Below are 142,080 nucleotides of genomic sequence, written 5' to 3'. Positions count from 1 at the left end.
CGGGAACAATTTCGAAACAAAAGAGGATCACAAGCAACGGATGGCCACATTGAAGGAATGCCGATCGAGGATATTTTTCAAATGCAGTGTTGAGGGTCCAACGAATATTCGGCCGAATCATGTCCTTTCTGGTAGCAGACTATGTCAAGGAGGACCGATGCAGTAGCAGCAGCACCAGCAGCCTGCCCGTGGTCCGAACCCCATCGCAACAGATGGTCGGCAGAGACGTTGTGAAGCTTCGATCTCTGTCTGGAGGCTTCGGTTGCTGCATAAAAACTGTACCAGAACAAGAGCCCCTTGGGCGGTCCTGTTTTACGATCGAATTCACAATCGAATGTATCGGAAATAATCATCAACGACAGGGTGCGATCGGAGCTTCCGATCGGAAACTTCCCACTCAAAGTTTCCAGTTCACTACGCGACCATCAGATGAGGAACTTACCCGCATCCTCAGGGCTGAAGATAGGTCCTGGGCCAATGAGACGTTCGGAGGCTTCGCAGTCAAGCTGAAACCAAAAGAGAATATCAGTTTCCGTCGCGACTCCCGGGCCAACGATTCACTGTTTTATTTCAGGATGCTTGGGAAAGCATATCTGCATCGATCCTATATCGGGATCTATAGGGGGAAAACGTCCCTGGAAATTTTCACGAGTTGATCCTATCCAGAGTAGCAGACCGATGCTTCCGAAATCGAAAATCGCGAGACTATGCAAATTTTCTCGCTCGATCGAGGATCTTTTGCGTGGAGAGCTCATACCACTGGAAGTATTGGATCTCTTTTGTTTGTTGACCGGAGCCCTTGAAGTTTGGCTTTTACGCCTCCGGGAGACAAATGGGATGCCAGTGCAGAGGCCATGACCTCTTGGTCGTCGTGACCCCAAGCAAACACTCTGAGAGGAAGCCTCGTGGCGTGAATCGTCACATTTTTGAATTCGTCGAACTCGTTCTGACTCTGTGCAGCGACCGATCGCAAATCTGACCGCTGCCGAAATAACGATTGGATCATGGCGATTCGAGCTATGTTCTCAAAGGGTATAGTCGCGTCTTGGAGGGACTCCGTCTCTAACGGCTCCATGGGATACCAGGAGACCACAAACGACTCAAACTGTCTGCCGATTGGATTGGACGTCTCGGTTTGGGAAGATAGGAAAAAAATGCGAAACTTAGAGTGGAAAGTCCCAGGCAGGGAGCAGAAGCACCTGCGCCGGAACGAGCTTCCGTCGGCACTACGCTCCAGTCTCGAATGACCGGCACCGGGCGGCGCGCGATGCTGAAGTATGTATGCACCGTATGGTATACCCGTCTGTTCGATGCGATGCCCCCATAGGTGATTGCGATCCGTCGCTCAGTCTCTAGACGAAGGTATGCGCGCTCGTTGAGCTTCTAATATCGGCAGAGGCTCGTCGTCAGGTGAGACGAGATCCGAGCATTCCCGACAACCCGCTGAAACAACTCCCAACAATACGCTCGGCAAATCCTGGCTTCCCGAACACAAGATGTATCGTTCGTTATGCAACGTAACGCTCACGACAGGTGCAATGCCGTGATTGGCTATTGGGCGGACTGTAGAACGAAACGATAGACCACATCCGTAACTCCATTGAATTCACACGAATCATGGTCGATGAAGCTTCATTCAATATCTCAATAATGATTCGCGTCTCGATGTTAGAGAATCATTGTGACCGTGATGTTTGCGCGAGGAATTCTCGGTTTTAAAGCAAAGTTTCGCGACTCTTGGAATAGGGTGGGCACCATTAAACTTTTCGTGGGCGCGGAGGATCTCATCGTGAGGAACGGAGGGATGAGGTTTTTGTGGAGCCGCGAGCAGCACTCTCTCCCCCTTCCTGGGAAATTCTGAAAATTTCTCTTTCATTAGAGGGAAAAATAAGGCACGCATGTTTATTGCGCCCAGCCGAGCACACAACGAGAGATTGCAGCTCGGCTCGGACAGCGACAAATTTCGCGAGCGAACAGTCCACTGAGCAGATCGGAGGCAACCTGAGGTATTCGGCTCGTTCGACCCCGAGAGCGATTTCTTGTGAGGAAGCGCTGCCCCGGTCGCTCTCTGACCACACGGGGATCAGGGGACGGGGCTCCTTTGCGAGTTAGAGCCGACTTTGGGATGAATGTGCATACATAAGTGGAATCACCGAAGATATCGGATTCTCCGGGCCGAACGGACAGCACCAAGCTCGGCTCATCAGCGAGTGTTCTCCGTCCTCTGAAGTCGGATTAAGGGGAGCACGGCCGCAGGAACGAATCGAAACGGATGGACGTCAGCTAAGCAATATGAAATGTCCACTTGAACTCTTCTCGGACTCGAGCACTTTCGTATGATCTTCTTTTGAGATCGAGGGCCGATTTCGAGGATCATGAACGGCCACCCGTACAAGCGGCAAAGATCGTTAGGGAATCCCATGCCGTCCGCGAGGAACGACGCTGCGCGAGCGAGCGGTTTCGATTCCCGGAGGCCGCCGAGACTCCGCACGCTAAAGAAGAGGATCGAGGTGTAAGTTCGACGAGAGTATTGGGAGAGGTTCCGAGCGATTGAGCGCCGCTCCTCTCCGGAATAGTTTCAGCTGAAATTCAGGAAGAGAATAGCGCCCACATCGGTACGGTCTCTCGCTCCCGCCAAGGTAATGATGACCAGAAATCATTTGGGATCGAATATTCGGCAGCTTCCATGATTGTTCGGGAGCATCGGAGCCTAGCACAGCAGGACCGTCGAGAGACCACGGTTGTTCTGGTGCAGCTCGCGGGAGAATGACCCGGCATTCCTGATAAAAAATCGCCTCGAAGAGATCCGTTTTTACGTATCTATGATGCAGTGCATGGCTACCGCGAAACGATTACTCTGCACAACGTCATTCGCGTTTGACTCATTACCAGTTAGAATTCGGTTAACTCGATATTGGATTCTTGATGGAAGATGACTGCACCCTTTCGGTACTAATTTGTTCCGAAGACTCTGTGGACATGCCAAGAAGTGACACTTGTCGTTGAATGAGCGGAATCATCTTAGGCACGCGCCAAAGGGAAGGGTACGCGTCTCAAACGAGATCCTTGGAGATGACCACGAAAACTCCGATAAAAGTCACCTCAACTTGAAACAAGCCCTACCAGTAGTTGGGAGCCTCGTCAGAAAATATTCCGCTAAAAATATTCCTTCCCCATACGACTCATGGCCGGCAACTCCGCGTTGTTCGGCTGTACGCTTCCGCGAAATACCATAAGAGGGCAGATGGAAGATGGTGCCTGAATGAAAGCGCCGAAAATGGTCGCCATGCCAAAACCCACAAGGGAAATCAGCTGATCGAATCGCGTTTCCGTCAAACTCACACTCGACTTCCATCTTCGGCGCGGAGGAAACGGATTCTATTCCGGATTGCCCTCCATTCTTGATTGACAGACCACAATCGACATCTATTCAGGAGGGTTCGGACGTCAACGACAGCGGAAGCTGAAGCCTTCGGATCCCCCGATAAGGATCTTGAAATTTCTCCCATTGCTCTACCACCCGTCAAGTCGAAGGAAGCGGTTTAGGGAAGAATCAAGAGATGCCAATGCAAGGAGAACGGGTCTCATACAACGATACAACAAACAGAATCGGTGTCGCGCGTCAAAATGAGAAAATCCCGGGGTGTGGCTTGATAGCGGGAGCGATTCGATTTTTTCCTCTCGTCGAAACTAATTTGATTTTGTCAAGCGTAATGACTGTTTTGTCGCCAAAATCAGAATCGAGAAAGCGGCTGCTGCCCTTGCCGGCTCAGAACGAGATCTCACGTGGTTATTCGTCGGCTTCATAAATCATGCGCTGCTCTACTCAAATCATAAATAACAAGGATGTCCGACGTGCGACCCTGCGGAAATTCAGCGTTTCCTTCTTTGTGGCAGAATAAATGTTATTCGAAAGAAGCAACATTTCAGATGCCGACGGAGGCTTGAAGCCAAATATTTGGCCGATTCCGATTCTGAAGGATCGATATTTCGCGAAGTTCGATCCGCCGTGATTGCGAGTGGGAAACGGCAGGAGAAGTCGCGAGTAGAAGCCACAGAAAAGAAAAGAGTGACTGAGAACGTTCCGCGAGTCGCTAAAAGGGATCGCGATCGAGATCAATTCCTCAATTGCTACTATCGATGTGTGACTCTGCGGGGAGAGGCAATCAGAGACAACCGCAAGTCCACCGCGGGCCCCGGGGTGTTTCGAACAAGCTAACGAGGTCCGATGATATTCCAATGAGGGAACATCCCGCAAAATTCATGAACACCACGAAGTCCGCTGATGAAACGGACAAGGAGCGCAGCCCTCGTCCGACTCGATATTCGTTAGGCTCGAGGGCCGGACTCCGCTTCCTTCTCGAATAGTTCGGTATGGGACGAAGAAACCCTCGACACGACCAGGATGGGGAATCCATCTAACAGATAAATCTGAGTTCCTTCCTAACCCATAAATATCCGAATTTTCCTGTCCGGCATGAATTATCCTCAAGCGCTTGGAAGTAAGCGAGGCAAAATGGACAAAGAGCCGGAATTGCGCCGCTTCTTATCACGTAGGATGGGAGCTGACCGCAAGACTGTTTGCTGTCGGGAGTAGACCACAAATATTATTAGGTTCAGGACTATGAGGGAATGCTCTTGCAGCCGAGAGCTTGATGATCGTTCTGTTCATCAGAACTGAAGACACAACGGACTTGATCAATGGAGAGTTTTTCGGCGGTACCCTCAATCGACTTGCATGTTCGGCATGAGGACAATTACCGATGGGCGTATGGCTCAAGATCTATCTCTTCATTCTTCCATCTCATCCCATACTCCTGCTCTCGTTCCTATCGGCCGGTGGATCTGTCCGACTGCTGCCTTTGCTGCTGCTGCCGCGGCCGCCGTCGTCGATGTCCGCTGTCGGCTGTTTATCGTAGTAAGCACGCACTATTCCTCCGAGGCCAGATGATCCGCTCGCGTTCAGGAGGGTACAGGAGCCATTAGCTCATCGTCGAAAAGAGGAGAAGCCCTCCTCATGCTCCTCCTGGGAGTGCATCCTGGATCATCCCGTCACCAGTGACTGACCAGTCCGCTCGCACAAACTCACTCAAAGCCACCCTGACTGCAAAAAAACTGCATCTTGGCTTGAGTCTATATCAACCGGTATCTCGATGGCGGTCGGGCGGATGGTCGCTCGCCCGCGCGGTCGGTCGGTCGGTCCACCCAGCGCTGCTTTACTGTCGTTGCAGGAATTGAGACCGTCCGTCGCGAGAATTCCACACCTGAATTCGAGCGAGGATCTTGGACGGCGTGAGGGAGTCGAGTCGAGCACTACGCTCGGAGACGTCAGCGAGACCTTCGGTCTTTCGTCGCGAACACATTTTCGGAGAAATATCTTCTGAGCCCGATTCGAGTATTCGGAGGGGAATTTCGTCGGACTCGCTCTTGTCCTCTGATAGGGGTCCTTTTTGAGTGACCCGTCCGATAGGAAGTAGTGGTCTGATTTTTTGTCAGACCGAGCGAGTTGGCGCGATACTGGAGCCCTGTCCTGAGTGTATGGGAATTCGATTCCCGCCCGCGGTGAGCTTTTGAATATTAATTAGCTTTATTGCGAACCACCAGCAGCCGCAATATGTGTCTGGTGGGAGAGTCGGAGCTGTTACTTTCTGCGGTCCATGTCACCTGACTCGACGAACCGAGAAGCGCATATTCCGGAGTTAGCTTCAGAAAGAGCAACGATCCCCGAAGAAATCTCGCGAACAAATGCCCGATGCACGAGGCTTGACGCTGTAGCTCAGTGAGGCCGACCCCGGAGGTGAGTTCGCCTCGGGCAGAAAAAGCGCTGTCGAAGAAATCGTTTGCGGGAAGTTGGTTTTTGGTTTGCTTGCTCGAGAATAAGGAGACGCGATGGAGAGTAGTGATCGTAGGGGCTGAGCTACGGCCGGTAGGCGATCCGTGAGCTAGGCCGGGGGAGGAAAAGGGAATGAGCAGGAGATGTAGTCGTGTCCATTAGTAGTCGATTAATCATCTCTCTGCCCCCACTAGCCGAACAGCTTCGGTCGTAGTCCGACCGAAGTGCGGCCAAGATCTCTCAGGCTTTTGGTTGATTCTGCTTTAGTCAAAGAAGATTGACCAAGCTTTGTCTACGGACGGAGCCGCACAGATGCTGAGAGATCATTCGCTCGCCGCTTGCGTTAAGTGTAGCAAACAGTATTGCTCCGGATCAGAGCTGTTTACCGCCACTACTATCGCAGATGAGAGAGAGGGGAGAAATTAATGTTCTCGAGTCAAGCTTATTGCTCGACCTTATTGAACACAAGGTCCAATAATTGGGATGAACCTCAGCGAATCTGAGCCAGCTACTTCTCCAAACTTCCTTGCACTAATACGAAAGGAATCCGGTGAATTCCTTGCCGTCGACGTACGGCGGGCATTTAATAGGAACATTTGATTGTTAATGCTGCTCTTTTTCCGCCGGAGATGGCCCGGATACGGAGGCGTGACCGCTTGAGGCTGAAGTGACGCTCAACTTATGACTGCTGAGCTGATGATTCTCCCAACGACTAATTTTGAGTGGAAGTCGGTGAAGAGATTTCTCCTTGAAAACCAAACAGCTCGTTCTCGCCTTCTAAACACAAGTATCGAACGTCGAGGCAAAGCTGGATCCATCGCTCCCGACTGTCACGGTAGGCGTATGCTCGATAACAGCGGAGGTCTTCCTTGGCATTGGGCCCGCTTATCTAGACATTCCAGGAGAGATGCTGCTGTCCGCTGGAAAAATCTCGAGGAGCTCTCTCGCGGAGCCGAAAAGCGACTATGCCCGCGGTCAGCCCCTTGCTCATCTGGCTAAATGCTTGAAACATCCTGATGAAAACTAATATTTCGACTATGCCCATAAAGGTTTCCGAAGACTACGTCGGCGGTGCGGCGCTATTCGGAGACAGGGTTCTTATTTCATTTTTCTTGGCCCGGTGGAAAAAGTGAAGTCATTTGAAAAATTTCATTAGCTCACGCCGCCGTCGATGATGACAACGACGACGCGCAAGTGAGTGAGGTACGGGGGAAGTTTTTATGGTCGTCGTCAAAGTGCGCCCGTTAATGACGCTTCTGTGCCGAAACCGAATTCTACCTCTACTACATCAACTACCACAGCAACTACCAGCCTGAAAAGCCGAGCAGTTATCGCCGATACCAACTACAATGTTCCCATGCGCTTCCCCCTCCACTTTTCCATCGACCATTAGCCTGGCGACCGTTCAACTCTGACGCGAAATACCATCAGTCGCTCGCTGCAGACAGCTGGACGCCCGAGTCGGCGGAACTTTATCCGATTGACAAGCAGTCTAACGTTACCACTGACACATCATTCAGGCATCGAGGGCGCATCGAACCAGCAGAGGGGCAATAGACAACAACCCGAATGCCCCGTGATGCTCCTGCAAGCCGAGCCCAAGTTGCGTCAGGACATCTGGCGCGGGATGCATCTGTAGACGAAATTCTCTTCACACATGCGACTATCATTCATACAGGGCAGGTGGAAAGAAAAACCAGGGAAGATCACCGGAAACGACGGAGAACCACCCACAGCACCAATGGCACGGTATGGCGAAAAATGTCCTGGATGCTCCAGCTACTGAGCCACATTTGATGGGTCTCCTCCTCCGAGCGAGAAGCGAGTGCCTAGCGCTTACCCGGGCAGGGTTTGTTGTTGTTTTGTGCAGATAAATATCTGATTGTCCCTGATGCCTGACCTCCCTGTCCCCTGCTCCTCTCTCGTAACTTCTCGTCTCAATTCATAGCTCGAGTCTGTTGGAAATCTCTCCCGTTGGACGGATGCCTCCTTGCGAGTTCCGCTACTTCTGTCGGCAAGCCCCTGTAACGCCAAATTGCTGGTCACCAGCGACGCCGACGTAATAACGAGTATTCGACTTCAGAATCACGACCACGGGGTGGACCGGGATTGAGTGGTGATTTTCGGAAATCGAAAATTGCTCCACATTCCGAATCCACGACCACGTTTCAATTGATCGATAGTTTTCGAAACATTGTGCCGAACCGGGGAGCTCGGGGCGGGTGGTCCTCTCGGCGTTCTCAACGAAAAAGCCCGGAAAGAAAACATTGACAACATCTTGATCGGGGAATGGTCAGCGGATCTCCAAACGAGCCGCGAAGTGCAGAATGTTGCCCAGATGGGATTCTTCCCCACAATGGCCGGGAACAGTCCAAGCAGGAGGATGAGTCCATGCAGAGTCGACAGCTAGCCTTCGTTCATATTTTACGAACCGGCCGTGTGCAATCTTTTCTTCTGGGACTAATCGGTAGCCGACAGACCGCAGAGTTTGATACTCGTCCAGAAAGTGAAAAATGACGCGTGCATAAATAATAGCAGATAAAATCTCCGATGAGCTCGCTTGACAGCTTTTGCCACAATGCTCGTCAATTTTTCCGCTGTGAGACTGACCGCGATGGTCGATGCTTGTCGCACATGATCGCGTTGTAATGACCGCGGTCCTCCATGTAGTTAATTTCGGGATGTCGTGTTCCATGTCATCGTTCAATCTGGAAAAGATGCTTGAAGGACCAATTGACAAGACTATCATCCGAACGAGAAACAAATTCCGCCGAAAGCCCGCGACAACTCCCCGGATACAACCACCACGATATTGTCTGGCGTCCGTTCAGCATTCACGCATGGGAACTCGCTCGCGATCGAATGAAAACGTTCGAGAAGAAGCAAGGCAGAAGTAGGGAGTCGACGGAGGGCGGGGGATCCTCCGCTTAAATTTACCCGTAGAAATTCGAGGCTTCGAGATTGAAACACTTCGCTGAGGGAAATTGTCCCGATCCTACCCAGACGAGCAGCAGCAGCAGCAGCATCATCCATCTTATCGTAGCCGAACGTGTGGAAGGTGAAACAGAATCTAAACTTTTTAACAGCCTCTTCTCGCGGACTTTGGGCTTGCCTGATGAAATTTAAATAATGTCGGAAAGCTGTTTCTGCGCGAAGAGTAGCACGAGACGAAGCCTTTGGTCCAGCGGACTCGTCCGGCGGCCCGTACCGCCACTCTCGAGCGATGTTCACCCCGGCCATCAGCACCCGAGGAAAGCTGAAATCTCTCTAAACTAATCTCCGACACAGGTATAATCGTTGCAAGTGGTCGAGTATGGCCCGGATCGACAAAATCATTTCCATCCGCACCTCCCTGAATAAAGGCCGGAGAGATATCGATTACCGCGCAATGAACGAGAAACCGACCACGATCGTCCCGGATCGAGATACACGGATTATTTGCTCCGATGTTCACTCGACGGACGATCGGATCCTCCGATTGAGTGAATCTCGAACCTGCTCCGGAATTCAGCAAAAAAACCTTCAACACCCATCGTGACACGTTGACTTTTTGTGGAAGTCGCTCCAAATGAGGTGGGTGACAGAGCGGATGAAAAAATGGAAGCTCGAACCCAGAGTTGGCGCGACGCTCCTTCAGCAGGTTCGCTCGTTCAGTCCGCGGACACTTCAGAATCGTCCGCTGATGGATTCCAATCCACCGAGTAAGGGAGCGAGCGCCTTCTTCTCCCCCGGTGAAATAGCGCGTCGACCCTCCACCTCACTCGAAGGCTCAATTTATTCGCTATTTTTCACCCGTTTTGTCAACTTCACCCAGCAGCTCTGCTCGAGGAACACCCATTGAGGCCGATCGAGGTGGCTTGGAGGACAACTCTTGCGCTTCATCCGTCCCCGGCCGTGGGGCGAACAAGCGGCGTGTCGACGAGCGAAAGAACAAACATCAGATTCCCGCAACACCTTCTTCGGTGACACCTACAGTGGTCCATACGCTCCTCGAGCTATGATTTCAGCTAATTGTTTCCCGACAGCCTCTGAGCTCCTTACTCGAGGGACGAATCTTGTCGATTGAGATCATTCGGCCGACTATGCCGGTCTTTTGAATTCATCTTCGGCTTCGAGATAGAACTCGATATCGAGATCGGACTGCTTTCCGTAGATTTCCACCGTGAAGTCTCCCGATCGGAACGACCGACCACGACTGCGATCCAACTCGGAGCTCCTGACGCGCGATCGGGACGCCTACCGACAATTTCAGAGTCCCACACTCGACGGGGAATCCAATCGAAGATTTTTAGATGCGTTCAGCCTTCCCTACCACGCTCTCCTTTCGTGAAGTCGAGGGAAGAAAAAATCTTATCTCGACCTCACCCTACGAACTCGCGACAGACACACATCTGATTTCTTTTCAGCAATCCATTCGGTCGCTGCCGAATGATTTGACGATCTAGAGCAAAGCTCGGAGCGATTCCTGAAGCTTGTATTTGTTTGTGCGTAAGTCGGCGTGTGCTTGCGCTGAGTGCGGCCGCGACGAGTGAATTGGAATCATTCCCTTCTCCTTCCCCCCGGCCAACCGTCCTCCATTCTGTCCTCCCCCTCAGCTTCGACGTCCTGAGTGCTTTGCAGCAGCCTAGGGAGTTCACTCTATCCCCTGCTGCTGTCCTCAGTGGAAGGGTGTGAATCCATGAGGAGGTCAATGAACAAGAATTTCGCAGACACTTGGTGGTGTGGCCTGCTTTTTTTGACGCAGCTGGGACGACGACGACGCCCGGGAAACGCCTGGGAGACGCACACCTCTTGTGGCTAATGGTCGCTCAGTCAGTCGCCGCTGGAGTCCGCTGCGAGCTCAAAAGAGCAAAAGATTGTGCTCTTCGCGAAAGGGATGGCATCCTTCTTCTCGGACTCGCCTGGTGCATCCTGAGAGCCATTTGGTGGCTGTTGGCACAGATGAATCGTGTAGGTTTTTCACTCTTCTCGCCGACTCCGATGCATCATCGCTTTGCCGAATCCGATCTTCTCCGCAGTGCGGACCGCTTATCGACCATATCACAGCCAGTACTTCCTTCGTTTAATCGGGAATCTCCGGGGAAAATTCCGTCATAGTCACGTGGAGGATGACGTCGATGCAAGAGGTGGGCAGCAGGAAAGCCCATGGATAGGAGTCGTGGGTGACTGGAGGTCCGATGGGGAGAGAGAAGATGCCCAGCTTCCTTTTTGAAACTATCATTTACGAAGCGTGAGTGCGAGCTATTACCCTTTGGATGCCGAAAGTGTTTTTTTCTTCGCTCTTTCACTCAGGTCACATTCGAGCTCGTGCTGTTCACCGTGATAATAACAAAGCTATAATTTGAGAGCGACACCCTTTTGTATCACCAGTAGCGGAAGAAATCTTCGCCTTCCTCCAACTTAATAATACCTTCGGTACACAAGCGAGAGGAAACGCCGGAGGAAACGTGGGCGTTGATATGAGGATCATCTTTTCGCTTAACGAATGGACTCCTCCTGGCTGGATCGCTCTTCGGCTCTTACAATGATGTGCTCACGAGAAACTGAACTGGCGAAGTCACCGTCGTCGTCGCCGACGAACTACGAGGAATAAAAAGCGCTCCCGCCGAGGGGACCGAGCGATTATAATCGGGAGTCAGGTCGGGTGGACACAGATCCCACTCGCCAGACACTCTCACACTTGTGATATTGCAGGTTCCCGTTTAAGACAACGAGCTCCTTCCCGTCGGCTGGGTACTGAAATCCTTCCCCTCCGCCGCGGTAGAAGTTCCGAGCCGAATTCCTACTGAAGTTGCACATTCGACACTCGAGAATTCTGTTGCCTATTTCGGGAGACTTCTGTGGCATCGGAGAATAAACTTGAGATGAGGTCGTCGAACCACACAGATCTGTCATTCTCTCCGCGACGCGGCGGCGGCGGCGGCCCTGCTGTCTCCGAAATACCCATGGAACTCCGAGCCGCCCGGCTCGATTGCTCGCGAGAGCAGCATTGAACCCCATTTTTTCCTTTTTGCCGCCGAACCCACGTCCACGAGTGTGCCCCAATTGGATCTGAGTGCGAAGCGAGCTCTCCTCGTCATCACTAGGTACCACCGTCACCACGACCACCAGCACTTCCTTTCTACACTCGTATCCGCAGCCATCACTAATTACTTCACTTCAACCCACTTGCAATTAAATCCTATCTATGGAGAACAGGACGAGATTTTTATTCGAGGGGCTGGCCGACTGTCCGCCCGTCCGTCTGTCCGTTCGATCCGATGGTCGGCCACCTAGTCACCACTTCTCGATTCTCTCAATTGCTCCTATTAGGCGAAAGGGCTTCACACTCCGGTCGGCGCCATACCATCCGTTCAGGTGGAGAGAAACCTCAACATATTCTCCCGACGACACGGTGATCACTGGGTTCGCTGATAATCGCGAAGGAATCCTTCGGAGAAACACCAAATTATACGACGATCAGAGCTTGCTGATCCACCCACACCGCCACCTTCGTATTCGCTCCCATATTTCCGAGGAAAGATAGTTTGGACCTGCTTCTTAGAATCTTCAATTTTCCGATAGAGAGGATCACAGCGTTCGATTGCGACGTCCCGATAGAGATCACGGACGCTCCAGCTAATTTAGCTCACGCTCCAGAGCCTTACGAGGCCTGTCGGCTGGGACGGGCGAGCCCATCGCGTGCCGGACTCGATTCTACGGGAGTCCATAACAGGGGAAGTATGAATTAGGCGAGCTGAACGAAAAAACAGAGAAACAAAGAAATTCCGAAACTCTCAGTCGGCTGCCCGTGAAGCGACAAGAGCGGCCGTTGTCAACGTTTGCGAACCTGTCAGAGTATCAGTCTGGATCGCGGCGCGGGCTCGGAAGAAATTTTCTCTTTACTATCGTTGACCGCGGAGGAATTTTAAAAAAAATCGGTTCCACCCACAGAAAGTCTAATTGTTTTATGAAAGGCAGCAATCGATCATGCGCTCGTCAAATGTCGTCTCGAGCTTGAAAGGCAGAGTAGCCGAGAGCTTGCCGATCCTAAATTAAGGGGAAGACAAAGGCGCGCTTCCGCTCTTTCCCAGCCTGGAGATGTCTCGAAAAATGTAAACTGTGCTTTCAACATCCGATATGACCATCGATACCGCCAACGAGGGCCGGAGAGCCGAGCACAGAGAAATGCGAAAGGTGCCACGGCTGCTAGGTGGAGGCAGGTTCGGGGTGGAAGAAAGGCTTGCAATCGTCTCGAAAATTTCTGCACGCCCAATCGAGAGTTTCGTCTCCGGGAAGACCCATGCCTGCCTCAGTGTCTATACAGACCTTGGGATCAACAGCGCACATTGAGTTTCTTGATAATTCATCTCGTCATTGAGGTAATCATACCCTCATGTTTCGAGGAGGATTTAGAGAGAAGAACTCTCTCGGAGCGTGAAGAAGAGACCGAAGGATTAAGGGTAGAAGGAGGATAGAAACGCAGAAGTTTGAGAGAACTTTGGCACAGAGCTCTAACGGTCAGCTGCCGGCAACGAAAGGCAGCGGATAAGGCAACAGAGATAACGTTCGCGATACCAGCGGACACTACAGACGGAACAACAGAGAGAAAGAGAGATAAGAGTCCCAGCTATTCCACCAATCTGGGTTTGAACGTTCAGAAGGAAGTCAGTCAGTCAGTCAGTCATCCGGTGCAGTAGCAAGCCAGTTTCAGTCGAAGCAATTTTTTGTCGATTCGAGTTAGGATTGAAGTCGCTCCTGTCCTGTGCTGCGCGCGCGGAGGCCAACTTCAGAGAGAAGTCTATACCACCCTCTACAGACTGACGGAACAATTCGAGGAGCAAAAAAAATGAAGAGAATTGGAGGACAAGAGAAATGGACTGGCTTACCAAGACCGGCCGGCGGACCAGGACCAAGGCCTTCACAGTCAACCAACTAGCCAGCCAGTCAGTCAGTCGGTCGGTCTTCCACCAAGAAAGCGAGCGAGCATGAAAGCAGACCGAGGGGGATGGAGGGAGAAGGATTGAGCAAGCCAACACTCGATCAGGGCGCGGGTAGGACAAGAGGATTCGGAAAGGACCGAGAAGAAGATTTATTTCTCACACGGATTGGCAGTAGCAGCGGAAAGTCGATTCCTGCGTGGCATCGCTCAAAGACCGAAACGATGCCATGCCAATCTTTTTTTCTGGTTGACAACTTCGAGTATCCTCTCACATGCTCTGGGGGATATGCGAGGAAAAAGACGAATTGCCGTCTTGCTGACGCCCCCATTTACGCATGGTTCGAGGCCTTCGCCTTCGCCTCCTCTCCCGACTCGACTTCGGTGGCGAAGGCAATGGACAATCTGGTTCCGTGAACAGGAGCAATTCGATCTCGAACGACGAATCGATTTGCCTAGACGAGTGATCGTGTATAGCAGTCGTCGTATGTACCAACCAATATTCTTCCCGATTCCGGGTCGGACACAATTCTCGAAATCGGGCTTATCTTCGATGAATGAAAAAGAAATGGTTCAATCGAGGGATGGAAAGACCGACTCTGTCTTGTACTGAGTCACCGAGGTATTGGAATAGAAGTTCGAACGGACTTTCGGCATCTCCGAGGTATTCCGTGAACCCGAATGTTCTTCCGGAACGCCACTCCCGATTGTGACCTGAGGTAGAAGCCGTGGACGGCAATCAGAAGAAATGATTCATCCGCCATTTGAACATTGAGCCATTCCGTTCAGATGACGGACGACACGAACGGACGCGTGCGACGAAGTGCGGAGAAGCGATAATTACAAGTGCTCCTAATCAAGTTCGCTAATACGAATGGATAGCTCCGAGGAACTCTACTTCGGGCAATGTCTTCTGCCGTTGCTGGAAACCGTCCCGGAATGATTTCGACTCATTCTTCGAATCGCAGCTTCTGGGCGCGAGTCGTTCCTTCAGATGCAGATTCTACATGAGCTTTTGGCGCCCTATCTCCCCGGCGAATTGCCGCGTTTGAAACGATCTAGTGACGCTTTCATCGATTCCCGAGTAATGCTCAGATGCAGAGTGGGAATCATCTCCCTGCTTCACCTCCGGAGACATGGACCCGACTCGACTCCCGTAATCCTGGTATTGGACCTGACTGAGTAGCGGGGGCGATTTCCGATCGATCGCGGCAATGTTGCGGCGATCGGAGGAATGGATCGAATCTGATCCCGCAAGCTCGGATTACTGTTGACGATAATCAAAATCGTCACCGACGGAAACTTGTCTCAGCCGTGGGACGAGAAACGCATCAACAAATAGACGGTCAGCACCAGCGACATGGACGACGACGGAGATACCGAAATGGTCGAGGAGAATGACGACGTCGACAGGAGCGTTTGGGGTTGGAGATCAAAGATGATGGATGACTAGTGGGCGAGATCGTTTAGAGAAAGGGAGAAAACCGAGAGAGGACATTCAGGATCTCTCTCTGATGAGACCGCACAAATCAAACTACATACGAACAAGAAGAATCCGTCCCTTCATCGAGAGAGAAATCCGAGCGGAATCCTGAGCCCATTCGAGAGCCAATGAGCAGAGAAGAGGAGAGGATAAGCGGAGAGCGAGAGAGGCTGTATGTCATATCCAATATTCAGAAACAGCTCTTCGCTGCCGCCGATCACCTCCCTAGTGGGTGGCAAGGCGGGCTAAATGTCATCAGCATTTAGAGTCTCGTCCCTCTCAACAACGACGACGACGACAACGACTACAACAACAGCGAGCGGCCGACCGACCGACCGTCATCCACGACGACGATGAAGGAAACCCGTTGGAGCCTTAGAGAGAAAGACGAGCAAGGGAAAAACAGCCTCGCGCAGTAAAAAGCATAAAAAACACAATAAAAAACACCTCCGCCCATGCCACAGCCTGGAGGCTGTCCTGCGCTTTGCGAGCCGATTCAACCCTGGTCCGTTCGTCCGTCCGTCCGGCCGTCTGCCGAATGGCCGGCCAGCCAGCCTGCCCTACCCAACCCTACGCTGCTTTGCTCAGCTTGCTCCTTGGATGTTCGAAGGAGAAATCACTTCTTAAGGCCAAGTGTCGGCTGAAATTCGCGGGGTGGGGAGGTGGCGGTAGCTCGCGCTTTTTTTGCAGATTAGCGAACTCTGGGACATTTCGAGAATTGCGAAGTCCCCCTCGCCCGTCAGGGAATCTTGGAGCACCCCTTCCGCCATTGCGGGCATCACCGTGTTTCGTAGGCGGCTCTCGACTGTTGTCCGCACCGAGTCCAAGCTCCCGGAGTTTTGACGTCCCGGGTCGCAGAAAGGAAAAATTGCCCGCAGAACTACGCCGATCTGGGGGAAATCTTCTCCGATCATCAGGAATCCGGCTCTCGAGATCCATCCGGGGCATTTTCGGTAGAACAATGTTTCAAAAAACACGGAGAGTCGTCTCATGGGTCCTTTGGAGGCTCGAGCTCGACCAAGGGCGGGAGCCGGAGTCTTTTCCGGGGGAAAATTCGATAAATCATCGCATGGTGGATCCCGCTCTCAGGTGTCCATGGAAGCGGAGGAAAATCGGGGAGATAGGGTCAGCGAAACGAGTGGTGTCGTCACGTCAGAGTGTTAATCACCATCAGGTAATTATTTAATAGTCGCTCAACAATGGCAGCTTATTAAATCAACCTTAATGACCGACTCGAGAGGTCACGTCACACATGTATCGCTTGTCCGCCTGGTCGTACCTTCCGCTAGATGCTCGCTCGCTCGCTTGGATGGTCAGTCATGATGCGCCATCCGGTCCGATCAGGGCTGGGCAGCATACCTCACCGGGCGATGCGGCGGACTTCGGACGTCGAGCCGACAAAACTATTAGAATTAAGCTTTATTGCGTAATTAGCAATGACATTGTCGCTCATTGTTGGCGGCACAATTTTTCAATGTTCAAAAGGTACTCGTCGGAGCCCAGGAGGCGAACGAGGCGATCGCGAGGCTATCGCGAGGCGAACGAGGGGGCGGGCAGATGGGCGAGCGAGCGAGTGCAGCCGGACGCCCGGTCATCGAGAGAGATTACCGGGGTTGAGATTAGGGGCCAGGAAAAGCGAGGGAAAAAATAAGGAAGAGTCATAAAGCTTAGTCTGAGCACCCTGTGAACACCGAACGAGCGTCCCGACGACACTGATATTCCTCAACTCGGAAAATATTGAAAGTCCAATGAGGACCCTTCAATCAGGCACAGACTTCACTGAAAGGGCATCTCCGGAACGGTGTAATTACCCAGAGACGGCTTCAGCAATCCGTGGCGAAGTCCGACGTGGTCCGGAAAAACGATTCCAATGAGCCGAATGTATGCTCAAGCTGCCCGTCAAACAGAAAAATGACTCAGACAGTCGCTCGCAGTGGAATGTTGAGAGCTATCCGTGGCTCATCCTCGTTCCCCGACCGTCCCGCTCCTCGTCGTTGTCGCCCTGGTTCCTAAATGAAGCAAATGATGGAACGCTCCATTCTCAAAATTTTCGAGCTCTCAGGTGGGAACAAGAGGGAACGAAAAGAGCATGAGGAAGACCGGGCTGGGATAAATGAGGGGCGGGGAAGCTGCGCGAGTGCGACAAACGAAAGCTAAATGAACAGGAATGCCTTGCCCTGAAGTAGCCCTGCGAGCTCGGAATCTCTCCTATACTGTTAGGATCCTTCGGGCTGACATTCCTCTCGTCAGACCGAAGCATGCTCAACTTTTGTCTACTGAAACGTTCCGTAGACGGAAACTGCGCTGCCCCAATCGCTCACTCAGTCGAAAATCGAAGATTGGAGACTCAGTTCCTGGTTCGTACATGCCATCCAATCCATCGAGACCCGCGCTGGGAAAAAGTCAGGGGACTCGACGGGGAGCGGAGGAGGAAGAGCGAGTCTCGAGGGTTGCAAATAGGAACACAATTAGATCAGAATCGTCCTCGCTGCTTTCGTCGCGCTAGCTGCATGCCTGATCTCCACGGACCCACCTCGTCACGAATGGGTGACGCTCCCAATCCGGGATAGGACAAACTCTATTCGACATATTTTTAGGTACGATCAGTCACATCCTAGCTGAGGTGTTGATCTTGAATCCTCCGTTTCGCCGGAGTAGGCCCGAGGTAGCCCGCAAAACCGAATTCTCGGTCAGTCATTGACCCTGAGTTGCTGCTGGGTTCGACGAATTGCCGAGTTCCATTCGATTATGTATGTGTTCGGAGTTTCCAAAATGTGCGGGGCTCGACCCGGGAGCTGAGCGCGTATGTATGTGTCTTCATTGCTCGTCACTTGGCTCTTGTTGTTTCTTCGTTTTTGTTTTTGTAACTCCGATGTTCGCGCCCCTGGCGTTAATGAAGACCAAACTACGCCGACTCCCTCGAGTCTCCATTGCCCGAGCGCTAATTCTCCCGCTAGTTCTCATGCCTTCAGGTGAATGCGAGACGTTCTGTGAGGCAGCCCAAGCAACGACGATCAATGCCCTGAAAAAGTCCTTCGATAGCAATATAACAAATTCCAATGAGGGATCGGCAGTGTCGATATGATACCCGTTCCCGAATCAAGTTCGCTACCTGTCGGCGGAGTTTTCGCGTGAATTTGCCATCCACTGGGCAGAACTTTTGCATAAAGGTTAGTTAATGCTTGCAGCACGAGCAGGGCTGATTCAGTCCGATCATCCTGAATCCTAGGAGCTCTATCACACGGTTTCGCCTTTCACAGATATGCAGAGTGCTCACCTGAGCATGGGACTTCGAGCCGGCGGTTAGCCGCGAAATCCAGTCAAGGCTCAATGTGTTCCCGAAAACTTGGCTTCGACGGGAAGCTTTCGAATAGATGCGCACCGTCGCTGGTAGTACCCTTACTGTGTCTCCAACAGTTTTTTCTTTCCATACGTTAGCGACAACGCTGTACTTCACGTGTTCTAGTCCATCGGGCCATCTCATGAGGTTTCCTGATTCGCCTTACATACTCTCCATGTGAAAAGCTCCCGCTCAGGAGTCGAATCCACCATCAGGTACGCATGGAATGAATGTAGCCCTGGAGAAGAAACAGCCTGTCCGATAAGCCTAAATCCTCAAAGGATAACATGAGGACTGTATGCAATTCGTCTGCTCCGTGTCTGTTCGCTTCCGATGGGGGAGCCCGCTTGCGGTCATTTAGTTGTTGCTACAGTAAAAGCTCGTTATAACGACCCCCATTACAACGAATTTCTCGGTACAACGAACAAGGAATTTCTCCTGCTTTGGCCAGCTCGCCATAGGGATAGTGTTGAGTGGCATTCGTTACAGCGAAACTTCGGTACAACGAACCAGTTTCGTCGGTCCCTTCGTGTTCGTAGTAACGAGCTTTTACTGTATTGGAGAGCGGAAATATCTTGGCATAACCATTTCAGGAGTCCACGATCTCCCTCTGCCTTCCTATCACGAATCGGGACTAGCCGGCGGGCTGCTAAGGTACGTATTTGCGTCCTGGACCGATTCTTCGTAGACTTTCTGGCGAAGTATACGTGCGAGTAAAAGTTTCTTCGCCGATAGGGTTCAATTTCATCTGTAGCCAAGGGAAACTTCGTCATGTGAAATAAGGTTCGATAATGTTTTCAGATGAGCCATCGAGTGTCCCATCCAGTGATTTTGTAAGTTGCAGGGGCGACGGAAGAAAAAGACCGCAGCTCCTGGATTATGCGTCCTGGAGTCCCAGGCATCGCCGATTTCCGAAATGAAAAGAGGAAGGATCCAAATGGGTTCGGACTCGAAGATGAGACTTGACGGAATAAGGAACCGACCCGCCGTCAGCGACTCTAGAACAGTGGTCGTTTTCCTACGGCTCTCGGCTTCTCTCTTCGGTTGACAAGATTTCGATCAGTCACAAAAGAACATGGCGATGTGGAGAATTCGGCGACGCGGGGCGAGGTCTACCGCGCCTCAACGACTACTTATACAAATTAAAACAGTTGGATTTAATTTGCTCCCCCTTTCTTTTTGCCGAATGTGGTTTTTCGTTCATCAATCGGTGCGTTTGTCGAAGTTGGCCAATTTCTTAGCTTGTCGCTATGTTAGCCGTTTGACTCTCCGTCTTGCCGACCAGCCGAGAGCCCGACCGAAGCAGCGAACGAGCAGCTACCAAGGAAGCCAACTCGACTGAGACTGAGCCGCAGTCTAGATGTGCTACTACTCAATTGACGCAGCTCATGATATATTGAATCTAGCCCCGCCCGAGTCTTCCATCGAAAGCAAACGAGAAGGACGGCGGAACGGAGCTCTGACTGACTGGTTTTCTACGAGTTCAACATCGTCCCTCACTCAGTCAAATGACTCAAAACATCGCTCGAAAGTAATAATTGAAGCGACCTAGAAAGAGGCTCGGGAGCCCCTAGTGGCTCCTTAGAAATGCTCTGCGCGTTCAGCAGAAATATCGAATCCTCGACGTCCGGCGGAAATTATGAATCTCGTCACTATCTCGAATCCTGGTATGGACATTGCTCGATTTCTGAGCGATACCATCATCAAAGAACGATTGGAAATTCCCCATCTTGATCTTATTGGAAGCGGCCGCGGTAGCGATGCTAGAGGTTGTCGCTGTGGTCGCCGTGCTCGCGGTGTCTGGTCTCCGATTTCGAATGCAAATTGCTGTGTGGGCTTGCTGGCCTTCCTCTCCCGTTCGATAGAGCTCGCTCAGCTTGTCCGCTGATTCGAATTCGTCGGCCACTACGTCGACCGACATTGGAGAGCGAATACGAAGGAGGCGGAACAAGAGAAAGAAAAACTCCAAAGGCCCACTCATGGATCTTTTTAGCATAATTAAAAGAAATACAACACTCGTTCGCCGCACTTCATTGATCAGTTCACTTCATTCATCTGATACTAACCCGGCAGCCAAGAGGTTCTCGATTGACATGCGGGGCGTGTAGCATACATCGTAGAGCCTGAGTTTTCAAAGAGCTCTCATCATCGCTTGGAACGATTGTTATAAATGAATGGAGACGTCTGTCTCTTCGACACCAGGATTCGAACCGTGCGAGCTCGAGTAAAGCTTCCTACCGACGGAAAACTTCACACACCTACGCTGAATCTTACGGAATATTTTTGTCCGGAGGTTTCGAAATCCAGGCGCTCGAAGGAGGGCGTCTACAAGATAGGCGATGCGGGAGGATGTCTTCTATTGGTCAAGTTGCATGCACAGGGACGGGGCTCCGTGGTGGAGAATTGGAGCTTCTTATGCTATTTGATTGATGAAAAGTTTTCCCGTAGAGCTTCGCTTCCGCTCGAGAAGTGAGAAACTTCCGGTGAGGTTTGTGTCCGCCAGGACTCACCGCTGAGAGTCTCTCTATTCGTCCAATCATCTGTGTGGTCAGTGAGGTTTCTCGTTTCCTCAATGAACTACCGCTCACACACCAACAGGACCGAGGACCACCTTGGCGACGAGAGCGACTTCACAAAGCTTCGAGAAGTGCCACGACCATCGGAAGATCTCGAAAACTCTCGGACACCATCAACTCTTGGAGAAAATCCGCTCGATTCAAAAATTGTCGCGCGAAGCTCCGAATTATGTCAGGTACTCGTAGAGCTTACCTGGCGGGCATCCTTCGCGAACGGTATCGTTCCACGATTGAGACCCGAGTGAATGGTGTAGTAAGCATTAGGAATTTTTGTCTGCTGGTTCACATCTAGGAAGCAGGTAGGCGAATGTTTCGGTAGTCGGAATCGATGGGGAGTGATTTTTTTTACGTTGAGAAAGTCGCCGCGACATCGACGACGACGAAGAGGCATCGTCATCGCGTATTTGGGCCAGAAACTTTTCGAAGTCACAGTTGAAGATCCGTGTGTAAGCCGCCTCTCCGGTTCTCACGCTGTTGTAGTGTTTGGGAGTCTCGTAGTGATGGTCCTTCGGTCTGAGACGAAGAAGACTCGTTCTTACTCAGCGGCGCGACCAACGGACCGACAGACACGGAGACACCGATACCTCGGACGACGGCACAGGCAAGCTCTTCAGCTCAATGGTTTTGCTCGACAACCATTCAACGGTCGCGGGGGCATTTCACGACGACAAGAACAACGCCGGCGCTGGCACCAGGACCGCCACCACCAAGCCGGCCGACAGCAACAATACAAACAACAACAACAACAACGAGAATGGCAGGAGAGCTGGCAACAACGAAAGGTATTGTAGAGCGGTCATTCGGTCCTGATAGCTCTTGTTTGAAAGCGCGACTTCCCAACTGTAAATTTGCGTCCATATCTGAATGAGCATCGACGCAGAACACGTCCGCCTGCCGATGGAGAACGAGTGGAGAAGGAGCGTTGGCGAATTCGGTGCCGGGATAAAACAACAAGGGGAACAAATGTTTGAGTTCCCGCGCACGCACCATTCATTGGTCCGTCACGTCTTTGTTCCAAGCTGACTGGGTTTTTGCATTTATCTCCGGGAGTTTTTCCGTTTGCCTTCACTACGGGTATCAACCCCCTTCGAGTTTCCATCGCGGTTTCTGGTCTTTTTCGGGCAGCAGCGATCCGACGAACACGCTGCGATGACGAACTTGAAACGCTCGACTAGAGCTTCCTTTTCAAACCAAACTTAAAAAAACACCGAAACCTGCCTTCCCTTTTTCTTTGGGGTGAGAGGACGGTTCGTCGGTCTGTCGGTCGGTCGGTCACATGGTCCGTCGGTCCGTCCCTCGTTCGGTCGCTCTCTTCGACAACCAATCACCCAGCAAGCAAGCAAGCGAGTCAGTCAGTCAGTCAGTAAGCGAGGGCAGTCAATCAGGGAGACAGCAGAAGTAGCGGTAGAAAAATTGCGGAGGTGGTCCACATCGGCGCCACAACGCCCCGCTTTACGCCAGGCCGAGCCACCGACTCGAATTCATTCACTGACGGTTTGACGGACTCGATGGCTTTGGTCTTCAAACATCGGTACCGACACCGACGCGACGGCTGGGACATCGACACTCGGTATGGCAAAGGTAACAAGGATAAGCTCGCAGCCTACCAGGACACGGAGTGCGAGCAGACCGCGGAGTTCATTTAGGTGTTCTGCTGCCTTGGAGGTGTCGGATCCAACTGACTCACTAGACATCCGAAGACGAATATATAAATATTAAGGAAATTTTTGTGACCACCGGACTGAGCAAATCTAATGCCCGAGCCTCGGATCTAGTTCGCCGATAAGCAGCTGCGGCTTATACTACGAATCACGTAAAAATGGCATCGTCAGAACTCGCTAACTCGCTTGCTTGCTTTCCCCGGCTGGACGCCCGCCTGGCACTTCGGTCAGCTGGCTCATTCGAAGGTGAACGGCTCGACTTCGGCTAAGTGCGTTTAAACTTCACGCCAAGAAGACAATTAGCGACAGAGAGTTAGTTCTCTTGGCCCCTTCGAGCTGCCCTCCGCCTGGATAAAAGCCGAGAGACCCAAGGGACGCGCGGAAGTAAGCAAGCTTTCGAATCATTGCAAACTCCAAAAATAGAAGTGGTTCAATATTAACCAGTCAGTCAGTCAGCGAACGAGCGACCGCCCGAGTCTCGAGTCTATGAAGTTCATCGTCCCGCGCGCACCTCACCCGCTAACTATCTCCAGTTCACGCAAGCACGCAGAAGCAGCAAGAGGATCAGGACCGGAGCCGGTGATCCGGGGCAGCGCCGACTACGAGGAACACGGCTAATTTCAAACATCTACCCAGGTAAGAAAAGCCAGCCGGGGAGCGAGTCGACGAGCCTTCCGCACCGCTTGCCCGCCCGACTACCTCCCGCTCTCCCCACTCGACAAAAAGTCTCACCCCATCCGCTGTACAAAAACTGAGTAACTTTGGAGTCTGATAATCGCGTTGACGATGTTTGTTCATCTTTTGGGAGAGATAAGTTCGATGCATTTCGGGCTGATCTTCCATTGGAATGCATGGATCCGCCGTGGAAAATGGTGAGCATCGCTCGTCATTCCGGCTCTCCGTCCGGATCGACGGTCGAGCGTGCCCTAGAAGAATATCGACAGGACCGTCATCTGGGGATTGACGTCGGGAAAGAAATACGGGATCCGAAGAAAACCGAGACACTCGGGAAAAATCACTCAGTCAGTTCCGTACCCCAATAGAAGTTCGCACTGTCCTGCATGCATGCATGTGTTTCGAGCGACCGTCACTTATTACCATGTTATTACTCCTCTGGCTGTTCTTGCGGCACTCCCTCCATTTACCATCTTTCGCTCTTCACATTTGAATATTCGCGACCTAGGCGAAACAAGAGCCAGTTAATATCCACCGAGACGCTCTTATCGGCGGCCTCACCTACCTGCTCGTCTACAACTCGTCGTCAGCGGCGCTGCCTATTCACAAGCCGACGTCTGGGCTCTTTTTGTGATTCGTGCAATGTCGGGCTCCCATTGCTGTGTCGAGCTCTCATGCTCGAATAAGTTCTCGTTACCATTCGGTGTTTATTACACCACGTACAAAAATCGTGTGCCGATTAGCGAGTCCGAGATACACAATAAGCGTGCGCGAGCTCTCCTGGAGCGCGTTCGGCATTGCAACGCGACGCCGCCCGTGCAGAAAAACAGCAGACGAGGGAAAAAGGCGGAGGAGCGAATCCGTTCGGCACCCGGAAGAATGCAGGAGCGGTATCTTTTCATACTCCGAAAGTCAAATAATTCGAGTTTCCACATTTATGGCTCATTATTGCTGGGGCTAAAATTTCGAGATGAGAGTGATTATTATTGGAGGACCTCAGCTCGCTCTTGATTTGCGCGAGCTAGCGCCGGGTTTTTTGTCTTTTTTTTATGAACCATTCTTCTCGCGCAGGTGCTCTCGGGGCCCTACCCCAGACAAATCAGACAACTCGAATCATGACTTATGTACGGTTGCAACGATTTGTAATGGTGCGTATTCTTACGGAGTCCGCGGCAATGTTCTCGTCCCCCTGTAGACTCGAGATCATCTGTCGTACGAGGGAAGGCTGGCTCGCTCGGCTTTTGCATCTTATAATGTTTTTATGAAGGCCCTTCTCTCTACTGATCAAAATTTAACTACACCGAACGAACGAGGGCGGCTAAAAACGCGGATGGATGCGGGAACGCTCTGGGATAGTTTACACGGTGGGTTGTTGCTACAAAGTAGGCGAGGTACAGAGGAGCACTCATTCACCCTCCCACCCTTTTCCACCCACGCAGGCAAACATGCGAGACGCCCTCTCACGCCCCCCTCTGGCTCTCGGGAGACGGAACATTTTAAAACAATGTTCTCAGATGGAGTTTTTCCCCCTTGCTTCGTGGCAGATCTGGATCAGCAAGAACGAACGGTTTGAAAAGCCGGGGCGACATTTCAGCCACCACGGAGCTTTGATGTCGGCGGTTTGCATACGGGTCGCTGTTTACGGAAAGGAGCCCGACCCGCGGAATCGGAGGGCATTGGGGCCGCGTATTCGTTCGATTCCCTCGGATAGCCGATGCGGTGAACGCTAGTCTACCGTTTCTTTCGCACGAGCCACTACTAGGGAGCGGCTAAATGATCACGGAGGAGTTTCAGTGATCTGTGGCTCGTCTTCAGTTCCTCCTGATAACCTCCAGAAGTATACCCATCTCCACCAAGATCTCATGAGATGCTCTCGACTGAGCTGTTGTGGGACGCGTCTGGCATTGAACGCGCCCAGAGTGATGTCCTGACACGATCCCGAGACTCTGCGTTGGAGCGCACTTATTTCCAAAAATTGTAGAATCGCCCAGGGCTCGCAAGTTTTACAATTATGCCTTTAAGGTCCGTTTTTTTTACTTCTCGAGCGTTCCTCCGTGTGCTCTAGTGGTGTGTCCGAACCACCCGCATCATCGCGGCAATTCAAAGTAAGTCCGAGCCGTGTCAAGGGATGCACAGGGCAGAGGGGGGCGCGGGGGAAGGGGGAGCTTCGCCCTCCGCGGGTATGGGCGAGTGTGCTCGCGCGTGAGCTTGTACCGGGTGCATCTGTTTAGCTTGGCTAACAGATGATACCCAATGCCTCAGTGATTAACTTTTTGAACAGGTCTTTGCCTTTCACAGTTACTGATTAGTAACTCTAAGTAAGCGTATGATAGGAGTAAAAGGAGGGCTACGAACTAACCTTAACTCGACGGGAGTAGCGTACGAGCTGATTCTGAAAAATGACCCTCCATTTCGAGCGTCGGAAACCTTAATGAAGGGGCTCTCGGACCCGGCGACCGAGCGGCCGGTCGGTCGGTCAGCGAGCTGACTGACGATCCGTGCTCGGGGCCGTCCGACTTTTCGAGGGACAATGTCATTTGCTGTTTTTGTTGCTCGCGAACTCTGAGAACATTGCATCGGCATTGATGAACTCGGAGAGCGAAATTACAACTCGTCGGGTCGTCTCCCCTTCTACCTTAGCACATGACGCTGAGCCCGGCCACAGGGGCAGTCTTTGGGGAGTCGCGGGGAACGGTTTGGGGAGTGGCGAGGTAGTCACCGGAGAAAAATCGCGCGGTCGGAGGGAGCTTCGCTTCGATTACTATTTTTCCATTTTTCCATTTTTTCAGTTTTTCGCGGGTGTGTGACTTCGGCGCTCAAGCTGGTGGAAACAACAATTTCGGACAGGTCTACTTACTACTCGGCTAAAGCTTGCGTGTTGAGCGCGCGGTCAAGAGCGCTCGGTACCATTTCTTCGGCGTGCCAAAATCTTGAACTAGTTTCCTCATGACAAGTCTCACTTGCACTAACACACACTGCGGTCCGGAGCTGCCTACATGTTGGAACCGTTGCCCTGAGTTCCGGATTCCGAAGTTCGAGCTTCTCTCGAAAACCGTTACGTCCCTCTAGCTTTCCTCATGGTCCTTAAACCATGCCACGATGAAGCAAAACGGCGCGGGCTTCGACGCTCTCGAGATCTCGGTCGCTTCCAGCTTCGTCAGATCGAACCTTGGCGCTTTCTCGTTCGATTATTTCTGAGATTCTCAGAGCACTGCTCGGAGCTCCGTTCTCGACGCACTCTGGAATCCAAGTACCGAGTGTCTCCGAATGTACAACAACACCCCATGGCGCCCCACGGTCGATGGCCAACACATGACAAGGAAGTCCTGGATGACTGGATGCCGATTTCCGGAATACTCTCTACTCGCCAGGAGAGGCGCTGCTCACTTTTCAAGCCGGAGACCAAAAGATAGTGCCACAACATGGCATCACATATTACGCAGGATGACAAGCTCGGTTCACGGGGGTTCGGCTCGACGGCGGCGACATCGACCACAGCCGCTGCGGCGTCGTCAACGAGCGCCGGTCGACGACTCGTACGATCGAGAAGAAACAGAGAACAACGGAGCAAAACGACATCTCGGTGGCAGACAATGCTCCGCGAGAGTCGATAGGGAATAATTCTCTTGCCGGATTATTCCCAGTTTCGGTTCCCTTCTCGACCCGTGCCGCAGCGATCGGCTGGGGAGAATTCCGATTCGAACCCGCTCGAGCTTCGTATAGAGCGGTGCTGACAGGTGCTGAAACATTGTAGCCGAGGACTTCCAAATTCGCATCGGAATCCTTTTCCCAAGTGGACCGTGGTGTCAGTGCACCCGCGTGAGCTGTGAGAGCGGACGAATTATGGGCGTCAAAACGGCTAAGGAGACTCGAGTGATTCCAGGTTGAATGACTTCTCTTGTCTTAGGGGGAGCGACTGTGGGAACCGACTTGTGTGACATAACCGCTTCCAGTCGCGGAGCACAGAGACTGACTAGACGACATTCGTAGGCTCTCTTTACACTCGATCGCACGCACACTCGTTCGTTCTCGTCGTCGGCGTTTCTCTCGAGAAGCGCTCCGACCGAGAGCAAGGTGACTGCGGGAGACAACACGAAAATGAAGCGACGAAACGCATGGAGCCCTCATGGAATTCTCCCGACGGCTTCAAGCTCATGACTCGTTGATACGACGTTCGTCCCGAGAGCGAAACGACCTGTCGACGGAATTTTTCCGATGCGAATTTCTCGTTTTAATTTCGAGTTTTATCACGAAATGATCGTGACTCCAGCCCCGGACCGCGATCCGGGCAGCGTCTGAATGGTGGGTCGAGGAAGCTGCCGAATCCACTCTATCTCGATGTGGGGAATGTATTCATCAATCAGCAAATCTCAACGTTCGTTTAGTATCCATGATTTGTCGTTGGTGTTAATCTGACCCTTTGCTCGTGGTTGGTCTATTCATCGGCCGCGGCCGCCACCGCGGCTCCCGTGCCCGTCGGTACAGATCCCTAGAGTGGCGGGGTCTTCATTCATTAATTTCTTCTATCAATCAATTCCTCCATTCTACCATCGACTGACTCCCATTCGCCGTCAGACCACCGGTGGCACACACATACTGATAACAAAAGCAGACTACGAAGCTTTACCACAAAGACCAACTGATCTCTTCTGCCGGGCAGTTGCGAGAGGGGCTTTCCATGGAGTCTATCGAGGAGGACGGCAACGCCGATGGGAGCGAAAAAATAAGAAGATGAAAAAAGTCCGACAGGGAATTTTGGTCCGGTTGCATTTCTTTCCCTTTTCCTCCCCGATGGATTGTGAGAGTGCTATCACGAGCGAGGTCTCTGTTTTGATTTCCGGAGCTGTCGAACGCGTTTTGCGGGTTCAATAGAGTTTCACCGAAAACGTGGTCTTGTGCCCGCCTCCGCAGAAGGACAAAAAAATGAATTCTGAAATAAGGCCATTCCGAATTCCGGCTCTCAGTCAGACATGTCCATGTTTTTTCCAGCCCTGTCTCAAGGTCTTGTTGTCGGGCGTAACGGGAGTTACATAACATTTATCTGCTCCCGACTCTCTACTCCGACTCGAACTCGCCTTTCTCGCTGGCTAGGAAACCCACTGCGGGCAGAAGAAGAGGAACTGTTCACCCTTGAGAGCGGAGTGGAACGACACGAGAGAAAGTCGTGCTCGAGATGGTGTGGCGGGTGCCGGTGGGAACCTCGTCGAGGGAGGAAAAATACTATTCCAGATGTAAGAGCGAGTATCGGTCTAGCCTACAACGAGCACAGTTGAGAGGATCGCATCGCGCACTAAAGATGAAAGAGGACTATTTTATCGACGCTCGTTGCGTCAAACCTAGCCTACGAAGCTCTTACTCGTGAATTTTTCAAGAATCGTGGCAGAATCCTCAAGGTACGAAAACGTCCGCGTATCGCAAAGCGGGACAACCGCCACCCGAGCTCATTCGGCGGTTCAAGTGTGGAGTCCGAACCGGACCTGGTAAAATCGGCAAGAGCACAAGGATAATTAGCTAATGTTTGCTGTTTGTTGTGTTTATTTTGAGAGATTTATTTTCGAGACTCCGCTTCGTCGTATCCGTGCTTAACACAGGGAGCCGCATAGCTCGTAAGCAACTTGCGAAAATCGGCGGGCAGGGACACGCCGAGAGACCGGGGAGATTAAGCTAGGTTAGTTCGGAGCATGGCAGGTCTAGGGACGGAGGATACATTCTTGAACAATTTCGGGCACCACGGGCATCGGTCGGGGCGACGAGTTTTCGATCAGAAAATGCTGTCTCGACCAGGGTTGGCAGTTGTTCGTCTACTTTTAGGTGGTGTGAAATTTTGCTCCTTTTTGCACGAAGTCCGCGAGACGGGGTCCGTGAGATCGCGCTACTCGAGAGCCGAGACTCGGATGGATCTGACGAGCGGAGGGGCGGTCGAGGGAGAGAGCGAGCAAACGAGCTCACGAAGGAGTAACGGGAAGCCGATTGAAAGATTTCCTATTAAAAAGTCTACCGTTTTTTTGAGTCGTCTTTAAGTAAATGGAAATTTTTCATCAGTGTCGCTCTCAAACGCTGTTTGGTCGAGTGAGGTAAGAATTTTCCTCCATCAAAGCTTTCATCTTCCCTTTCCTGTGCTGCGCTCCATCTCTCGTCGGATTCTATCTCTATCGGAACGCTTTGACTTCGGGGATCGACAATCGGAGCATGGAAATGACGAATCTTCCGAGGACTGCCCCGTGATTCTCCTTTTTCCTTCGCACTCTCGTGATGCGAGCTGCTCTCGACGGGAAGGCACGTCGAGTTGCACGCTGTCGCCGTAAATCGGAAAGTCTCAGAGCTTCATCGACTGAGTAAGGTCGGGCGGCTGATTGGACCTTTAGCCGCATATCGACGGTCCTGGCTGTAGGAAGTCTCCGTCCAGAGAGAGCAGCCAAACAAAAATCGTCAGTTCTCCCCGTTTTTTCTTCCATTCCAGAAAACTCGTCGACATGATTCCTGATTCTCAAAAACACTGAAATATTACGTGCTGACAAGGTCTATCTGGTGCTGATTAAGAGAACGAATCGTCCCGTGTCCGCTACCGGAGAGAGCGGGAGAGCTGATTGAGCCTCTGTGAAACTGCTGCGGACCTGAAACGTCAGGATCGGGTGCTTGTTGAGCTTCCATCCCCGCTACCTCCCCGATGGCGAATGTACCCTAGACGAGTCCCGACAAAAACCGTCTGTCGGTGTTCGGGAAAAGAAAGCGTAGAGCTTGACGGGCCTTTTCACAAAAGCAGGCATTGAATCTAAGTTGACATTTCCTTCGAAATGTGCCACTTTCACTCACAGAGCGATTAAGAAGAATAAAAAATATGGAAAGATAAAAACCAAGCTTGAGCGGCCCGATCTGCGGCCGCGCGTCGCTCGTGTCGCGAATCGATATCATCGGAGAGGTTTCGGCATCTCGCGAGACGTAATTTCAGCATAGATTCCCGCCGTCGGCGTCGAATTCAATATCCGGACCTCTTTGAAACGCAAGCAATCTGTCCCGTCCGATGATTGTCAGCGGTCCGCGCCGTACAGATCCAAAAAAATGAATATAAAGGCGACCCAGACCGGACAGCGCTAACAAGTCAAGCCTAGCATTCATGAGCGGAGAGCACGGTTCAACTCGGTCCGCCCGGGGATTTTTAGCTGCATTGGATCATCATTATCGCCATCATCAGGGCTATAACAACTTCATTAACTCGGGAATTAGTTAGGATGAGCTCCCGCGTCGCGAGGGGTCCGACCGGATCCAACGCGTGTTGGAGCATGTTTTCTCACCAGGGCAAGGCGCTCGAATTTCCCTATACACGCCGCACGTTACGCGCCTCTGTCCGATCCGCACTCGCAGACCGATACGGATTCGTCTCATAAATGGGCGGCAGCAAGTCAGTCGCGGGATTTCGAGGAGGGAAGCCGTGAGAGCTACTGACCATCATTACGGAGATCGCCGACTCGGAGTCCCCTTTCGTCCCTCTCGATCCCCCCGCATGGTCAACCCCTAGCGGTATCTTTCTGAGCGAAGAATTCATTGATCATCGAAACGCGCGGTCATCTCCCGTTCACTGACAATCTCTATGGCGGAGTCGGGCGAAGATGCGCCGCTGAAGCTTGCCAACATAAATCAAGGCCCGTTGCTCCTCGTCTCGTTCGTGATCTTTCTCTTTTGCTGTCTTTTTCCGAAGTTTCTCTGTCGATGGCTGGCTTCACCAAAGCCACCGGCACAAGCATGACCAGTGTCACCACTACACAAGCATCTAGTTCGAGAGACGGAACTCGACGGTATCTAGTTCGACGTCGCAGTCTACGAAATGACTGAGCTCAGCCAAGAGCAAAAACTGGATTTCCTCGGTCGTAACGAGAAATTCCATCCGGGACGGATTTTCCATTCCTTGTTAAATTTTAGCGGGAGGATGACGCATCGACCTGTTGTATGATGAAATTTCATAATCGAATGCTTTCCTTCCACCCATGCAAGATACAAAATGATTGCTTTTTCTCTTTACATGGGAGTACGAATGACGACCCCCGATATCGTGTGAGTGTTCAACGATATCCTTCGTCACACCGACTAATTTACATAAGAGATCAGCAAAACTTCTCCGGTAAACCTGGTTTGGGGAACACGGAGTTGCTCTCCGGAAGATTCGCGTGAGATCAGCAGTGAACGATCGGAGTTGGGGAGCAGGTCGGCAGAATAGGTGTGACTGTGTTGTGAGATGTCGAGGCAAGAAATTAGAGACCGAGGAAGCAGGCTAGCTTGCTGCCTACCCACCTACTGAGAGGCATACGATTTGCTCGGACCATTAGTTACCCCGAGGATCAGTTATTCCAACCGCGCCGAGGGCCGAAAAGAACAAATGATTGATTACGCTATGATCAAATTTGAATTTCAGACTCGAGCAAACATACGCGGATTCTCCGAGTTGTCAGACCTCGGAACAAGAAGAGTTCCACGATTTCCAATCGATTTCCGAAGATCCATCAGACCTCGACGTCGAAACTGATTCTGTATCTGAGCTCGTCGTAGCAGATGAAAGTCCACGAAGAATCTCCTCCAGTTGAGAGCGAGGGGAGGTTTGCAAGTTCTGCATCCATTGCGTTGGACAGGAGTCGAAAACGTACACGTATGAATGTCCACTCCCTCCAGGCATTATGGTTCTAGAGTTCTAGACATCAGCGTTCCAATACGCCTCGGAAATTCGACTAGACTGCAGAGTTCGTTCGCAGAGGAAAATGCAGGAAAAGCCTCGCGAAAACTCCTGCCGCACTCCCTTCGGAGACCCGTTGCGGGGGTGTTTGAATTTTTTTATTAAACTGTTCTCGACCCCTGTATCGTCCACATACTCGTCGTCGTCCTCGCGGTGATCGGGAACGGGTTCGAAAGATTCAGGTGGGGATTAAATTGTGTAGCCTTCGCCGTACAACCAATGTTCCTTGTCGAGAGAACCTTAGTTAGAGTGAAGAGAAGAAAGAGGAGAAAAGAGAGCTTTCGCAGGGTGAAACTTCAAGATAGCTGCGCTCCCGAGCGACTCGGGTCGCACTTAACATCTTACACCTATGCTTGATGGAGCGAATCGGAGAATCGTTGGCGGAAGACTCGAGCCAGCTCCCCCGCAACCCTTTCTCCTTGCTCCTCGCGTCTACCGTTAGAGACGACGCTTGAATCCGTAGGACGTTTATTTGGCCATCCAGTCTACCGACCGTGATCTTACCCGTACCTCTGGCTGCCGTCCACCGGTGTTCTGGCAACTCGGAGCCTGGGCTCTGATTGACGACAGTCGGATCTCGGTCACTGCTGGCTAGCTGTGACAAGAAACGTCGTCAACGATTGCGCTGCATCGGTGGTCAGACGGAGCGGGGGAGGTGTGGGTGATGGTGGGTGGATGGGAACACTAGTGTTTGGAGGTTTTTGGTGCAAGAAGCCCAGACGCTTCGCTCGAGGGTGGTTTGACGCATCTAGCGAGCGACCATCAGTCGTCCGCTCGTTCATTGCTGTGGCCGCATGAGGCCCTAATGAAACACATCCAACCCTCCATCCTCCATTAACATGCTGTGTTTCTTCTTGCGGTGCCCCCTCACGGCCCTATTCTCAGCTCGACTACACCATCCATGTCCAGCCCCTGTTGGTCCCCCGAATCGCCTCTGTTTTAGCCCCGGGGTCGTCGTCGGCCGCTACAACCACACCCACTGGCAGCTCTGGTCAATTCATATTCTTCTCATGTGCGATTCTTTCTGATCTTTGATCCGGCTCCCTCGCACCCCTCTGCCCCGTGCCGCATTCTTTCCCGGTCTCTAATCGTCCGCCATTCCTCACCGACCACCGTAACCATCAGGAGAGAGTATGGTTTTTTGGTCTCGTACCCTCGCTCTATTCCCTCAATTATTGGCACTTCCTTCCCGATATTCGACCTTGCTCTGGGGAAACGGACGCGCTCGATTCGGAGATTCGCTCGCGGCGATTTTCTTTCTCGTGAACTATTCCTTGTTTTTTCGGGAATTTCAGGAAATGCCTCTTGTTCCCGAGACGAATTCCTGTTTCCTATCCATGAATGATGAATTAGGTGGGTAGCTCGACCTGTGTATTTTTAAAAGCTCCCTATCGTACTGCCGGCCGCTTGGTCGATATAATCGGTCGTCGCTCCTATGGTCGCTGCGAGGAACGTTACATCTCCTGCAACTTCATTGAAACCCCAACAACAAGTCGACAGCAGTCGGTAGATGAAGACGATTGCGATTCAGTTCCGCCGATGTCACAGATGAAGAATGAAGGCCGAGGACGAGAACCTCTTCCGAGTGAGAAGTCGACCAGGGAGCTGGCGGTACGGAAGAGCAGCCATGGGATGAGCAAGCGACCGAATAGATAGATATCTAAAGAGATAGAGGCAACGCTGATGATGAGTGCGACGACGACGACTCCCCCCTACGCCACGCCGAAGCATCGGCATGAAGGGGGGGAGAAAAAATGGAGGACAAGAGGGAATGGGAGGCACGCAGACAAGCAAGCTAGAGAAGACGATTTGAAAAATGTTACTTTCAATATGGCAAGCAAAGCTAGCCAAGCGTCCGAAAGCCGGCAATGCCACCTCCTCTTCCCGCTTCTCTCTTCCCGGGCCGAAATCTTCCGTGGTCTCGGTCGTCGTCATCGTCGTTTTAATGGTCGGAGCTTTCCTTCCAATGGTCTGCGTTCGCCTTTCGGTGTAAAGACGCAATGATGAATGAACGTGTTGCTCCTCAACGGAAGTTTATTTGCCACTACGACTTGAGTCTGGACCGGCTTCTCCGCAATATTTCTTGACTCTCTCCCCCCTTCTGGTCATTTCATCGAAGAGAGAAGCGACGGAAGACGGGAAGATAAAAATATGCGGACTCCCGCCGGACGAAGTGAGGACGTCGGGCGGACGGTGTGCGGCGCTGGGGCCTGCGCCGGATTCGTCCCTTAGGTCGGATTTTGACGGGCTCGATCTTTCGCTACCTCAGAGGATGCCGCGCTGCAGCGAATTCAAAGACTGACGCTTATTCTCGTCGCCTGTGTCAATTCGACGAATGAGCCGCTCGACTCCATTTGGATTCAGCTTCCGCGTTCCTCAACGCGTGGTTTGAATTGGTGTCTTGCATGGGCTGCTGAATGCCCACCCAAGTGAGTGGGTGCTTGGATGGCTGACAGTTAGAGGTCTTTCCCGCAACGAGCTTGAATATATGCGGAGATCACGGAAACTTGGGGGTGGGAGAGACTCATTCCTAGTGAAATGGAGCCGCAAGATTCTTTCCTTGTGCTCCGTCTGTCACAAACCATGTCACGCGCATTATCTCTCTTCCCTCTGATACGGCAGTTTCGTCCGCCGACCGGAGGTGCTTGCGGTGAGGTCACGGGGGCGACGAAGGACAACCAATACAGGGCGAGAATGAATCCCCTTGTCTTGGATTATTCCGACCCAGATAGTCATGCGAGAAAATTCATCCGAGACTCAGAAAGCATCCCGAGCGGAAACTCTGACGTTCGAAAAAGACCATTTCCGCTAGGAAATTCAGCGCCTCTAAACGCTGTGACGGCCAAGCAGTCAGACAGACAGACAGACAGACAGACAGACAGACAGTCAGTCAGTCAAACCGAGACCGCCGTGCCGGAGAGTCAGTGACGGTAGGGGGAGGGGTGAGGAAGCTCGCGAGAAAATCAGGGAAGGAGCGGCAGGGTCGGGACGGAGCCACCGAGTCGGCAGATTGCGGGGGTAAGCAAGTGCGTTAGGAGTCGCAGCTGAAGGCCCATGTGTCTCGAAGAATGAAGGCGAAGCCTTGAGTTTTTCTCTGCACATGCCTGTCGTTTTGTTCGCAGGTCCAGATTCGAAAACAAAGCTACTGGCGTCGGAATCGCTCCTGCCGCTCCTTTCCGCTGAACGACTCCTTGCTTCAGGGTCGCTGCTGATTCCTCCTCGGCCCGCATCGCCGAAGGCAGCATCGCTGCCTGGCGGGCGGCTGGCGAAGGTCCCCGCGGAGCGGAACGCTTCTCACGTAAAAATGGCTTCCCGTCCACCTCCCCGCGTCCCAGCTCGACGTTAGAGGCAGCTCGCAGAAGAACTCGAATAAAAACCGTCAAACGCTCTCCCGCTAGCGGCGGCAGCAGCACCACCACCAGCACCGAGCCCGGGCGGGCAGGCAAGCCGCGCAACGGCACGGGTGGTAGTGCTGGGCACCCTCCCTGGTTTATTCTCGCTCCGTTCAACACGATGGGGCCTCATAGCGCATGCGCTCGGAGAGGTCCTGCCCATTTTTATGTGCTCGCAGGGGCCCAAAGGGCCAAAGGCTTTACCCGAAAGCAACCAATGGCGAGGCTCGATGCTGCCGGCCCGGGATGCCCCCAGCTCTGTCGGGCAGGCCGCCGTCGTGCGGTAGCGCCTAGGATGGGCCTGCTACCGGCAACCCCTTCCATCTCCGGGAGGCGACCCATTGATGAATCGCAATCCTCCGGCGTCTCATTATAAATATCGTGTGACAACAACGCATAAACAATGCTGGTGGTTTCTGCTGAAGTGGAGCCCGTTATCCCGTCCTCCTTCCAGACGGCCTGTCTGGATGCCAGTTTGTGCAATTGCTTGTGACGCAAAGATACGCGAGCAGGAATTTCTTTGACGCAACGCCTCCACCGAACCCCGGAAATCGAGCCCTCGAGGTACAAGACGCAGGCTGATACACAAAAATTCCGCCGCCAGAATGATTCCGTCTCCTGCTGAACACAGCGGCGTAGCTCGGCGGGGTGGCGCCCGGTGCGGACCCCGGGAATGCCGCTCCGGATCGAGCTCTGCCTGGGACTTTCCCTCGAAGATCTCGGTTTTCCAGAGCGTCATCTCTGAAAATGCCGCCTATAGCCCACGAAACGGCGCGATGCCGTATCAGTTCCCTCCGTCTCCTTACACGCAAGTGTCCGGAAAGACAACTCTGAAATCGGCGGAGGGGTTTGCGCCCGGTTTGGTCCGCCTTTCCACACCCCCCAGCTGAGCCAGTGGCGTAGCTTGGGTGTGAATTCCATCGCCGAAGCCAGTCTGCGAGAATGACAAGCTAAGGTGGGAAGCGACTGAATCTGAATTGCAACATCCCGCGCATCGAAGTGGAGAAAAAACTATCTTTCCCTCCTTCACGGCGGATTGACTCCCAAGGCCGACACCGAGAAAGGTATCTTCCGAGTTTATACAGAGCACATATTGAATTCTGACGAAAACTTAGGGGATCCCCGAGGGTACACTCTCGATTATCACCGTGGGCTTCAACGTCTAATGAAAAGTGCAAATGCCCGACTCGGCGGAATCACGAGGGAAAAGAGAACCGATCCCCAACGCTCCGAGCACGCAAGGTAGTCGTCGGAAGTGCCGGCGATTGTCGGGTCTCATCGAGTTCGCCGCGCACGAATCCCGAATTCTCAGACGGCCCGAGAGCACATTATATAAGCGGCGGAACGCTTGTTCGTTGGAATTCCACGCGTCTGTGAAAATCCGGATTCTATCTCGTCAGAGCTCTATCGAAGCCTTCGATTTCGACCAATGTTCCATGCCCATTATAGCTCCCAGTCTCTTGCCGTCATATCGAGATTCGTGCTCCACAAACTAATTATTATTTCGAACAGATCTCTTAGGCTTCAACGCATACCTAGTGCATCCGCAATACGGATGAAGATAAAGGCAAGTGAGACTCTTCTCCTGGAACTCGAGCTGGTTTTCCAAGCGGAGTATCGTCGATACGGGGCGTCGGAACGTGTGCAAGCCTCAGAAAAGGTCAGTCTACCGCATCGAATTCCGATCTGCACACGATCGTGGACGTTCATCATGAGAGAACCCGACAAGGCAGACACATTGAATCATCGTCTCCCCAATCTCATACATTCTTATTCAGATGTCGCGTTCTAGACGCTGCCCAGGCGGCAAAGATTCGTAGCGGATGGAACCGATCGAGTCCGCTGTCCTGTGTGGGTTGATTTTGGCGGCGATATTTTTTTCTTCTTTCTCGTTCGATATTAAAGTGTAACTCCGCCGAGCAATGGTCAGAGGATCTGTCGGGTGGGCAGGCGACGGACGGTTCATTCATCAAAGAGATGACTTATATCTTTGCTATGTATTTATTCCATAGATATCCTCTGTGTTCTGCTCCTCCCTCGTCGGCCTTTAATGAACGCAGGCTAGCGGACCGGCGCTCGAGACGACGGCAGCGGCGGGGGCCGCGCGGTCATTCCTTGGAGCTGTCTCTTGCAGACGATAGATATATCGATGAAGTAAAAGGAGAGAAAAGAAGAGACCATCCATCGACGCTCCGTCCAAGAAGGGACCAGATCTTCAATAGACCTCAGACAGACTCGTCGAGGCGATCCAGCCAACTTTGTCTCGTTCGGGAGGTCGTCGAGCGTTTGGCCGCTTCATTCTGAATCACCTCGTAACCACGGATCACAATGGATGGACCGGTTCCGGAATCCTAAAAATTGTTTCAAACCTCGATAGGCGAGGCTAGAGGTGGACAAATGTGCGCGATGGAGAGTTTCAGGCAACGCGAAGTCATTGCTGGAGTGATCTCTCTCTCTCTCTCTCTCCGGAAGGAAAAACCTCCGGTATTTGTTCCGATCGGAAAGGGTCACCGTTTCCAGTATGAGGATCCGATTTCCCGATTGAAATTGATCGGAAAATCACGCGCTTCCTTTGTGGAAGCTCGTTCATCGTTCCCATATCCGTGGTGGTTGCGTAGACATGCAATCGCGAGCCCGGGGCCGACACATTGTCCGAACGCTCTATAGAGATGCTTGGGTGCCACGTCGTGAAGGTTTCGCCTTTGTGTGGATATCCTCGATTTGGGTGAGAGGACTCCAGCATCGGTTCGGGAACGAATTTTGGAGAGCGTCACGTCTCAACGAGATTTCCATGCGGTAATCCCAAGTTATGAAGCAGGTCCCGAAGATCAGGGGCGGCGCCGTCGAGGCCGGATCGGGGGCGGCGGTGGGACGGAAAGCGACGAGGATGAATTGACCCAGACAAACGACAAGGGCGGAATCACGAGTGGTCACAGTGGAAAATTCAGGCACCTTGCTGGCAAACCTTACGCTCCTAAGCGACGCGCCGCAGGGGTACCCCGAACGGCCGACAGATGGATCGAAGAACTCACGATGAACGCAATAGTCAATGAACCAAACAGCGGGTCCTCCGTCTAGCGTATCGCCGCCTGGACAAAAAAACAAAGAAACTTGTTCGCCGCCGAAGTCGGACCAGTAGTTTACAGGAGGACTTCCAAGGCCCCACAGTCCTTCTTCAGTTTTCCGAAGGGGAAACGTGATCGACCCGAGAAGTGATAAACTCTTCAGCAAATCATCAACTTCCTTTCTGGCAGCAGTTTGCGCCATGAAAGGGGGGATTCTGAGATTTATTCCGAACTCGGTGTGGACGCGCTCTCAGGACGGGAGGAGCCGAGAGAAGGATTGGATGGTTTGATACGCGCCCCAAGACAGGTTCTTGGAACGAACGCAAGACAGGTCTCTGATCTCAATGAGCAAGAAAAGAAAAAAAAAGGTGATGAAAGAGTGCACCCGATCTCGAACAGGAAATACAGGTCTCAGATTAAACTAACCAAGCAAGTAGGCAAGCTTCCGACGATGGACTCCCACCCAGGAGCAAGTTCCCACAGTTGACGATTCGCAGTCGCTCGCAGTGCTGTGATTCAGCTGCTTAGCGCTGTGATACATGGCGGGATTTTTTCTCCGGAAAAAGAATTACTTCCTGGATCCGTCAACACCTTCCACACTGACGCTCATCCGCGAGGGGAGAGAACACGGCGCAGTGGTCGCGCCAGAAACCTGAATGCTCTCTGCTGAGATGATGATCTGTACGGAGTGCGGGGATGCTTGTGCCTGCCCGTCTGCCAGCTCGTTCGCTGTTACAGCTTTAGCGCGAATCGGATGTCATAACTCATTTCTCAACATCCTCCAACACGGCGAGTCATTGGTATTGAAAACAAAAAACGACAGGAAGAATATAGACAGATAATCTACTTCATTAGGATACGGGATTCCGCCTGGGTTCCGATAATAATTGGATAACTTCATTCGACGAAAGATCTCAATGCTCTCCGCCAACGAAGCGAGGGAGGCCAATGCGGAGGGATCGAGCGGTTCGCGAGATTCTTTGCGTCCGCTTTGCTCGTAACCGTGAACCTCTCGAATAACTCGATATGAGTTATAGTCATTAAGTGATATGAAGCATATCAGTTATGCATCTTATACTCCCTTGTACAATTACTCTCGGGAGATCTCCCGAATTTATTCCAATCGTGGAGACAATAAACAATATCACGTCATCGCAGATTATCCATAGCGGTCGGAAACTCTCGGAGTTGAAAGGAAGACACAACAGATCGTCAGAGCAGCGCAGGGTGCGGCGGTGATGAAGAGCGAGAGAGCGATCTTCGTACGTCGATGCCGGAGACGGCGTTTTGTCATTGAACTGATTTGACTCGCAGAGTTGGAATAAAAACTTCGAAGTGCCGCTGCTTATCGAATCATGCGAGCGGTTCGTTTCACTGACTCGCCGAAAACTCGTTTTGACGCTATTTCTGGATATACATACATATGACGCGACGGACGGAGGGAAGCAAGGCGGGCAGACGAAGGAAGAAATTGATGGGTGATGACTTGAAAGATATCTGAGCACTGATTTGAGGCCCGGCGATTCCATGATAATTCCGATTATTCGGCTCGCCCTGAAGATTATCTTGGCGACGGGCAAAGCTTGCACATCGAACGGGACTGCTTCTCAAATGTTCACAACGAGTATTCGGCGCGCATCGGTATATTTCCATCGTTTCCATCATTGCTCCCGGAGTGAATGGCTACCGCGATGCGCCTATTGAGGAAGAACTTCGCATTGCCCGCCCCATCGCCATGTGAATTTGGTTTGTCATCCCGAGGAAGCAAATGGTCAACCGGTGCTTTACTCAAAATGAGGTGTGACGTCGCTTCAGCGTCTATTCGGTTGCCCCCGCTCCCCCGTTATAGATCTGAGCTCGGAGCGAGAGCCGGTATCAAGACCGGAGGATCTCTGAACTTCCGACCAGGTCCATCCAGGTCCGTGAGATTGGGAGTCCGACAGAATTCCTTGCTCGGCTGCCGCGAGCGGCAAGTGTTGCCGATTCGCTCCCCTCACGGAGTGCGTTCTTAGGATCGGATGGCGCGGAATCGGTTTTAGAATTGGCAACTACCCTTTCCGCAGTTATTCAATTCTCAAAATAAATAAATCTCGTCCCCTTGATGGAAACCATTGGGATTAGCCTGCCGGGAGAAGGGATTTATTGAAGTCGACGGGATCACCCCGAACATCTCCGTGTGAATAATTACAGTACTTACGCGATTTCGCACTCTCGATAATGCCCAGAGATTTCTTAATCATGAACTTCAGGAGCCACCATTCCTGTCGGTATCCGAAAGAGCATCCACAACGAATGTCCGACTCCGAACTGGGAAGAACTACTGCAAAAACTCCATGGCTGACACCACTGTCTGCGGCTGAAGCAATCGCATCACTTTTCGACTTTACCTCACCCTAGTCAACGGCCACGAGAGAGACCTCCAATCGCACAGCTGATTTAGAAAGGAACCACTTTATCTAGATTTTCGGAAAAATCACGAACTCAGCATCAAGCTGGAATATGCTGCCGACCCACCGAGCCACGAGCACGAAATAAACAATGTTGATTGGAGAAATGTGGAATTTTTGAGAGAGAATCCGGAGAGCAACGGCTCGTGGCCGCCACGCACAGTTATCAGTTTGCTGTTCTTGCATCTGGCGGCAGCGATTTGCTCACCTGACCAAGACCACGGTTGCCGCCACAAGGTACATCACCATCTAGATTCGCCTGGATATCCTTGATGGCGCATCTTCATTTCGGACCCCGATGACCGATGGCTCAAACCGCCCGCTCCGTCCGTTGGGTGTAATGCGTCAACATCTGACAAAGGAACTGACCCTTGAGTTCCCCTGCCGAACCCGTACCGGAGAAGTTCGGATCGCGAGTCGAGAGTTTCGGACCCTGGTGGCATTATCAAATTCGCTGATTTGGGAGAAATCCATTTTTACGATTCCCTGGATTCGAGCGGGCAAGTCGGAATGCTGAAGTTACGGAGCGCTTACCCTTCCTTATGGAGCGGAGTAATTAGCCGAATTCATAGAGCATTCAAAAATAGCACCAATGCTCGCCCTGCTAATCGACGACGGACGCTCACGGTCTAGGTAGAGCTGCAACTCACTGGATCGTATAAGATGGATGCCTGCTGATTGTATCCGGTGCACGCCGTATTGATAGTGGTCGGAAGAATACTTATTCAGTTCTATATTGCGCAGATTTTCACGAGTTCATCGTTGCGAGCTGTTCCACCGAACGACGCAGCACGTGGGAAAACTCGCCCGAACCTCAGGCAGAGCTAAGAGCAGTGAGCTTCACGTTCAATACAAACCCGGAGCTCCTCGTGAAGTTACTGCCATGAAGTATTCAGTCAGAGATTCAGAAGTTCCCAATCCACCCTCATGGCAGGTGAAGAATCAGCGGAGACCCTCCGACCGCTAATAATAAGATACGTTACTGTACATTTATCGGTGGACCGTAACCCCAAGCCCCTTTGCGGTACACACGATCGAGGGCTAGATGCGAATAAGAGTAAGAGACTTTTTGGCGGTCCTAGCGGTGCGATACCGGCAAGGGGAATGTGAACTTAGATGGAACCATCTTTGATGACCATTCGGATCTCGATCCAAGCGTCAACGAGACTCACCGAGGCGTTTGTAGAACAGCGTCACCTCACGCTCCGCGAACCCCAAAGGCGCTCCTAACACGACGACCGCTAAGATCACAGCTACCACAGAAGATCACACAGAGGGAAGAAGATGCAAGAGCTACGCGAATAATTACAGCGCTGAGGAATTATCTTCGCAGTTCACAGCGAACCCTATCGTTCGTTCTCAAGTCCAGAATGGTTGTGCTTGGCCAACTTCAGGACGTGGTGAGCGTGATGCCGTTTGAAGGATGGAACCAGAAACGAATTGAAATTACAACTTTTTCTTCTTCCTCTTCTTCGCATCCAGCTCCGGCATCGGCTCGCCTTCTGAACAGCTGTCCGCTGTCAGAACGTGGAGTCGGTGTCTATGCACGCTCCACGGGAAACTCTCCGTCTGCTCATTTTTAATGACAGCGGAATTTATTACGCCTCGAGGATCAGCCAAATAATACACGTTGCCAATCTCCCAGATAACTTTTTCGTCGAGATCTCGACCGTCCTTTGTTCTCCGTTCGGCCAAGACGCGAGAAAGGAAAACACAACGAAAATCGAATACTCTTTCGGAGGCTTCCACCCTGCTATCGGTGGTCTCCAGGGTGCACAGTCGGTGCATTGGTTGAAACGAAAAGGATCTCGGGCCTGAGAGTTGCCACTGGTAGCGGCGAATCATGTGAGTGAGTTCCCACAGTGTCTCTCAGGCGGGCAGGCGGCCACGCAGGCAGACAGCATTAGAGCAGCCTCGGCGGCTGCGGCATTCTGAACCTGTCTCCCACAAGCTTTCCATATAGGCGAACGTCGGACACAGTCGACGCTTGTCCTTTACATCTTCTTCATGGTTTTCTCATTCGTTTGATTCGGCTCTCCGTGAAGTCTTTAGCTCGCAGCGGTGGGAAAATGGTGGGCTCGCTGGAACGCTTCGGAAAGGGAACGTTTCACACCCGGATATCTCCTGGAAGACTTCCTTCTCCATGAATTATTTGGAAGATCATCCGCTGTTCTCGATTCGATGACTGGAATCACCCCCTCGGTCCCTACCAGAATGGCCAAAGTTCGAGTGTTTCCGCCCCAAAGCGGAGTCAATAAATCAATCAGCTTGTGATCGATACTCTTCCCGATGTGATCTGATAATTTAATTAAATCTGATAATTTATTGGGGGAAGAGGTAGAGAGAAATCCAAGAGCGACGCTTGGCCGAGTGGTCGGAAGGATACTCACGTGAGATACCGAGAAGTTTCGATCCCGTCGACGTAGTCTCAAGCGGAGGCTCACGAGTTCTCGGCTCCTACGTTTGGGGGTCGATCAGGACCGAATTCTGCTCGAAGATACTCCGGTGCCCGGTCGCGTAACGGCCGGCCGCCGGGCCGCTTGAGGGATCCCGGACCCGTTTTCACGCTCCTCGGTGTTCCGGAGCGGCATTGTTCTCGCGATGGAACCGCCGGTAAGGCAAAGCGAGATCCGATCCGGAATTCTGGCCAAGAGGATAGGAATCCGTCTAAGTAAGGAATTCCGAAGCTCCGAGATATCTCCGAAAACGAATGCCGCTAGCTCCTAAACTCTGCGGGCCGAGAAATTACATCAGCTAAGGTTCTGACGACGACGGCGGCGGTGGTGGTCGGGGGTGGGAGACTTGAAGCCGAAGCGTCCCCGTCGATGACGAGTATTGTATTCGCCAGCGAGCGAGCGAGCGAAGCAACGAACACGGGCGATCAGAGCCCCATCGGGATTCCATGGGGGCGACATTTATTATTCCCAAAGACACAGCGGAGATTATTTGAAATATTTTTTAAACGCCGGCCTCGACCGATAACACACACACAGTCGCACTCAGAGTCTCCTTCGGACGCGGAAGCTCGCATGCCGAACCCAGCGAGAAGTTTGAGGGAACGGGGGACAGAGGGGGAGCAAAGCTCAAACGCAAAAAGAAAAATGTCTTGGGCGTACTTCACTTTTTTTTAACGAAGTCAGTCTCTCAAATCTGAGAGAATGAGCGCGGCAACGACGCCGAACCAAGTTCCCGATCGGCGACTTTCTCCGTCACTTCTCCCTGATCTCCCACACCATCTGGACTTCATCCCAAATCCTATTCAGAGAATAATCCAGAATATGTATGGAATCTATTCTTTGGTTCGTCGAGAGGAGCATGCCGGAAAAATAGGATCGGCGATGCAGTCGCCTTCTCCTGCTCTTGCATACTGATAATCAATGTTCGATGGAACAAACGTAGCAAGTTGCGTAAGGAATGCAATTTGCCAAACCCCCAACCAGACCATAATGTGCTCGGCCGCTAATTTTAGCGTTTTTTCCTTGTCGGGATGCTCGCTCCTCTCTCGAGCTGAAGCCTTCATCAGCACACAGTGCTTGTTCATTAGAATGTTACAGCGAGCGGCTAGTGAATGTTTTTAGCAAAGAAGATTCGAATTAGGCGCTTTTACTCTCGCCGCCCAGGCTTACCCCTGGCTGCTCCTTCTGTTTTCTTCGCTACCCTCTCTTGTGCCCAGCGTACCAAATACCCCCGAGTCTCTCGCTGCACGCATCCCCATCGCAATCACTTTGCAAAACTCGCTTGGTTGTTGCCACGTCGCAGGTGCGCGGAGATGCCGCTCATCAGGAGAGCTCCCCTATTTTTTCCCTTTCATTAAACGCGTACGCTCTCTTTTTCCCCCGAAAAGGTCAACCGACATTTTCACTCCACGTCGGGATAATACGCATCGGGTCCGCTATGACCCAGTGATTGGCATCACTCCCGCTGTATTGCAGAACCAGATTTATCCAGCCTCATGGGAGGAAATTATCCCCGACGAATTTTCGAGCCACCACGTTTTGCAAATGCTCTCCGCTTGTCGCGCACCGAGGGCAGAAACTGTTGCGTATCAAAGTTCCCGGGGAATTTTTCACTAAGAGCAGAGAGCGCAGCAGTCGCGAATTACGTTTTTTATCCGACGATTTCGAGAACAATGAACGTTTAGCGAGGCGTTAAGAAACGGTGGAACCGGACCGCCGAAAAGGCGGCGTGGATGACATTTCCTGGAGTTGTCACACACACCTCGTCACTCGGTCGGATTCTCTCTGTCAGTACGACTCGGGAAACGACTCAGCGACGAGCGATGAAGAAGCGGCAGCGACGGCGGCGCAAGCGGTTCAGGACAAGGAGGACACGGGGAGGGGTGAGCGCGAATCCGACGGCCGATTGCTATTTGCATATACAATACACAAAAACAGCTTGAAACGAGCAAGAGATACTAATGAAAAAAATAACCACCTCTGAAAGCCGTTGCGACAAAAAGTTGTGTCGAGCCAGACTCCCTCGCAGGGAACTGGATCGAATAATCGAGTTAGCCCTTGAGGCACCACATGGAAACGGCACAGAGACAGCGTACGGGAGACTAGTCTGTATTGGCGGTGAACACATATGTATACTCGGAGAGGGACATACTCGCTCGCTCGCTAAGAGGAACACAGTCATCGTATCAACAAATGGTGGGCACTAATTGATGTTTAAAAAATGCGTTCCGCATTTAAATACCGGGTGAGCAGCGAGGGACAAAAAAGAAGCTCCATGAGCAACAGCACAGCTTACCTCTCGCGGACACAGTTCGCGCGCGTGCACGGGAGGGACACTCGCAGAGGAGGACTTCGTCCGTGCTCTTGCGGTCATTGGCTCATGTTTTTGAGAGCTGGTGCCTCGTAGGAGATTATCAATCCGGAAAGAAGGATCAGGCCATGATATCGGCTCTGGAATGAGCATCGATGTCGTCTCCGGCATCGGAAGAGTTCTTCCCGAGAATGTCCCACAGTCAACCGCTCATAAGTGTTTTCGGAATCGGGGAACGAAAAATGAGGATCGGACGGACTCGTGCCGGGAAATAATCTGTTTGTGATTTTTTCTCATCTCCGGGCCGAGCGAATAAAGTGATGAAAAAGTCTCAATGATGTACGGCGAAGCTCCCCGCGACGTTCACCTTTCAAGGCTCAGGTTCTTGCCTTCCGAAATGAGATTGGAAATCCGAAAGAGCAGACACGACTCAACAAACTCGAGCGAGCAGACCGTGCTTGTTTGAAAGATATGCGTCCGCAAGGCGCAAGGAAAGCACTTCTTTCGGCTCTCGGCGGCGGCGAATTTTTATCGCATCTAAAAATTGTCGTTTCTAATTATCTCCTCTCCTGCCGCTCTTTCCTCTGCCTTCTTTTTTCTATTTTTCATTTCTCTCCAGCCGGAAACCGGAGGAACGGCAGGCAGCCCAACATAGCAGCGCTCGACCGAACGCTCCTATATGGAGAGCCCCAAAAAAGTCGGCGACCTTGCCATGCGCGACCTCTACAAAGAAAATTCAGGTGACGGGAAATAATGATTATCGAGGCTGGTCTCCCGTCATCGAATTCTCGTCAACGTCTGTTCCCCCGTAACCGGGGCTCTCCCTTTGAGCTGTGAGAAATCGATTCCAGTAATCAGCGGGGGAACGGCGATTTAATCAGGAGCCTTCGAGCTTCGCCTGACACATTACGTATGTATGTGTATATTCCGCGAGCGATCACAGAGCCGGATGCACAGGAGGACGAGGAGAACGCGACTGGCTCATTCGATTTACGGGGATGCATCGCTTCGGTCAGGTTCGAGGTTTCCCGCGCGACTCACCTGAAGACCTCGTCAATGGCCACTCGCGGGATTTGCCGAACTGCCATGGTTTCCGCCTGGAATTTCCCGGCTATTCTTCTTCTCGATCTCGCTGGCTCAGCCCGACTTCGATCCGTGTATCTGCGTGAATGAAATCACTGAACGAACTAGCCTCAAGACAATGTTGGGGATCATCCAATTCGCTCTACTCCCGGCGTCAGACGCTTCCGGGATGAACACGATGTCGGGGTTTGCCTGGGAACAGCTTCCCCACCAGTCTGTTCGATGCGATTCTCAAAGCTAGACCTCGTTCTTGGCTCGGCAGGAACGAGCTTCCGTCCACTCGGTGTTGAGCACCAGCGCGTCAGAATCGATTTTCTAATGCTTGCTTAGGCATGCCCCGCATCATTCCGGCTATGGTCGGACCATGCACATCTCCAACCCTAGTATCCTACCTTTCCTCGCTTCCGTGATCGATCGATAAACACGTGATGTCCCGCGCAATACCGAATCCGGGAGATTCTCTATTTCAATCTTCCGCGACGTGTCCTGAGAAACGCGAAAGTCGTTTTTCGTTTTATTCCCGACCACCTACGATCGAACACCCGACGGATGCTTGGCGAAACGATTGAGAGAGCGTAGATGCTCTGCAATCGAGGTGAACTCTCATACTTCTTGTCGCTCGAGCATTGTAAGCCAGTAAAAACAATGGACACACATTCCCCTGGGCGCTCGGTTCTGTGTGAGCGGCCTTTCTCCTCCCGGCCCCCCACACCGACCTTTTTCTTCTTTTCTCGGCCAGCATCGGAACAATAAAAAATATCTTCCGCCCTCGGGGCTTTATTAAATTTTTAATATGGGATTAACCTCTGGCCGAAGCTTTCGCCTCCGACAGAGCAGGAGGAGCCGCCGCTACCACCGTCCAAGAGACGCAGCGAGATCAGACTGGATGAGCTGATAAACTGGTGGCAGCAGCAGCAGAATCCTGTTCAGGATCCGGGAGCGGTCTGGTGCCCGATCGAACTTGGCTGCTACGCGAATTTATTCTCTCGATCGTAGGGAATCGTATGGACAAGCAGCCTAGTGTAGTCCGTTTGCGCGGTGGGCCCGTTCCCGGGAAAATCAATCGACGATGTGTTGGAATCATCGGAAGCGGGATTCGAGATGGCAATGTGGGAGGGGATAGATTCACGTCGGTGCTTTCGTTGCTTGAGAAACCGATCGATATCATCTCCAATCAGGGCACCGATCGGAGCAGGCTCTGGAGCAGGAAAGCCAATGGGGAACGTATTGAAGAGGGAATAATACACAGTATGTGCAAGGACCAGACCGTCCGGTCCTGTGGAGCTCCGAGTACGAGACCTATTGGATGTAGCAAAGAGGAAGTGACCATCGTGACCAGCGTCATCCAATTTCCAAGATTCTGAATAGATACATATCTCCCGGAGTCGGAGGCCTCACAGACTCGGGACGAATGGCTCCGTGCCTCCGATTCAACGGTCTTGCGTCGCTGCAGGAAATGCGAGGACTTCTCCCGTTCGCCTATGCTCTAATCGTATCGCGGAAATTTTTCCCGAGCAGCTCGAGAGACATACGCGCCTCATCAGATTCCTGACGGCCTTCCATAATCTGCCGCCCAAGCTAAAGCCTGACAGCCGTTCGACTGAGTTAGTGGACCTGCTCTTGCCCACCACACAAACTGAGTTCTGGAGAGCGGAGACAGGAGAAGTTTGGGATTTCGGAGTATTCCCGAGTCGAGCATTCTCAACTAAAACTCGGAGATCACGAGGGTCGCCCATTCCCTCGGCTGAGGCGGAAACCACCGTGAAATGATGCTTATGCTCGATGATAGCGAATTCTTCGGGCGATGCGGCTGGGTACAATTCCTATGGGAGTTTAGAGATGGCATGATGTCGGAGCTTTTCCCGGTGAGAGCACTCAATCCCATCGAGGGCATCATTTTCTGTATTAAAATATTATTTTATTTGGTATGATGATCCGATCTGATCGATTGTATAGGTCGTCTCTTCTACTAGCCACAAAATGGAGTCAAAATTCGTGTCCTTCGCGGGAGCGTCCTTCTCACAAATCGTTCACCTCTCTTCCCGACGAGAGTCGGATCCTCTCTTTGAGTAATCCCCCATAACTAAGTATCACATGGTCGAACGTAGAACCGCCGCCGTAAGCATCTCCATAAGAAGTCTGGACCCGAGGAAGGTAGGTATCTTGGTACGACGCGCACATGATGGCGACCGGGGGCCGCTGATATGTGTTATCGCGCTTCAATGATACACGGAGAATTTGAGCTGGAGTTCTTGTCGTACGTATTCGAGCCTCGAAATCGAAGATCTGGACTATCTATGAGCACCGTTTTGGCTTGTAGGCGAAAAACTTGTAGATCGTCAACGACCATTGTATTGTGCGCCTCCGATACAAATTATAGCTTGTGGAGTCTGTCGGGAAACTCCAGGAAACCCATGTCAATCGTCGAAGAGGTCTGTCGACACGAATGTGCGAGATCCTAAGTTAAATAGTTGGAACTTTGGCTCTATGAAGTTCGATGACGGGTCGGTCAGCGTGTACACGTCCAAAGCCTGCCTACAATGCTTCTCTACGCATTTTGGTTATTCCACACGACTTGCGAATGTGCACCCTGAAAATACGACGCGTCGAATTGATCTTTATCGAGCTTGAGACATGAAATTCCGATACAGTCATTCGGTGTAAAGTCTCCAGGGACTCGACCCATGATGGGATGAATTCAGGCCAACGGAAGCTAGCCTAATGAGTTGAGTTCATGCTCGAAAAAAGGAAAATACCTGGATCGCGGGCGAATGTGAATTAGCTACCGAACTGCTTCGACTGCTGTTACTCCGGACTTCCAGCCGTCGGACATGACAATCGTGACAGAGCAGATGGCCTTCCAACGGATAACACCGTTTGTCGGGCTCGTCGGTGAGCTGCTGCTTGCAATCCTAGAATTTTGAATTCACATCAGCTCCGCGGAATAGGGCTCCGTCGTCTCGAGGAGAATCGTCTGGTCTAGAATGATCTCTCTCTCCCGGCAGAGGATCCCGCGTACCGGTATGGGGGTCTCACCTCGCAGATGTAGCAGTCTATGTGGTAATCATTGTCCATGGAAACGACGCGCACCGTTTCGTCGGTGCCTTCCACCGGCGTTATGGCTTTATTGCAGGCTGCGCATTTTGGTGCATAGGTCCTGGAATGAGCAAATCATGCTGAGCGCTGTCGTCTCATGTCAAGAACAGCCGACTTATCATAAAACTATTAGGGAGCAGCAATATTCCAGTGAGACGGAGTCGATGGGAACGATAGGCGAGGAAACAGGTCAGGGTTGCTCATAATGACAGCTCGGATTCCGTCCCCGCGATCGCGACCTGCACCGACTAGCGAGGGAGGCACGGAGGAAGGCGCGGATATAGAGCTGTCCTTACTTATGGAAATCAGCGACGCAGTATATCTTGTTATCCATGTCTATCGTAAACGGAACTCCGTCGAGACATTCGTTGCACACACAGCATCGGAAGCAGCCCGGGTGGTACGACTTTCCCATCGCTTGGAGGATCTGGAACACATTGTTCGTCACCAGCGTCAAGTAGCGTATAGACACAATAATTCACAAACCGATCGCTCGTCATATTCGGCATTCAAGCCTATAGACATTGCGGATCTTGGAGAAATGCGCGGCCGAGAAAGACGAAACAGAACTGCGCCTTGCCGACACTGTTCCGATGTTACGATCGCTGAAATTACCATTTCCATGATGAGATGACCGCAAACCGCGCACTTCTCTGCGGTCTGTTGGAACCCGCTATACAGGTAGTCTTCTTCGCAGTAAACCTGGAGGAGCCAAAGGAAATTTCAGACGATATTACGAGCGGGGAATCAGAAAAACAAAGCCTCCTGATGGAGACTGGATGATTACTGAAACTTTCTCTGCACCGAAACTCCGACGTAGACTTCATAACCGACCTTGCCATGGACGTTGTAGAAAGCTTTCCCCCGAAGTGCTCGACCGCACGAAACGCACACGAAGCACTGAGTATGGAACACCTGCACATCAAAACAGAAAGTTAGGGAATTATACCCGGGAATTTTCGGAATGATCAACCCGCCCCCGATTTTTCAATCCATGATCAGGGGGCTTTTCCGCAGCTCCCCATGAACTCACTTGACCCATCGCCTGACAGGCTTGACCCGCACCAGCGACTCGTTCTCCACACGAATGGCAAGCACCTGTAAAGCATTTCTCGTTTTTAATTTCCCTGTCCCTCGGAAGCTCTCGGAAGCATATCTTCCCCTCAGCTGTCATCCCAACACTTCAGTCAGAGCGAATCTGCCCGCTCGCGCGCTTGTCGTCATCGTCTTCCGCGCGCAGCCCGCGACTGTACGGCTGGGGGCCTCATTTGGAGCTTAAAGTGGACCACTTGACGGAGTATGTCCAACAACAGGTTTGTCCCTTTGCGAAAAGCCGCCGAGCGATAAAGCACTCTTCCCTGGTGAATTCGAACTATAGAAAACTCGCACGGCACCCTCGCCGCGTTCCAAACAGTAGCTACAGTGACGGTTGTGGGAAATGATGATGACGACCACGACGCGGAGCATCTTGGAACGCGTAATGAGCTCGGGAGACATTTCTACGTCGCAGTGTATCTCTAGAGGCGCTCGAGATGTCACGAAAGTGCTCACTCGTTGAGATTGTGGCTGCGCACACATGCAGTCTCAAAGGCTTGATTATGTGCTGGATTCGGGTGGACCGGATTGAACCGGAAAAGACGTTTAGTATGACCTCCAGGCCTCGATCCTTCCACTACAACAACAACTGCTACGCAAAAAGTTTTATCAGCCAAATGCACAGAGCACCGGACGCCTCCTGTTTCAGCTGAATCCTCATTGTCGCCACCATTGTCGTCAAGCAAGACGCGGAGCCGTAGCCAGAGGACTCGACGCAAGCGTAATACACGTGCGAATCGTCCCGGATAATGTTCACTCTCGGTCGCAAGATCCATCCCAGAAGAGGAAGTTTGCTCCGAGGACGACCAGTAGCTCGGGATAGCGGTTTTGCCGTGTCGAATTATTTCACCCTGATTATCTACGCGAGAAACAATCAAAGTTGCTCAAGATCTTCGGCAACGCCGCGCCGTCACTGTTTCCTGAATCTCTAGGGTTCGTAAACCACAAGCAGAAGAAGCTGACAGTTCGGGGAAGACAATTATCTCCTCGACATCATTCTGAGCGGAGCATGAAAATGAATGCTCGAATGAAAGCACAGCTGCGCATAGGAGGTCGAGAAGATCGGGGTCCTCAGAATAATTTCCGAGGAATCATGAAATTCCCTCGAATTAAAGAGAATTTCTCACGCATCATCGGAATCCAGTCACTGATCCCGCTATTTTGTTCCAGTATGATATCTCGTTATCGGTTCGAGGATAACTCCATCCGGGCGTTCTACGCTCCAAAATTAACTCGATGTCTTCACTGAGAGTAAGCCTCACTGGGTGTGAAAATTCCGCTGAGAAGCTGCTCCACGAATTTCGCTGGGTATTCCATGGTCCACCTAGCGGGGTGGATATCGGATCCAGCCCCAACCTCACGACATGATCACTGCACCGACGGGACCTTCCACACGGACTTCCTGGGAGATCACCGCTCTGCGCCCTTAATAAATCGCGGTTTGAAGCTCACACAGGGCGCTGACTTCAAGCAAGCCTGGGTGGTCACAGAATATGCTTCTAAATATACACTCGTGACTGAGGAGACACTGATTCGAGAAACCCGCTTTCTCAGAGAGCTTTCGTAGTTAATGGCAGAAAAATCCTCTCAGCGCGAATAAGCTTCATGACTAACTGTATCCTGTCAGTCAACCTCGTTCCGCTAGGTTCCCGCAGAACATCGGGAAGCGGCGAGAATCGGCCCAGAATAGTGCTCATCAGACGTCAACGAGAGCTGATCGGTCAACGCGCGTCGGACGAATTTGTCACCTGTCGCTAGCGGTCAGGATGCAATCTTAATTTTTCGACGAATAGTCTGAGGTGATCGCAAGTCTGCGTCTCGGACCTTTGAGGATCCACAAGCGGAGCAGGAGAAGGAACTTGATCTACTCACCGAAGTATTCTCCTTCCGCAGGCTGCCTCTCCATTTCCTCCTCGATCTCCTTCGTCATGCGCTCGAGTTTCGCTTGAACCGATGCCGCGGTAGCCATGGCTTTCGAATTTCTCGAAGCTCCGGGATACGGAGGCGGAGGTGGGAGGGGAAGTGGGTGACCCAACGTTTCGGACTGCACTTGACTGAGATTGGTCTGTGATTGCGATTGGGTTTGCTTAGGATTAGAAGGTGGAATGAATGGAGTGGGAGGAGCCGGGGCAGGAGGTGCCTCTCCGGGAGGCGAAATGCCCCCGGTAACTCCTCGCAGGTTCAAGCCGGAGAGAGACATCAGCAATGGAGCCGCACTGGGATTCCGCAATTCCTTTTCCAGCTCTTCGATTCTCCGTTGGATTGGCGGAGGTTTGTACGGGGAGGCGGGGGCGGTGCTTTTTTCAGGTCGGCGAGGTTCGTCGTATATAGGTGGTTGGCCCGGTAGGGGTTGAGGGGGTTTCAGATGGGTGGAATACGCGGGTGGGGGTTCCAACATAGATTCGTGAGGTGAGGAATCTGAAGACAACGAAGAACGTGGAGATTGACGACGATAATCGTAGACGCTGGACCCCGATTGTGATGACGCCCCTTGAGGGGGCGGTGGCGCCGCGGTCTGTGGAACCGCCGACTGATAGAGGTTCTCGTATAGAGGAGCACCCATTCTACGATTCCCAGGATAGTTCGGAGGAGGTCTGTAGATCTCGCTCAGCTCAGAGTTATAGCTCCGAGACCTCCCCGGCGCAGCTTGGCGCCTTCCTAGAGGGAGCTCCGGCGCTGACAGTGAAGTCGGGGGCGTGCTTATGCTGCGCTGTGACAGGAGGCTCTGCTGATGCCGGTGGAGATTTGCCGATATTTCCTCTGGACGTGGCGGCTGATTCAGATCGATTACTTGAGCTGCCGTTCTCGGCGTGATTTTGATCTGACCCACGTCCTGATATATGTTAGGCATCGCAGAGAATTGTCAGGAATACTCAACGCCGAACGAGAGCGAGTCACAATTTTTTCAAGCCGGTCGTTATCTCCCTCTGTCAATGAGCGAGTCTTCTTGAATCCATGGAAATCTCGAAAGGCACACCGTGAGTTCCCTGAGACTTCCGTGAATCTGCCGTTTCGAGGCAGATGCCTGTTGCGTCTGCCCAGGAAAGTGCTCCGTCGCTTCAGTTCGGCTCGAGGAAAAGCGTCGTCATTTCTCCGAATTTACGGAACTGTGCACCGGTTTACTGTGCGGCCTCCTCTGCGTTCGTTGACACTCGACAGAGTTTGTCTACAGGATTAGACACATCATCGACACAATGCATACAGCCAACAACAAACAGCAGCACCGACGACGACGACGATCATTGTGATCAGCATCATCATTGTATATTTTCGTCAGATTCCAGCATTCCTCGTGCGGTGCGCTGTTGTTCGCGGCCGGCATTGATCACGCTCCGTCGGAATCGACCACTTCACTTTGAGTATTCGATCCTTCCAATGCAATTCATCGTCCCGACTCTTCGGAGAGCGATCAAGCTCTTCCTTCTGCACAGATACTTGAATTTCCTGCCATTCAGAACCGTACTCGGAGATTCACATCCGCCACGCGCCCGATGCCGAAAGGCGCTCAAACAGCAAAGATCATCGTTGCCGGCGCTCCGAGGCGCGCTTTGCGCTCTGTCAAAATCGGTGACTTTCGCTGAACTACCTGAGTTTCACGAAGAGACTCATTCCGAAAGCCTCTGCAGGACTTGGATCATCCAGTGTCCAGTATACGCTATCATCTATCGGAAATCTGTAGATTTACTCGAGTTCCCCGGTGCTTTCTCCCAGTACCCACTGCTCCGCGATTTGCTCCGAGCTGCAGATGCTGGCATAGGGTGTAGGTGTACCTATGTCTCTGTGGACTGGTTTCCCGCTTTTTCCATGAGAGCTCGATTGGCTCTCAGGATGCATCCATTCGGTTTCACGCTCCAAATCACGTCAGGCCTCAGGCTCCACGCCCGCTCCGGTTACCCTGCGCCCTGTCAGAACCACTCGTTCGCTCTGGATCCCCATCTCCTGAGAGAGTACATAGCTCTCCGTGCCATCTAGCGGAAGCAGTGAGGAATCCGTGGGTTCGGCGAGACTTTCTGTCGCTCGCTAATCGTCATGAATGAGGCTGTTTCTTGCAATTTGAATACTCTGGTAGCGTCATCGCACGACGCACGATCCCGGATCGGACTTCTTGCTGATCATCTGGCCAAGGGTTACAGGATTAGTTCTTTCGCTTTGAAAGGATGTAGAATTTCATTGAGAATTGAGGAGCTGTTCGCAGTCTCACTCTCAAGTAGCATGAAGAAATAATTGCAATACTTCAAGGGTCACATGTCGGGACTCTGCCAGGCCAAAACAATCGTCGGAAAACGGATGCCGGCGAGAACCCTGTCCCGGACGGTACTCCCGTCTGACAAGCGTAGTGGTTTTCAAAGGCACTTGGAATTGTCCTTTCACAATGTCGCCTTCCCTTCTATCAGCACCTCATACGAGCGGATCATCCCATTTTCTAGGTGCTAAACAGATCACGGTTCGAATCCTGTTGAAACGGCATCCCGGCCGGCACGGCCCTCGTAGTCGGCTATCTAGTGTCTAAGCGAGTACCTACCAATAAATTATGCCTCGTTCAACGGTGGAGGAAAGCAACGAAATCGAGCGACGCCAATCTCAATAAATACCGTCAACATGGGTCATGTGGGACGTCGAACCCCAAATCGAGAAATTAAGGAGATCCTTATTTTCACATACGTGAGAGCATCGCGCTTCCAATCACGCTGGACCAATGAATGTTGCCCCAGATGCGGTCCGAGGCCTGCTCATGAACGGGAGACGATCAAAATTATGAGAGTATCCCGGAAATCGAATAAGCAGGAGCTCGGATGAAAGATTGATCAGCTGAGACCTGTCGTAGTCCATCCACAGAATTGATCGAGCGCGGTGATACTCATCTCAGATGTGACCTCCTCAGTGACCATAGAGTTTCCTCGTCTGGCATGATAGCTTTCAGATTGTTCGGTCCTCGTCGATGAGAGCTATCAGACCCAGGGCTGAGTTTCGGGGAGTGTTGCCCGACACACGAGTTCTCCCGAATTTTCGATCATTCTCCTGGAAATGAGAACTCCGATTGCTCTATTCGTTCTGTGTCTCTTCTCCGGATCAGCGGACTCAGCGAAGACGAAGAAGCTGCGACCAATCGATTGGAATCGAACTTACTATCGGCAGAGATTCCACGTGTGTAAAACATTCCGAGAGTTGAATCCAGTCGAGAGCGTAAGGGCGCGAGCATTCGCCACTCAGGTGTTCTCTCGCTGCGGGAGTCGACTTGTAATCCATTGGGCTCAGAAACACAACACTCCGGCATACGGTAGGGCTGAGGTGGCTATCGAAGAAGCCCGACTTGGGTCCATACAAATTTACGACTGAAATTTTTGCGCTGAGGAACTTGCCTACCACTCTGAGCACCTTATCGCTCCAGGTTCGCAAATTTTCTTTTCAGCACTCGAGACCATGATACATATCATCTGCTGGGGCTTGACGATATCCTACGCAGCCGTGGCTGATAACGGATTCACGGAGGTGCCACCGAACACCAAGGCCGACAAGGTACGGATCAACCTTGTACGAATGGTTTGTTCATTCGTCGACGGCTCCACCGAAAGCATCGTCCGCAGCGTCTACAGATGCGTTCCGTATCTTGGGAAATGACCCCCGAGCCAAGGCTACGCCCCGAATCGTTTCCAGATTCTCGATAACATACATGTACTGCTCCACGGAATGGGAAGTCTGAACGTGACTTTCACAGTAGACTTCAGGAATTCTACGTACAGCATCAAGCCTGAGAAGTTCTCGCAGTTTATCGAAGAGCTGGCAGTTTGTGGTCTCCTCGGTAAGTTCCCGTGGAGCTTCGATAGGCATCAGGGCATTCACCGCATCGCAACCCGGGTGCCCTTCGGAGTCTCTATGCGGAAAAACTCTCGGAAGCCTTAATAATCGATCAATCCATAGATCAAACGCCTCGACTCCGTTCTCGCAGATACTCAGAGCGGCCAGCTGACTCAGCCCGATCTGGATTATCTCAAGCATGTAACGGACTACTATAAGATGATTCTGCTTTGAGAGCTTCGCGAAGAAGCTCCTGATCGCCAGAGTCGACGGAGCAATGAAGATAAGCCGAAGGAGATTAATGCGGTTATACGATTTGTTGCTTCGATGTTTTTCGAGCTTTCGACTCTTCGATTGTTCGATTGTCCGTTTTCTGCAAGCCTTGAAGTCGTCTTGGATGTGAGTTGCGCTTCGGGACGCATGCCTTGATAACGAGAAATGAAAGATTCAACATCTCGACCCCTCGGAGTAGCATTTGTCTTGATCAATTTCCATCCCCACCGATCCCCGACTCCTCTTACTTAGACCGAAACAGATTCAGGACGAGACGAAGGAAAAACGTAGATTTAGCGAGCCGGTGAATTTTGAACGTCATCATACCACTCCATGGCAAGTCAGGCAAGGAGTTCAGGAGCGGGTCGACTTTCGCTCGGATCACTCAAAGCTCCCGACCAGAGCCCTCCCGAAAACACGGGGCTGAAGCGATCACGATACAGTCCAGGGGTATAGAAATGCTGTGACGCATGCTGGGAACATTCGGATTGTGGATTGTGAATGAGCACGCCACGCGGGATTGATTCTGTTCGGTCAGGCAGAGGTGTCCCTTAGTCCGACGCACGGAAGGAGTTTCGAGTATACGGCGAATGTGATCAGATACACCGAAATTGGTCAGCAATCATTCAGAACGGAAGGACCTTCATCACCCATTTGATCACCGAGAGATCACTCGGCCATCCGACAATAGAGTCTCGAAGGAAGAGCGCTCAATATGGGGAGGGTCCTGGAATTGCACGCTGGCACTTGAGCGATTTCAAAAGCGATCTCTCGAAGGTCTCTCCTGTGAATCGGATGCCTCTATGGACGGCTAGCCGCTGACGAGAGGCAGAATCATGTGTTGTTTGTCTGCGTGCCTGCCTGCGTGCCGGCTACACAGGCCGACCGCGGCCGGGTGAGCTGCCCCTGGCACAACCCAAAAAGCCTTCCTCCGCTTCGTTCGCGTCGTAGTTGTTGTTGTCGTCGTCGTCGCTGTTGTATGGCCACACTCAGTCTATCAGCCGGTGGCCCTGGGTCAGGTAGGGAGTCCGTTCGAATGCTGCTCCCGCAACGAACTCGCTTCGAAACGAAGCAAGACCGGCGAGCGGGCGTCTCCGATAGCAACGCGCCACCTGGAATTCTCCGGAGTTCAACACATTCGCTTTCCCGCAAAGCCGCTCAAAACAAATCTGACCTCGACGCCACTGAATCGCTTCCGCATCAGAAACTCGTCGACTTCACGCATCTGGAGGGGGAAGCAATGATTCCGGCGAGAGTCCGCGTGAGACCACTACACATCGACTACTTCCGGGTTCCCGTCGGGAGAAATTAGTCACATTGCCAGAAGCGGATAAAGATCTCTGGACAGATACACATATATGTATTTCAGGGTTTCGGAACCCTTGATTCCGATGCTGCACTGAGCCATGACAATAATGATTGAATGAGAGGATGATTGGCGGAAAATAATAGGCCCGACATGGGCAGCCTCGTCATCCTGACTGAGTCAAATTACACACATGTCGGAAGAAGTCAAGCAAATCGTACTCGGAACCACGACCGGCATCTGACATAACTATCATCTGGGTTCTCGGAGATCGAGCAGGCGTGAAAGTCACGTGTATGTTTATTGTCGGACGGACTAGCTTTCCGAGGCTTTTCTCGAGTTTTCAAGAGGACCCACGAACATTACGTCCCGTACCAAGGTCGAGGGGTCGTCATCTAAAACAACTAGGAATATTGATCAGAGGAATTTTCCCGAAATCGCAGGGATCGGCACCGGGTATCAAGATGTTGGGAGAGGGATATTTTTTTTCTTGAGTCCAAACTCGCATCTCCGCCGAAAACTCCACCATATCCAGGACGCCGGATGCGCGACTATTGTTCCATCGGGAGGCAAACGTGGACCTGTTTGCCGTGGGCCTGCCTTTCCCAGAGCATCGAGAGTCGAGACCTTAACTCGCATGGTCGGATGAACGGTGCGTACTTCTCCCGCTAGCTAGAGTGCTTCCCCAGTGGAGAAAGCGGCTGCAAGCTCTAAAAATAGTCTGTCAGAGACCGCTAGGCTCGAACCTGTTGGCGAGGGTTGGAAGTCGGATATTTTCCAGAGGAAAGGATAACCCGGGCGAGAATGAGCATTCGCCCTAAAAGTGGCTCTAGACGAAATTCGGCTTCAGTTCGGCCGCGTCTTTTGTGCCCTCGAGACCAGTCTGTTTAGCGACTTCATCGTCAACACCATCTAATCACAGCAATGGTGAGTCGGAAACCGAATTCACAAATGTCCATCAATCACCTAATCCAAAGCTTCGGATCGAACTTGTCTCGTGGAATGAGAAGTGGCGGATACCTCAGCACGATCTCGACCCAATGGATGGGTCACCTTCTCCTAGGATTACAATCAAGTGCTCTGTGGAATTCCCGCTGTGTCTACCAGCTTATAGCAGTGCTCCGAAACTTCGACGCCTCTACGAATTCTCCATGAGGAATCCCGGCGAGCGGAAATTTAGGCGAGCTTGCCTTGCTGAGGAACGCAGCGAGCCCAGAGAGCCAGCTCATGCCCTTGCATATCTCAATGAGAGGTCCCTCGCTTCCGGGATGAAATTGCTCATGAGAATTCTGCCCTGAGTTCAGCCGGAAATGTGGGCCACTGTGATTCTCCGGACTCCCAACGGAAACGGAAAGAGCCCTACTGGCAGAGTTTCCTTGAGACCGTCTGCCTGTCTGTGAATTAAGTCCATTCTCCGGAGTTCGAAGAACTTAAATTCTTCTCTCTTGCAGGCCGATCTTAAGCCCGCTGAGGTCGACAGTGAGTATCATTTCGATTTCTATTCTTTGAGAAAGCTCGTATCCTTCCAATCAACATTCGAGGCCTTGCACGAGAGGTTTCTTCCTGAACACAGATCGTCCAAAGGATTCCCTTGTCCCAAAGAGTGGGGGTTATTGATTTTGGAAAATGAGTCGATCGGCCGTTCCCATTTCGGGGAAACTCCTTCGCACCGCGATCCGCTACTCTCCCAATGAGGCTCTTCAAATTCACTTCCGGGTCGTTCTCTGGTTATGAATCGCATATGAAAGACTCGATTATTCTCGCGGCCGAGCGAGGTCGGAAACGTATCGAGTCTCCATTGAAGCGAGTCAGCATTGTCTGCTCGGTTGTGTGAATCGCCCACACTACCGCGATAGGAAGCTGGTCCCTTTTTTGGATGGCTGCAAAAGAATGCCGGGCATTCTGCCAACTAACTGGCCGAACCCAGAGACGAGTGGGCTCTGGGTCGGTTGTAGGTTGCCGGCCCGGCCGCTCTTTGGCCAACGGGCCGGCCATTACGGTGGCGGACCCCTAGTGTTCTCGCGACGGGGACGTCGTAAACGAAAGAGGTCGGAAGCGCGTACCGCACCGCAAGTCTCCGGATGTTTTCTCGATTTGTAAAGCCGCGCTTCTTTTCCAGTGTGCAAATTGCACTTCGAGATCTACGACACCTTCGCTGAGGGCAAGATGGACGCCGCCGACCTCGGCTCCCTCATGAGGTCCCTCGACCTTCGCATCACCGAGGCCATGGTTGAGAAAGCTGGACAGACCAAGAACCGCGGTGAGAAGAAGCTGACCATTGAGGAGGTCCTCCCCATCTACTCCCAGCTCAAGAAGGAGAAGGACATGGGAACGCTGAACGACTTCATTGAGGGACTGAAGGTCTATGACAAACTCGACAACGGAACCTTGATGGCCGCTGAGTTGCAACACGTGCTCCTGTCTCTCGGTGAAGTCATGACCGACAAAGAAGTCGATGAGGTCATGGCCTCCTGCGCCGGACCCCAGGACGAAGAAGGATTCATCAAATACCAGCGTGAGTACCGAGGAGGTCTTCCGGATCGGGAGAATAATTATTGACTATGGAGAGCAGCTATCTCGGGAGCTATCCGGTTAAAGCCCCGATATATCTTCTCCTTGAATGACTAATGAAGAATAATTCTTGAAATGAACCCGCAGACTTCGCCAAGACCCTCCTCGCCGGACCCTACCCCGAGAAGAAGTAAACGCAACAAGTCAATATTCCTCACAACATTCGATCGGCGGATACAAAGCAAGCATAAAAGAAATTTACCACCAACAAAATGATTACCACAACGTCAATAGCAACCACGACTGTTATAATATAACGACAACCGCATGATGTCGCGTAGACGAATTCAACAAGAGCGACAACGTCTGCTGAAGAAATCTTGCGGGGGCGTCCGACAACAATGAATGAATCATGTCCAGCATCGAGGAGTCGTTCCGATTGGAAGTCGCTGAATGAAAGAAGATAATTATGATGATGATGATGTCAACCATGAATGTATTTCGTACGACTGCAATTACAGCAACTCCGACGGGTTCTATACCCCTCATATATCCACGACAGCAACGACAGCTATCAGATCAACAACTGAATAAGATCAAGAACATCAACAAGCACTGCAAGGTTACATTAAGAACAGTAACCACAAGAACCTCTACAGCAAAATTTTATTTGAACAAATAATTTCACCTTGATACTTTTTTCTCTGTTTCTTGAAGTACATCCATAAATATGAAACTGAGTAATTCTTGGTGTTTTGGAATCGATTCATCATGGTCCCCTGCAAGATGCTGCTCTTGAAATGGGAGGTCTCCAGCAGAGGGCTCCTTTGTACATAGGCAGAATTTAACACGGAATCGTAGAAATTCTAGTGGTAGTTATGACGCTTTGAAACATCGAATCGATTAATGAAATCTATCGGTAGTGAAGCAGATTTGAGTCGGCCGACGATCCTGGAGTCCGAAACCGGCGAGGAGTCAATGTAAACCTCCGACTTCCTCTTCCGAATTTCGTGCTCTGATTCGCGATAAGCTCGAGCAGATTGTAGTCGGAGGCGCTCGGTCAGCCGAGAGCCGCGGCCCCGGGATCGCTCAAATAATTCCAATTTTCGAGAAAAGAGGTCGCGATCAAGATTCGGAGGGCGAGTCAGGCTCCACGCAGGCGCCAGCGATAACGATGGTAGGACCGACGGAATGAACTGAAGAGCCGTAAAACGAAGCTCTCAGCCGCAGCTAAAGCTTTACTTCAATAAAGCCTAGATCCAGGATGGAGCCCGCAATCGCTTAGAGATGTTCAGTGTCTTCTAATGAGATGGACGCGCCTCCGTTCGACGTTTCAAAGCTCTTCATTCGTGAGTCCTCCTGTCCCTGAACTCGATCACAGTGAATCTCGAAAGAAATCGGAGTTGAGGAATACGGTAGAGTCGCGAAAACCGATTCACAATGCGAAAGGAAGGAATATCCCAGTACACTGATCTGATCTCATGTGTGATGGCGGGACCACATTACTTCTATATGATATCTTCAGTCGGGCAAAGTATTTCCCTCGGGCTTCCCATGGTTCATTACGGTCGAGAAGGAGCATAATCCGTGATGGACATTAGAAAGTGTTATGACGACTGAGTTTCCGAGGAGTCTGTATCTTGATCCGGTTCGAAAGAATGGGCTCGCGCTTGTCTCTTACTCAATAGACGTTCTGTCCTGCGCTCGCTCTCGGTTCGCAGGGGAAAGGGTTCCTCTCCGGAGACGCTGAGGGAGCCAATCGCTCAAAACACGGAGCCTCAGGGCAAGATGACGTGATTCGTCCAAATTTGACGGTAAATTCTCCAGTAGCAGCTAATGTGAGTTGCCGAGGAATCTGAGACCTTTACTTGGTGATCATTATACGGTAGGCGAGGATTGCTACAAATCATCGAATCTCTCCTCATTCCTTAGACTCCGAGAGGTACTTGATAACAGTGCCGTGCGTGAGAAGTTCCTATACTTTGATTCCGTCTTTTTCCTTCTCTCATGAGCTGTCTCGCTGGAATAGAGTTGTTCTCAATACGTCGGGAAAAAAACACGATGATGCGCTGGCTGGAATGGAGGACTGAATGCTTAATCAGCTGAGGATACTCGCTCATGTGAACGTCATAGATCGCGCATGACCCTCGAGAAATCTAATTACCCAGCCACCTGTCGGGAGATTGGGTCCGCTTTTCCAAACGGGGAGTCCGGATTCCATTGTGTAGCACCGCGAGCCCTCTGCCTTTTTGGTCATTCGGCTCGCTGGGCTGGAGCTTCTGTTTAGGATTCAGGAGATACTGGACTCCTCCTACGTTTTCCGAAAAAATGTGCTCTTTGGGGGCTAATCCGAACCCCTAAGATCGCCAGTGAGTCCGTCGATGGAGGCTGCGGCGCGTCAAATCATTCTAAAAGTTCTGAGCCACTGCTTCTCTCTGCTCAGACTCCACAAGACAATTTATTACTGAGAGCGAAATACGCCTCCTCCCTTTAGGTCGGAGGGCCCGTTGGCGAGAATCCTCGCGATGATTGAAGTGCTCCCGGAGTCCAAGAGCGAAAGAGCAGGGTAAACTATTTCCCCGGTCCTGCTCCCATCCTAGTTCACTTGAGGAAGTTCACGTAGGATTCAGGTCGCTTTCCTTTCTTGCGTTACAGACTCCTCGGCCCGCACATGCGCCGATGAGATTCCGCTCTTCCGAACCTCAACAGCCGACCCTCACTCGTCCTGCGATCGGTCGGGTTCAGCTGTGTGGTCCTCCCGCTGCGTAGACTCACATCGGCCGCATCGTCGTCTCACAGTTGTCCGTGCGATGCACTCAGAAGAGAGCTTGTCGCTTCCGAGCTTCTCGAACTTCTCCATGGATACGAACAGCACCGATCAGCCACTGGACTTCCTGGTCCATGTCGGTCGCTACGGCCCGCCGCTCGAGTACGCGATGCCATTGTACGGCTACGCGATGCCTCCTCTCATGATTCTGACAATCGTAGCTAATACGTTCGTGGCAGTGGTTCTCTCGCAGAGACACATGATCACGCCCACGAACATCGTTCTCCTGGCAATGGCAGTGTGCGACATGTTCACATTGACATTCCCAGCGCCTTGGTTCTTTTATTTGTACACGATGGGCAATCATAAATCGGCCCTGGGGCCCTCATCCTTGTGTCTCGCTTATCATACGATGTGCGAAATGCTGCCGAACACCTTCCGAACCACCTCGATCTGGCTAACCGTCCTGCTCGCCGTGCAGAGATACATATACATTTGTCATCCAACGACTGCGAGGACGGTGTGCACCGTCCCGAACGTGTGTAAAACCATTGTCGCGATCACTTGCTTCGCGTTCGGTCACATGATTCCAAAATTTTTCGACGTGACCTTCTACGACATCACTCTCCCCCACGACGGCAACTTATCGATTGTGTGCGCTAAGAAACAGGCTAACTGGCTGCTGTTCTTCACCCCTACTGTCTTCTATAATGTGTACTATTCCTTCAAGGTGAGTGCCTTCGACACGACACATTAGCGGAAAGGAAGAGCAGAATTTCGTGACAGAAGTTATTAGGCTTGGCGCTCTATGACACTTGTTGCTAGATGTCCAACATGCCGCTTCTGGAGTATGCTCAGGATACTTCCTGACGAGTTCCTCCGGCTAGCCTAGACGGATTGGTATCAGAGAGAGTTAATTTTACAGATGGTTTTCGTTAACCTCATACCTTGCATCGTCCTGGTTGTACTCAATATCCTGCTATTCTTAGCTTTGCGACGAGCGAAAGAGAACAAAATGAGGCTACAAGACAAGAACAAACCGGTCAGTATCAGGGGCAGGGATTCCGTAGTATTAGTTTTCTTCACTGGCGGCAGAGAACGTGATAATCGTCAGGCCTCCAGGACACTTATGATGGACGCGTCGAATTAGCTTCTCATAGAAAGATTCTTCCGTCGACAGTCGAGCAAGCGGAACCGAGATTCGCAGAGTACAACCCTGATGCTGATCGTCGTCGTTACGATGTTCCTCGCCACTGAGATTCCTCTGACTACCGTCGTGTTCATTCACGCTCTCCACAACAACGACGTAAGGCATTCAATTCATTACTTCGGAATCTCTCAGCCACTGCGCACGATGGGGTCAAGGTGTACGGGCGAGATATTGACCGGAATCAGAAATTAGTCATTCCTTTCACCTATTTCTCATGGAAATCTCTTGCAGATCATATCGGGCGATTATAAAACTTTGAACACGATCCTGACTCTCGTCAACTTCTCGTTGCTGACGACATATCCGTTGAATTTTGCCATATATTGCGGCATGAGCAAGCAGTTCAGGAACACATTCCGGGAACTTTTCATCACCGGCTGGCTGCGCAATCCGGGTGAACCCACTAAGGCCCAGATGATCAACACGCTAGAGACCACGATCTGAAATTGACGTCCATTGTACGGGGTGAACTCATGCAGGCCGTCTAGCTCAGTCCGTATGAGCTCCGCTGTCCGTTCCCTCAGCATTTAGTTAGTCTGACGGAGTCATGTTTAGTATCCTCGGGAAAATCAATTCCCGCAGGGGATCCATCACGACGATCAGGGGAGGAGGAGTAGGTCGGATACTTCTAAGAAAACCCAGACTTTCGAATCAGAGAATAAGTGATCCGTGGCGGATGGCAACCCTCCTGGAGGTCGCTATCTTCGTCCGACGTGAGCAGATGATTTGATCCCATTGGAGCAATTTTGTACATATCTGTATATACAGCAAGGTTCTTCTCTGGTGTCCGATGTCGGAGCACTATTCGCTCCGCTTGTACATGTATGTACGATTCTCATACATTGAGCAACTCCATATCGAATGTCCGAATGAGAAGCTTCGAACACCGAGACTGCGGAACAGTCTTGCTCGCCTGAGGATAGACATCTGTCGGCTCACTACTACTACGTTTACTGAGGGTCGACAGATTCTCGACTCCGAGACTCCATGAGGAATACTCGGAATCGTTCTGTGATCTCAAAAAACATGAAGGAAGGAGTAGTCTCCGAGCAGAAAATCTCTGTCTTCCGAGGAAGAGAATGGGGAGGTTCAGAGGAGATTAGGTGAGGGATGGCGCTGGTTTCTGCGACAACGCCCCTGTTCGACTATACTCGATGTTCGAAGCTGGTGGTCCGAGTCGAACTCCCTGATGGGCTCAAGCTCGACAGCATACAGCTCCTCGGCGCAACGGAAAGATACCGGTGGAAGAAACCACACTCACAGGATACCCCGATGCTCGCTCCACAGGAGACTTCGCACTGTCTCGTGATCAGGCTGCTCGCTCTCGATCCTGGAGCCGCAGCTCGACGGTACACGCGGTCGGTTCGAGTTTTTTTCTGAATTCAATGATCTCCAATAACTTCAGTCCGTATTTTCTGGAGGAATTCGGATCTCTCTCCGAAAGTTGTAAACATGAACGTCGATGTAGACCTGACGAGAATGACCTTGAGGAGAGCAAGGGATGGTCTCCGGGTCATATTAGAGTAGCATCCACCAACGACCTCGGACTGAGTCCGAGAGATGTCTCCAAGAACGGAGGGAGCCTCGTGCCACATAGATGCGGATATATTCGAAAGACTCGGTCCTCCGATTCTAGGAATCATGAAGCATAACGCACATTTCGATGCCGATAGTCATTGATCCCGGAAAAACTTCCTATAAATCAGAGACGCAATGTCTGCCTCCCGCCACACCTCATCAGGGGGCTCTGGTATCCGCAGGGAGGAGGGGGAAGAGTTCCTGGGATTTGAGCGCTCGTCACCGGAAAATTTTGCTAATGAAACGCAAAAAGTAAAAAAAATGAATAAAAATAAAATACGGTGCATCGGTCAGGAGATCGGTCTGAGTTCCGACTCCTGACTCGGCTCTGCGTGTTGAATGTGCGCAAACGAATCTCAACAGCTTCGAAGAACTAGGTGGATTTTAGTTTTGTCACGATGGTTCTGCAGCAGCTTGAGACACGCGGAGAACGTAACCAAAGACTTTGAATTTCACCTGCACACCCACTGCTGCTCCAGCTCACCGAAGGGATTACAGCTTCTAATGATGATAGTTTCCTGCTGAATTCGGGAATCGATTGCGTCAAATAAAATCGGTGGCGGATTAAACTCCCTCATGTATCTGCTCCTGTCGAGGCTTCGATCCGTTGGAACTCTATTTTCTTCCATCGGTCTCCCGACCCCAGCGACAATTGATAGGGCTAATATCGCTTCGAAGCCCTCCTTTAGTTAGCTCGAAGGACATTTTTGATGGCCCGATTACCTTCGGTCGCAGTTGAACGTGAGGTAGAGCGTAAAGACGCAGTTTTCGTCATAAGATGTTATCTTCGGACAGTCATGGACGATGGTACACGTGAAGAATCACGAGTCACGATCAACGCAACAAGGAGGCTGGAAGAGCTATGTACGAGAGCGTCCGTTCGACTGGAGATGTAGATATCAGTTGGCGAATCAATGGAAGGAGCTATTCAGCATATCGACGCTATGCGCGATGCCGGTGCAGGAGTGACGCGATCTCATCACCCATCATGTCAGTGCATTGATTCCCAAGGAGTGACCATGCCAAATGAGTCTGAGCTGGTCCACTGATCATCTTCGACTCCCGTCCCGTCATCTGGACCCCGAGTGGATCTCCAGCTTTGAGAATGAGCTTAGGCTCAGTTCATCATTCGACATCCATTTTGACAGATGTTTCCCAAACCGTAGGGATGTATGAGGATTCCTAACGCCGACTTCGGCGTCGCCGAGGAGTGACCGTCTCGGGGTATAAGGTGAATGAAGGGGAATGCGTCTAGCAGAACCAACCGAAAACAAGCGCGTAGGAGATCGGATAGAAATCAGGGCGGGGACTGCGGTGTTCGAGACTTTCCTTAAGCTCCATGTGATGCGTAACATGACGATATGTACTCGTTTGAACGTCAATAGTAGTTACTAATCGCGCCCACCGCGCCATCATGAAAGTTAATAAATACGAGTAATAATGTTGCTTCGATCCTGGAGTTTCTATTATATGATAAAACTTCAAAAGGCAAGATACTTTTGATGAGTCATGATTTCTGATGGCATGTTCCCTTGTAGAGACGCCGTCTGAAGTGTTGGAATGAGAATGATGCCGGATAGCTCATCAATCCTCGGTATCTTCATCCTTCGGCAGCATTGCTCGCGGTATGGTATATGACACGCCATCTCAAATTTCTCGAGCTTCATAAGAGAGGCTTTTCTAGGTGTCGCAACTCGCGTCCTTACACGTTTCTGTGCTCGGCCTGGCTCACGATGCGCCTGATCGTGTACTCAGACGCCATAATGGTAGATGCCTCCAGGAAGGTCCTGGATGTGGATTTCGCGAAGCACACCCGCGAAGGGGGATTTCTCTCATTGACTTTCCCTGACGATTACTCCCGCAGCATTCGTGACTGTTAGGGCTCGTTCACACAGAAGAACCCCGCCTACACAGCCGTGTTTCATCAGGATGGACTCGCCAAATAGCTCATTCAAATAAGAGTCGAGATGCGGTTCGCATTGGATCGACAATGATTCTAGACATCGCGATCCGCGATAAACTAACGATCAGGTCACACTATACGCATTCCCTGATCCCTGTTCAGTATCGTCTACGACTCATCGAAAATTACGCCTTGGAGAGCTTGAAGTTTGAACCTGGTGTTTCTTCGTAGGATCCGGATATTGCCGAAATCTCGGGGTGAACGGGATCACTCCCCACCCTTGGAGTACCCACTGTTTTATTAGCAGAGCCACTCTTGGAATTCTACTGGAGCCGTGGCAATGTCAGTCTTATAAAAAACGCTGGCAGTAATCGTAGGGGAAAAATCTCAAGGGCTTTCCGACAAGTCGTCAGAGGAACGATCTGTCGATGGGGAACGAGGCGCGCGCTCGTTCCTGATTAACAGCACCGCGTATCGAAGAACTTCGCATGTTCTTCTGTTTCCGAAAGTCCGTGACATCGGGGAAATGAGGAGAGGTGACTCTGTGATCTCTAGAGGAAAAAAGGAAAGCGCGGACGAATCACCTGTCGAGAATCGCGCGGCATCCATGGAAACCGTTGTCAAAACAGTCCGCCAGTACACGGATGAAACTTCCCGATCGGCCGGTCGCTCAGTCCGACGTAACGCGTTCGAAAGCTGACGTTGTTCTGCCGCGAACACCATGGGCGCCTCCCAGCCTCCTCTCCCGTCGGTGGCCACCAGCAACGAAGCCGCTGCCGAAGGGACTACGCTCGACAACGTTTCGTTCACTGTGTCTGAAAGTGTTCATAGCAAAGATCTGAAACAGGATCGCAAGGACGATAAATCCATGGATCGCTTTTCGGCAGCGTCCTCGCGACCTGCGCGATATCCGCGGGCGACTCCTCTGCTAGTGGCCGCAGGATGGATGGCTTTCATTTCTTCGCTTTTCCTCTTGGTTGCGTACGCTGCTCCGTACTGGCTCGAATCCTACGAGGAACCGCGAAGCGAGACAGCCTTTAGACGGCTAGGACTCTGGGAAGTGTGCTTCAGCAGATACATGCATCCACCGTATCAGTACGATGAAGTGTTCGATGGCTGTCACTGGATTCACGGATACTACTATCAGAACATCAGAGATTGGCTCATGCCAGGTAAGTCGTGAGAGTCCGCTACAGACACAACTCCCTCCTCCGGAACCCTTGACTCCGAGTACTCTCTATAACTAAACGCCGAATTCAAAAGGGAACCGAATGCTGACGGAAAGCGTTTGGGGGAAGGAAGCTCCGATATGGTGTATGGGTTCTTTCTCCTGTCTCGAATTCCTGGCACCGGAAATCAAGACCGAATTCACATCGAATCGACTCGACACAAACACATAACCCATCGAACTTTTTTGGATTTGCTCTGTCCCGAACGCGGTCGTTGTTACAAAGAATTCAGACCTCCGATTCCATGTTCCTCGCGGCTTGTCAGCTGCTCGTGCCGCGATAATGAAATTATGGGTATTTGGAAAGGAGCCTTTGGCTAGAACAATACAAGAATCATGAACAACAGCCGTCAGGAGCGTGGATACGCGTAGGTTTGACACAAATAATGCCCGATACGGACTACGAGTCACGAAATTGCATGGACCGAAGTCGGCAAGACACAATCTCGCCTTAATGTTTGGCGAGCTCTTGAGCCGACCATCCTCCATCAATTTTTCCGCGATCGAGCGTAGAATACGCGGACAGGGTGGGAGATTGTATATCGGTCATCCTTCGTGATGAAAAGGGATAATCCCCAAGGGAGCGTAGAGAGAACGAGTCGGGGAATCAATCGATCGGTATTAAACTGAATGAGGATTTTTTTCAGGATGGTTCATGTTCACGCAGGCCATGCTGACGCTGGGACTGATATTCCAACTACTAGCGCTGATTGTCCTGAGTCTCCTGCTGATGCGGTATCTATTACGCTACGAGATTGTTGCGCTCACAGCAGCCTTCGTCCTGGAAGCTTTGACAGCTCTATTATTATTCCTGGGAGTGTCCGTTTTCGGAGGCATGGCGTTCAGCCGTCAGTGGATTCTATATCCGAACTTCAACCACCTGGGATGGGCATACGCTTTCGCAGTGGTTGCGATGTTCTTCCACGCTTTCACGGCGTGCGTCGTTCTCAAAGAAGCGTTCAACTCTAAGGAACGCCGACGTCGCGACAACAACCTCGTCTACAACATGCAGCCTCGGGGAGAGCCCGTAAGGTGAGTCACAGTGAATGACCGGGTCACAGTTTGGAGAAACCCAATCGGGTACGAGCTGAAGTTTCCGAAAATCCATGGTAGTTCAAGGAGTTTTCGAAAAAAAAGTACTCCCGTACACAGGACTGGCATTGATCTGATCAGTCCTATGAGGATGAAAACGATTGCTCCAGAACATATCGAGGGGAATCGACAGTAATTATCTGATCTGTTTTCTGACTATTGTCAATGATTCTTCAGGGATGAGAAAACCACCGCCTTGCTTAAGTAAGCGATTATCCTCCGCTCGGCATCTTTCTATCGTTAAGTGTTAAAAAATTATTATTCCTCTCATCGATCCCTGCTTCTTACTAATTCACGAGTGGTGATCAAGATGGGAGTGAATTTATTAACAACTTCCAGAGTGACAGTCTGTTGAACGACTAGATTATGTGAGTCGAACTTACGCTTATTAGAGAAAATGCAACTCCAATACCGGAATTTAGCATTTTCGCGCGGTGTCATATTTCGGACGAGAAACAGAGAGAGTATTCCATTCGAGCGAGGAATTCACGGCGTGTCTGGCGGGCGGTCTCGGGTGCAAATCAGCGCTGACTTATCGTACGTGGGAGCAAGACTGTATTGTGTCCCACCATCGAGGTTGAGGGCAAGAGAAATTGTGATCGGTGAAAAGTGGTACTGGCACGGTTGAGGTTGAATTGAATCTCTCTGTGTTTATGAGCAAATATCTCTCGGACGGGCGCCATCACAGGAGCGTCAATCAATGATGTGTGATGAGAGCTCCGAGACATATTTTTGAGAAAATCACGATTTCTCAAGATTTAATCCACTTCCGGCCTTGGTCAGTGGCAGTCCAAGTGATTAATTTTCAATATGGCTACATTCCCTCCACAGGTACTAGATGCTGATAAGACGACGCGCACATCAGGACCCGGCGTGGGAAACTAAGAGAGTAGCCTCTATGAGGAGCGGGAATTCGAGCACCGGCAGAAGGCCTCCGACACGAATCGATAGGGCCCGCGCGTTCTGCATGCTCACAGCATCCTTCTCCTCCGAACGAACTGGAGATCAGATGTAACACATGAATTAAGTACTTAAGGACGTTGGTATCCACAAGTCGGTGAAACCCGTGTGAAAATATCGACTTCAACATCTATGTTGACCGAACAAACCCGTCGTAAAGAATAGGGGTGAGAGGTTTATGCATGTTCTCGCAATTCCGAAGATCCAAGGATTCAGAGAGCTTCTCCGCAGAATTGCATATCTCATCGAATCTATCATCCCGTCCTCTCACGACCCCCAAGATGAGAGGACACGACTTCGGGAAACAGTTTTGATTACGGCCCTGATCCGCTCATGATGACACTGCCCTCGTTTCTTCTGTTGGATGTTCGCTTCAAAAGTGGAGGAATCAAGAATACCCGTCTCCCGATGAATTATGAGTTGTTCTCCCTGAGAATCGGAGAAGAGCTTGATGACGGGTTCTCTGAAAAGGAGACTTGGAAGTCAATTATATTGAATTCTTGTGGACTCCAGAACTTATTGGATGTATCGCGATATTCTCTTCTGATAAGTCCCAGTCGGGAGAAGAATGTTGCTGATTTGTACGACGGGAGAGGAATGAATGAATATTTATGGACGCATCCACTTATCCTAGATACTTGTGTGAGATAAAATCATTGTGATGACGTTTTTTATACCTACAATCAACAGAATAAAATCCCAGAATGTTTAAGAGATTCGACGGTTGATATCCGAATTGCTTTCTTGGGTCTTGGCTTGCACGGAGCCCAGCACCCCGCTCAAATGATCCCAACCCGTAATGGAATCTCCGTCCGCTCATTTCCATCGGGTCGCTTCGTATGTTCTACCATATCGGAGGGCTCTGAAAGGCGGAGATTCCTGATCTGGAGCAACCACTGATACGCAACGCGGTTGGCGTGCTCCGGCTCAACTTTCTCGTATCACGCTGAGAGCCTAGAAATTGAATGAAGGGTTCTCCATTTCCACTGCCGCAGTCGGCTGACCCATTGACGAGCGCGATTCTTTGGATGTAGTGAGAGGGCATAGAGCTCGCTCAGCAAGCACCGGTCGACAACTACGGACATCACGGGTGGTCGAGTCGTTGATACGGCTCGTGCACCCTGTGCGAAACGTTCACTAAACTCCGCAATGAGCCTTCCGCTCGAGCAGAAGGCACCTGGGATGGAATCTCTTTCGTCGTCAACTTTTCCGCTAACCAGTCGTGAACCCTCGCGATCCAATGGAAGCAACAGATTATCTCACGGCGCGGAAGGACAGAGTATCGCTATTCGGTTCAGGCCTACAGTCTCGAAAATGCGCTACTTGGGTAGAAGGAGGCGGTGAGAACAATACGATGTGGGATGTTTGCTTGATGCCCGAAAATCCCGAGGAACCGAGGCTGAAACATGATGATTGGCTAGCGATGTCGAGAAGCGGATGATCGCAATGTACGATCCGTGGTTCAAATTATACGCCTCTCTCTGGAGATTGCTGATCTACCCTTGACTGATCTGTCACTCGAACGATCTCTCCTCGAGGATAACATAATAATTGGAAGCGAATACCAAACGCTTTGGAAACCTCTCGTTCTTGACTAGCGGCGTTCATGTGTCGTTCGAATTCTCACATCGCGATTCCAATCGACGCTCGTAACTTGGAAGCATCCACATGTGCTTTCGACTTTATCAAGATATAGATCCAACAGCATCGATCACGCGACTTCATGGAACATTTTCGCTCATCGCTCCACTTTCTTTCCACCATGATCGGAAACGAAGTAGACGACGAGTGTCGAGGCTGTCCGAAATCCTCTGCTGCATTCGCTTTGGTTTGTCGGTTCTCCCCGGGCAAGCCTATCGTAGATTCCAGAAGAAAGATCGAGTTTCTCGCGCTTCATTGATGAGATCGACGCGTCGAGATATCTTCTTGTCCTGATCGTTTATAACAGAGGGAGCTTCGCTCATGCAGTCAATCACTCTCGAGAGAGGAACTAAGTGTGACGCTTCTCTCATTGACCCCGTGAATTCCCTTGAGATGTTTTGCTCATGGCGATTCAATAGACCAGCGGTCGGCAACCTTCCTCAGTCTGCGGACACCCGGAGCACCGATTCTCTCTGCGTGGACCCCCCGAGTTCATCTAGGGAGGGGGTCCGCGGACCCCCGCGAACCCCCAGCTGATTTCGCGGACCCCTGGGGGTCCGGGGACCCCCGTTTGCCGACTCCTGCAATAGACGATGATTGAATCTCTGTTCTCGTTCCGCTCACCACGGAGTCGGCTAGAGCGCTCCAGAAAAGTTCCCTCGGATAGGAGCCAGCGCCAGTGTCGACGCTGTACCACGGCTCTACTCGGATGAGTTTCGAAGTCACGGAGCTCCAGATCTCGAGTCGCTCCGCTCTTTCTGGCATTTGGCCGTCTCGGAGGATCTCCACTGGGGCTCATGCCAGCACCTTTCCTATGCTGTGTTTAGCGCATATCTTACCATATAGCTACTCCGCGGGTAGTCGAAGATCTATCGCGGGATGTCGCTGAGATCGATGATCGAACCTCGGGACGAATTCTCGATTGGCCGCGGCTTGTTCCTCAACGGAAAGAACTTCCGTAGGACGGATTCAATGGTTATCGAAGAGGCGAGTTTTGTCCAGTCGGCCTCTTGGATCTGCTGGTGGTGTAAAATGCAGCCTGCTTCCGAATATAAACTTTCGCAAACTCCGTTCCGAGCGAAAAGACTCCTGACGACGTTTCATCAGTGCAAAGTGAACAGCTCTCGGTGGCCTCTAGCTAGAAAAACCTACGCCGGCGAATTCCGCGATCCATGACAGAACTGACTTATACGATCAGATTCTTCCATCCCCTCTTTCAACCTGCGATTCATTATAGAGGACAGGGAATTCCGACGTCTCCGAATAAAAAACGGAGCTTATTAGAGAGACGAAAGAGAAGTGCCGCATCGCGCGAGTAAGACCCTGCGAACCGGACCCAGTGGCGAGAGCTTGACAACGGTCAGGGTTAATTGGCCGCAAACTCGCGCCAGCTTCTCCTTTCCAACACAGGCGGGACAGGTCCCGCGGGCTGCAATGAAATACCATAGTCATGGTACTCGAGCCCGGGAGCCGAGCCCTCTAGAGCCTGCGGATATATCTCAAATCGAAAACCAGAATTCAGGTGCTCCCAGAAGAGGGCGGGGTCGATACATTTTGTGTTGAACTCAGATGCGAGTGTCTCGATTGGACGGACTCATCCGGCTAAGGTGAACTCTCTCGGCGGAACTGCTCTCTCCTGACGTGTGTTTCCGTCACGGAAGCGCCATTCGCAGCAATGAGATCCGCCAGCACCCGGGCTGAGCCTATGGCCCGAAATATCGAGATAGGCCTTCCATATAAGCGTGACCCGTTTCTTGATCTTTTCGAGTCGTTTCCAGCGGGAATGATGGGCGTCACCCGCATGAATAGTCGAGGGGGCACATAAAGAGACGCAGGTCCCCGTGGAAACTGCGCGAGGCAACAACCTGTGGACTCCCATGCCCTCTGGCCGGAGCATGCCAAATCCTTCTCGGAGACCGTCTATTCTAAACCGATCGTTCCTCCCCGATAGATGAAAAATCTATTACGGTGGAGAATGAACAGGAACATTGGACGCGGATCCGAAAATCCCCGTCGCAGATATTCCTCCAGCCGAAACGCCTTCTCGCAATCAGCCCAGGCTTGCTCATCTCCGCGCCAAATGAAATTATGATGAGGAAACACTCCCTGCTTCATCTGTTATTCTGCTATTCTCATCTGCACGGTAGTCACCTTCGTCTGCGTCGATGGAGTCCCTGACCGGTGGCAGATGTGCTTGAATCGGCGTTCAGCATAGAAACAGGAACAGCCAGGCATTCGCTCCTATTTAGAGCCCACCATCCGCAATAAACTATGCATGAATATGCAAGCTGCTCCTTTTTCTGCGATTTATTGCTATAGGTCCAGAAGGGAGGCTTTCGAGTGCGCACGGAACGTCTCTTTGTGACTGAGTCTCTTGTTCCTCGCAAATCGGGTACGTCACGCGTGGATACATCGAGAAATTGAGATAATCCCGCTCCACGAGAGCCCGGAGGTCGTCGAGTATATGAACGGCGTCCAAGGCTTCGTCTTATTATCCCGGGGGAGTCTGATCACTGATCAGGGTCCTCGCGCACGGCCAAGTTCGATGTTCTCACTCAGCCGAAAGCACTCGGTGGCTGGAATCAAGGACAACGAAACGTACATCGCAGGAGGTTTTCTCCTCCCTGTAGTTCCCTACGTCACTATAGAGAATCGAGGATGAGCCTCCTCCAGCGGAGCTCCCTATCGGAGTCTTCACGTCCTCGGGGAAGAGGAAAAAGCTCTTCTTCTAGAGGAGAATGTGCTTCCCGAGAGAACTTCACGGTGAGAGCCCATTCCAGTGAACGGATCAAGCTCGCTGTCGAGTATTCGGTGATGAGTAGGTACTTCCACGATACAGGTGGAATCTCCTAAATCCGGGAAGCAAACGCTCCCTATAGAGTATAGAGGAACTTCAGAATCATTCAAGACACGCATCTGTTCCGAACAGTCAATGCCATCCAATTGTTATCAGGAGCGAGCGTTCTGCTGTCGGCCGAGTTCTGCGGCATTCCAACTCCCTGTAGTTCGGCTATCGCATCGTTCGTTTTGCACGCTTAGAGAAAGCTCCCTATCCGCCGAAAGAATTTGAGAAAAATTTCCAAAGGCGAGCGGAGATGGATGGGATCATCCAGCGCTCCGAGCGATTTTGGGTCGCTGCTCCTAAGACGAGTCCGGATCGGATTGCATGATATCAGTTGAGATTGTTCAGAGAGGCCAATTCGATCTCCAACGCGGGAGGCGCGAAGGATCCCCTCGCGAGAGCGAAGGCAAACTCAAGCACCACGTCTCCAAAAGGAATAATACCAATCACGCGCGATCCGCAAAAATGACGCACAAAAAGCGAGAGAAGGACGACAGCTGGAAGGTTTGCGAGAAACGGGGAGTTACTGTGGCTTGTCTTCAGTTGTCTCTTGAGCTTTCCGCCCACGACATCCGATCGGTTTGAATATAGAGCCCGGATTCAATTAGATCGCTATATTATGTAGGTAATAAAATCCCAGATAATGCCTTCGATCCTTTCGAGTCGTCATTAGTTCGCTCTCGGCATGCGAGGGATCGCCGCCGAATTTGCGTTCGGATTAAATGTGTGAGAACACATTTCAAATAATCAAAACCGTTTGCCAGCGGTATTTCTGAATATTCCGAGACGCGCTGATTCTAACATCGATCTCACGGACGGAGCTCGAGTTTCACGATCGACGGACTCAGTTCAGCGTATCCAATTCAAAACCATCACGCATCTCGTTTCTATCCATCATACGACGCGTTGCTGATGATTCGAACTCGAAGAGTCTCATGGGATCTCGAATTTTATTCCGAGAATCCATAATCAGAGACACTTGTATGGATTGAAGATGTTCCTAATCTGAAGAATCGATGCAATTTTCTTCGACACCTATTTTCCACGCTTGATTTTCCTCTCCATCCCGTAGCTTGTCTCTGATATTATTCTCTTTATATATCGTACTCCAGCTTCGGGGAAATTGTCCTTTCGGGCTCGTAAGCGGCGAGTCTTGGCGACGCATGATCTTCGTTGGACGCCTTCGCGTCTTCTCAATGGGACAATTAAGTCCTGTGGTCTGTCGGAAAGTGTTGGCCAGGATTCTGAAGATTCGCTGATAGACAGAACGACGGAAATAGAGTCAGAAAAAGAGAGGTAGCAACTAAATGACTCATGGGTGGGTTCATAGAAAAAAACGCGGCAAGCAAGCTGCTACCGCTGTTGGCAGATCTGCCATCGGGCTGAGGGTCGGATAATACTACTACTACATCTTCTACGGTGGCGGCGACTGCGACCAGGCCGATCGTCGCGCGCTCTAGCGTCTGCTATGAGGAACTCGACCGGCGCTTTTGCGAAGCTGAACTCTCTCGGCGCGCACCTCGGCCACTCGCAACCAACAACGGGCTGTGTCAGAAGCCATTGTGTTCTTGCTTGCAGTACGGCATACTGCACAAGCGCGCTTCGATTGACGTCGGATTCCAGCATTCGGGGCCCACGTACATGTCAGACGCGTGACAATACAGCTGTTCGTGCGTGCCATCGTTCACTTCGCGGAGTTTCTTCAAAATCGTACGCTCTAATCGCTCGGGTCGTCGTTGCACCTCTTGTCGGCGGTGACGACAGCGGTTTCCAAGCATCGCCCTCTTCTAGCTGGTTCTCATTGTCTGTTGCTGAAAATCCGACCCGGTGAGCGGATTGAGACGATTCTTCCAAGTGCAGCCATCGTGCTTAATTGTGGAATCTACTGAGATTGGATCTGAGTGAAAGTTTGTGTCACCAGAACCTCGCCTCGTGGAGCTATGGTAACTGTCACAGTGTTGCTCGGCTTCTTGGCCATCGGTTTCGCGTCGGTGGTCTCTGCCCAGGAGAGCACGAATTCATCTGAAGCCGGTGAGTTTCATTTTTTCCTTCGCGGACAGCGTTTATTTTTTGCGATGTGCGCTTATCCTGATTGTTCGGCGATGTCGTCGTCTTGTTTTGACCAGGTTTCGTGACACGAATCAAGTCGAGTATCGAGACGCGGCTGACCAGCGACCTGGCTGAATGGGCTAGCTGAAATGCCAAATGGTCAAACGGATAACGGGGTTTTCGATCGGGAGAACTCGATCGCACTCAAACAAGTGTTCCACTGACCGAATACGCCAATGAGCACACATTGCACCGCGTCAAAGATTGAGAGCCGCTGCCCGAGAAGACATGGTCGGAGAGCGTGGGTGGGTGCTGAGCGAAACACAGAGAATTTTCCACTGAAATTACTCATTGTGACTACTAGTACGTCGGGGCTGCCGCCACCACGTCGAGACCCCCTTGACCAACGCTGTCCTGTCGATTTCGTGGCGTGAAAATCGTTTTACCGCCATTTTTCCGCCATCACCATTTGATCGCCACATGCGGAGTGGGGAGCGCTGTAATGACACCCGTGCATAGCGCCAGTTCGGGAGTGAAGTCAGTTGTCACCATCGTGGAAATATTACCTGCTTTCTAACTCACAACAAGATAATCTCCAAACGGAACAAGGTGACGGTCTTGCAGTTTCCCTTGAAAGTCAATCGACAGAATGGAAGTGAAGCGAAACTAAGCTGAGCGACAGAATCCGTAGATTCCTTGGTCTACCGCGTATCATAAACAAAACATATAAAACATTCCTAATCGCCTCTGCACCGACTCGGCTTACCGCGGTTGTTGTCGATGTTGTCGCTGCTGTCGTTGTTGTTGTCAACGATCCGTGTTACTGGGTCGTATACCCGAATAACCTTGCCGACGCATTCGGAAGATTAGAGAACAATTACATCAAATGGACATGGTGTTGCACTATTCAAACTTTTACTTACTTCGTCGTGCCGCATTATGATGATCTTCCCAGGGAATAAGAGCTGCTGGCTGTCTGTCTGTCTGCCTGCCTGCGAGCGTGCGTCTGAGTCGGTCGGCCAAATATCGAATAATGAAATATTTCCAATGACTGACTGACTGAGTGACCTAGCGACCTGTTGGCTTGCGCAGCCAAACTTTTGGAAAGGCGCCGATTCAAACCCGTTGATCCCTGTTCAGAGTCCAATCACAATAATCCGACCGCCGAATTACAGGAAATCCGAAGAATGCGATTCTTTTTCACTCTGACCAAAGATCGATGATAGTTCGGGAAAAGCTTTCGGAACATGAAGAGTTGAAAGAGACGGTACAATGCATTGATTGAAAAAAGAATAAAATCGGTATGCCAGATTTTCGGAATCACCTGTGGACGGCCCACTAGCGCAGGATGATCATAAGTTGTAGAATTAATCGAGCGAACAATCTGCGCATCGATCGGTCGATGAATTTTGCCCCCATGCGAGAGGTTACGGCATCTTATGGAGTCGTAGACTTTAACGTAACGTGAATTTACGATGGCTCCGGCGACGATACGCACCGTCGTACGAACGACGCAAGCGGTTTAGTTGAAAAGCGAAAAACCCAATCGGCAACGCGTACGCTGGACGGATTGATCGAGAATTCCCTTGCTTCCGATGCTGTTCGTGGAGCGTTTGAACCGGCATCGAGAAGTTGAATTTCTCCCGCTGCGGTGCTGTACTTGCGGGGCACGGCGACATAGATACGACGACATGAATGCTACGTTCACTAGAAGCGCTGGTTTGAAGCTCGTTTCGGCATTTGAACGAGCGGACTCGCAATCAAAAATCGCTCCCCGAATCAGTCTTCGGAGCAGCATGATCTAACGGTGCGACGGTCATTATCCTTGCAGTCACCGTTGAACCATATTGAACGGGTTGAGTGAAGACTTATTCATGGTCATCGTCATTCCTTGAAAACAAATTGTGTGGGAGCTCCATTCGAGACGATCTGTCAATTCTCTGTCAGGAGGTTACAGACCCTTGGATCAACGAACGGCGGAACAATATACATTTATCGGAGGAGGAAAGACAGTTTTCCTGATCCCGAACGGCGACGTTCTGAAACGAGAAAAAAAAACATCCCGAATAGCGGAATTATTGTCTCAATAATTTCGGTGTGACCCAGTGCTGCTACTGCTGCTCCCGTTCGGCTAACGAGTCCGGAAGACGTCGCGTCGCTGTGGTCTCGACCCCGTGCGGATGGGAGTTCGAACAAAAGGGTCCCATTCCCACGCTAGGGTGCGAGATGGACGTTCTCTCGATCGGACAGGCTGTTTCGAGAAGTCCCGAAAGGAACCGCTTGCGTCTCGTTGGAACTGTCACCTGTGCAATGACTGGTGGCGATGTTGTCATGCGAAACATGTGGCGATCTCGTCGAACGAGCTCTACAGTCCCATGCTATGCCTGGCCACAGCCTCGGAACAGATGTTCTCGCGGGAAGACAATCGGCTCGGTTCCGGGGAAAAACTCAATTTCTGTCGCAACTCAGGATATTATAGAGTCTGATTCCATCTGGGCTCGAGTCAATCCCAAGGCCGACCGCTTGCACAAGGACCGAGTCAGACAGATTTTAATTCGGGATTCGCTCGAGAACGTTTTCGCAAAGATAGGGACGCAGCGGTTTCACGTAGGAAGTTGTGCTGGCCGGGAGAGAAAAAAAACGTGACCGGCTTTTAAATTAGATATCGATAGCTTTCGTGAAATGCAGACATGAGTGATCGCTCGACATGGGTTGCAATTGCTTTTGGATCGGATATTTCAGTCCGTACCATACGGAAAAGCGAACGACGCCCCTTGTCGTCGCCTCGTAGCGCTCGGACGATCGACCGAACGATCGGCAGGGGGATGAAACCACTACTTTACGGTTACGGGCAAGGAAAATACAAGCAAGTTCCTGCTGCTCGTGTCCATGCAGGCTCCATGCAGCCAGCATCAGCGGAAAGGAATAGTGAAGTGGGTCGTCTCTGTGGAATAGCCTGCTCTCTTTCGCAGAAGCTGCGATGCGCCGTCCTTGATAATGTGTGTCAAATACATAAAATTGAGAAGCTGTTCCCCGAATGCGATCGAAGCGGACTAGCGAACTTGCCCTCAATGGATTCCCGGAGCTCACGCAGTAATCTTGCTCAAAGTCAGAGGAATCCAGATCAGAGATTCTGAAGCTACGTTTGAGCTCCTCCTGTCTCTTTCCGTGTTGGGAAGGCCTGATCTGTGACTCTTTGTCAACACCAAAGTCCCTGGTAACTCCCTGGAGTGCGCCTGCCAAGTCAATAGTAACGGGATCACTGTCGGAAATACATCTGGTCGCCTAGGCATACGTGGAGTTCTGTTCAAACAGGAGGGTCTCTGCAGTTCCGAGAACACGTCTCTTACGAGCTGCTGCTCCTCCGATTCGGAATTCGCAACAAGCCTCTGTCTAAGCGAACAGATTCAGTCGTTTCGCAGCGCAGGAGCGATTCACGGAGAAAGAACTCGACAAACTATAGTCGAGAAAATGGAAGGAAACGCGGCGGAGATTCGGAAGCCTGAAGGTGCATCTTCTAGAGGGAAGCAATACCGAAAGATTCTCGCCGGAAAAAGTGGACGCCGAGAGGCCTCAGACACTAGAAAGAAAGATAGAGAACGAGCCGGCGAACGACAAAATATTCTGTAGGTTCAGGGACGCGACTTCGGAGAACTTTGGTAGCCATCTTGGCTGTTACCGGTGAGCGCCGCGTCCGCAGCCGTAGAAACCGTTGAAGTCTGTTGGACGAGGCGAACATCGGCTCTTGTGGATGGGAACGGCTCCGATTTCCCGCGTCATCATTACGACTCCAGTTCCTAAAGAAAAAAACACATCTCCGAAGAATCGAACACTGTTCCAGATTTCCGCTGAGAACTCGCTGGCGCTAATCCTCTTCTGGAGAGATAAGGGAGAGCGGTCGGGGAGGAGAGATAGTTCGAATCCTAGCCTTCTGAATTTCCAACGATGCATGGTTTTAATCTCCGCATCGCGACGTGGGATAAGTCCTCTTGCCAATAAATTGGAAAACGCTTTTCCACTGGGCTCGGGAAATCGCGCGAGTTTTCTTTCCCTCGTTGTTCTGCTGGGATGAAGCCGCACAAATATGAAGCTCAGTCACCAAGCATGGAGAGTCCTGACTTGGAAGCTCCTGATTCGGGAATCAAGGCGTTTATGGAATATTCATTGGGCGATCTGGGGACGCTCACGAGGTACGTCGGCGGACAGTGCGGATGATGGTTTAGGGTTGAGGGCATTGACTCGCGCTGATGCACGGAGTAGACGTACTATAGAGCTGGATTTCGATGTAGTTCGTGTCGTTCTTTTCCGCTTCGTGTGCCGGAGAACGGAAGCGAGCGCATGTGGAACATTAAAAGAAATGCTCATACTGCACGGCCCCCTCCTAATCGAGCGCACGCAGTAGTTAATACGAGGTGTGGGAACATCATCCATTCCGGTCGTCGGGGTGAGTGAAGGATGGAGTGAGCGAGCGAGCAAACTCGCTGCCATGGCTCGTAAGCTTCACGAGGGGAGCATTACTATCATCTTGTCAGAGAGCTCACGAAACTTCGTGGAGCGAATCTGAGTATGCCAATAGAGCCGTAGCGCGCCGTGCCGCCACGAAGGGAGTGCTCGAAGATTTGGGTTGCTCGGCTGAGTCCCGCGATGCTTGAAGTAGGAATGGCGGCGGCGTTGGTGGTGGGGTTCGAGCCGGGTCTTGTCTTTTTTTTGTTCCTTTCGAGCGTTCACCAAATGAGTGCGAGAGAGCTAGTAAACCAGAGAGCCAGCGGACGAGCTATCGAGCGAGGTGCCGATAGCCAGGGCCTCAGACGCGAATTCGGCGGCAGCTACCGGCTGACAGAACAATACCCTCTAGTTGATGTATCATTGCCTAGTTAGCGAGCGGGACCGACGTTGGCGCAGGTATGCGGGCGTAGGTTGGACATTCGGTCTACGAAGGTTGGCTTCGATTTCTTTCTCCACGCCCACGTAACACTGTGAGTTTTCGCTCTTATCCGACTGTCGCTATGACAGTGGCAGTGTGAGGGGAACAGTCGAGTGGTGGACATAAGAGTACGGACAAGTTTCAGGAGTATTAAATTCCTTCTTTCGCATTGTATGTACATTCGTCTGTGGAGCTCATACGCAGTTCGCTCTCTGTGGGCCTTTGAGGGCGGCGAATATGGTCCATTCAAGCCTTTCAGAGAAATGGCACTGACCCATATTTCCTCAATACGGAGCCTATGGGGCAAGGAGCGTCTTTCTTTAGGCGAATTTCGCAGAGATGATGGGAATGCTCCCCAGAGCTAGCTGGTGGTAGAGTCCCATCTCGATCGTCGATTCCGTCTCGGTCTAAGTCTGCACGTGCACATGCAGGTAAACGTCGGACACTTATCTTGCTATCGATGCCAGGCGGAGCATCCATGCTCGACGAGTTTTATCGGATCGCAACCGTTATCGTCTTCCTAACATTTCTTCATCTATTTCACGTCGGTCTGACTTGTCTCAAGCAAGAAGTCATGTCCGCGCGTAATTGGGCAATGGAACGGAGAGTTTCGACAAGTGTACGATGCGGAGAAAACCGACTATCATTCCAGTTCAGTTTCGCTACCAAGATTCGAATCCCGAGCAGTTCCATCAATTTTAATCACCCCCATAAAAGAGACAGAGGGCTTGGTGAAGAAATCTCATAGTAATCTGAATGACCTCGGTTATCCTATTCGAAGTGTCTTCAACGAGATGTTCCTCGTCCTAAAACAACAAAACCCTTCGACGTAGGGATGGTCTCGCGCTCAATCGATTCGGATCATGCATCCCGATCGGATTGATCGCGGTCATCCGAGGCGAGTGAGGCAGAACCCCTTGCTAGATCATCTCATCAGATTAGACGGAGTCTCGGAATTCACGCGTCGTAAAATATTGTGGTTCGCAAGCCATTGACTCTTCCTGGATGAGGCTAGACGGACATCTCGAACATGACACATCAAATGAACGTCCACTTCAGATCGAAGAGATCAGCTGTCCCTGCGAGACCATCATCGACGTAAGATCGTTGAGCGAGCTATGAGTCAGATCGATGTTTGAAAGCACTGGGCACGTAGGGAACCATTGGAAAACCCGCGGAATAGAAGGACCCGGAACTTATCTTCTCCGTCATCGAGAGACGTCCTCGTTCGTGAGTCGGTGACGACGCCAAGTGTCGTAGACTAATAATCTACGGATGCCTACCCATGCCCCCGACCGAATTCCGCAGGAATCGTCTAAATATTTATGTAGGAACCAAGCCATCCCAATGAAATCGATCGACAATATTCAAGTCCCTTGACGTTCAATTGCTTGCGCCGCGCTTCGAGGCCAATGGTACGGATGCCGTACGAATAAATGAGCGCGACGCGCCTTCGGAAAGTCCCCAACGGTCACATGATAGTAAACGAAAATACGAACGCCGAGTAAGCAGTGCCATTGGCTTATTATTAATCTGATGCTCGCGCCCAAACTGTTGCCTTCGGTCACGTGATACACTCCGCGCGGTCGCATTGTTCTCAATGGCGTACAAGTGGCGTACTTGAGCGTGCTCGACGTTGTTGCCGTTGGACTTCCACCGTCATCAGAGGTGGTTGCGGTGGCGGCGCCGGCAGTGTAGCCATCGCTCGTCGTCGCCTCGCGCCTGTTGTTTATTTTCCTTTGCCCGCCACTTTTCAAATGTCCATCGGACTATCGTCAGCGGCGGCCGGCGCCGCTGCTACCAGTGGTGCCGCCGCGGCGGCGCCGGCGATGAGACTCCTCGCGGCGCGGTGTGTGGGTAAGAGAGGTGCGTTCGTCGTCGGTTCGTTTGCCGGGCGAAAGGAGCGCCACCTGGCGGCCTTTTCCGATGCAGGGAGCCAACTGGAGGCACACACAGAAGAAAAAGAGAGCTCTCTCACGACACCACAATAACGACGACGAGCACCACCAGCACACCACTGCCTCCATCGTCCAACACCATACGACCGGCTAGGACAAAGTACCTTCTACTTGGACCGACCGTTGTTGTGAAAATGCAATTGGAACTTATTGTGTTGCTGTTGGCCGCGTGCCTAGTGTGCCATGGAGCTGAAGGTGAGTTCGAGAAACGATGAGCTTTCCAGTGGCATCGGCTTCAAATCGAGCCTTCGGCATGCCCGAAGTTGACGGTTAGCGCTCCGCGAGCCGGTCTACCTGCTCGCTCGCCTGCCTACCCGCTGCCACAGCCGCCACCGCTCTAGCGTTGCCGCAGGCCAAGAAGACCAACGCGGATTTTGTGCTTCAAGTGAATCAAGTGAAACTATGGATACACCGATCAGTGCGCAAGGGTTTCGAATCAGCGGCGAAATCTGGATCCGGCAACGTTGAGCTGAAGTTTGGCGCGAAGTGCACTTGGAGAGTCGCCCCGCCCAGACGCCTCGACCCATCCCTGTTGGGCTTCACACGACCTCATCCCGGTGGGCCTACCGGCCGGCAGGCGCGCAGGCAGGCAGGCGGACATGCGGACCGGCATCGAATAAAGAAAGCAGGAAGACATCATCATATCTATACACACACATACTAAGGGGATACCGTCGCGTAAATTGAACAGTCGTTCAGAAACTTCCGGATCGTCCGGGGTGAATCACGGGATGAAACTTTTCCATTGCGACCCGCCGTAGGCTTCGATGCTACCTCGGCCATGTTCTGACAGTCACATGGCCTTCCGTAGCGTAGCGACGCTGGAAACTCTCCTGGATTCCACCGCGGCTTATCGTTCCGCTCCATTGAGCAATCGAAACCGTCGGGGCTCGAGCCTCGCGGACGCGGTTCCGTCGTGTTACTACTCGGCGATTCTGAGTTTCATCGAAAAGTGCCCTCTTCGATCGGTAGAGACTGAGTCTCCTTTGAAGTGTCTCTCCTGCTGCTGATTCATCGGATTCGTAATTTCGGTCGGCTGTAGTGTCCCTACGCGCTGCGGCATGGAATCTTCCCGGCGGCGGACCAAGTGGAACCGCTCGACGGCTGCTGTCAGCCAGCGAGGCGTTGAGGCTACACGGCCGGCGACGAAGATTTCGGAGAACGTTGCGGCGGTGGCCATGATGTCCGAGAACCGTTGAAGTTTCGAACGCCACCATTTTGAACGGCGCGCTGTCAGTCTTCTCGGCCAGTGGCGGGAACTCGATCTGAAAGTTTCGGGCAACTGTCGGCGGCTTGATTTCGGCGTTTCGTGATTTCGACCGGTATTGAAGAATTTCGCGAAGCGAACATGGAGGGAATGCGGAGGATGTGGAGGAGATCCAGGAGGACGGAGAGGGAGGGAGGCTGATCGCTTGCTTGCTGGCTGGCTGACTAGCTCGCTCGCTTGGGAAGTTATGACATCTATTCAAGCCGGCGATTCGTCGAGCTCCGCATGTGAAAACTCAGCAGCTCCCTTCTAGTGCAGGGACAGAGAGAGGGGGACAGCCGAGGGACGAGCTCGGGAGAAGTTCAAGCTGAGTAGCGCGCGCCCGGTTCGAGCGACGCCCGGCTCCCGAAGGCGATCGAGGTGCCGATGACTGGGGGCCTCCCAAGCGAATGTATGTAGTCGCCATCGCCAGACAGACAGGATAGCCTCACTGATCTTTAGACTGACGAACGGCTGAACTCCGAGAGGCATTGTTCGTGATGGTATGCGGGCGCGAAATCTCGATTCGCCCCTGCCGCCAACTCTAACTGTTGCAAACTATTCTGATGGCTGAGACTTTCTGGCATATCGTGGGATGCGTGTCGTCTTCGTTGGAGTTTTTTTATTTTTCACGCGAATGACAGCACGCGAAATGCGGTGAAAAGCTCTCAGGCTGCGGGTCGGAGCCGCCGACCAGCGTTTGGAAGGGATTTGTTGTTCTGTTCCTTGGACTGACCAGACCGATGAGAACATTCCGAATCGTCCGTTGAATTGTTTGTCGATGTAGAACAACAGCGAGCGGAGAAAAGGGTCGAGCTACTCGGGCGACTTCAACAGCGCTGCAGCAGAAGCGACGACGACACAGCAGCTATCTGTTGAAATCCGGAATCTCATCTGGTCATCGACGTTTCTGGCGCAGTGCGGTTCGCCGTGGTCCATTTCCCTCCTATTTTAATCGATGGCAACGACGGCAGTATGTCACTGTTTGTTTTCGCTCGTCGTCGTGACTTTCCCAGCTCAGATTTACTCTCCAATTCAGCGCTTCGATTACGGATCTCGTGGAGTTCGTGTCGCGTACCAGCGCAGCGTCTAAGGAAGCGGGAAGCGTAGTACATACAAACGATGTTAGACTCGTTTGTGCAAATATCTGTTCCGATGCTATCGGCGCCGGGTGTCGTGTTCGTCCACGCGATCTCGTTCCAGTGCGAGTATTCTGTGGACTTTCACATTCCTTCCTCGTTCATCATCGTTTTATTATTTTTCTTCTTCGGCGGAAGGCCGGTTTTTTTTCCGCTCTCTCGAGGTACCCCAAAAGAAGAAGAATCACTTGCGGCCGAGATCCAAGGTGATCGAGGGGAGAAGGCTCATTTAGCGAGATCGCTGTTTATTTGTGAGAGACGTCCAATCCTCAAATAAGTCTCCCATGCCACGCGACCTCCGATTCACATGAGAACTCTCGCGGTTGTCCCACACTTAACGCTGGAATCTGTTCGGAAATGTTTTTGGATGCGATTCAAAACGCCATAGAAACGAAACTTTTCTTCAAACAAAAAGGAATCAACGACGATATCGCGTGGTTTCTACCAGACAGCGAACATTGGCTCCAAGCGTGCTATTACCTACTACCTCTTGCCTGGCGGAGTTCCCCTCGTTCCGTTCTTTATTCCCCGCGCTCATTTCCTGTTAAGGGGAAAATGTTGCCAAGAAGCCGAAGCCTCCTCGAAAAGGCGATTTATCTTTCAGCAAACGAGAAATCTATGACCGCCTGGCTGTGCCTTTTCACTCGCCCTGCTTGAGACATATCTCTGACTCGGATCTCCCTTTTCACGGTTCCGGAAGAGATTCTGGAGCAAGAAGTCGTGACCCGAGAGCCGGAGCTCAATCCGCCTTAAACTGGAAGAGAGGCCTAAAACGATTCTGATGAACGCGCTCCGAGCTCCGTGTGGGTACCCCCAGGTGTTCGCGTCCTACTCACTTAGGCAACCTGTCTGTCTCAATGAGAGCCCATCCGTTCCATTTGGTCTCATTATGATCCCGATTGAGCATTGAATTAAATCTCTCCTGTCTAGGACCGAGCTCGTCACGCAATGAGTGTACTGGACTGTCTCCTCTCTTTCCCCGCTGGTCACGGTCCGAAAGAATTTAGATGTACAATTCGGAGTCGGGTTGCTGATGATGCTCCGCACGGGACAACAGGTGGACGCCGGCAACACGTTGTGGGATCCTCTCCCAGCACCGCGTGGTCGCCGCCCGGTCCCGAAACTGCCAGCATTGCGGGCGCGGAAAACGGTGCAATTCATGACATAAGTCACTTCGGGTCATTGGGGGATTTTTCTGTGCAACTGTTCCCTTGTGTCACAAGCGACGCTGTGAATCTGTATTCGACCACACCCTTGTGGCGCCACAATCGCAAAGTATCCGCGCTGAAGTCATGGGTGACTCATTTCGCGAGGACCGACCGCGCTCATGGCCGCCCCATCGGCGCGCGATCCCTCGAGCGATGTCCAACCGTGTTGTTGGATAAGATTTTTACTTTCGGTTTTCTTCATCCACCCATTCTTTTTTTTCTATTATTTTACTGAAAAGCCATTCACGTCTTCGGAGTGATGAGCTTCGGCTAAGGTCACGCTTTGTGAGCGAGGGGAGGTCTGCCTTCTGTTGATTTTCGTTTCGTTCTCCCGAATTCCTCGAGTTTTCCTCGGTTTGTTTTCACCAGCGCCGAGTTCATCGCTTGTTCGCGCTTCACGTGTCGTGAGTCGTGAGCCGGGTGGACTGGATTCGGCGGGAACGTCCACTCGACACGAACTTTCGCCCGTTCGCTCGGTCTCGTCGATTCGGAGCTCGCGTCGAGCAGGAAGAGAAGATTCCAGGGGTAATTCAAGGATCAGTGACAGACAATCCAAATAGAGAGCGTATAAGTGGACGACCGTCGAGCGGATGAGCCGGCGAGGAAGAATATCCGTTGCTGGATGGAAATGACTCACGATTAGAATAATAAGCACGACGCTCGCTCCGGTGTCAAACACCGACTTGAGCGAACGTGTGAGTATTCTCGAACACTAGAATTCCGTACTTCTCGATGAACGACCGGCGGCGACGGTTGCGACGACCGTAATACGGTGTAGAGATAGAGGGATATACGGCCAGGAATTTCTTGGCCGCCCGGCCAGAAATTCCTGTCGACTGACTGGCGGTCATATAAACTGCATTCGATAGATATTCGGAGCGATGGGAAAGAAAGAATCTATCAATGAATGATCTCATCGAGCAGGAACACTGCTCTACACACGGAGCGCCGTCCTTGGCCGAGGGAAGATCAAAGTCAGTGCCTATCCATAGAAGCTCATGAGCGGAATCACGAAGCTCTTACCCTGAGCTTCTACGAAAGCAGCAGATCTGGCACCAGTCCGCCGCAGAGAATCTAGCTCAGAAGTTAGGAAGAACGAGGAAGCTGGGCTAGACACATTATGTACAGGTCGACTAATTGACTCCGTACAACCGTTTGTTGATTTTTCGGCCGCTTCTCGAGGAGTTTCTGCGGAATGTAGAGGCAAGCCATGATCCATGATCGATCGTCGGACGCAGTTGGGTCACTGGGATAAATAGATTCACAGACAAACGATGACACGACTATTCAAAAGGTGAAGCGTACGAGTCGACGCTAATACGTTCGGACTCGGTATTCCAGAAAAGCGGAAATCCACAATGATGAATTTGAAATAGCGGGTGGCTGGTCGGCGGCTCGGGCCGGATCGATGGCGCGTTCGCTTTCTCACGTGGCTGTGGAGGGCCTGCCAAATAGTTCCGTTCGAAGATCTGCTGATCGGGCTGGCAGGGGTGCAAACTTCCCGAGATGGATACTTTCGGTTTATTTTTATGAATTATTATTATCTTCATTGTTGTTATCGCTTCCTATTGGAATTAGCGGGACGAGCGGTCGCGCGCAAAGGTCGACCCCGGGTCGCCGTCTATGCGCGCGTTGAAAAATCGCTGCCATGCGGAACCCGCAGCATCTATGAACTCGTTCCCGAAGGCACCATGGAAAACCATTACCTTCTTCGGCAAAGAGGCTGGCGGACGTCTTTGAGTAACGTGCTAAACACTGAGAGAAGCGGCCGAGCCCTTGACAGAACTTGACGTTCACGTGACGAGTTTCAGAAAACTCAGTCTTCTGGCTGACGATGCGTCTCGTAGATGGGCGGACGGACGCGCGAGTGAGCAAACGATACTACCGTCAGCCCACGCGGGCAGGAACGGGCGAGCGCACTTTGAACTTCGAAATCGCTTGTTCGTTACTCGGATTTATTGTTTTGATGAATATTTTCTCTTCTCTACGCTGACGAGATCGTATTCCGCGCCACGGTGCTAGACTGAATCTCGAACCTCTAGCCGAGCGGAATGAAAACATCCAAACATTCACTTGAGTGTGTGATGGAGGGAGAGAGTCTGTAAACATAAAATGGCTGCATCCATTTTGTTTATGACGAAATCCAAAGCTCTTGTTTTCCGCTCGATATTTCTCTTTCGTATCATCTCGTATTTCCCACTTGTACGAGAAGCCTATCGAATTCTCCGAAGACATCGCAACTCGATGACATCCGGTTGGCGAGAGGATCTCAGTCAGATGCAGTCGCTCTGGGCAAAAGGCTCATCAGCCGAATATCGATAATGCTTGGTGATTTGAGAGCTAATTCGCTGACAGGGTTTGAACTTTCCGAGTGACTCGGTCAGTCAACCACCATTTTCAAAAAGGTGGAGTCTTGTGCGGGCGATCTCCTGTCGTTCCTACGGACCAGTTTCCGGTTCAGCGGGAGGAAAAAGACCGGCAGGAAGCTGTTCCCCCGAATGCATTCGGAGGCGAGCTTCTGGTGATTCGAACTCGGACTTCCGCACACACGGTCGGCGACGTATCACGCTTGAATGCCGAAATGAAGCATTTTTCGTTTTCTGAATGAAAGCGTCTTCGACTATCTAATGAGTATTGGTCATGATTTCATGATTCATGAATCCGTGTGATAATGATGACGCGAAGTCCGGGAGCGGAGCGGAATGTTCACACCAGATAGGGTAAAAACTCATTGCATTCATACGATCCGGTGTCGCTGAAATAATTAGGCTCGACTCAGACAACAGAAAAAACGGCACGATCGAATGGAGAAAATTCACAGAGACAAAACATGATTGAACACGGAGAACTCCAGCCGGCTCGCCGCGAAAAAAAGAGAGCTTTTGGCCGGAACGTCAGACAGAATTACGGCGCCAGCGGTTACAAGCCCTGAGCAAGGCTGCGACCGACTTGTCCGGCGGACAGTCGATGAGAACCGAAAGTTTTCGAACATCTGAAGTTTTGTATTTGTCCTTCAGTCTCTCCGACCGTTCATCGTCGGGGCTGCATGCAATGATTGAAGAGGTCAAATGCCGTGTCTAGAAGACCGGTCGGTCATCGGACTACGATCGTGAGGGGAACAGCGAGGAAATCAGCGAGAGAAAAAAAAGAGGAATAGCCATGCCCTTGTAAACAACTCTGGCTCCAGTCGGACACAAACGTTGCTGAACTCAATTTACGCAAATCCGTTACACAAGTTTCGGAGCGATCAGTTTTTTGTTTCGATCTTCTGCGGCGAATCGTCGAACGCAACGCAGGATTTTATCTCATTCGCCAGAGCACGAAAAGAAAATCGGCTTTGTCTTCCCGGCGGCGTGGCGCTTGTAAGTCTTATTATGAGGTTCCATCCCGATTTCACTTGAGCATCGGAATCGTACGATGACGTTGATTCCGAGGGGAGCGTTCCGCAGCTCGGTTCGTCTGCAACAAATCGGAGTTCTGTTCCGTTGAGCTCGCTTCGGCGAAAAGATGAACTGAAGTTTAAGCCCGCGACCCGATTGCCCATCTCTCGGAAGACGCATTTGTATTTCGCGCGCAAAACTCGCCTCCCCCGTTTTGCTCGGAGAAAGGCCCTCGAGATCTCGCGCTGGGTTCAGGGGTTGTTTCGCGTAGCTGTAAATATGCAGTTCGCGGAAGATCTGAAGGCAGAGACGAAGACGAAGAAGAGCCTAAGGGAAGTGGCGTAATCGTAGTGAGGCTTCTCTGGGCTACTAGGTAGGTTTCTTGCTTGACTGGCGGGCTGGTTGCTTGTCTACTGGTGTGAGAGGGAACCTGTTATAAGAATCGCTGGGGCTGATGATTGTCGAAGAAGCAGAGAGGGAGGCCTCTTGCTGAAAATGGGTCGGCGTGAAGCTGGCCAGTGAGCGAAGCGACCGACCGACGACCAAGCAACTAAGAAATCTACTACCAGGTTCACCGGGCAGACAAGCAGATGGCATTATTTCGCGGACGACTCTCGTACAGCGGTGCTCCTCTTAACTAGAGGAGAGAAAAAGCTCCCCAAAAATATTAATTGCCAATAAAACCAGACGTGGGCAGTTTCAAGTCCACGGAAAGACGTGAGACTCGGAGCTCCGACGGTACCTCGAGCGAGGGAAGCCGACCAGCTAAGCAGTCTACGCCGGGACGAACCCTGGTACTCGGATGTATGTCCATGTGTTCCAGAGGAACGGCAACTTATCCAGATTCCGTATCTAACATTTACGCGCGATATCGAACCACTTCTCGTGTCTCATCCGACTTTCCTCCGTGATTTGAGGGTCTACGGCCCGTCACACCGGTCTCGGACTCTCGGTGACCTTACGTGCTTCGGGTCGACCCGGCGGAGCTCTGACGCACGGGAGCGCTGCGCCGTATCGTATCGCTTGCGACGATCGGTCAGGACCGGTCGCCAGAATTCCACGGGAAGATGCGTAGAAAGAATCGAACGTACAAGCCCGTGGCGTAGGATGCACGCCCTTAGCCCACGGACAGTGCCGTGGTGAAATGGGTGCACGTCTCTCGGTCCGTACAAGCCATAAGTTCACCTCGTGGGTGCCCTCCCGATCAACCGATCGATAACGTTCCGTAGCGCATTCGGAATCGCTCGGTCGGAGGCTGCTGACTTCCTATGCGGAGGCTTCCAGTCACGGGTCGATCGTCGAACCCCCTCACGATCCCTCCCCCGCTTTCTCCCGAAGTCTACGGCCAACGAGGGCTCCAGAAAAGCTGAAATATGACATCGGGACAGCTTCCTTCGCACCTGAAGGCAACCGTCCGATACGTTGGAGTTCCCGGTCGCCGTTCTGGAGTCTGCTCCTCTCTGCTTCGTCGGTTGGCTGGTCGGCTGCCCTAGCCTGCCGAACGTCAAGCGCCTGAAACAGATCAACTGTGTAGCCGTCGAACGTTGGACTCGCTCACTGCTTCTCAGTCACTTCATGAGGTCTGTTTCACGACATTGAGCGCGGCCCATAACAACAGAAAGTCATCAAATGAGACGCAGCAGCCGCGGCAACGGCGGCAGAAAAAAAGACATCCAAGAATGAAGCCCCTCCGATGAGGGCGGCAATCGAGCTCCGGCGACCGGCAGCGATTCTGTCCACCAGCGAACGATGCGACAGACAGACCGACAAACAAACGTTACGGTCCGAAACGAAGAGAGCTTCGTAATGACATGAGCACATCGGACATTTCTATTCGCTTTCAGTCTCTCAATTTATTTTCTGTATGGCCGTGCATCGAGTGGCGCTCATCTAAGCGCGAAAAGGTCGTGCTCTCTATGACGGCTACGACTCGAGCTCTGGATGGCCATGGCTGGAGATCATCATGAAAATCGTCTCCCGAAGGCTTCCTTCGCTTGTGAATATAAGTTGGTTCTCTTCATATCGTTCCGAGTCGTCGGTCGGTCGACTCGATGACCGAAACACCAGTGTTCGGACGGTTTATCTCCCGGCGCGAAATGGTCTCTCGGGTCCCAATCCCTATTCATACGACGGCGCTGGCACACGTATTCACCCTACAGGGGGAGACGACGAGTGAGAAGTAGGTAGTATCCGTAGTACTACTACTAGAGAAGCAGCTGCGCAGGGAGTGAAACCGTTATCTTCATGACACTGACAGAAGCGTTTGACTTTATCTTGGTCGGGAGTTTAGCAGCGCCGAAGAACGATCGGAGGGAGCTCTCAGCGTACGTCGCCCGACCCGATCGGCAACAAGCGACCGATTAAGCTGGCGGGCAAACCATCGTGGTCGATCTAGTTCTAGGTTCTTGAGATGTCGTCTATCGTCATTGCGAACGAGCCCCTGCGAGCCGTCGGTCATTGTCTACCGGGTGTAGCTGTTGTTGTTTAGAGGCAACTTCTAAGCCTTTGATCTCGAGGAAACACAGGCAAAACCCACTTAAAAGCACGAAGACTACCTGTTTGCTTTAAGCCGGCTACTGAATGACAAATGGAATGACAGGATCCTTATCGCGATATCGATTGGGATGTCGCCCGCGCAAAATATCGCATTGTTCCGAGCATCGCGTCGAAGCTTGTCATTCGACGATTGTGGTGCGTCGAGGGTCCTTTCGATCGAAGCTGATGCTCCTCTTGGTATTTCGCTAATCGGTGAGATGCTCCGCAGAAGAACTTCGCTGCCATGACAAGTCATTCCATGTTCTTCTCTGATTTTTTCCTGTGCCAGGAATCGGAGCGGCGTGAGTCATCGTGCTTTCCCGAGGATAAAATTAACGGAGATGTCGCTCTTCGTGATTCATCCGCGAGTCATCCGCGATTTGCCGTCGGAGCCGACGGTGACTCAGACAGACACTCGGATGGCGGCGGCGGCAGCGGCGCATGGGGAGGCCAGAAGAGCGGGAAAAGAAGAAAAAACAGACACCAGCCTCCCTACTGGCGGAATACTCGACGAGCCCGACCTTATGCATCCCCGATGCGTCAGGCGGTGACGTCGCGACGGGACCGAAAAGTACTCCGCTAGTTTTCCAAGAATTTTACGTTTGATCCGTCATCGCCGTCGTATTTGTTGTTCTCCGTCGAAGAGCGACGTTATCGCTGACTGGAGAGTAGTAGAAAATTCCGGATGCTGTGTGCGTATAAACATTCAGAACAGAACCGGCGTCGATCACGGCGATGCCAATGACGTTGACGACGGCGTTGATGATGATGATGATCCCGCACGAGCCTCTGATTCCTGTGAGTCGCGTGCCGGCCTTTCTCTCGTATTTGTTACTCCATGTTTCTTTTATCTCTACTCAAACAAACCGACTGGGAGAGACCGGGTGCGCTCGCCCATGGGAGAAATGGCTGAAACAATGAATGAGTGGATGATGGAAACTGACAGCCACGGCAGCAGCTTGAAACTCGGTACGGAAACGCTGCGGAACGGAATTGAAAGATGAAGCATGTCGGGCAAAACTGAGACGGCTAGAAAGTATCAATTAGCGACACAGGAGGACTGAAGGAATGGAAGAAAAACGGAACCGAGGCGGTTTACGACGCGGTGAGGTCACCGTTTCTAGCATGAAGATTAATCATCGTTTAGTGCGAAAAAGCCCCTCGAGGTATCGTGGCGAAGGCGGAGCGCGGCTCGTCCACCGGTTCTGGCTTACGGAACGACTGAGTTTCTGCATCGCACATCGCGCGTCACGACTCCAATCCGGCGGTCAGCTGATTTCATGCAGTTTTCCGCTTGAAGCCGATTCGTTCCTAAATTATCTCTTTCTAACGATTATGCTTTTGTCCCGTTCGATTACGCTTCGTATCTTCGGCGCACATCTCAATAAGCGAAAACCCTCGAGAAGCGAATGCATTGCGCGTATAGCTCGCCGCGGGACGCGTCGTGCTGGCAGGGATTTCGACTCGCGAGTGAGTGAGCGAGGTTTCCATTTTCGTTCGAAAGCAGAAAACAAATCAGAGCGTTCCGGAGGAATTCTCCTTGAATTCTGGCCGGTAGTGTTTTCGATCCCGAGTGGACGATGTAACGCCTTTCTTCCACGGAAAACTGTCATCTCGACGAGTGTCGCCTGCCTGCCTGCCTGCCTGCAGATTGCCTAGCTGACGCGCTCGCTGACTGTTAAATCAAGTGGAGGCCTCGTAGAGGGCTCTGCGAACGACTGGCGGCATGGCTCGATATTTGGTGACAACCAACGCCCGAAGAGGACAAGGGTCGTACACACCAGCTCACGGGAACAAAGTTCCGGAGGGACGTGGTGACCTAGGCCAGGCTTTCACTCGATCTAAGAGAAAGCGACTGGAAATTCGCTGCTGGCATTGTTTTGTAGGGTACCCACTCATTTCGGTTGCTTTCTGCCTCTCCGTGTCTCTCATCGAGTCCACTCCAGAGAGCTCACGATATCGTAGGACGGAGCCGGAGAGAAGAAATGAAAAGGCGGTGAGGTAGATAAAGAGGAACTGGCGCGATTGAAATGAGAAACGTGTGCGGATTCCGTCTGACTGCCTACGTCGGCGATAGTACGCTGAGTTGGAGCCACACCCTAGACAGACGCATCGGTTCTCCCTCTCCCCGTATCACGGAGTGCGCTTTCGTCGAGAGAGAAAGTAGGCACTGGGGGAAGGGAGTCCTTGCACGGATCTACCCTCACTCGCAATCCGATAAAGTGGAGCGATTCCGTGATTTTCTCGAGGGATGGAAAAGTCGAGCGGCGATAGCTGTGCGAGGTATGGTTCCTAAGAAGAGAGTGTCGAACTCGCTAATCCACGATGAGCGGTCCCGGCTGGGATTCATATTTTCGCTCTGCTTTCCGGCAGCTGAATCCGAAAGAAAAAACCATCGAATCGCGTCTTCGGAAATATTATCTATCTCATTAAACACTAGGTGTCGTATTGCGTGCCCGCACCCTGCGTTCGCGCCGCGGTTCAATCCTTGTTGGATGAACCCGTAGAGAACACATCGCTCTCCTGCGCGATATCGCTAAATCGTTGGCGCACTTGTCACCCTTCGCTAATGTCTTTATCAAAACATCTCTTAGGAATAATCAATCGTTGCTTGACGAGAGCGAGACGGGACAAAAAGCCGACGAGAAGGAAGACGATGGTGTCGCTTCTCAGATCGGCGATCTTGATTGTTGAGTCCGCCGTCTGGAAAAACTGAGCTTGATAGGAACCTAGCGACTTGAAGACGGGCCAATTGCTGAAACCGATTGACCAACAAATCTTTCCCTTGATCGATGAGGCGGGATTTCGGGTTTGTCGGGAGGTGTTGAGCGCTCCAGAGTCTGTTAGAGATATGTTGACAGCTATTGGATAATTTCAATCGGAGCATCGGCGATTTATTGATTAGTCCTTCCTCTCCTCATCGAGCATGCTCCGAAGCCCGAAAAAGTGGAAGCTCACTCCTTTTTTCTCCTTGCAGGTGAGTCTGATCTCTGGATTCGTAAACTTCGCCTTTCTAGAGAAACTTGAGGAGGTTTGTTTGGTGATAGTAATAATCATCAGCAGCGAAGAAGCTTCTCCTTCCTTTCTCGGTCAAGAACAGCTCCGTTTAAGGGTGTGGAAGCGACAAGGAAGTTGGAGAGAAAAAGCTGCCGAAGCCCGGGGTCATCGAAAATCTTCTGTACGCTGTGGACGCCCCTGGCAGCGCCCGGGGTATAACGTTCGGGCAGTATCGGGGTATAAGAATATCGCCTGTCGTCCAGTCCGACGCATTCTCGGATCGGAGCGAAAATTGCCTCATTGAGGATAAGTCATTCCGGAAGTCATTGTTTTCGGCTCAAACTCCGACCGCATTGTGTCGCTGCTCATTTTCTGTGAGGAGAATGACTTGCAGATCCTCGAGAAAAATCTGTGCCGTAAAGTCGATCATATTCCCGGTGACACCGGACTATTTTTTTTCGAGTGGCGCCTTTGGTGACAGATCCCGCCTCATTCGTCGCTGCAACATGGACGTGTACGAGGGTGTCCCGTAGACGGTGTATCCAACGTCATGTGTAGCGGTTTCGACATCGAATGAAGGAATGAACGAACGAACGAACGAACCCTTCGAAGGGGGTCAGAAGACACGGGGTGAAACTCCGGCATCGACCGTCGCCGGCGAAAGATCTTCAGCACCGACGACGCGGTGGATTCCTCCTTTCGGCTTTTTCGGCTTCCACTGCTCTGACGGAACGAGCTGGAGGAAAACCGGGAGGAACGCGAATTGATTTTGGGCTCCGTCTCGCCAATGAGCCAGAACTAGAGCTGTGCCTCCGACCTCTTTGCTCGTCGGTGCCGTCGTCGGCCCCTGCTAGGAATTGCAAAAGCAATTGAGGAGCCGGCTGCGATTGCTGCTGCCTACCGGGAAAAGTACTGGAGCATTTTGCTTTGTCTTTCGACTAATCCGAGCTACGCCCCGAAATGGGCTGACAATTTTTCCGCGGCTTTCTCGGAGTGAGACCCAGAAACGGAATACGTGGAATCGATCCGGCCGCAAAAGGCATCTGCGGAAGTTGTGCAACTCCGAGACCAGGAGAGCTTAGCGAGGATGAACTGCGGCTGAATCCGCATCGAGAAATTCTCGCTGCTCCTTCCTGGATTACGATGACGATTCGAATCGAGCCAATCGCCGCAAAGCCGTTACAAGATTATTTCGTGCTGCTCAGAAAAGATTCCCTCTGCCGATGTCCAATTACTTTCTTTTGACTATCAGCAGCCCGTGAGGGCAAGGGCTCATGGAAGCGATGCCGAACTTCCTCCTTGAAGGAGTAGTACTCACACTGAAGACCGATGTCGGCCGGTGTTTCCACCGTTGTTGTTGTCGCTGTTGCGATGCCGGCAAAGAAATACGCAGACGGATGGACCGTCGGTCGGTCGGACAAACAGGCTGCCGCTGTCGCCGCCTCGGACGGTCGGCGATCCTTTCTGGGTCACGTGTGTCTATCTAGTGTGTCGCGTATTAGCTGTGGCGGGAATACGCCGTCTCTGCAACGGGTCACTCAAGATACTATTTCGACAAGGCTGTGGAGGAGTTTTGTCCGACTGCGATTGAAGTGAACACACACAGAAAACTCCCCCAGAGGCAGCGGTATTGGTCGCATTCTTCCATGTTCGTTTCCTCTCTGCTTTTCCCCGTTGGTTCGACGCCTGGCTCGCTGAAGATGAGTCGCATCTTCTCCAGCATATTTTTTCTAATCAATTTCACGCTGACTTTTCGTCCGTTCTCCAACCCTCTCCATTCACTAGCCTGTGTCGGTGTTCTGTAGACGGAAAACGTACCTAGAATCGCCGATTTCACCCCAGGAAATGAACGAGCGTTCCAAACGGCTGCAGACCATAGGGCGAACGGGGGAAGAGAACGTGACGTTTCCTTGCTATTGTTCCCCGTCTTGTATCCATTCCTCGGATGATCACGATCGGAATCACGCTCCGAAATTCGACAGTATTCTTGTCGTTGAAAGCTGACAATGAGAAGACGCGCAGGGTTCGGGAAGAATATGTCCGAGATCGCAAGCTGCTCTTCTTCGGCCTTTCAAGGCGAGTCAATAGACTGAGAAAATTCCTGAGAGCGCTAAAGCATTATACAATAGTCGCCATTTTGAGAGAATCAGAAACGGACTGTTGACAAAAGAGAACAAGCGAGCCGTTTGGTCCTGGGCTCTTCGCGTAGTCTGGCCGGTCGAGGGTGCCGTGGTCAGAGAATCTCTTGACGCGACTGATCATTCGGGTCCCCTACATCGCCGGAGTGTGACCATCACGTAGAGAAAGCAATGCCGATGTGTTTTCCCGTTTGCTCTCCGTGTCATCGCCGTAGACGTTGTGGACAGAGGGTGGTGCCTCCCGCCATAATACGGGAGGCACTCTCTTCATTCTATTGAAAAAGATTTGCGCAAGAGAGGAACTCGGGGCCCGATCATCTTGAGCTCTCGAGATTTCGAACGCATTCATCGCTGTTCAATTCATTTTCCGTGCTCAATGAGTTCCCTGCTTTTTCGAATGATTTTCGTTCCCGTAGCGGTACTGAGAGGTCCCTTATGGAGTCGGAACGGTCGACCTCTTCTGACTGGAACTGCACTCGGAGTTTGATCGTTGTTGGATGTGAATCAGACGGCGATTGAGTTTTTGTTGCTTCTGAGAAGTGAAAAAGGGAAAGCCACAACGACATCGAGTCGAGAGATCGAGAACAGATTAAGCGGCAAAGCAACTCAGTCAGTCAGTTAGTCAGACGAGCGGGAAAGCGATTCGCAGTGGAAGCAGTGACAAGACATCAATGCGGCTTGGTATGGTCGCCATTCTGCGACAAATCACCGAGTCGCGCAGAGGGTTCAGTCAGAGCTACATACGAATACGCGACGATGAGAGGTCTCCTGCAAAGCGTCAGGGCTAGCTGGCAATTATCGAGGATGGGGCGAGACCAGTCTCAATTAGGTTCGCCGCCAGTTCCCCTCTGTAACTGGAGTCGCCTTCGCTGAGCACCGCATATGTATATGATATACAAATATATATACGGTGTTCGCACCTTCCATCAGAAATGTTTGAGCAGGGCGTACATCCAGTGTCTCGATTCCCCATCTTCATGTGCGAGTGACGCAGAATGTTTCAACGTTTCATTGTCGCAGTTTGTCCGGGGGCCGAAGTGCGGGAAGCCAGCGAGGCTCGCCCCGAGTAAGACTTGGCGGTTGGCACGTGGGGGCCGAATACCCTCAATTGGTGTCTAGCGCAAATGTGACGTTCCGGGTGTCGGGGTGGGGAGGATTTCAGAAATCAATTGACTCATGTCACTGACAACAGTACCAACAACTCGATACTTGATGGCGGCGGCTGTAGCGACAAAATGAGACAGGAGAGAGAGACATCGCTCTTAAGAAAGCGATCTATCATTTCTATGTTCTACCCCGATCCGTCAGGGAAGCGGAAAATATCGATTGAGTTGGTATCTCTTCTCCTACCGTAGCCCGGCGAATTAAACATCGAAGGGCTTTGACTGTGTGCTTCGACTCATTCGGTCGAGTCTCGAGAATCTCGGTTTGTCCGAGATAAAGTTGAGAGTTTCGACCGCGATCGGTTCGAATCCAAATGAGGAGCTCACTTGCTGCCTCATTGGAAACGTTCCCCGAATGCTGATTAAAACCCTCCGTTCGAGTGATTTGAAAGCAGCGCTCGAGTCCCCCACTCCCATCTCTCTTCCTCGCCGCTTACACGAGCGTCGGAAAACCGGCTCGGAGGGGGTAGGAGGATTTCGTGCCATGGCAGCCAGCTCGCTCGCTTGCTTTTTCACTCGCCCTCGGACACACTCATCCGACGCCGTGACTCATGCACACTCGCGTCGGGAGACAAAACAGGGATCTAAGGAACAGTCTGCTCGTTGGAGGCAGAGGACACAACAGGGAGGTAGCTTGAACAGAGGAAATTGTTCTCATAATAATAATAGCCTTCCTCTCGATCCTCGAAGAGAACGAGCATGCACTCCTACGGTCGGGTAAAATGTTGGACCCGGAACCGATGCGTCGTCGTGTAGAACAACTGCTGACATTGATATGCTCGAAGGCTTCGAATCCAACGGAAACATTCATCTGAGGACGTTCGCGACTCGTGGAGCGAGAGCCCGTGAACTTCATTTAGTTTCCATCGCGAGTTGAAGGGTATTCGAGCCTCGACCGGGGGGGGGGGAAGAGACACGTCTCGAGAGCTCTTAGGGCAGCTCACGGAGTGAGAGTTTCCTCGGAATCTGAGAGCGGCGGGAGTAAGCCGCGACCGCGAATCAGCTGCGGGATCGAGATAACGAAACAGTAGCGACGACCGCAGATACAACAGTCCGGTTTCGCTAGGTGTGGTCATCAAGCGACCGCTTGCTCCAGGTGATCACCATGAATGACTAGCCCGCTATCAACGACGGAGCCTGGAACGCCCTCCGTGAATACTTATGTACATTTGGTAATGATGATGCCCAGCGCTGCGGAAAGTGGTCTATATCCTATTTTGCCTCCCAGTTAAACGCACAAACGACGTCGTCGTCGTCGTCGTCATCGGCGGTCGAGTAACAAAGCTAAGGATATCGGGAACACAGTGTGTTTATCGAGTCTGACGATGACCAGCTAGCCGGGCATTCGGTCAGTTCGAGCAGACTAGGGAAACTCCGTTAGGCATTGAAGTTTAACAAATGGAAACACTTCGGGCAGAAAGTAGCACCGCAGTGCTAGAACAACACAGTGAGCTCTTCCAAACGTGTTGAACGAATGACCAGCACAACGAGTCAGCGTAATGCGATCGTATGGGTTCAGATTCTCACTGCTCGTGCCGCCAGCGCTCTCATTGTTTCGCGGATGGAGTACGGAGAGCATTGACTTGAATCAAACGCGAAATGGCAGACTCGCCATAGTTTCCGGAGTTTCCCTCCGGAAAACGATGCCACAACCCTTTGCCAACTGACGAGCAAGCCCACCAGCCAGCCAGACTCTAGGTCACAAAACATGACTGAAGGCTTTCTCGCTAGCTCGCTCGACTTTCCTCATCCGAGTCTACGATCAAACGAGCTCGTCCTTGGAGATCCCGAGCTTGTCGTGCATTCGCTCGTATTGCTTTGCCAAGATTCAAAGCGACAGACAACCGGGAACATCTACCGATGGCCCGAGACTCTCCCGAGAGCTTGAATGCCGGAGTGAATGATTTAATTTGACAGAGCCTCCTCAGCTGTCGGAATATTTTCGCTCTGATCACCGTCTGACCCTGGAGGCTCAGAAGTGCGTTAACGGATTGTGGCATTTTTTTGAGCATTCCCTGCCCTCTGGAAAGGTTCTTCCCGAGGCCGCTCCTCCCTCCTCGCTCGCCCTGGAAAATCTGAAAGCGTCAGGAGAAAGCGATGAGTCCGAGAGGTCAGTGGAGGAGTTTTTCGACGAACACTTCCACCACGAGTGTTCTCAGACAGTCTCGTCGGCAGATCGCTTTCACAACAACTGACCAACTGTTTACTTAGCATTTGCTGGCGCTGCAGGGCAGGCCGCTGATGCTGAGTACAGTGATGAGGATGCTGATGATGTTGCCGACTTTGCTCGCTGGCACGCTCAACAACGACCACTTGTTTCATTCGAAACCCACGTCGCGTCGACTTTCGAGATTCATCCATTATGGTCCGATGCAGCTTTGTTCGCAAAGGGTTCAGTCAGACGAAACTTCCCCGCGTGTTCGCGCTTCGTTCGCCGTTAATCGCAGCAGGAATGAACTCCTCATCGAGTTTGACGCTCCACACGATCGGTGTGACGCCTATTAGGTTCTCATTCCGTTCCTGGATTGCGGCGTAGGATTTCTCATTCGGACGGTTTTGCCAAACAACAGTTGTGTAGGAGAACAAGTGCTTCTCGAACCCTAGGCCAATTTTAGTCCGCTATTCGACTGTTCATCATCCGCTCTTGGAGAGCCTCTCCGGGACAGATGGTTTCCGCGAGGCCAAAGATCATTGAATCATCCGAAGCTCTCGTCGAACTCGCGGGACGACATCCATCCGTGGCTGCGCGGGGGAAAATACCAATTTTCGAAAACTCCAATGAGTCCTGGACTCCGATTTCGAGAAGCTCGAAGCTATCATCCCCATAGTATATCTTTTCAAGATCTACGAGGAATTTACTAGCGCTTTTAGAGCTCGTTTGGCGTAGATTTGATTGTCGTCCTCGAACTGATCCCCAAGCGGTGGTCTGATAAAGACACAGAGCCGAGACAGTGGCCACTGTCGCCGCCGCCGCGGTAGGAGCTGTCATGTTATTGCTATAATTATCCATCATTCAAACTCGTGTGCGGTGTTGATTAAAGAGAGAGAGAGAGCAGACTCGCATCTCGATGATGGTGAGTTTTGCTCTCTCTTGACCGGAAACAGCGGATACGAGAAGCCAAAGATGTGCTCGAGGCTTGTCGCGGTCCCTCGAGAAATTCGCCAGAGACGAGGATTCGTCATCGGAGCGGTTTCTTTTTCGGAGTGGGCTTCCGGACGTCGGACTCGATCCTGTGGGCCCAATGCTCGTATTATTAGAAGGGATATGTCTCAGATCCCCTTCCCGCATGTGGGGCATATCAAATGGATGATTCGATTGTTGGATGTGAAGGTGAAATGCGACCAGAACCGAAGGAGGAAGAACAGAGCGAGAGTATTGACGGACGAAAGCCTTCGGACGGATTAGGAGCAAGCCCTACCGCTGGCTGGCTGAATCGTGTATCATCATCGCCATCATCGTGATGATCCAGAAGGGGATCAGAGTGAAGTAGTCAGAAATCCTGAGCAGGATCGCGGATATCCTAGCGTCGGCGTCGGAAGCATCGAAAATCGTCGCAGCTCTTCGAGCGGTCGAAGCGAAATCCAGCGCTAGAGATTATTGACGGAAACGTTCTGCCGCGATTCGGATCACGATTGCTTTGTACCCAGCTGAATGAGCGCCTTTGATTTCATCGTAGTAACGATCCGTCGGATAGCGGTGACCTCAACTAGCCTGGTGACACCGACAACAACTCCCAACTCGAACGGCAAAAGTGAAGGGCGATCGACCGGAAAAAAACGTCTCAATTCGGAGCCAGTCGTGATGTTTATTTCATGGGTGGCGAGCGCGCGCTTGCGAACATTCACTCACACCTGAACACAACGGAGACGACAAGCCAGTCCACCTTCTCCCGCGAGACTGTTATAGGTTTACGAACGCGCGACAACCAATCGAGATAAGAAACGGCACTCGTTCGATCAGTGACCTCTTCGCCCGCAGGACGCCACACCTGGAGAAGCTCAGCGGCTCCTATGTTCTCAGCTTTGGCGTAATTACGCGCGCTTTGAGTCCGAATAAATCGCCTGGTCATGGGCCCGGCGAGTTCATCATCGCTTAGCCACAGCTTTGATTGCAGTGAACTAGAGCCGCTGCCTATCCCGACCACTGACTCGTGAGAGCTTAGAGAGGTCGCGTCTCTTCCGGGGGAGCTATATCTTCATTCTGTGAAGGTACTCGTTAGACTGTCCCGCGGTCGGACGGCCGCTGTAAACGGATGTTTGTAGAGGAAGGACCACGGTGGAATGATTCTTCTCGAGTGGTGTCATTTTACTCTTCCATGTTATTCCATCTCAAAACGGATTCCAAGCGTCTAGCGTTACGGAGTTCGCGAGTGACGTCAACTGCAACGTGGTCGTCGTCGGGGCGCTCTCGGGAGCAGGGCTCACTCGTTTGGTCTTTTCCCCGTCGAAGTCTGTTCGCGAAAATGGTTCATGTCCAAACGCTCCCGTGCTACGCTTGTAGGGACGCTCATGTGACCGGTAGCGACAGATCGACGTGACGCCGCGCCGCCGTGCGCGACACAGGCTAGCGTACAAGACACGGGATCGCGAGATATGCGTGACGATTTCTGCTCGCTGATAATATTGTTTCAGCGGCTGAACCGTTAGTGGTCGAAATTCGGCTAATTTTTTCTTGCGGAAGTGGGATTCTCCTCACGGCAGTGGGTGTGTACTTCGTTCGTTCGTTTGTTCGCCTGTTTCCCCTTGCAAGAACGGCACTTGACGGGTCCTCATGCGAATTTCGGATGCGAACGCAGTTGTCTGTCGCCGTACGATTCCCATGCAAATGGCCTGTGATGACTCTGCTTTGAGGTAGGATTCTTCCTTCTGGTCACCGTCCTTTCGAACGACCATGTTTATTAAAGAAGCGTTTAATGACCAGACGTGTGCTCGGCCGAGATGACTTCAGTCCCGAAGTTTCAGTTTTCTGTCATGCCGCCCTTCGGTTGAGTGAGCGCAGCCGAAGCCGCACACGACCGCGGAACGGGTATCTGCTATTTGCATAAAACTCCCGTGCCATCCGGGTGAGGTCAGAAGGGTTACGTTGGCGCGAGGAACATGTGTTTTTGGGTCGACTGTTAACGCATGGGAAGGCTTACTTTGTAACTCTCTGATTGCGTGATTCGCTGGTGTGCTAGTCCGCAGAGGCGAGGCAGCCGAGCGCTCACCCGCGGAATACCTCTTTCTGTGAAATTCGATATTTCCTCCGGAAGACCTCCCTCGACTGTTCAATGCATTCGAAGCGTCTATGTCTTACCGATAATCCGGATCATGGGATCCGACGGGAGCTTCCAGTGATCCTTCTGGATTTCGAAAACCCGCGCCGTGCGAGTACTTGGCTCCGATTCAGACTGGTTCTATCGGCCACTCGAATGGTGAACTGTGTGACAGATGGCTCCGTGTTCTTTGAATTCCGTCTTCAGGGAGTCGGTCATCGTGACCGCATCTGCTCCAATCGAGGAGTGAAAGAACCGGCCTGGGGTATCAGCGGCAGGCTCCCCCGGTCCCTCCCCCCCCCACACTCCCGCTAGGAGATAAGATTTCCATACGTCGGCGTCGAGGGCATCAGAAGCTACTCGGTACTTTCGACAGCTCCGCCATATATTGAGTCTCACGAATCGCTTTTGAGACACTCCAATTCTGATAAGAGGCCTCATGATGGAAATTCGAGGCAGCTCTCTGAGCGTCCGGGAACATAGTCTGAGGGAAAATGCTCGTCGATCGGCTTAGCTCTCCTCATGGTGGAATTCGTCGAGTTCGCGCCGCTTTTCGCGTATCCCGTTTTCTTCACGATCGGCGATCTCACGATCATCTTATGCACCGGATAGATGGAACACGTGAAGGCGCACGGACTTCTGGGGCGAGAATTCCCTCCAGGCTGATGAATCGAAAATGAGCACAATATGTTGGGAAGCGTAAGTACACCATGCCACTCATATGGTGAAAAGCCTGCCGACCCGCAAAGTCGATGTATTCATAAAATAATGCGATGGTGTCCCTTCCGTCTTCTGCTCATTTCTGATGGGCTATAGGGGAATGCCGCGACGAATGGAGAAGACCCAAACCATTTGGTTTCAATAGAGCTGGATGCAAAGGGCTCCGAGGCAGTCGGGTGGAAAGGAGGATCCCGTGGATGCGTTTTTGTTAGATCGCAAACATTGATTTAATCGCAATCTTCGATGGGCGATGAATGATGATTGTCACATGAGGTTTCGAATGCCTGGGAGAGCTCTGTCGCTTCCTACTTGATCAGTGTTATAGGAAGCGACTGAGCTGTGTCATTGTCAGCGTTGGATCTGATTGAATGCCTCGTCACCGGATCGATTGCCGCCGCGGCCGCTCACGTTTTTATCCTCCTCATGAATTCGACGGACCAGAAGCTTCATTATTGTTGTTTCTTTTCACCTTGACTGATAAAACAGTCTCCGGTTGCTGTTTCGTCAGAAACTCAACCGCATCACCGAGATGCCAGTGGATGGCTCGTCGGTTCAGTCGGGCACGCTGAAATTGGTTCGCGTTATGCAGGAGCACGCATCAATGTCGTAGCGATCTCTGGGTCAAGATCATGAGTTATCCTGTGCGACTACTGAAACTATGACGATCGTCCAAATCGGATCGATGTCTGTCTCCAACTCATATGGCTGTCTGATCCGACCGAGATTGTAGTCACCGTAAACCCGAGGGAGATCCGCGGAATTTTCCGTACGGAAAAAGCGCGCGCGTTTATACGGTTCTCCGAACGGACGGTTCGCTGGATTTTCGAGAAAATTGATTCTTTGTTGCGTTTTCACGCCGGGAAAAATCAAAGTAAACAAGGAAATCAGCAGTATCCACTCCCTCCGTGCTCATGCGGAAATTCCCATTGTTCGGACAGGCTTTTTTGAAGACCGACCGACGGCTAGTCAGGACGGTGTATCCATCCATCCATCGGACCGACCATCGGTTGGCCCTTCTATCGGGTCGCTGGGTCGTCTGTCCATCTATCGGATGACTTTCTGGCTTCCAGTGACACCTCGGGAGTTGGTCTTGAGTGATGTTTCGCAGTGTCACTGGTCACTTTTGGGCGATGTCATGTGTTCCTTGCTCGCCAAGTGGCAGGCTGCCGAGCGGGCAGGCAGGCGGGCGGGCGGACGACCGCGCGGACAAGCAGGCAGGCAGACTGGCCGCGCGTCCGGCTCGGCTATTTGCTCGGTGGCTGGCTTGATGCGCTACTGCTCTCTAGCATGGTTCTGGCTTTTCTTCCCGACGGGCCATTTCCACATGAGCTCGACGTCATAGCTATTTATACCATTCTCGGTTCTTCCAAGTCTTCTTGGGAGGCGCCCCGCAGTAGTAACTAGTGTGAGCGTTTGCTCGTCCGCCTGTACGTCCGTCCATCCGTTGATTCGCACTCGCCTTCGATTCATGACAAAAAAGACGCTTTCTTTCGTCTAGTCAATCTCGATTGATTCTTCCACTTGATACTGCCTATGGTGAGCGCCACAGCAACGAGAGTCGCTTTTAAAACATCGGTTTCCTCTCGATCGAGAATGCTTGACGTTGAAAGAGCCTGTCTCTTGCAGGGGAAGCGAGTCCGCTAAAATTTAAAAGCGACTCATGTCAAATAATACATAGAACGGGACCGGAGGCATATTCAAATAAATTATTGTATCGATTCGCCGTCGTGATCCGTCGAAGCAATGAGAAATGCCTCGTGCTGCGCGAGTCGCGCCGCCCACCGGTGAAACGGTGAAGATGCGAGAGAAATTACAACATCCATGACTCGGCCTACAATGTTCTCGACCTATTTCTGGTGGATTCGGATCTGATCGATCATCTGAAGGTCGATCATCGCCTTGGTCCGAGCACATGTGCAGCCGGACGGACGCAGAGCTGCTCTCCAAACTCGCTCACTGAAAGGCGCGGCTCTGTGCTGTCGACGAGACGAGCAAAAAATACGGAAGCATCTCGACAGACAGCTCAATAGCGAATAACTCTCCGAGCGTCCCGAACTTTACGGAGTTCATGTCGAAAGAAACGGGCATTCTTAGCGTTCGACGTCTGTTTCCGTTGTATCTAGCCAAGGTCGTGACGCACCTTAGCAACAGCGAGCTCGGCGAGAGCAAGACGCCCTACGCGGCCCCGCCGACGCTCGGAAACCACGCCGGTGGCATCGCAAGAAATTCCCCATGCTTTACCCTAATAGCGGAAATCCGTTGCCAGAGCTTTCTAGAAATTTGAAATTCAGTCGCTTGCTCAGCGCATCAAGTGGTCATCAACCGATTCGAGAGGAACGGTGGCGTATCCCCGCGATCGGCGTAGCTCATAACTAGTTCCTGTGAGAAGAAGCAGCAGCTACGACTGCTGGTGGTCCAACAGTCGATCCAATCTATGCCGTCGGTCGAAGCGATCTATCTATCCGAGTAGACTACCTGTGTGTGAGTGAGTATTTGACTGTCTGAGCGACTGACTGACTGACTGCCTTCCTCCCCGCTTTCCTGTGTCCGGTCTACGGGAGCCTGTTCAGCCGGCGAATGGCTGTGCTGGACCCATAAATGAAATGACCACAAGGTGTCATCATGCACGTGACCTGGCGCACACGGACTATTCTGTTCGTGGCTTCCCGATTGAGGAGCGGCTGACGACTGACCTAGGTGACCGGCCGGATGGGCACGCGGCGAACCCCTTGAATCTGGAAACAGAACGGGATAAACGCGCGGCACTTCCGCTCATAATAATTCTTGTCTCACAGAAGAAGAGCCAGTGTCCGAAAGCGGGGCGAGCGGAACGCGCGTCAAGACCCTGGCATTTTGTAGAGCTCGGGTGAAGTTGCGTGTTTACTCTGCTGTTCGCTGGGAACGCGCGTCACGTTCCGGAGCAGCAACAAGGGACGCGAAGCATGCCGTGGATTGTATCGTCATTGTTGCGGACGGAATCTCGGCGACAAAATGTTGGCGACAAACCGTTGGCGACGAAATGTTTGCGACAACAGCACACTTCGCGGACGGCAGGTGTATTTAGCATCGATGAGAAAATTACCACCTCGGTAATGGCTAAAGACGTTCCGAGCTACAGTTTTCGTCTATTCTTCTTTGTTCCCGGTCGCCCCACGGGTAATTGTTGCCGTAACGCCTGAACTTGTTATGATTTCCGCTGCTGCGGACGCTAATGACGCGGCTCTCGATGACGCCGCCGCCGCCGCTGCCGGCGTCAACAATCCCTCGGCGAAGTGAGCTCCAGCTGACTCGTGAGATGGAATCCGAAGAGAACGACGACGTCGGATGAAGCGCGTCGTCGGCCCAAGTCCGTCACTTTCTATACTAGCAGCTGACGCCACGAACATGAATCTTCCGCGTAGTGTCCACGAGACACGCTTTGAGATTTTTGCAACACTGTTCCTGCTGTCCCATTGTGGTCATCGTTCGGTCGCTCGTCCACTCACCGTCGGATGAGCTGACCGACTGACGAAGTGACTGACTGAGCGACTGACGAACTGACGGGAACTGACTGGAAGTAGCTTTCTGCCGGAAACCGGGATCGCTCTACGGAGGGGGAGCGATCCTGTCAAAATTCCTTGTCGGACACGATCGGTATTTTCCGGTAGAACCCAATTCCGTTACCCGCAGAATCCGTGTCGGAGTTTTCTCGGCTGCAAAATCTTACTGCTCTTATTTACTTATGGACAACGCTGACGGCCGATGCGGAAAGCGGACCCGAGTTCGAGGAGCGGGACGAGACCCGACGAGAAAGTTGTCAAAAAATCGAGCGGGAAAAATTCCCACAGAAGAGGAAAGATGATGGAAAAATTGTTTCGCGTAGGAAACTTCATGAAGGCTGGTACCAGTGTAAGTGAGAAGTGGTAAACGGTTCCTTCGAACATAGCCGACATCGGATTTGGACGATCGCCTTTCCAGGACGGAAAATCTTTCGGATTCTTCTCCGTTCCTCAAACCGAACCAGGCTGCTACTCTATCGCTCCTTCCCGTGCCCGAGGTGCGATACCTCGCTCCAATCGATCGGAGATCCCGATTTCTCCGGAATCCCATCATTTTCTTCTGGTCTCTCCGGAAACCTCTCGATCCCATCGATAATGATCGATGGGGATTGCCGAGCTTCATCGACCGGAAGCGAATACGTAGAGCACGGGCTCGAACTCACAAACTCACGAACGGAATGATATACTTTCTACAGTCCATCGCAACATGACTTGTTTGCGTTCACCCTCCGTTGATGTACTCTCCTCCGCTGATTGATAACCATTCCACACCATTTCCACGATTGCTCTACGCGCGAGTTATTACAATGCGGTCGTATGACAACCGCAATAATAACACGAATCCATGTCACCTTGAATTTCATGTCCGTCGGTGTGTGGTTTCCTCCCTACGATTCCTCCATTAAAGGTTCCAGAGGCTAGTTAATGGTGACAACGTTGGTCTGCGAGGGCGCCCTGGCCGCTGTGCAACGTGACACTTTCCCGCTTATCGAGCCGTACGTAGAAAATGTCGAAAAGCGGCGGAAAGATCTCCGAGCGCCAAAGAGTCTTTTGTCAGCCAGTCGAGGGCCCCTCCATCCTTTGATCGTACCGAATACGGCCCTCTCAGCTGTTCAAACGTACATTCGGTTACTCGACGTGCGTTAACGAGGAGAAATTCGGGCGGCCGTCGATTCGCAGAAAGCTGAACTTGCAGAGAATCTCAACGGTTCCAAACTGTGATATAGTTGCTGCATGGAAAGAATTCCGCAAATCAGCCTTTTCTCGATTCCATTGATGAGTCTTTTGAGAGGAAGAGTCGGAAGATTTGAAACTCGTCCGCCGTCGTCAGGCGAGTCGCCCGCAGAAGGGGAGCTTTCTCTAATGTGACTAGTTCTGCGGCCGGCGATCTGCGACTGAGACGGATCTTTCCTCAAAGTTCTCAAGATGCGTTTTCAACTTGACGTGATGTCGGCCCGTGAAATACGCAAACGTTTGAAGAGGTCTGACGTATTGAACGACGAGCGACGCGTGGTTTAGCGGCCCCCGGAGATGGGTTGGGTATAATTTGGTTCGATTATACCTTGATTACGCGATGCCTCTCGGCGTTCTGTGGTTCTATCTGTCCGTTATTATCATCGTTATTATTATTACCATTGTTGCTAGCTCGTCGTGTCCAGCGGGATGGGAGGAATAGAGTCGCATCATAGCCACAAGACGGCGTTGCGATGCCACGCGGCGAAGAACCTTCCGGAACACAATCCTTGCTTGATTCGGTTCGGTCATCATATGACACCAGAACTCTTTGACGGCTCCGCCCTTGTCCGCATATCGAAAGAGACCTTCATAATAAACACGATTTAATCCTTCTGGCTACGGCGATAACGGATGGGGGAATTTGTCGTGCAGAATCCAAGTGATTGAATCTCTCAGCGATAATTCGAAGGGCAGTCGTTTCGCTTCGAATCATCCGCGGACCGATGATGACGATGAGATGGATACACAAAAAAAAATGAAGAGCGAGGAAGGAACACAGACACTTGAAGAGCTATTCCGCGTCGAGAGGCCACTCTGAGGGGATGAATCATCCCGAAGAATCGCATTGCCACCGTCACCAACCATGGCGATGAGAGTAATTCGAGTGATAGAATGACTTGATAGTCGACCGCCGACTAATGCTATCGAGTTCAACATCCGTTTTGCGACTAATCAGTGAAGATCTAGATTTGGCTCAAATTAGCGGTTTCGAACATCGTCTGCGTTGTGCCTCCCTTCCAGACAAATTTCGTTGGGAATTTACCAATAACTCGCACGCAGGAGACTGCGGACCAGCCAATGACGACGCTGTGGCTATTGTCGTTGAATAGTTTCGGTCGATCCTGACGATTCGACTGCTCGAGCTCCTCGAAAGGAAATACGGCAGGTGGCGGGGGAGGAAGGAAATGGTTTTTGGAATGAGCGCCTCGCTCAGATGCCCTACCTGACTCACGGCGCTCGCCGTCCGCCTATGAATATGTCCACATGAATATTTTATCAGTGGACCGTGGACGGAGCTGCGTGATCCGATCGGCGAAGTGAATTCCAAATTTCCAGACGGCCGAATTCGACCGATTGTGAATCGCAATTTCAGCTCCCAGAGTCTAGTTCCTGGACAGGAGTATATTCTCGTTTTCCGTCGGATGGTCGTCCGCTGACTTGCTCAGTCGAGTAACTGCCTCCGTCTTCTCCGTTCTTCTCGCCGTCGCGTCGTTTCACAAACGTGTCTGACCTCGATACGACGCTCAGAAAGTGCTCACCACGTGGTTGCGAACGGATATGCTCAGAAAAAAAATCATGTCATCGACTGTCCGACAATCAGTGAAAGTTTTTGATTCTAGAAATCCGGAGAAGCGTTGAATTGCGAACGAATGGGGTTCTCTGAAGGGATACGAAATGGAAGATACTGGTCCCCAGATCTATACACAGATGAAATCGCTACCATCATCATGCGGGTCTACTGATTATTCCGGTGCTTTTCCCCTCGTTTCCTTAGTTTGCGGCTCCGTTTGCGCCCCCATTCATCGAAGAGAAGTGATTTTGCCCGGCTAGTAAAATCGGAAAAAAGTAATATCAAACCACATTCTGGACGCGTGTTTCCGAATCACTGATCGCCCGGCTGGTACTAGGCTTTGCAAAATAACGCAAATCTCATGAAAAACCGCGGTTATTGACTGCGGTTATTCGCTGTCCCCCATAGAGTCCCATGTTGAAGAAAAACCGCAATTCAGTTATTAAGCGCGGTGGCCTAGCTGGTACGAATACGAAATGCAACCGGATGATATCAAGCTGCCTTTGTTCCGTGTACGCGTTGACTGTTCACCGAATCACTTCTCGGGCTACCGAATCACCGCAAGGTTGCTGGTTGCGAACTCACCACGCCAGCGAATCCGGTCGTCAGTGAGGGCTAAGCGTACCTACGGGATGCTCACGGTTCACGGTGGTGACAAAAAGAGGATAATCTCTCTTCGCATCATTTTCCTGTACGTGTGTTGACGGGACCGCTTCATCCCGCTCGTTGATGAGGGGTTTTGTTCCGAGAAATTCTTCTGAACGAATTCGCGACTACCCGAGTCTTACGGGGAGATCTCGAATATCTCAGCCGGGGAATTGGGAGAAGACAAGGGAAAGTGATCGTTCGCGGCAGAAGCAATCTCCGGGTATTCAGCTAGAAGGGAACGCTTTTTGTGAATCTCAAGCTCAAATGGAAAGCTTCTGCCCGAGCTGTCAATGAGCGGCATTGGCCTCAATCGTTAATCCGACAGAACGCCACCTTCTTGCCGTGCGGGGAACAACCGGTCCCGAGTGTCTTATGGCTGACCTTCTGTCCTTCGCGGGAAATACGTCAGCTCGGCTTTGTACATGTGTACAAAGCCCGCAATCGACCTCGGAGTAGTTTATGATGATGATAGCTTCGCGGGTATATCTATCATAATCGAAACCGTAAATGGCCGCGGATTCTGAGTTCTGAGCTGCTTCATTACGATTGATAGCCGGAACTGAGCTATACGTTATTTCGGCGGGAAGTCTCCCTCACAGCAGACGACAACCAACGCACACTAACAAACCTCTCGTTCTCGACTCGACCACACCAAAATCTTATCCGTCTGATACTTCTGTGGAACTGCATTTGATAACACGGTAGACAACAAGGGTCCGATGACAGCTTTAGACGAAATAAATGCCGCCTTTGCACAGCTGTCCTCTCCCGATACTACTGACTCTTCTGATACATTAGCCGAGAATTAACCGATGACCTTTCTATCTTCCAGGTAAGAATTTCTGCTCTGGACAATCTCTCCTTTTTACAAATCATCTTCATCATAACCTCAGCCATTCGTCGGTAGATTTAGGCAACCATGAGTCCCCTCGATCTCATCGCTCACCGAGGAGGAGCTCTCCGTACACTGTATGGACACGAGTCGCGTAGCGCATTCGCGCGGCGACTAAGTAAATTCGATGTAAAAGGACCATCTGGCCTCTACGGGAGAACAGCTTGGGACTGGCGCTTTAGCGAATCGCTCGCTCTGTGACATTGATAAATTGAAGCACAGTGGTCTCGAAGAGAGAAATCCTCCGAAGCACGTACTCGTGAATTCTGTCGAGAAGCAGTGTATGAGTTGCTCGTCTAGAATCCGCCGAGCAACACTGCCTCCATAAGAGCGGTTTCCGCCAATTCCAAGCTCGGATCCGACGCAGGATCCTTGTTTACGCTCCGAGAATCTCAGCGGATTCCTTTGAAAAGGAAAACGCGTGAATTCGTTTGTCTCCAATCGGGATTGGGAAGCGTTCGTCTAATGAGACCGTATGGATCTCGTGAGCGATCGTTTCAACGATTTTGATTGATCCTTTCGCGTTCTTTCTGCCTGACCTTTTGAGTCACCTCATGGGAAAAGATCAAATGTTTCACCTCATAGGTGAACAGTGCGATGAGCGAATTAGTGCGGAAATGTTTTCACGAATCTCATCAGCCCCGGAAAATTCGAATGATCTTGCTGGCGAAGAGCTCGAGCCGTCTTGTATAAATCAATGAGGAACGCACCGAGAAACCCCAAAAGACTGCTTGGAATCTTGATGGTGGATGGGGAAATTGGTATTAGTAGAAAAGTATAGGTGGAAAAGAGTAAAACTCTAACATCGACTGACCATCGACAAGACCTCGATGATCGATACGTAGCATGAAATTAGTAGTAGTACCTATGTCCGACCAGAGCTCCGGATGTCCTAGAGATCCTGACAAGCTCGTAGCTCCGGCAGGAGCTGTGCCGCTCTGGGCCCTCGGAGCGATAGCAGTCCGTCGGTGCGTCCCGATGAGCGGCGCTAAGAAAGCTCTTGCCGTTTGAGAGGATAAATTCCGCGGCTAGGCGGCGAGACGAGCCAAGAGTTCATGATCGGGCTCTCTATGAGCGTGCAGTGTTCGATAGCCTTGAATTGTGAGCCGAGTAAGTCTTCTGGCGAGCAGATGACTCTTCCGCTGTAGGCTCCTTTCGAACAGGCTTGACTACCGTTTGGTTTTGACGGCGCAGCGGAGCCTTGGTATCATCTACTAGTCGTTGTCGTCAGGCGGGCTCTAGTCCGAAGCGGCGAAGCCACTCTCTTGTTCTCGACGAGCGAATCAGCGAATCTTCATTAGAGAATCTCGATCGCTGCCAGTAAATGACGACTGCTGGCCCCATCAGCACGCTATCGACGATCTCGACGGTGACTGCCGCGCATCCTTCGTCTGATCCGCCACAACCATGGGATCGAGCTCCTCATGCTTTTTGACGAATTCAATTCGCCCGAACTCTTAGGGACGGGGTTGTACCTCGGGAAGCTTCCCGTCGGAACTATACAGATGAAGGGTTCCCATCGCAAATAAGCCATATGATCCTCATCCTGATCGATTCCGGGGTCGATTCGGAAGCGACAGCCGATTCGAATAGACTCTCAGCTTCCTATAGTCGATATTCGGTCAGCTCTCCCTCCTTCGAAGCCAGTCTCCCGAAGCAGGACCTTGTGTTGAGGAATTCTGCTTCGGAATGCTCGAAGCTCGAGACATTTCAACATGTTTCTCTTTGTACCCATCTTGGTTCTCCGACTCGCTGACCAATACGACCCTGCATAGCTTCCGAATGATGGCACGCAGAGTTTCCACTCGGCTAGGTCGTCTATTTGAGGTCGGGCGACACATCAACGAGCTTGGCAGTGGCCTTGCCTCTCTCACTCGGAGAGCTCGACCGGGGCACAAATTTTCACAATTTTTCGCGCCCAGCAGACGAGTAGCGCACCTCGTCTCCCGATCCTCTTCCCTGGCTGTTTTTCAAGGCTAGCGAGTCTGGTCGGGATAGGCGCTGCGGGAAACGTGACACTGTTTAGATGCGGCGTCATTGGGAATAGTTAGAAGAGCATCAATCATATGTCGACATAAAAAATAACCTACTCGATGTGCTTTGTGTGTATGACTGTTTGTTTAGCTCCTGCAAAGCCAGAAAGCGACTCCCGAACCATATAGGCAGCGATATACATCGTTCACCCGCGGTGATTTACACCTATCCGTAGTTATGCGAAAGCTTTTTAGGCGCCTTCTCGCCGACCATTCGAGGAGGTTTTTGATTCGATGGTTGATCACGGACACGGATCGCGCTTCTAGTGGTGTGGGCTTCTCAAGGGGCGGCGAGGCGATCCCTAGGTCGACCTTCAGACTACAGAACCGGCGACCGTATCTCCTTGAGATAGGTCTCCCATCCTCGAAAGGGACAAGATGGTCATCCTCGACATGGAACCGGCTCCATTCTAAGCGGGCTCCGGATTGATGCCCGACGCCTACGGATCGAGTTCAACGCCGGTCGTAACCCCCACGCCCGATGCGTAGCGGACTGAAAGTGGAATGGATAGCCTATAAGTGCCGGATTCTTGTCGAGAGATCAGTGCGAAATCGAAAAACTTGGATGCCGTACGGAAACGGCGGCTCGTCTTTCGCTGGAAGTATTCCCTCTGCGGAGTTTTCGCGTTGACTCACTCTTCTCCGTCGTGGCGAAACTGGCTTCATCCAGTAATTGCCGATATCTTTCCGACCATCTACGTCGCTAGGTCATTCATCTTCCTCTCGCAAGGGGAGCGGAAGCAATTGAGCTTCCTTGGTTCGGAATGGTTCTGGAGGAATTAGCGAATGTCGATATCATGCTAAGTTCGATGGTCAAAAAATATATCGACGACGATCCCGGTGAAATCGTCTTGAACAAGTCCTAAGCCGCTGCCCAAGCAGCGAAGTTTTATTTCGGATGCTTTGATGAATGCGAAAAGATCTCAATAAGACAGGCGTTTGACAGTCCCAATCGTTGAGCATTGTTTTGCCCATCACGTGTCGCGACTCGCGACTCACGACCCTGGGCGCGCTCGAGCGTCGTGGATAGTGGTCTGCTCGGAACCAAAGATATCATAACACTTTCGCCAGCAGAAACGGAGGTGAGCGGCTGCCTGCATTCATTCCTCGGTTCTGGTCATTTATCGTGGCGTGATTACATCCGTTGCCATCACTTTATCTCCGATGCCTTAGCGACATCCTGATCGGATGGGAAGCTGTCAGGAGAACCATCAGATTCTTATCGAATATTCCCTAATTTGACGATCACGAATCACGACCAAGATCGGTCGCTTAGGGACGAGTCGATTCTTCGGCAACGGCCGATCCATATTTCCGCCAGGATGCTCTTCAACTTCTTCTCAAACTGCTTCTCGTATACTTCTCCGAACACGGGACTGCAGTTTTTGAGAAAGCAATTTGTTCGTTTTCTCGCCTTGCCATATGTCCCGGGAGATGTGGAAAGTTGTAATGGTACTCATTCGAGAACGAGGCGAGAGCCATCCATGCAGGACTACGAATGTTATTCGTAGCTGTTTATGTTACGGATAGCGCTGAGCGGTTTTTGAGTCGAGGACCGCTCCGCGAAATTCGAGAGGCTGAGTTTCGGAGACTCTCTCGATAAACACATGATCGACTGCCATCCTATACCGGTCAGAATCACCAATCTCTGAGAGCCCGCAGAGTGTCCGGGGATCTGAGATTGGAGAGCAATCGAAATTGAGACGGAGAGAGAAGTCGGAAAGGGATCGAATCCCGTAGGTCTCGGAGCGGGTTTTCAATTCCATAGAGCTCAAGTCTGCGCTCTTTACGGGGAGTAGACACACTGCGGATGCAAGATGAGCCTATCGTGATGCCCCACCGGGCAATAATTACTAATTACCGTTGTATACGACGCATTCGTTTGATGCTGAGGCAAGCAGCGACTTCGAAAGTCACCGTCAAGATACAAATCACGTAAATTGTTTTCCGCTAGCGTGCCTCTGCCAGGCGAACGACATTTTTCCACCGGGGCGCATCTTTCCGTGGAAGAGGGAAGGAAGAGGAACGTAGTTCAATATTCGATGCTGCCATGTGCGAGTGTTAGTGGAACCATTCTTCCGGAGACGATTAATGATAGCCGGAATGTGTTCACTCTTTTTCTATCAGTGATTCTTCGGCTTGAGTTGGGCGCCGAAACGAAAATCCGGTCGGACATGAATGCGTTGAGAGAGGCAGACCTAGGATGACATCACCCTCTTGAGGGGTCGCAGTACGTGACGAGACATCACGGAATATGAGTGGGTCCATTCGTCGCAGAATATTCTAGGTCTAGGACAACTCCGAGCTTGAGACGAGTTCGTGAGGGAATAAATGATGGGATGCGACGTTCTCGGCCTCTGAGTTTTAATCTGGATTTTTCTCGGTTGCAGATTTCCATATCACCAGCAAACCCTTGACAATAGAGGCAAAGCTAGGCGACAGAGTCACTCTTCCATGCGAATACAAAGGAAGACGTAAGTTATCCTTCACTGAGGACTTCCCACAGACTATCATCCGACATCTCCCCTGATTTCGTCGACGAGGAAAAATGGCTCCCGAACTATGAGGACTTAAGAATATATTACCCTTGCAGCTGATAACACCTATCGTCTCTGGTTCCACGATCAGAACGTGATCTCGGTTGATGAGAAAATCATCCATCGAAAAGGGGACTTCGAGCTCGATGGCATGAACCTCGTGGTCATCGTCTCGAGACCCGAACTGGCTGATAAGTACACCTGCAAGTTCAACGATAACCTGTGGTCAAATGTGACCCACAGAATTCTCCTCCTCGGTGAGTTCCTCGTTACCCGAGTCGTCTGATACGATAAATCTCAACCTCAACAGTGGGAATCACATAGAATGGTCACAAAATACTGTCCGTCTCGAAGACTCCATTTCTGCTGTCCTCCCATTATCACAGAATCATCACCATCGATATTCATCCATTATGTTCGTTTCTCAGGCCCACCTACTATTGACGTTGACAACAAGGTCATCGATGTACGAGAGGGGGGATCCATCAGCTTCGCTTGCACGTCCTCGTCGGCCCCCGCACCAAAAATCGAATACACCAAAGTTAATGGCACCGATCAAGATATCATTCCCTACCTTAAAAACAACTCGATCCGCATCAACGACGCTGCCCGCAAACACGCCGGCACCTACAGATGCACAGCCCAGAACGGATACAAGCCCGACGCAGTGCAGGACATCGTCGTAAAGTACGAAGGACGTCCCGACGTCAACGTGGCTATCCAATGGCACAACCTCAACTCGGAGACCGAGAAATCCGTCGAGCTCACCTGCAAGGCTCACTCCGAGTCGCCTGTGAAGTTCCAGTGGCGCAACGCAAAAGTCGAGGATCTCAAGGACAACAGACATTTCACAATCACGACGAAGGCCGACTCTTCAACACTCAAGATCAGCCAGATCACCAAAGATCTTTTCGACACCTACTTCTGCGTCGCCTCCAACACTTACGGCAAAGGCACCGAGGACGTTGAGATTTCATCCCTGCCGATTCGACCGATCGTCACCCTGGAGCCAACAGATGTAAGTTCGAAGATCACGCTGACAACTGTGTCGCCTTACCGCGTGCGCAAGTTTGTGCTTGTGCTCCGAAACAATGTCAGAGGAACGAAGACCATCGAATTCCCTCTGTCGGAGAACGAGATCGGCGACAAGGATGGAAACTACACCGTCACCCAGACCCTGACTGGACTCATCCCCGACGTCGACTACGAAGGAACCGTGATCGCCGTCACCGATAAGGAGGAGAGTTCCGCACAAGGAATCTTCTCGTTCCACACGCGCGCCCAGACGAACGCCTCTTCTGCTAGCCAACTCGTTGGCTCCCTCGTTCTTGTCATCATGGCCGTCGCTCTTACGAAGGCATAAGCATCGTAACGTCTTCGCCCCAACAACGTGTTCTGTGGGAAACAGCGTCCCCGATTTATCATCATCCCCCATCCCCTCCTTCGTCTAGCGAGTTTAATCCAACCGATATTTTTCCCGCTCCACTCACCTGCCAGCCAACCATTCCTCGTCCTCCTCGTCCTCCGCGAGTGCTCGTTTTCGCGAGAGGGACCCACAGAACAAAACACCGATGCAAGCGACGCGGTCCATTAGATATTCGTTCAACCATTGTGAATACTTCTAGACTTTGGTCAGACAGAAAAAGAGTTCAAATCCTCCAGCAACAATCGAACATGTCAAGCGATACGAATCGTCTCGATGAACGCTTCGGCCTGAATTCGCAAACGCGCGTCGCAAGCTTCCCTTAGCAGCTTCCAGCAGGAACGAATCGTCATTTTTACGTTGTATATGATCGAAACCAACCACATTTTCACCGAATTTTTCGGAGGACCGAGTTGACAGCGACCACTACTACGCATGGAACGATTAATATTTTTTACATTATTATCATCATTATTATTATCGCGGCCTTCGCGATTACCTTTATTCCGAATGCGTTTCTCCCGTGGCGGTCCGATGGAGTTGATGCCGAGAGATGCCAGTCCGCACAATATAGGGGACACTGACTACGAATCGAGGACTCCTGACGATCGAAGAGACGAAGAAGCATCAAGAGCTCCCACATGCACGTGGAGTCACGAGGGAAACGAGCATTTCTCCACAATGATCCTATCGGCGCTCAGCCGAGAAATCGTTCCCATACACCGCGAGAGCGAGGCCTCCGGATCGACGTCGGGGATCAGTTTCCTTCGGAATTCAATCCTCGCAGGACGAGAAGGAAAGTTTTCCCCCAATGATTGTTTGCGGCGGCTACACGGCTTCGAGACAAGATCCCCGTACAGGATGAGAGGCTGTGACTCTAGATCTGTCAGCACTCTGTAGGAAATGCATCGACAAAACTCGTCGTAGATTCCATCGAGAACGACTCACTCAGTCTCAGTCGAGAGCTCGAGCTCCACCCTTGCGCCAATGTGGAGCTGAGGAGTTCCGTCGATTGAGCTGGAAAGACCTCATGCAACATCGGCGGTCTTCCAAATGTCCCCGAAATTAGAATTCGCATCTCGATCATCTCTGCTGAAATTGCTGAAAGTCGGTTGTTTTGAGGATTTAAGTTTCATTTCTCTGTTAGAATTTGAGCAATTGAGAAGCCCTAAGTTATAATGACGACGACGACAACAACACCAGAACAACATCAACAACAAGAACATCAATGATAACAACAAAGAATGAGGGTGACGAAGCGATCGGTTCTTGAGCAAACAAACACCCCCAATTTGGTTTTCGGAATCGTCGCACGGAAATCCCAAAGCCACTCTGTGCGCTGCTGTGCGCTAGAATCGCTTCGCCCTTGTAGTTTATTGCGACGACGGATTGTGAAGAATAGAATTCTGCGGATCGAGAAAATTTTCCAACTCTCAGGTATCATTCAAAGCTTTGAGTGACGGCGATCTTGAACAGATTTTACAAAACTCACCGATCGACTGAGAATTATATATATACGGCTCTGTATTGTGAAAAAAAAGAAGAACTACATTCGCAGATGGAAGTAGGTAGATCATACTAGAATAATGGAGTTGAAAAAAAATAAAGCTGCATTATAAATAATAAACACGATGCCGGACGAATGATTTCGATCGAGTTATGACTGCTAAAAAATCGCTGCAGTCTCTGAGCTCCAGTTCCTGCGGCGAAGTTTTCCGTCAGGAGGGAATGCGGTCTACGGAATGATTCACGCCGATCATGGAAGGGCGGGGACAGGGACGGAAGTTGAAGGGGGTCGGATCCAGAGCCAGCACAAGCACGCGGACTCCGTGTCGTGGTCACTGGGATGCGGTTCCCGTCGCATGACTCCGTATCCAAAGACACCGTGAGCCGCAGGAATTCATAAGGTCGGGTGGAACAATCTCCACTCTCGATCGGACTCTCGTACACACTGGACTGGACCTGCTACCTTTCGGTCGAGATTGCGACAGTGGATCGGGAAAAGGGGAATTCCCATACCATACCCCCCATTATGGTGAACTGTAGCGTACTCAGTGTGCAGCATCTCGTGTCTGCGCGGCTCATAATGCATGAGTTAGAAAATGCGTGCTTCAAACTCCTTATTCCCTCCTCCCAACTGTACATATCCCCCGATCTATGTCGAGTGGTTCGAGTACTTAAATAATATAATTTATTAGCTTCACGGAAGCATGGCAGATTAAGGAGCAGCTACGGGAAATTCAAACAGGATCAGAAAAGTTTAAAAGCTCCATGAGTCAGAGTTATCCTAATGGATTTCGAACGTCAAGTCTGGTGAAAGGATCATGAAGACCCACGCATCGGAAACTGGAGGAACTCCGGCGCGGTGGAACGAGAGCGCCGGCGGCGACTCTCCGATATTTCGATTGATTCCCAAAGGGCTTGAGGAAGCCCCTCATCCAGGACATTGACTCTGATTTCTGACGCTCACGACATTGGTTCGAATTGCTTTTCATCGCTGTCCGCTCGGAAACAGGAAGGTTCCGTGAAGATTGGGAGTGTTGCTAACTTTTTACATAGATGTGCTCCCGGGTGTGATTCTATATTGAAATTACACGTGCATTCGCGAAATAGATAAGAAACGTTCGCGATCATCAAATCCGCCCCTGCCTATGTTACATATGTTGTTATTAGTGTTTCGACTCCAATTCATTTCTGAATCGATTGATTGAACGGCCAGCTAAGCACGGAATCTCTCGAAATTGACCAATAGTCCGATCGAAGGTGTGAAACGCTGGATTCTTCATTCACTGTTCAGATTACTTCGATGAGTCAGGCGATGCGTATTGATGCGCGGACTCGTTGTTCAGCGACGAATCCCCTCTTGTCCAAGTTTAAATTATTGTTCCCTTCATCTCAAGGGGTGTGCGTTATCTTGGGGGTTCGGGCGCCGTCGTTGAAGACCAGCCTCCACTTGGGATGCCGTAGTGGCCGTTTTTGAAAGATGTCTCCGGTGGAGAATCTGCTGAATTGCGAGCGCGGCCACGAGCAGGATTATGCACCCGATGTAGTACTTCTCCGCTCTGCAATAGCGATTGCATTCGTTAGAGCCCCGATGGACTAGCAGGAGTCGACCTCAGTGTTTATTTTTCGAAATTTGCCGATGAAAACTTCGACATGTCAATGGTGTCATCAAGAAGACCAGAAACACATAAATGCAGGTCATAGTAGTCACTCAAGTCGATCTAGTGGAAACGAGCATGAGCAACAAACGAACATGTAAATAGTTATTAGGAAGCTCAGCGGAGTCGGCGACCATACCCCTTGAACAGCTGATCCGGATCGTCAAGACTGCGTCGGGTATAACGTTTGTCAGAAAAAGACGAGGGCGTCGAGATCGAATAGGACAGCATGAGGTCATTATCGTCCTGCACAGAGTACCACACACAACGTTAGTTCTTAGTCATTCGAACATATCACACTCAGTTAGTTCGTACAATACTAACTTCCGACTTTTAGAGAGGAGAATTCGGAAAACATGTACCTACTTCAATTCAAACACAGAACACAGACAAAAAATCGGACACTCATTCACAAACTGGGGATATTCTTCTGCATCGAGATATTCTTCTGATTTCCGGAGCGGAAAATTAATTATTCGTACGGATTACAGCAGGACGCAGCGTCCGGAACCTACCGATGGACACCCCTGACAGGTCGTCACCCTGCCGAGGGGAGTCTGTTGGACGTCTCCGCTGAACAGGGAACCCGGATGATGGCATCCGCGTCCTCGGGACGCAGCTGGAGCACAGAGATCTTCATCAAGGCAGATGGGACAGCAGAGATCCGCGGGGAACTGGGGCTCCGAGCACGCGAGGCGCGGACAGGTCGTGGTCCAGCAGTCCAAGGAGCCGAACTGCAATCCGATTCAGATTAGCATCCAAACAGCGGGAATGAAAGCTTCAGCCCAACGAGACTCTGGCCGAGGGGGGGACCCGATATCGTTTGCTCCTCATTCCCCACTCACCATACACTCGCAGATCTGGCAACCGTGCGTGTATCGTTGACCGTTGGCCACGAGGAGCCGTGTTCCGTTATCACCGGAAATTTTGCATTGGAATTCATCGTTTTGGAAACAATGCGGGCAGCATCGTCGACTCGGGTTCTGATCGCAATTGCACTCAACGGGTTTGCACAAGCGTGCTCCACTATCACAAGCACACCTCTCGCAAGTGGCTTCGTCGAGCCACTTCCCACCAGACTGGATAGTTTTCACTAAGCCACGATCGGTAACTTGGCAAGACGTCGGGCAATTTTCTGCGTCGTCCGGGCAATGGCAGTGGTAAGAGCCCTCGCGATTGATGCAAACACTCTCGCTAGAGCAGACATGCTGCCCGGTGGCGCATTCGTCCACGTCTGTGAAGGAGGGATGGAATTTGTGGTTTAGCTCATCGGGATCAGGCAATCGAGGGGACTTAGGATTCAATTATTGGAGCTGAGCAATTTATGACCGAAGAAATCTCTCACAGACCGCTCCCCAGGCGTATCGGTATGTCGGGGAGGCCGTAGCTTCGCTCACCTATGCATTTAGTTGTGCCGTTAATCATGACTGCGTCATATCCGCTGTTGCACTGGCAGGTGTACCATCCGGGTAAATTGATGCATGTTGCATGAGATCCGCACCGATGCAAGTTCTCCTGACACTCGTTGACGTCATGCTCACAAAATGCACCTCGGTAGCCGAGGCGACACTCACACCGTTCAGGAGCAACGCACAACCCGCCATGCTTGCAGGGTGAGCTGCACACAGCTGAATTGACAGAAAAAAAATCTCTGAGTCGGATCAAGTGAACTATCAGTTTTTTCCGTGGGACCAATAAACGTCTCTGAGGAAGATCTCCGAGTTCAGCAGGAATATTTCATGACGAGAAATTCTTCGTTTCAGTTCTCGAGTTGTCTCGAGTACTCACGTTTGCACGAACGTCCTTCACTACGATAGCCCTCAGGACACGTACACTGATATCCCCCCAAGGTGTTAACGCAGGTGGCTCCGCCATCGCAGAAGTCATTCTCTGAACATTCATCGATGTCGACGCAGAAATCATTCGAGTCCATTTTGAAACCGTCTTGACAATGACAACTACACAGAAGGAGAAATACGATAATGAAAAACGACGGTTTACGCGACGTCTCCGACTATTTCTCACGCGGAGACTAAGGTTCAGGTATCGAACCATATGAATCCCGAACTCGTATCCCGGTCGGTGGCAAGCCTCGTGACAGGCTCGTGTTCCACGGTTGCCCTTGACACGAATCTCCCCAAATGAAGCTCATTGGGCAAGACCTATTCGTCGTCATTATCGATTGCCCCACGAAGCCTCATACATACCTGTAATTTCCGGCCGCATTGACGCAGACGCTATGTTCCGGGCAGTGATGCTGAGCTTCGGAGAGGCATTCGTCGATGTCTGCAATTTTTCAAGGCGTAAGCATCAGCGGACGCATGTATGCTCCGCACAGAGTTGCCCCGCTACGCGCTCGATAATGTATCTCTTGTTCCGGTTGCGTCGACGCGAACTTCCGGACTTGGCACTACGAACCTTGACACGTCACTCGACCATCACCCTCGAAGCCCTCGATGCAGACGCACTTGGCGCTGAAGCCGTGCCCGACGCAAACTGCGTTCTCAGCGCACTGGCCTTTGAAGGATCCGCAGTGATCGGCAAGGCGACATTTGGGACAGCATTCTCCCTCCTCGACTATCCGTTCAGACTCGGGACACGACAGCTCCTGGCAGGTCTCGTTGCGGAAACTCAGGACTCCCGCCTGGAAAGCAGTGTCCGAGACTCGAAACTCGTCTCTACTCAACCGAACGTGCTCCGTCGGTCGTCAACGAGCAGAATATTGAGCTCGGGGTTCTGCACAGACTTACATTACAGCTTATGACGGTACAGCCTCGATCGTTGCGTTTGTTCAGAGAGGTCCCGTGCGCGATGTCCGACCCACTGTGAGAACAATTCCGTCCACAAGGACTCTTACAGCAAGGGTCGATGTTCGGATCTACGCAATTCTGGATTGCGGGACATACGATGCGGGAGCAGGTAATTTTTTGTTCTGGAAATCACGCGAAGTCAAGATTGATGCCGCTTCCCGTCGACGACGGACTTGGGACATGCAGTCGCGAATTGATTAGATCCCTCTCCGCCGATTTCCCTCGCGATCGATGCTCCCACCCACCTTGCAAACGCATTGCTTACAGCCCTCCCGCCAAACGGTACCGTCGCTGATGCGTTTCCCATCAGGCCAGCAGTGCGGTAAGGCGGTGCGCTCGAGTTCTTCGACGCTGTCCTTAAGTTCAAATACCATTTTGAGCAAATGGTCGACTTGCTTCTGTAATTGCTTCTTTTCGCCGACTAGCTGTGCAACGATGTCATTCTGTTGTTTTTGAAGTACCTGGAACTCTCCACAGGTTGGGCATTCAGTGTCCATTTGCGGACACTGCAACTGAGCAACGGCCTGAGAACCTGCGGCAACTTTCAGATACTCCACGTCCCCCTGGATCGAGATCGATTTCTTTTTATGCTCGAAAGTCCTCGAGAGATATACATATGAATGTAGGAATGTAAATGGTATTCGCAGAAGTCGTTACTTACGGAGAGAATATACGAATCCAGTCTTCCAAACAACAGAAGACGCGTATCTTTTGTTATATTGGCTTGGTGCCGCTCGGGTATTAGGCGCGCTCCGACACGGACGCAGTCCACGAAGAGCGATACCTCGTCGCCTGAAAACCTGAGTGCCACCTGCAAACGAAGATCTTCTACTATTGGGCGACCGACTCGGGGCACGGACAAAGCGGAAACGAGTTCAGGCCGCTCGCTCATTTACCTGATGCCACCGCTGGTCTCCCAGCTGGACGTTCTGGAATAATGCACTCCGGACACCACCATCCCTGTCGGCGAAAAAAACCCGCACTTCTGCCCGACGCGAACTGCTCTGAATTTCTAACAACCTGAAATGATCCATGGTCCCCCTGAAGTCCAGCAATGATTTGGTGTTGAGAACGGAGCGTTTCCATATGATCGCTCTTAAACTGGACGTCTACTGACCTCGTCTTCGTTCTTATGTCTTCAAGGTAAAGTAATGTGCCTGCCGATCCGTGATCCTGACGCAGATTCGTCATTATGGCGAATTCGTTCTGATTAAGAACTCTGATTGTGGATTCTAAAGTACGATCTACGATCCGCATTGGACGTTCTGAAAGGAAGGCACAACTGAAAATCGCTTCGAAAGGCAGAATTACCCACAAGAGAGCGAACTAACAAACTACATTGAATCGGGATGAGCGAAATCTCACCTGTTGTGCTGTTCTGTGATGTGTATAAGAAATAATTTAAAACTGCTATTGAGTCAATCGCCCGCGTCTCCACCGATGGTAATTGTTGGCTTACTGTAAGAGAGAAATAAATCATTAATAGTCTTTCCGCGGCTTGATTGTCCCTGCTATCGGATGTACAGGGAGGGGCCTGGGTTATCGCCACGAAAAACCGGAATGTGTGGATTCCCGCTCACACAGAAATGATCCGATTGACAAAAGTTGAAGAAATATTTTTGAATGATAATATCCCCCGAATTTCCCCGCGGTCAAGATGCCATTCCGGAATAGACCGATAATGACATGATACAGAGTCTGGATTCTCTGACCGATATCGCGGAGAGCTCTCTGGAACATCCCAATCATTTGTTGCGATCCTCCGCGCCGCAGGGATGAAAACGATTAATTATTTCAGAGCTGGATGGTTTGCAGCGAAGAGAGGAAGAGCGACGTGGGAAGAGCTCTAAGAAAGTCAGGAGGTAGACTTCAAAGGAAGTTAGAGACCGATAACATCAGAGACCGAGAGGAGGGTCAATGTCAGTCTGTTATCACGACTAAACATGTCTTTAGGCCGATGAGTAATAGTCGAGTTTCGCCTGCGCTTACAGCTCCAAGCGTGAACCACGCCTTCAAGGTGCTTGTCGGCTCGCCGGCAAAGCTTCGTGCCCCTCAACGAGACCGAAAGGGAGTATTAAACCAGATATCGGACAGTAGGTTGCCACGATGCCGAACAAACGAGCCCTGTTGACGACTTGTCAACAGAGAGCGTTGAGGGTGAGCACCATCTTAGGAGCGTTCAGATTAGCGGTATTTTCTTCGAAACGGTGGACTACGAGAGAGCAAATATCGGAACTGGAGCGGTCGGCGTCGAAACCTGAATAAATATATCCGCAAGGGTCGAAAGCTAGTAACACTCCCCTTGAATCGAGATGGCAAGGTTTTATGTGCTTGTCTTCATCATACGCACATCTAGACTGGAATTCATTTCTACGTATCTCACGTCATCGCGACAGCGCTGCTAACTCTATCGCTCGCGTGACCAGCTAGAACCGTTTTTGCGTTCACTCATATTCTCTCCTATGTGCTTTCGGCTTAGATTCGCTTCCATTACGGTACCGTCGACCTGATCACCTCCTCAGGTCCTTAGACAAAAAAGGCGTGAACTCGGGTCGGTACGCAAATCGTCAAGAAACTCACGAGAGGTTTACCATACAACGTCCACGGAATCAGGAGCAGCGTCAAGAGCCCTGAGCCTATCCATGTCGATACTTCCTTTCGTAGAGCTCGTTTAACGATTGTCGCACGATGCATCTTATCTGAGTGACTTCCCCGATATTCGAGAAGAGCATAGAGGACTTAATTTCGGAATTGGGTTCCGACGGCCCCAATTATCGCAAAGCCGCTCCTGAGAAGCGCATCCGGTGTCTCAGGTCACGGAAGCGTTCAGACTTCGATCACGAGAGTATCGAACGGGTGTCCGATCGTTTTGGGTGTTGTCCCAGCAAACAGACTCAGGGGGTTGCGGTACATGTACACAGGGATGACGAGGCAGTAGATCAATAGCGGCTTCGGGAAGACGGGAGCAGAACGGGGCAGCTGCCGCACGAGACAACCACCACCTAATTTGGGTAATGCCGGCGATATTAGGAGATGACATCGTTCCCTTCCGCGTCCCCTGGACGCCCACGCACGCCCCCTCCTCCTAAGGAGGATATTGAACTCCAAGACGCTCAGCCCGGGCTCCAGTATCTCATTAAATCTCCACTGAGCGAATCGATCGGTCGCTCGTGTCTTTTCGGTTCACCAGGCCGAGGCTGACCATACACGGGTCCGCGGTTCTGATCGGGATCTAACCCTCGGAGAAACCGCAAGAAATCCGCTTCGCTTTCCGGGAATGAGATACTGGCAACTTCGCAGGTCGCTGACAACTAATTCCTCAAAGAATCGCTTCATCTGGGCGATACCCCATGGGCTAGATGAGACAAGCGAGACGGGGGTCAGGGGTCGACTGTTGCCACCCAGACCTAATCTCGTTGCTATCTAACTCGATTTCTCACTCCCTCAGATGGGGGAAAGAACTCTCGAGATGCTTGGTATCCCATCAATGTGGTCATCCCCCGACCGGAGCCAGGAGGGTCTACTTCCTGTCATTTAACGAAGCTATAACTTACTACCCCGCAACGTCAAAGGCTCGGTCTCGAGGAGAAGGACCACCACCACTCAAGGCGAGTGGACTCCCAGGACTGCATGCTCCCGGACTTCGGCTAATTTCAACCGAAGCCCGCCTCCAACGAGTCTCCTCGTGAGGCCGGCTCCACCGCGACAGCTTTTGTTCGATGGACCAGGATGCGCTGAAAGTCAACTGCGCGTACAATCGAAAGGTCGAACCGGAAAAGCTCCACGGTGAAAGAGCTCCGACCGGAAGAGCTCCGACCGCAGAAAAAAACGTCGAGGGAAAAAAACGCTCAAAACGGGAACCCCATCCTCAACGAGGAGAGCACCGTTAGAAAAGTCATTCTGTGCATGAACAGTTTCGTGTCGAATCGCCATGCTACGCTGAATTCTTCTGGTCTGCGCTCGGCGCGGAGCGAGGCCAGCTGTGCACACGGATCACTAGCGCTCGCTCCGAACATGGAGCACAGCCCTAGCCCGGCTTGGTCGGTTGGACTTGTTGCCCTCGAACAGAAATCGCACGCCTCAACGGGGACGTACACGGCAATGTACGCGAGAATGAGCGTTTCGATTCCGAACAGGCATCAAGCAGGCGATAGATACATTTACCGTAGACCCAGAGAGGCGGTGGTGGGTCGATACGTTCGACGGGAAGAGTGGATGAGAATGGGTAATCTTCTCTAAACATGATTCATGGAATCTGATGATCGCGATGGATCATCCGGCTCGAGCGTACAGTTCCGGTTGGAGGAAAAGTCTCAGGAAAGATCGGCCGAACTCAAAATGAGGAGGAAACAGTCCGGACCTTCATCGCCCACTCTCCGAATCATAAGAAATTTCTTCAACGTGGCGGGATATTCATCGGGGGGGATCGACCCAACGGGGCGAAATTCCAATGGGAGCGGAGTTCGGGTAATCATTCCGTCGGTCGATCGCGCCCTCGAAAAGCGGGAAGTCGCTTGAATTTAAGATAGACGGGCATGCGGGCTCCCGAATGCCTCCCCGGATCGGCGAGCTGATTCTAGATTGGAGGGATAGCTTGCCACTTACGAGTAAGTTGGTCGGCGGTCTGCGTCGCCACCACCACTACCAGATGCAAACATAACACTATGAAAGACGGCGTCGAACAGCTTTTCAGGGCCGAGGCCCCGCGCCTCGTTCTAGCCTGACATGGAGATGTGCTCATGGTAAATCACTACGGCAAACATGATTTGGAGCCTTCGATCATTCGTCCTGATTAAGTTTCGAACGCTAAAAACGTAAATATCCGAACGACGTCAATAGAAGAACTCGAGAGACTTCCGTGAGGAATGGCGGCTTCGCACGCGTACGTGCACGTGACGTTGCGGATGGAAGCAATCGGCGGGGATTGTTGAGGATCGCGTCGCCCGATTTCTGCATGTTTTGATTTCCGCGGCATACTATTAAATAAGTCTTCAGATGTGGAAATGACCGGCTTGATCATTCCGCTGATCGATTCCGGAGCCGAATCATAGCGTGACTGATAGTCGAATCTGAGCAGAATAACAGCCGTCGTTGGGAGCGGATTCTTTCAGACGAGTCACTTGACCCCATAATTGTTTTGTTGAGCTCGAGAAAATACTCACACCGGAGTCGAAGCTCCGGCAAACCTCATTCTCATTTCAGATGCGGCTCGGCCTGCCAGGTCAGTCGCTCAGAGCACACGCGACTAGAACAGACCACATGGTGTAACGGATGAAGAACTCTGAGGCCTGGCAGATGTCGTCTCGAAATCTACCAGTAGACTAGCTGGATGGCTTCACCGACGATGTCACTCTGAGGGAGGGAGGAGGTGGAACCGTTTCAACGAGTCCCGTCTGCACAACAAACACATTCGCTCCGAAAAGACTTCACTCCGTTCGTTCGGTGTTTCTACGCGGTGCGGTCCCAGTTGACGGACTGTAGAATTCCCCTGTTCATTTTCCCGCCGACGCCGCCATTCTCTATCCGGTCGGGAATGAAGGATTCTGCGAAACTAGGAAAACTACGTTCGCCTCTCCCGGAAATTTCATTCACGGAAAATCCCCAGCCTGATATCATTTTCTCCAGTAAGACATGATTCGGACCGGCACGGAGTTTATTAGTCGCTCGCTCGCTCGGTCAGGGCGTTTCGTTAGCGCGCGTCTCCCCGAGATCACGTGCTAGATCGTGCTTTTGGCACCTGACTAACCAGCGAACGGAGTTTTTCGGCTTGACTTCAAATGACTCATGGCTGTCGTTATTCAAAGCGAGCGAGTGATCGAGCGAGTGGACAATCGAAGGAGCTGGTAAGTGGGTTCTGCTTTGTGAGCAGGGCGTGGATACACGTCGCTGAGGCGAGCCCGAGCGGATGCTTGCGCTCAGCATCTCAAAGCATCGACCGGTCGGCCTGCGGGAGGTTTCACTCCGAGTCCGCGTGTTCACATTGAGCATCCGAAAACGACTCTCATAGATATTCGGACGCTCCGGAGTTTCGCCGTTCGACGTCCCTGACTTCGTGCAACGCCGTACCGACTCCGGCCAGTCGGATGTCGACTGGTCTCGCTACGTCCGCGACGGGGCTTCCGTCTCGACTGGAGACAATGATGCAAGACTGCAACTCGGTCTGAATTTGAGGAAATCTTTTCGTCTCACGTGAAGTCATAAATGTGGGAGAATTCGTGTATATAGAGATCAACGACCGATCAGTGATTTCCGGTGCTGTTTCCGCTTCGAGCCGTGTTCGTTCTCCGACAACCTCCGCATGGTTACAGGATACTGACGCTCGTTCCGTTCAACTCGGAAGCCCCCCTCCCTTCCGATCGGGTTCGGACTCTTTGTTGGAGGGCACAGAGTTTTTTTCGCAACGCATCACGTCACAGCGGATCGACCGGCATCTCCTGGAATTCCTCAAGATATTCCGAGGTCTCTGAGCGGGCTCCAGCCCGCTGAAGCATATTGGCGGAATCGGCGTCTCCTAATCTGGTCGGCGTCGTCCCTCATGAAAAGATTCCTGACGACCTTTTCGATACAAAGTCTCCTCCGTGGAAACTGGTCTGGATAGTAAAGGCCTCCTTCGACTGCATGTTATCGTAAGGCGTTTCGAGGTCGTGGTGTCCCCAGCCGCGACTCAGGATGTGGGCACGCTGTCCTTGTTCAGCGTCATGTGTATGCTCGTATAAAAGTCGCTGTCCATGCAAGCAGTTGAGTTTATGACACGAGCGGGAAGCCCAGTCAGGGCAGATTTGCAAAACTCGTCCCGATAGACTTCATCAGCGGGAGACCGCAGCGCGGGAGAACTCCAACTCTGTCGACAACAGTGCCTCCGACGATCGAACTCCGCGATAAATCTTTTCAATTTTTCAAGAAAAAAAACGCGCGGAGAAGGATGGCCATGGAAAGAGTAGATGGATAGGATCTGAAGACGACAGGTAACGGATATAGAGCTCTCTCATCTGTTTCTCATCGATGGTGGCCCGTCTTCTCTGAATTCGCGGTATTTTCGCCGGGACGATTCCAAACCTTTACGTTGGACAGTACTTCGGCAATTTTCTCTAACAATTCATTTATCCAATAATTTTCGGATCTAAGTGAGCGGTCCTCTCGGGAAGGACGAGAGAATGTATGCTCATACATATGTATGTTCCCCCGGGGAAGATTCGCGACGCGCGAATCAGCTCTCTCATTCGGCGGATCATTTATTGACTCCGCGGGGCTGACTGAAGCATCTTCGTGTGTCCACGGAGAGGTGAACGTGATCACCATCGAGAATGAATTGACTCAGGAAAGAGACAAGCTGCATACTGGGAGTGGTGTTTTTCGTGGCGATATGTATGTATACGATGTTGCCTGCGATCGGGTCAGCTCTCGACGACCCCGATTCCGTACTCATGGCAGACTCCTCTCGTTCCGTTCGGTAATGATATCGAGAGGAGGTATCCGATGCCATTGTTCTGCTTCGAAATCGCATCATAGGTGTAGTCTCATAGGTCGGAGAATGGGCAGATTGGCCGATCGGCAGATGCCGAGACGGTGTGGTGGATCTGTTTCGATAAGGTGTTCCGACCACCTACGCAATTTGATTTCCTCTCTAATTTCGAAGGCCCAGCCGAGATCGAAGGAGCTCGCTTCCGATCGAGAGCTTGTTCCCAGCGACCGCGAGGCGATAATTTCGCGGGAACTGTGTATCTCTGCTCGGCTGAAGTTTGTCATTCTGCTACGATCTCGCTTATCAGTCGAACAACACCGATGTAAGCTCCCGAAAATCAGGAAGGCATTTTTTTCATCTAGCAGAGGGAGCGAAAATTCCCCCAGAGAGCACCAACTCGAGAATTCGTGCGGTGCCCAAAGCGATGAATGGATTCTCCGTCAATGAAAATTTCAAGTCAGCTCTGCGAGGATTTCGGTCGACGGCGGACTATGAAAAGAATCCACCGGGCGTGTCGGCCAGGAACGATTTTCATCTTTCATCTCGGAGTTCCTCTCATCAGACTGAGGAACTACCGATGGGATCCCGTGAGGTGCATCCCCATCGGGCCCGATTCAGAATACGTCAGCATCATTGACGCTGACGCCCAACTGCTTTTATTGATTCAGATCCGATTGAGTGGATGAAGAGGTTTCTTCAGCAAAGGAGGATCATCTATTCATGGAGTTCAGCAGAATTCGCGAAGGCTTCCCCACACGATCTGAAGACGGAGAGTTTTTTCGAGATGTGTTCTCGGTCGCCTACCGATGCTGACTTGGTTATACCGCTACTCGGAGGGGCAGAGTCGACGTCGAAGGAGCATTCGGGAATACCGTCCGAACCAGACCCGAGCTAGTCGAGATTGTCCCGCGAATAGATGATATCGTGGGATACCCCCTCCGAGAGAGATTCTTCCAAGAATCGCAATCTGCGGGGCTTGCTCGCGTCAAACGTGGATGTGGGATCACGTACACGCTATCAGAACTGAGTAGCTGTCATTTTTGATAAGACTCGAATCTGCTCAACGCCGACCCGGGGTCAGTCCGATAGAGACATCTCGTGAATATTCGACTAGCGACGGCGTCTTTCGGGGCGCGTTTCGCGAGATTCGGTTTTTATCCGAAAAACTCGAAACATCCCTACCCTGCAGGAACTGCACCATGCGAAATAAAGACTCAGATTCTTCGGTACCCTCTACCGACCCCATCGGCTCCGGCTTCGGCATGGGGAATTTCTCCGGGCGGATCCCCGAGTCCCTGTTGCCGGTCGTCTGAATAGTTAGTCGCATAGATAACCCAGTGCCAAGATCGGGCTTGTGAAGATCCGGTTGTCACAAACATCCGCGAACATCAAAAGACTGTCCGGCGAAAAACTAATGGTCCGCGTAGCGGAAGCTCCGGAGGGACCCGCGGGTCGAGCGGGGCAAGGCTTACAGGGGATCGTTCAGTGCCACTTGCCCGCCATCGCCATGAAAAGTGAGCTGCCGTCGAGGAACATCTGCCATTGCAATTATTGACTTCTCTATTGGGTGTTCGCCGCGGGTCGGAGTTCGTCTGTTTTCGCTCCTTCCTACAGCGTACCGCTTACTCCTGAGGTATCAATCGAAGTAATGGAATCTTCGAGCAGAGATCGTCGTAACAGCGATCAGCCGCGAGAGAAACGAAATGTAAGCGAGGGAAAGATCGACACCGCCGGTCAGATCAAGCGAGAAATTTCGAAAAGATACTTCTCGCGGCTAACCATTAGATCGAGGAGTCTGAAGTGCCTGATGTTAACCAGAGCCGGCAGGCCCTTCGGGTCGGCCCACTTCTCGTTCGTGTGTTGGGCTTTAATAAACAAAAAGCGTCTCTAGAACAAACTATAACTAGACAATTTGTGTGCGCATAGCCGTCTGGCTAAACCCGTCTCAAGCCGAGGAAGAATGAAACACTGTTTGCAGAATCCGCGCTCAGTTCCACGTGGATTCAATTTACCCTCGATTTCCCAATTCCATTCGAGTCATGCGAATATAGGTACCTCGGATACTCAGAGACCCTAGAATGTAATGCTGAGAGAGGCTGTTCAACTACTGCTGGAGACATTTCATCGGTGGAGGAAGAAGTTTAAGACACATTTTGCGATCGGCACCCAATTTTCCGGGATCTTCATACATCGCGACTGTTCGCGCGGTCGAAACACGGCTATATACGACCGCTGGTCTCTCCTTCAACCGCCCCCTTAAGTTTCCCCGAGGGTACGGCTCGGCGGCAAATGTACTTGACTGGAAGCGGTGGGCTCTGCCGAACAAATGTCGCGGTGGGATGGAGTTTATGCTTCGTATTAGCTCCGCGCATTGCTGCTATTTGTCCTCGCTGTTGCCGACATGAGGGGAATAGAGAGACGGATGTGGTAGAGGCTTGAGCCGGTTTCTACCAACCGATTCCTATCTGGAACCCTCCTGAGACGGCCTGATAACCCCGAAGAGAGGACGCAGGAAATAAAATACAGAAATCCCGAAAGGTATGACACGGTAGGGCTCGTATGGTAGGAAGTGACGGGCCTATTTGGTCGGAAGCGTCGCGTGACTAGGATGAAAACTGATTATTCGCGGGTCATCGTCCAAAGACGAGCTCCGAGCGAGGCGTACTCAGGCCGATTCTCATTTCAGAGCTGATAGAGCCTCATCTTAGAATCTTCTTCTAGAGTGATCCCGACGTTGGTTTCATCGATCTGAAGAAGTCGCTGAGCGCAGAACCGGGACTTTCGGAGAGCCCCACCGAAAAAACTCAGAGTCCGAGAGAATATCTAGCCCGGCGCTATGTACTGGATCGAGAAGAGAATGAGTCGCTTTCGTGTTCACCGGAAGGGGGAGAAGCCTGCTTGCGCTCTACGTGGATGCCGAGTCTATACACGTGAGTCGTGTCATCCCTCACGTGACTCCTGCCTTTAGGTCCTCGCGTTACGCAATGAGGGTGGGTCGCGCAACATTACATAGATCTGAAACGATCTTTCGGAAGGAAAACTACCCTCAGCTATCAGCTACGTCTAACAAGAGGAGGAGTGACGTGCAGAAATGCAAATAACACGACCGGTCACAGCTCTAATTCATTTCGATTCCAAGCGTCACTCTTCAGAGGCGGACTCTTCTTTTTTCCGGAGCGTTTTTCACCAGCCCTTCGAGAAGAAGATTCTCGAAATCACCAAAGGCAAAGCTTCGAGCGGTGACGTGTTCGGGAAATCGAAGACCTAGCGCGATATGTTGAGGGTATTCACACAGGAAGGAAATATGAAACTTAGTTTATGTGGGGAACTTACGTAGAAGACCAACTATCCAAAAGGCGGCAGTGATGGATGACACAAACTGTCGTGTTACTGATGTCACAAGCCTCCTGGGCTTGCACCTCCAACAGTGGCCAGAGATGGCCTCACGAATTCTGTTCATTTCCGACCGTCTGACATTCTCAATTTTCTGTATGTTTCACATGAGTGTGAGAGATTGGTCTCTGTCTCGAACGATCACATGGAGACGGCCACTGCGAAATCCAAAGGCATTTTCGACATCGATGCCGGCTCGGAAATCGTCACACCGTCGCTCCCTCCCATTCGTGCTGAAATCCAGACTATCGACACCATGATCAGCTCGAGCCCCACGTCGAGCACCTTATCCTGAACATGTCGACAGGTCTCGAGCCGAAATTCGGAACGGGATAACTTCCTCTGTTGGCGACTCGGCTTGCGATAATTGGTCCGTGGAATTAAATCGCAAAGAGTTCAGGCGAGACTTCCTGGTGTTCCCGATCGACCGCGACACACCGACTCGAGGGCACGATCAGAAATGAGCGGCGTGCCTTGCACGCTCCGTTTCACTGTGGGTAAGGGCTACACTGTCACCATAGATACGCTCGCATAACGGTGCTCTTGCCTTTCAGTGGATGGATTCGGCTGCCGCCGGCGATAGAGCCTGCTGCTGTCGAATCGAGCGACCGAGCGACCGGATCAGTTGGACAACGAACAATGTTACTCGTTCCACCTAGCACCGAGTACTGTTGAACAACTGCGACCTCCGGTGACTTGGACCGGCGCGCGAACCGCGCTACGAACGCCCTTTCCATTTCGGAGGAGAGGCCGTTTATGGGATCTACCTAGAGCGGGACTTGCTTCTCCGCTCGAGCCCATCTCGATGTATGCACTGTACGCTTACGCTGGACGCTTAGCCGTCAGCGAGTCGCCGAAGAACGTCGCGCTCCGTCAATTCCCCATCTACCTTATGGCGGCGGCGGCGTCGTCGTCGCCGCGGCAGCCGCAATGTTTTCGGTTCGATATGACGATACAGAAGCGAGTTGTCACGAGCCGGGTTCGGAGTCGGGTCTGGCCATCTAGGTATGTGTGCACTTCGGCGGAGCGAGCGGGAGAAAGCAGTTTGTCTCGAAGAGTTCTTCACACGAGCGAGCCACGCGAGCACAAGGTCACAGGAAGCAGATGGATCGTTCTGAGGTGGTCGCAACAACGGCGGTCGCGGCGGCTCAACCCTCCGTTCAGGCCCTAGGTGCTCAATGGTATAGAAAGGGAAATTACCCATTCGAGCTAATTGTTATCAGCCTCGGAACAGAATTCAATCTACTCCGTGCCGCGGCTCCCGGGGGTCTCCCACAAGATTGAGGAAGACTTCCGTTTTCTTCCGCCTTCTCGGCGTCGAGCACTGTGAGGGAAGAGTTATCATCAGCGCTGAAAATCGCGCCGAGAAACACTCGTTCAGCAAGAACTCCAAGCAGTGATACGGCGCCGCGTACCCTGTGGTTTGGGCAATTTTTCTTCGCTGTCTCATGAGGAGACATCTCGAGATGAGGCACTACCATATCTCATCTGGAGTAATGTCGCCCCCGGGCGAAAAAGAGCCCATCTCCTCCTAAAAACTGCCGAACAGCTATCTCCATTTTCCGGATATCCTCCCGCTCCTACACTCCGTCAATATATCCGCATATGACTATCGAGGTTCATTCCCCCGCACTGGAGGAGCGACTATCGCAGCTCTTGTCGTAGCCAATAGCCAACTCCTATTTCCTACCTCCGCATAAATGGTCTCTAATGAGCGGTACCATGGGTGAAGTGCTTCTTCGAGAATCCATGAGCTTCAGGGGTGGAAGAGGACTGGTGAGACGAATGGGGACATCACGACGGGAGATCTCCACTGGATCTTTTACTTCGGAAGAGAAAGAAGAGAATTCGGTATTCTTCCGAAAAAAAGTTTTGCCCCATATCGAGGAAGGTGACCAGATTCGATTAAAACACAGTCAATATTAGGGGTCTGTCTCCGAATCGTTTTCTCATAATATTCCCTCCCTCTCTCCGAGTGAGAGCGATTAGCGTATTGTTCGAAAGTTCAACCTACGCTTTTCACGCGCAATTGCCTTCCCTGAATGCAGGGACTCTCTCGTCAGATATCACGGTTTACTCTGAAGTTTGTATTTGAATGGGTGCAGCAACCATGGCTGGTCCATCATTTTCGACGCTCGCCGCGTGTTCGAGTAGAGGAGGAAGTTTCACAGGAATGCAGCTGCCGGAGGCGAAACCCAAGGCTGAACTCCTGGGGAATCGGTTCGACCCCCCGACACAGGGGTCATCCATCGGTGCTAATCGAATCGCAGCTTTTTGTTCGGGGAAGAACCAGTTGCGCCTAGTCATACTGGACTCCGAGATCAGGTCGAATTCCGCAGTGCGAGTTAGGGAAATCCGCGTAGCTGTCGTAGATTTCGTTCCAAGAGGAATCATTGTGAAAAGCGTAGAATGAGGCAAGACGGGACTCCCTTTTGCCAAATTCAAATGACACATATCCGATGGTCGAGTTCCATCGATCGTCGGCTTGTTCGGCCTTGAGCTGCTTTCGCGTCGACTACGATCTACGGAAAAATAGCCTCCTGACCCTGATTGATCCTTGAGGGCTATTTAAGGTCAGATCAGTTCCATTCCTCAATTTCAGCTGCTATTTTGCATTACCAACGTTTTTCCCAGGCGACTTTTTAAGCAAACAAGATGGACGTACATCATTATTCGTTCATATTTTCAAGCGAAGGGAAATTGCCAGACCCAAGGGAGCGAATATGAGCTGTATCCTGGGATATCAAAGCTGGGATCTTTGGGTTTACACTCCGATATTTATGGGAGCTTCCCTAACGGGGTACCTAGCAGCGGAATTGATCGAAGCCCTGAAGGAATTTCCATCCTCTTCCAGGTCGAAAGGTCTCACGCGGAGAGGATATTGCGTGACTTGAAAAGTCCGGAGGCGCCCTACACCCACCTATCTCCCAATATTCGCGTTGCAAGCCTTGCTCATTGGCTCTCTTTGCTGCCGTGCCTCCGAGTTGCCCCCGATGAGTCCATATAGAAGATCGAGGGCGAGAATGTGTAGCAACCGAAATTCTGACTGCATACCGGCGAATAATCCGATAATAATTAGACGAATATACGGGATGAGCTCCTTTAGTCGATGGCAGGCTGAGCGAGCAGTCGTTCTGAAACAACAAGACCAAAGAGAGATAAACAATGAGGAGAAACATGGGAAAATTTGCCACACCCTCACTGACCTCTGCATGCGACTCGTAGCTCACCTGCCGGAGTGTGAATCCATTTGCTTGAGGTCCCTTCCATGCATACAGCCCCGCTCATTCATTAGCGCGAGGAAGAAGCTCGTGTACGGAGTGTGACACTTGCGCGCTTTCGGGCCCGAAAGTTTTCGATACGCGGAGCTTGCCTTGTTATGAGTCCCTCATAACATGAAATTCCGTTTTTTAACATACTGTGAGGCACGGATACCGTCTCCACAGGGGCGTTCCCAGGATTTTTTTTTGGGGGGGCCAGACTAGGTTTTCGGGGGGCCAGAGATCCAAAATGATGAGGTACCCTGTACTCCTGCATTACGCAAAAAGAATTTTGGGGGGGCCATGGCCCCCTTGGCCCCCCCCTCGGGTACGCCACTGCGTCTCCAGTCTGACAGGGCGGATCTTTCGAGCCGACAGCCCCGCGTGCGGGTCAGCGGAGAACACTCGAACATCCCTGCTGCAAAGAATACCCAGGAGGCTCGGAGCTGTTGTGGTCGTTCCTGATAGAGGCCCCAGCTTCCTCAGGGTGCGGGATGCGCCGGGTTCACACTGATACCCACAAAGAGACACGCGGGTGAATGCTTCTGATTACGTTGAGGCGGAGGCTGAAGTGAATCGGATAGAGCAGAAAGCGATCTAGGCTGTGCGGCGAGCGAAGAGAAGGAAGTCGACCGAAAGAGAATTTGCGGCTACTTAGAGGTTACATTCACAAAAGGAATCTAGATCAGGAAGAGATGCCTCGGTGCTCCACCAGGGCCTGATTCAATTAGGAGAAAACGTTGCGAGTGTCGCCATGGAGCTGTTTGCATGATCGCGACTGAATATCTTCCTACTGAATATATTGATTGCTCCATTGCATCCGACGAACGGCGAGACTGGAGGATGACTTCTTTCCGCCGGAAAGGTTCCATGCGAGAGGAATGGTCGACCTTGCGGGCGATACCCAAATCATGTGCGGCCAGACCTCAAGTTCGGAGTCGATTACCCCGTGCCGTGCCGACAGCCTCCTCAGCTCAACTTCCGAGAGCAAAAGCCCCGGAGGTCGTCGATCTCGGGGTGTTTTCGCGTGAAATCTGGAGGACCGCCGCGTTACTTGCTCATGGCCCGCGACGAGAGTTCAGTAAAGTCGCTTCCGGAAGTAGGAGCCCGCACGCTTCAATCGTGGATTTCATAAGTTTGCGTC

General features: G+C 51.7%; 6 protein-coding genes across 6 annotated transcripts; 4 read left to right on the top strand and 2 right to left on the bottom strand.

Moving 5' to 3' along the window:
* Positions 1-49,428: 49,428 nt before the first annotated feature.
* On the bottom strand, positions 49,429-54,356 carry jub (LIM domain-containing protein jub). Its single transcript, XM_003746711.2, has 8 exons — positions 53,026-54,356; positions 51,092-51,156; positions 50,893-50,973; positions 50,674-50,760; positions 50,355-50,485; positions 49,999-50,119; positions 49,719-49,874; positions 49,429-49,552 (listed from the first exon to the last, which is right to left on the bottom strand). Exons 1-8 carry the CDS (start codon positions 54,002-54,004, stop codon positions 49,511-49,513), a joined length of 1,662 nt encoding a protein of 553 aa, XP_003746759.2. The 5' UTR covers positions 54,005-54,356; the 3' UTR covers positions 49,429-49,510.
* Positions 54,357-59,361: 5,005 nt separating this feature from the next.
* Mlc1 (Myosin light chain alkali) lies at positions 59,362-61,783 on the top strand. The gene is made up of 4 exons (XM_003746710.2): positions 59,362-59,455; positions 59,980-60,007; positions 60,648-61,043; positions 61,187-61,783. Exons 1-4 carry the CDS (start codon positions 59,453-59,455, stop codon positions 61,231-61,233), a joined length of 474 nt encoding a protein of 157 aa, XP_003746758.1. The 5' UTR covers positions 59,362-59,452; the 3' UTR covers positions 61,234-61,783.
* Positions 61,784-62,809: 1,026 nt separating this feature from the next.
* Positions 62,810-65,639, top strand: LOC100905548 (Sex peptide receptor). The gene is made up of 5 exons (XM_003746743.2): positions 62,810-62,877; positions 63,695-64,536; positions 64,732-64,848; positions 64,987-65,112; positions 65,248-65,639. The coding sequence occupies exons 2-5, from the start codon at positions 63,850-63,852 to the stop codon at positions 65,458-65,460; spliced, it is 1,143 nt and encodes a 380-aa protein (XP_003746791.1). The 5' UTR covers positions 62,810-62,877; positions 63,695-63,849; the 3' UTR covers positions 65,461-65,639.
* A 3,647-nt stretch (positions 65,640-69,286) lies between these two features.
* Positions 69,287-72,304, top strand: pck (Claudin superfamily protein pickel). The gene is made up of 3 exons (XM_003746709.2): positions 69,287-69,669; positions 70,373-70,757; positions 71,649-72,304. The coding sequence occupies exons 1-3, from the start codon at positions 69,366-69,368 to the stop codon at positions 71,653-71,655; spliced, it is 696 nt and encodes a 231-aa protein (XP_003746757.1). The 5' UTR covers positions 69,287-69,365; the 3' UTR covers positions 71,656-72,304.
* A 5,606-nt stretch (positions 72,305-77,910) lies between these two features.
* LOC100900280 (interference hedgehog) lies at positions 77,911-122,482 on the top strand. The gene is made up of 5 exons (XM_003746708.2): positions 77,911-78,087; positions 78,182-78,291; positions 119,281-119,364; positions 119,484-119,684; positions 119,856-122,482. Exons 2-5 carry the CDS (start codon positions 78,201-78,203, stop codon positions 120,788-120,790), a joined length of 1,311 nt encoding a protein of 436 aa, XP_003746756.1. The 5' UTR covers positions 77,911-78,087; positions 78,182-78,200; the 3' UTR covers positions 120,791-122,482.
* Positions 122,483-123,631: 1,149 nt separating this feature from the next.
* LOC100905402 (protein kinase C-binding protein NELL2) lies at positions 123,632-128,570 on the bottom strand. Its single transcript, XM_029112435.1, has 14 exons — positions 128,534-128,570; positions 128,187-128,279; positions 127,939-128,086; positions 127,718-127,841; positions 127,483-127,632; positions 127,063-127,384; positions 126,762-126,943; positions 126,430-126,655; positions 126,219-126,297; positions 125,800-125,969; positions 125,409-125,639; positions 124,857-125,245; positions 124,527-124,745; positions 123,632-123,912 (listed from the first exon to the last, which is right to left on the bottom strand). The coding sequence occupies exons 1-14, from the start codon at positions 128,568-128,570 to the stop codon at positions 123,760-123,762; spliced, it is 2,523 nt and encodes an 840-aa protein (XP_028968268.1). The 3' UTR covers positions 123,632-123,759.
* Positions 128,571-142,080: the final 13,510 nt, after the last annotated feature.

The sequence above is a fragment of the Galendromus occidentalis genome, unplaced genomic scaffold, assembly GCF_000255335.2.
Source record: "Galendromus occidentalis unplaced genomic scaffold, Mocc_1.1 scf7180000077501, whole genome shotgun sequence".
NCBI classification, from domain to species: domain Eukaryota; kingdom Metazoa; phylum Arthropoda; class Arachnida; order Mesostigmata; family Phytoseiidae; genus Galendromus; species Galendromus occidentalis.
The sequence above is the reverse complement of the archived record's forward strand: the minus strand, read 5'-3'. Positions and strand labels throughout refer to the sequence as shown.

Excerpts from the sequence above, each read along its gene's own strand:
- jub (XM_003746711.2), bottom strand. The coding sequence starts at position 54,004 with ATGCCTAACATATATCAGGACGTGGGTCAGATCAAAATCACGCCGAGA. Across the intron at positions 50,486-50,673 it reads GTCATCTCATCATGGAAATG|ATCCTCCAAGCGATGGGAAA; the intron begins GTAATTTCAGCG and ends AATGTGTTCCAG. Across the intron at positions 49,553-49,718 it reads CACATTCGCCCGCGATCCAG|GGTGCACATTCGCAAGTCGT; the intron begins GTATTTTCCTTT and ends TCGTATTTTCAG.
- Mlc1 (XM_003746710.2), top strand. Across the intron at positions 60,008-60,647 it reads TAAGCCCGCTGAGGTCGACA|TGTGCAAATTGCACTTCGAG; the intron begins GTGAGTATCATT and ends CTTCTTTTCCAG. Across the intron at positions 61,044-61,186 it reads AGGATTCATCAAATACCAGC|ACTTCGCCAAGACCCTCCTC; the intron begins GTGAGTACCGAG and ends ATGAACCCGCAG.
- LOC100905548 (XM_003746743.2), top strand. The coding sequence starts at position 63,850 with ATGCACTCAGAAGAGAGCTTGTCGCTTCCGAGCTTCTCGAACTTCTCC. Across the intron at positions 64,537-64,731 it reads ATGTGTACTATTCCTTCAAG|ATGGTTTTCGTTAACCTCAT; the intron begins GTGAGTGCCTTC and ends TTAATTTTACAG. Across the intron at positions 65,113-65,247 it reads ACGCTCTCCACAACAACGAC|ATCATATCGGGCGATTATAA; the intron begins GTAAGGCATTCA and ends AATCTCTTGCAG.
- pck (XM_003746709.2), top strand. The coding sequence starts at position 69,366 with ATGGATCGCTTTTCGGCAGCGTCCTCGCGACCTGCGCGATATCCGCGG. Across the intron at positions 69,670-70,372 it reads CAGAGATTGGCTCATGCCAG|GATGGTTCATGTTCACGCAG; the intron begins GTAAGTCGTGAG and ends GATTTTTTTCAG.
- LOC100900280 (XM_003746708.2), top strand. The coding sequence starts at position 78,201 with ATGGTAACTGTCACAGTGTTGCTCGGCTTCTTGGCCATCGGTTTCGCG. Across the intron at positions 78,292-119,280 it reads CACGAATTCATCTGAAGCCG|ATTTCCATATCACCAGCAAA; the intron begins GTGAGTTTCATT and ends TCTCGGTTGCAG. Across the intron at positions 119,365-119,483 it reads ATGCGAATACAAAGGAAGAC|CTGATAACACCTATCGTCTC; the intron begins GTAAGTTATCCT and ends TTACCCTTGCAG.
- LOC100905402 (XM_029112435.1), bottom strand. The coding sequence starts at position 128,570 with ATGATTGGGATGTTCCAGAGAGCTCTCCGCGATATCG. Across the intron at positions 126,944-127,062 it reads GCAATGCGTTTGCAAGGTGG|AACAAAAAATTACCTGCTCC; the intron begins GTGGGAGCATCG and ends CGTGATTTCCAG. Across the intron at positions 125,640-125,799 it reads TGAAGGACGTTCGTGCAAAC|CTGTGTGCAGCTCACCCTGC; the intron begins GTGAGTACTCGA and ends CTGTCAATTCAG.